Source organism: Dama dama, chromosome 13 (assembly GCF_033118175.1).
Source record: "Dama dama isolate Ldn47 chromosome 13, ASM3311817v1, whole genome shotgun sequence".
Lineage (NCBI taxonomy): Eukaryota > Metazoa > Chordata > Mammalia > Artiodactyla > Cervidae > Dama > Dama dama.
This window is the reverse complement of record NC_083693.1, coordinates 39,157,663-39,275,790: the sequence shown is the minus strand read 5'-3', so window position 1 is coordinate 39,275,790 and position 118,128 is coordinate 39,157,663. Positions and strand designations below refer to the sequence as shown.

Genomic DNA, 118,128 nt, shown 5'->3' with positions numbered 1-118,128 from the left:
ACCAAAGATGGAGAAGCTCTGTACAGTCAGCAAAAACAAGACTGGGAGCTGACTGTGGCTCAGATTATGAACTCCTTATTGTGAAATTCAGACTTAAATGGAAGGAAGTAGGGAAAACCACTAGACCATTCAGGTATGACCTAAATTAAACCCCTTATGATTATGCAGTGGAAGTGACAGATAGATTCAAGGGATTAGATCTGAAAGACAGAGTACCTGGAGAACTATGGACCGAGGTTCATGACATTGTACAGGAGGCAGTGATCAAGACCATCCCCAAGAAAAAGAAATGCAAAAAGGCAAAATGGTTGTCTGAAGAGGCCTTACAAATAGCTGAGAAAAGAAAAAACACAAAAGGCAAAGGAGAAAAGGAAAGATACACCCATGTGAATGCACAGTACCAAAGAATAGCAAGGAGAGTAAGAAAGCCTTCCTCAGTGATCATTGCAAAGAAATAGAGAAAAATAATAGAATGGGAAAGACTAAAGATCTCCTCAAGAAAATTAGAGATACCAAGGGAACATTTCACACAAAGATGGGAACAATAAAGGACAGAAATGGTATGGACTTAACAGAAGCAGAAGATATTAAGAAGAGGTGGCAAGAATACACAGAAAAAGTATACAAAAAAGATCTTCACAACCCAGATAACCACGATGATGTGATCACTCACCTAGAGCCAGACATCCTGGAATGTGAAGTCAGGTGGACCTTATGAGGCATCACTATGAACAAAGTTAGTGGAGGTGACGGAATTCCAGTTGAGCTATTTCAAATCCTAAAAGATGATGCTGTAAAAGTGCTGCATTCAATATGCCAGCGAATTTGGAAAACTCAACAGTGGCCACAGGACTGGAAAATATCTGTTTTCATTCCAATCCCAAAGAAAGGCAATGCCAAAAACTTCTCAAACTGCCACACAATTGCACTCATCTCACATGCTAGCGAAGGAATGCTCAAAATTCTCCAAGCCAGGCTCCAACAGTACATGAACCATGAACTTCCAGATGTTGAAGCTGGATTTAGAAAAGGCAGAGGAACCAGAGATCAAATTGCCAACATCCGTTGGACCATCAAAAAAGCAAAAGAGTTCCAGAAAAACATCTACTTCTGCTTTATTGACTATACCAAAGCCTTTGACTGTGTGGATCACAACACAAACTGTGGAAAATTCTTAAAGAGATGGGAATACCAGATCACCTGACCTGCCTCCTGAGAAATCTGTATGCAGGTCAAGAAGCAACAGTTAGAACTGGACATGAAACAACAGACTGGTTCCAAATCAGGAAAGGAATACGTCAAGGCTGTATATTGTCACCCTGCTTATTTAACTTATATGCAGAGTGCATCATGAGAAATGCTGGGCTGGATGAAGCACAAGCTGGAATCAAGATTGCTGGGAGAAGTATCAGTATCCTCAGATATGCAGATGACATCACTCTTATGGCAGAAAGTGAAGAAGAACTAAAGAGCCTCTTGATGAAAGTGAAAGAGGAGAGTAGAAAAGTTGGCTTAAAACTCATCATTCAAAAAACTAAGTTCATGGCAAATAAATGGGGAAACAGTGAGAGACTTTATTTCTGGGGGCTCCAAAATCACTGCAGATGGTGACCGCAGCAATGAAATTAAAAGACTCTTGCTCCTTGAAAGAAAAGCTATGACCAACCTAGACAGCATATTAAAAACCAGAGACATTACTTTGCCAACAAAGGTCTGTCTAGTCAAAGCTATGGTTTTTCCAGTAGTCATGTATGGATGTGAGAGTTGGGCTATAAAGAGATCTGAGCACTGAAGAATTGATGCTTTTGAACTGTGGTGTTGGAGAAGACTCTTGAGAGTCCCTTGGACTGCAAGGAGACCCAACCAGTCCATCCTAAAAAAGGAAATCAGTCCTGAGTATCCATTAGAAGGACTGATGCTGAAGCTGAAACTCCAATACTTTGGCCACCTGATGCAAAGAACTGACTCATTGGAAAAGACCCTGATGCTGGGAAAGATTGAAGGTAGGAGAAGGGGACAACAGAGGATGAGATGGCTAGATGGCATCACTGACTCTATGGACATGAGTTTGAGTAAGCTCCTGGAGTTGGTGATAGACAGGGAGGCCTGGCATGCTGCAGTCCATGCGGTCGCAAGGAGTCGGACACGACTGAGCAACTGAACTGAACTGCCTGTTCTAGGGTCTCCCTGGTGGCTCAGTGGTAAAGAATCCACTTGTAATGCAGGGGATGCTGGTTCAATCCCTGGATCAGGAAAATCCCCTCTAGAAGGAAATGGCAACCCATTCCAGCCTGGAGAATCTCAAAGAGTCTGACATGACTTAGACTTAGCAACTAAACAGCAGCAGTATCTCTTCTAGCTCCACCTTTTTCACACCTGGCCCGCCTCACTACCTGGGAGCCCAGAGTCCCAGGGAGCACAAGGCCAGAAGATAGCATCACAGGCGGGTCCTCAATCTAACCACCGAGTGACCTTGGGCAAGCCACTGCATACCTATGATAACTACCATCAATTAACATCTGCTCTGGGCCCAGCACCAAGAGGGGAACCAGACAGACAGACGGCTCTCAGCAGACAGAAAACCATTAATCATAAATAAAGTTACTGAGTTGTGATGAGAGATGCAAAGGAAACACAAGGGAGCCTGAAACATAGCGGGAGGGGACTTTCTCCCATGCTCCTGGCTAAAACTCTCTCTGCTCAGCCCTGCTACCCACTATATTCTTCCTTGTCAGGTAATACCGGCAGCAGTTTACATGCCTCAAAAGTCTGTTATGGGAGCCAAGTGATCCCCAGTAGGAGGCCAGCAGGCAACCCTTGGCAAATCATCCTCCTTCTCTGGGCCTCTTTCTTCATCCTTAAAAGTAGGGGGATAAAATAGAGGACTCAGAAGGTCCAGCTCTGACACTCATTCAAGCCATCCACAGAAATGATATGCTGGTACCTCAGATGTGGGCAGTGCCCTCCGTGCAGCCATCAATTAACATTAGTAAGTGTTGGTGACTCTGTCTGCCACAGACGCTTAGCAGTGGTGATTGATGATGGCTGCTAGAATCCCATCTCAAATCCCACTAGACCCTACATTTCATCCCTTCTGTTCATAATTGACTAGAAAGCTTCATTTGGCTGAAGAGATTCAGGCAAATCATCTTTAAAGTTCAGTGGCAGTGTGTTTCGCTGATTCTTCACAGAAAGCTTTATGGAGTTGACACCTCTAAGACTCCTTGTGAGCAGAAATATCATTCCAAGCTCCAGACTCTGTGAATCTGTTTAAAAACTAAACCTGGTTGCAAAGAATCCAAACGGTGAAAATAGCGACTTTTCCCCTCCATCTAAGTACAACGAGGAAATTGGGAACAATACCCATAGAAGCTAGTCTGCTTAAGCTGGACTTAAGGAGAGAAAGGAGCCACAGAAAATGATAACCAGGTTAGTCGTTAGTTATGCTTCTACATAGGAAGAAAAGACAGTATTTATTGTCCCTTATTTGTATATTTTGCTCTGAAAAATTTATGGAACATGTAGACACTTACGCAATTCACTCTAACTGTATTTGGAGAAAGCAAAGTGTTATTGCACTTCAACAGCTAGAGGATTTAAAACAGAATGGTTGGATAACTGTTGAAGGTCACATCACCTGTCAGTGGCAAACTAGAATTATATGGTTGTTACTCAGCCACGGCAAGCATGATTGGAACTCCTAGGTCTCCCCAGAGTCTTATATATCAATAACCACGAAAACAATAGTTATTTAAATAATCCTTGGTGCGGGGAAAACTAGTTGTCATTCTGTTTTTAAGTGAAAGGTAAAGTGTGTAATTTGTTGGGCACTTTGAAATCCAAGCAAATAATTACAGAATATAATGTATGCATCTTGGATGGTTTTTTCCAGATGGATACAGCAATTACCCTCGGTTGCTGGCTGTGGTGGCAGCACCTGACTCCGATAAGAGGCATTTTCACACTGCTAGGAGATGCTGGCGGATCGAAGGACAATGTACCCTGCAGCTGTTGCTGTGGCCACCACTTACAAAGGTCCCCGAAAGCAGCATCTGTCTACCAACTTTCTGAGATTGGACTGAAGGGACTGTCATACAGTCTACAGAGCACCACATCCCAGACACCAGATTTCCCCTGAAGACTGTGGAATTTTTATTATACTTCCTCACCTTCACCAATCCTCCTTGCCCCGAATATCCAAACCCACCCTTTCTTCAAATGTCACTTGCCGCTTGAAGCCTAGCCCGGCTCCCTGACCAGCCACAGCCATCTCCCTTCTCTGAACCTCCAGAACACTTTTACTTCTCTCATAGCATTTGCCACCTTCCATTTTCTGATCCATTTCTCTACAAACCTTATGTCCCCTACTAGATAATGAGCTCCTAGGATTAGAGTCTAGGTCTTATCCATCTTTGTAATACCCACTAGCCAGTCAAAGAGTTAGACGCCACTGAATGGCTAACACTTTCACTTTCTTGCCATAGAAAGTGGAGTTTAATAATTATCATATTACCCTTACGTAGTGAGAGAATGTAATAATCTAATCACTATTTAATGTACTAGCACACTTAAACTCCAGCAGTATTAGGAGGGTGGCACTTTTATTGTTGTTTAGTTCCTTAAGTTGTGTCTGACTCCTTGTGACCCCATGGACTCTACCCCGCCAGGCTCCTCTGTCCATGGGATTTCCCAGGCAAGAATACTGGAGTGGGTTGCCATTTCCTTCTCCAGGGGATCTGCCTGACCCAGAGATTCAAAGTGCATCTCCTTCACTGCAGGCGGATTCTATACTGCTGAGCCACCAGGGAAGCACTTTTATTACCCTTATTTTATTTTTACCTCTCCCATGGACAGAGAAGCCTGGTGGGCTACAGTCCATAGGGTCACATAGAGTCAGACTTGAGTGAAGTGACTGAGTACACACGCATTCCTTCTCACTGTTCTTGGCAGGTTCCTCTTCTTCCACCCAGATGCTGCATGTTGGGAATTCCACAGGCTCAAATCTCGGACCTATTTCTTATACACTGTGCCCCTGCCTCTTATCTATTTCCCAAGCTTTAAATATCTGCTACACACTGGCAATGACCAGATTCACACTCGTGTGGTCATCTCAACTCTGTGTCTCTGTATATGTGACTTCGTTGGAATATCAGTTAATATGTCACAAAGCATTTTGTCCTTTTAGTTTTCCCATCTCTAATTACTCAAGTGAAAAACCTGGAGGTCATCCTTTGTTCTTCCCTCTGCTTCACCCACCAAGTCTAATTCAGCCTTAAGTGCTATTTGTTGTTGTTGTTCAGTCGAATCTGACTCTTTGCAGCTCCGTGGACTGAAGCATGCCAGGCCTCTCTGTCCCTCACCATCTTCCAAAGTTTGCCCAAGTTCATGTCCATTGCGTCAGTGATGCCATCCAGCCTCTGATGCCCTCTCATCCTCTGAGGCCCTCTTCTCCTTCTGCCCTCAATCTTTTCTAGCATCAGGGACTTTTCCAATCAGTCAGTTGTCAGTTGTCTGCATCAGATGACCAAAATACTGGACTTTCAACTTCAGCATCAGTCCTTTCAACAGAGTATTCAGGGTTGATTTCCCTTGAGATTGACTGGTTTGATCTCCTTGAAGACCAAGGGACTCTCAGAAGTCTTCCCCATCACCACAGTTCAAAGGTATCAAGTTTTCAATGCTCCGCCTTCCTTACGGTCCAGCTCTCACAACCGTGAGTGACCACTGGGAAGACCATTGCCTTGACCTTTGTGCTATTTACCCTGAGGCTATCTGGAAGCTATATCCTACTGCTCTCCTACACTGTGGTCAAGTCCATGCTTATCTCTAGCTTAGACTCCTGGGCTGCACTCCTCAACACATTCTGAGGGCAGCATGAATAATCATCTTAAAACAGAAACCAAATCCCAAGTCCTTGCCACCCATTAGAGTGACCCCTGTTGCTTGCCTGTCAACGCCCACCCACTGTCCCCACGACACATGCATGCACGCACACATGCACGCCATGTTCCTGCATCACTGGCCCCGTCAGTCTCTGGAAGCCGTCAGCGGGGTCCTGTCTTGACATAAACCGCTCCCTCTGCCTCTCCCATTCTTTCACCACCTCCTTGCTCCCCTGCTTTGCCTAATTCATTCTCCTCCTTCAGCACTGAGCTTATTTGTCACCTCTTGAGAGACAAACCAACTTAAGCTGGGTCTTCCACTCCCTCTGCCTATTACTGTCCCTGTCCTCTCCCTTCCCACAACTGTCACAATTTTCATTGACATAATTTTAGTGTGCCTGATTTCCCCTGTAGAAAATTAGCTTCAGAAGGGCAACAGCTGTGTCTGTTATCCACCCGTGGGTGCCCAGTATGTGGAGCACACAGTAGATGCTCAAAATATCTGCTGGGTGAATAAGTGAATGTTACGTAGTTTGCCCAAAATCTCCGAGCTAGTGAGGTAGAAATGCTGAGCAGGGATTCAAACCCAGCTGGCCTGTCTTCAAACTGAATCTCTCTGTGTACACCCCATTCCCAATCTGTAAACTAGAGCCTTAAAACCTGCCTTGTAGGATATAAAGCTGGTAAAGCAAAGTGTTCAGCTGTAGGGCCCAAGTGTTTGAAAGGTGACAGCTATTATTATTTGTGTGGCAGTTATTCTCCAATGTGCTTCTGCACTTATAAAACCCTCAAGCAAAGGGCCGTTGGTGCTTTGGAGTTAAAGGAGAGGGTATGAGAAGGGAATTAAGAGACCAAATAAATAAGAGGAATCAAAAATAGACATTGTCATTTGCAAGTGGTATGACCTAATGAATTGTCTTTTATATCAATGTTGTTGTTGACTTTTCTTTTTTTCTAATGGGGTCAACTTAGCTAAATTCAGAACTAGGCAGATTCTCTGAATCTTCCATTCAGCATTTCCATTATGGCTTGGTGATAAATTCTGCTGTAAGTCTTGAAGATGAGAGCCAAACTGAAAAGTTAATTAAAGATAAAAATGGATGCTGTCAATTTGCTGTTGAAATTAAATGCGTTTTTCACACATTAAAGGGAAAAAAACAAGTATTGATAGAATATTAAAATCCAATCCTTCAAAAGAAATGATATAAAAATAAAAGCTTCCTTTTAGGGGCATTTCAATGGCTGTAATCAAAATGTAAAAGTACAGACATATTTTAATGCAGGGAGCTTTAAAAGAAAATCAATTGACCACACTTTTATTAGGTTGTAATAACTAAATAGTAGCACATAAATCACATATCACAAAAATATAAAACTGAGCTATTGCACTAGAATTTTATAATAGTATATATACATACACCACAATGTCACAGAACATTACAACACAAATTACAACAGAAAAACACAAGAGAACAAGGAAATGACAGTTTACTACAAAACAAAGTAAATTAAAATGTGTCCTGAACAAACCTCAACTCTTGTTATAAATGAAGATATTGTTTTCCATCTTAAGAAAGAACACTGCAATATTCCATGTCCTCTGAATGTTGAAAACTTTTATATCTGGAAGTGATGAATCATATGATGAAAGAATTTTTTAAAGACAAAATATAAACAATACTCTATTGTGCATTTGTAACTTGCAAAAGGATAGATCTGAAACCTTTTCCAAACAAACAAAATGGTAACCATGTGGAGGTAGTGGATATGTTAATTAGCTTGATTGTGGTGATCATTTTGCAGTTTATATGTATAATAAACATCAAGTTTGTACACATCAGTGATAGCTCCATAAAGCTGCTAAAAATAAACATTTCTATGGTAAACAAATGGCAAATATGGATTTCAGTAAGTAAATTCCTTTAGCAGATTTGCAATCACTATACAAAAACTCAGCATTTGTATACTAAATCAACACAATTTCTTAGAAATATAAAAATATTTATTGTATTATATGAAATGGTCTTCATAGATGACATACTATTATAAATTTTAGAAAGAAACTCATGCCCTTATTTAATGACCACAAAACACAGCTGCAAATATTCAAACACAATTGTTTTCTGCAAAAGGTAGAGTTTAAATATTCTTATCAAATATACAGCCTGTATCTTGGTCACTTTCTATTCTAGAAATGAAAGGTACTTATAGACACTCCCACATATACCAAAAATAAATCCAAAGGACAAATTATACTGCAGGTATATAGATGCTCCAGAAATTTGTAGCTATGCACCAGGAGAACTGCCCTCTTAGAATTCACTCATTGATTGCCAATTTAATTGTTCCCAGACTATTCCCACTTCAATCAAGGGATATTAAGAGATTATGAGCCTCAAAAGCAGTCAAAAATTCAAAATTAAATATATTTCACTTCCATGTGTAATTTGTAAACTGCCAAATAATGCTTTTAGGTTGTGAGGGTAAATTAAAACCAAAATGGAGCTGTTTCTCTACTATGTTTGGGAATCTGCTCTAATTATTCACTCCTCTATTTAGCAATAAAAGGCTTTCATCTAGCCAATGAATGCTAATTGATGTCAAGTTTCCTTTATGGATAAGAAGCAAGACCAAATGAGCAACCTTTTAGTAACACAGAAAACTCCCTCTGAAGGTTAATGTACGGCATTGATTGTTCCAGAGAATCGATTATCTTGAGCCTAATTCTAAGCCAGCTGATCTAAGTGTCTCAAAATCGAAAATCGTTTGGTAATTTCCAGTTCCACAGCTGTCTCACACAAGACCCAATCATTCCTTGCTCTTCTATAACACGCCTGACTAATAATGTTTCTTTTCTGCCTTCATCCCCTAGGCAGTTAGTTCTATGAAAGCAGAGATGTTGTCTATCTTGTTCACTGCATCAGCCTAAGAACTTGACAGGTATTGATTCTCAAACAATTGTTGAACAAATAGCTAGGTAACAGAGCAAGGATACACACCAGTATTTATCTGACACCAAAGACCCAAGACTGCACTTCCCGATATGTCAATAACTTTTTGCATTTCCTAGTCTATCATCTTACAGAGTGTTGGAGAGATCAGATGGGCATCAAAAGCACAACGAGGAATTTCAATTCTGCTTTACCGGTGACTGAGAAGATCCGATGTAATCAAGGATCAAACATAGCCTTTTCCTTATAGGTGACTTCAAGTATTCTGTAGTTTTCAACAAACTGAAAACATTCTAGCAGTAAAGGGGAAAGGAGATGGAGAGGGACAAGTGTGGGAGGTTCCCATAGAACCCCAGGCACGGGATGATAGCAACGGCTTCCACTGCAACGGTGGCCCTAGAGCTGTGTCTCTTGGCACAAGTGATTCACCTTTTCTGAGCTTTGTTTTTCTCAACTACATAATAGAAAGTTTGCCTCTAAATCATTTATGCTAAATGTTTTACAAGGTTATGGTGAGAATTAGCACTAACAAATATAACTGACACATATGTGTGCTCAACAAATCAGATCATCTACTCTGTTGTATTGAGACACATGGTTTTCTAAGGCTGCAAAATGCTTTAGAAAAGCAGTGATAAGGGAAAAAACGTTATTTTAAATTATCCTTTAAGATTATTTAAAAATACCTTTTGTATAATTTTAGGGCTTCCCTGGTGACTCAGCTGGTAAAGAATCCGCCTGCAATGCAGGAGATCTGGGTTCAATCCCTGGGTTGGGAAGATCCCCCAGAAAAGGGAAAGATCCCCCACTCCAGCATTCTGTCCTGGAGAATTCCATGGACTATATAGTCCATGGGCCGCAGAGTCGGACAAGACTGAGTGACTTTCACTTTTCACTTTGTATAATTTGCCAGAGTCTACCTCGTACACTAATTCAGTAGCTAAACTGGGCCAGTGCAGTAAGTTAACAGTGGCTAACTCTGGGTAAGATAGTAAGGGCAATTTTTATTTAATTTGTTGTGTATTTTCCAAAGTGAGCATGTACTGCTTTTGTAACCAAAAAGAGTAAGCTGTTAGATTGTTTTGGACTCAGAAGATAATTTACCCTGGATTCTCTCATTCTGTATGACTCAATTTTTCAGAGAATGTTATTATATAAGGTTCTTGGGTGCAGAATCAAAAGACGTGGCCTTTCCTAGTGTTAGGCATAAAGGAACTTAAGAGAAGAGATTCTTCCTGCCAGGATGAAAGGAAGCCAAAATCCTCTCCAACTGTGAGACCTACTTCAAGGATAACTAACATTCATATATGTGCAATTACTCAGAGTCAATCCAGTTCCCATTTTTATTGGGCTCTTTTAGGAGAAAATAGGAAAGTAGGCTTCTTTCAAAATCTGTATTGCTAATATGAATGAATAGTATAAAGATGGATTAAAAATAAACCAAGATGTAATCCATCAATTACAGTACTACATATATAAAGAAAAATTAAAATATACGTCCACACAAAAACAGGCTTCCTGGGTGGCACAGCGGTAAAGAATCTGCCTGTCAATACTGGAGATGCAGGAAACGCTGTTTCAGTACCTGGGTTGGGAAGATCATCTGGAGTAGGAAATGGCAACCCACTCCAGTATCCTTGCCCGGAGAATTCTGTGGACGTTGGCTCCAGTCCTTGGGGTCCCAAAGAGCCAGAGATGATTAAGCACATACCCCACACAAATGTATACATGAGTATACAAAGCAGCAATACTCATAATAACCAAAAAATGGGAAAAAACCTATAATCCCAAAACTGATGAATAGATAAAATGTGGTATAGTCACACAATGGAGTATTATTCAGTAATGAAATGAATTCTTGCTATTTCTCTCATCTAGTAAACAAAGAAATGAATTACCAATACACTCTAAAATGTGGATGAACCTCAAACACATTACAATTAGTGAAAGAGATCAGTCACAAAGGCCCACAGAGTATATGATTCCATTTATATGAAATCTCCAGACTAGGCAACCATGTATAGACAGGAAGTAGATTAGTGGTTGTGTAGGGCTGAGGAGGAACCTGGGGGTGAATGGTAAGTTGGTATAGAATTTCTTTCCAGGGTGATAAAAATGTTCTAAGATTGTGGTGACAGTTGTACAACTCTGTGAATATATTAAAGTATATATTAAAGTATATCTTTGAAGGGTTAGGAAAAACTCATTTTTTAAAAAAAATACTGGGGAAAAAATCAGGCTCTCCACCCCGCCAAATATCTTGAACAAATCACGTATGTTTAAAATTTATTCTTGTATTTGTTGGCTTTGCAAAACAAAGCATCATCTTACACAGTATTTGTAATGATTTGCAAAGTATATATAAAGTATAACCTTTAGATGAACTGTATGCTTTATGAATTATATCTCAATAAAGCTGTTACCAAAAAATAAGTAAACCAAGAAAGGCAAATAACTATGTTGTTTCATGTAATTCTGAATTGATTCATTTTCTTTTCCCCCATTAATCAGTTCATTATAAATATTTTAGGACTTCTATGGTGGTGCAGTGGGTAAGAACCTGTTTGCCAATACAGGAAACATGGGTTTGATCCTTGATCTGGGAAGATTCCATATGCTGCAAAGCAACTAAGCCTGTGGGCCACAACTACTGAGCCCTTGCTCTAGACTCTGGGAACCACAACTACTGAAGCCCACGTCCCTAGAGCCCATGCTCTGCAAGAAAAGCCACTGCAATGAGAAGCCCACGCATTACATTGAAACAGAGCCCCAACTCATTGAAACTAGAGAAAGCCCACACGCAGCAACAAAGACTCAGGGCAGCCAAAAATAAATAAAATAAAAAAAGAAATATTTTAAATTCAACTATTTAGTGAAGATATGAGTTCTGGAAAGGAAAGGTAACATTGGAAGAATTACTAGAAACTACTTAAAGCATCTATAAGATGGTCTCTCTCTTTGTGTCTTTTTTTTCTCTAGTTGTCATAAACTTTTTGTTTGAAAGATCAGGAAAAACTCATTTTTTTTTAAACACTGGGGAAAAAATCAGGCTCTCCATCCCCCCAAATATCTTGAACAAATCACATGTTTAAAATTTGTTCTTGTATTTACTGGCTTTGCAAAACAAAGCATCATCTTACACAGTTTTTGTGATGATTTGCAAATCATTTGTTTAAAAAAAGGGCAGTTTGCAAAAAAATGGTTTTGGTTTTTTATAATTCTCATTAAAACAATATCTGGCCAAAGGAAAAAAAAAAAAACTGGACCATTCCCAATTACCCTGAACAATGGAATTAAAGTTGCATGATTAAATAGTGCCTTTTAAAAATAGATGCCAATTATATATTTTAAATTATGCATGATAAAAGTGACAAAACCACAAATTTACTCAAGAATGTTATATACTTTGGTTATGGAATACCTTTATATGCATGATACTAACAAGCTAAAAATGATCGATAGATTTGCCTGCATAAACACAAAAAGCATTCACTATACCCGCATCAGGGCTTCCCAAGTGGTACAGTGGTAAAGAATCCGCCTGCCAATACAGGAGACACGAGAGACGGGGGTTTGATCCCTGGGTCGGGAAGATTCCCTGCAGGAGGAAATGGCAATCCGCTCGGGCATTCTTGCCTGGAAAACCCCATGGACAGAGGAGCCTGGCAAGTTACAGTCCACAGGGTCACAAAGAGTTGGACAAGACCCACATCAAAACTGAATGTTTTAGAAGTTAAATGCTCTGATAGAAAACTGAGCTAAGGAGATGAACAAAAGTATACAAAAGAACAATATTTGGAAGAAATATTGGAAGAAAAAGAAAAATAAAGCATATGACATGGTTTTGCTGTGTAATGTATGACAGTGTTTATTGAATTCTTCCCTCCCAAGGACATTAGTCTCCACTTGGCTTCAGCCCAAAACAGCAATAAGAAAAAAAAAGGGTAGGATATTTTAAGAATAGTTCATCACATTCACTTAACGTCTTTTGGAATTAGATTGTAACCCTTTATCTGAGTTAGAGACCCTAGTCATCCCCTACTCCCTCTCTCATCCCTCACTGTATGGAGCCTCCTTCCTCTCTGTTTCCTCTACCATGGTCTTAGACACTCATCCTTCCTTGCCTGATTATTTCAATAGCCTCCTGACTGGTCTTCCTGCTTTATGTTTCTTCTCACTTAATCCATCTTCTGGACTCCAAGAATTAACAGTGTAATAGTTTCTCTCTTAATCTCAGCAGCCTTTGCATTGTATTGAGCACAGACTCTAAGATCTGTGAAGCTGTCTCCTCTCCTGAGTGTACATGCCCAAACTCATCTCTTGTGGTTACTCTTCTACCCCTGACAAGATATGCTCTAGCTCAGCTCAGAGGCGGACTTTCCATAAAAAAGTGAAGCTTTCCCACTGCCAGACCTTTACACAAGCAGTTCCTTCTGCCTTCACTCCCGAGTGTAGTTACCTGGAGTCTAGCGTCTTCTCCACATTAAGTAGTTGATGACAGCCCTGCTGTTCCTACAAGACTGAACGTTAAAAACCGAGGACAGGAGGAGGGGTAAATTGGGAATTTGAGATTAACATATACACACGACTGTATATAAAACTGATTAACAACAAGCACCTGGTATATGGCACAAGGAATTTTATTCAATATTTTGTAATAACCTATAATGGAAAAGAATCTGAAGTAGAATATATGTATATATATACATATATGTAACTGAATCACTTTGCTGTACCCCTTAATCATTATAAAAATCAACTATACTCCAACTTTAAAAAAAAGAACTGAGGACATGTCTTACTCACCCACGAGTCCCCATCACCTAAACTTACCAAGAACATGGTGAATATGAAGAAATAAAGAAATGAATCCACTTTCTAATTATTTTTCAGGATGCAGAATATTTTTGCACTGCTAACACAAATACTTTCATGAAACTTTCAAAGTGCTAGACTGTAGAGATTTCAGGGACTTATTTTTTGATTAAGAAAAGCACCAGCAGTAAGATTATATGCAGGAACATATGATTTTTTTCCCACGAGTTATTTTTAAAAATGATTTGTAAGTCACCAAAATGAAATCAACTCAAGATTTTGATTTTAAACTGACTCAGGACTGAAAACTTTTAGCTTTTTGGTTCCCTGTTTCCATCTAAGGTGCTCCTGCACCAGCAGTGCCCCCGTGAGAACCCACGAATCCCGCCCAGTTGAGAGGATGAAACGCCTGCCGTTGTGGCGCACCTCTGTTCAGATGAGGATCGCTAGGCTTACATTTGGGATGCATCATCAGGAACCAGAGGACTGCAACCTAGGGCTAAAAATATGCCACAGAACAAAGGAAAAAGAGGCTGGGAGAGAATCTAGGCTAGGTCAGCCTGAGAACAGGAAAAAAACCCAGTTATAGAATAGTCCCTTCTGCCCCCACCCCACCCCCCAACCAAAGTAGGAAATGATTTCAACAAAAGGGTGAATGTGTTGAGGTTTCTCCATCGTTTGGGTGACATTGAAGACTTGCTCCTAACATGATGATAAAATGTGCTAGGCTCTCTTATCCACTACAGTCTTTGCAGTTGTCACGGCTTTAAGCAAGTGTTGAAGAGGTGGTCAGAATATGGAAAACACACCATTTCTACTGAGCTGGATGGAAAGGGGGTGGATTTCAGGATTTCATTCTACTGTGTCAAGAGCCACTATTCACTTCCTTCATCAATATTTATTTGTTGCCGAATATGTGCCAGTTTCTGTTGTAGGTACAGGAACAGAGCTGTTGAATTAAAGTCCCACTCTGGAAGCTAATATTCCAGTGGGTAGATGGAGAGTAAACAGGCCAGACAGTGTTGAGTGCTACGGAGAAAACTCAGCAAGAAGAGGGAGCACGTGAGTGGGTGGGGGGTAGACTGCTCTTCTGTAGCGTGTGCCGTCACGTCAGTCGTGTCTGACTCTTTGCGATCCCATGGACTGCAGCCCAACAGGCTCTTCTGTCCAGGGATTCTCTAGGCAAGACTACTGGAGTGGGTTGCCATGCCCGCCTCCAGGGGATCCTCCCAACCCAGGGACTAAATGCGTGTCTCTCACATCTTCATTGGCAGGCAGGTTCTTTACCACTAACGCCACTTGGCAAGCCCTTCTTGCTCTTCTGTAGGAAGTAGCCAAATAAGGCTATATTCTAAGAGAGACCTGCACAAAGGAGTGGGCCATACCAATGCTCCCAGAGGAAGAGCAGTCCCAAGCCAGAGGGAATGGCAAGTAAAGAGACCCGGGGATGGAAGAGGGCTTGGTACTTGAAGGAACAAGGGGGCTCATCTAATGAACACAGAGTGAGGAAGGGAGTGCAAAGTGCAAGAGAAGGTAGTGGAGGGGCCAGAGTATGGGGTACCTTGTAAACCACTGTAGAGAACCTGGCTTTTACTGAGCAAGAAAAGAAGCCATTGGAGAGCTTGAACAAAGCAGCAGCCCAGTCACATTTTCAAAGGATCACTCTGGCTGCTGCGCTGAGAACTGACTGAAGCAGCAGAGAGACTCTAGTGACAGTTCAAGTAGAGAGAGAATGGTGGTGTGGTCCAGAGTCCCTGCAGGGGTAAATGGTTAGATTCTGGATATATTCTGGAGATAAAGACAACAAAATTTATCAGGTCACATCTCCATCTACCTCTGCCTCTGTGCATAGCAAGGCTGAAAGGTCACTTTATAACAACCCACCCTCATTATTTATGGATTCTGCATTTATTTGCACGTTTGTCCGGAACCCCAAAACCAAAACAGTGGTGCTCTCCTACACAGAGCCACGGAAATATCTGTCGCCTGGTACGCATCTTCCCAGTTGAAGTCAAACAAGGGGCCACTCTCCGCCTTCTTGCTTCAGCTCACACTGTAGCACTGGTCTCCCTTCGGTTTTGTGCTCTGCTTTCTGAATTCTTGTGCTTTTCATTGACTTCACTTTTTAAAATGTCCCCTCAGTGTACTCTGGCTAGTGTCCCTAAGCGTAAGGCTGTGATGTGCCTTATGAAGTGTGTTGGATAAGCTTCACTTAGATATAAACTGCTCAGTCATAAGTCCAATACTAATGAATTACCAATGTATATTAAATGTCTTGAAACAGAAACACACATAAAACAAGGTTATGTACTGATCTGTTGATAAAAGTGTTGTGACCAGAGGCTCAAAGGAACCCAACCTGTAAACTAGGAGCAATAGCTCAGAATTTGCTAATTCAGTATTCATGTTGACTTTATAGAACATGGCTACCATGAATAACAAGAACCAACTGTATAAATTAAGAGTAAATAGAAACAACACAATTCTGTAAAGCAATTATCCTTCAGTTAAAAAATAAATGTTAAAAAAAGAAAAAATTTGAAGATTAAAAATACACTACCTAAAAGGGGCTTGGAAATTAGCTTAGCTTGAACATCACCACAAACAGGAAATTTCAAGGCCCTGCTACTCCTTAAGGGCTTCCTAGGTGGTGCTAGTGGTAAAGAACCCGCTTGAAAATGCAAAGAACAGCAGGTTCAATCCCTGGGTTGGGAAGATCCCCTGGAGGAGGGCATGGCAACCCACTTCAGTATTCTTGCCTGGAGAATCCCAGGGACAGAGGAACCTGGTAGGCTACTGTTCATTGGGTACCAAAGAGTAGGACATGACTGAAGTGACTGCACGCACAAGCATAGGCTGGGTACAAAGAAATTTAAAATCTTTCCAGGTGATTCCAATATGCAGCAAAGCACTTCTCAAACTTCAGTATGCATTTGAGATACATGCAAGCTTGTTAAAAGATTGCCGGGCTCTATGTCAAGACTTTGAATCAGGTTTGGGATAGGACTCCAGAATCTGCATTTCTAGCCGACTCCTGGGCGATGCTTGTTGATCCACAGACCACTTTAAGTAGCATTGCCTTTCGGTACTTCCATCAGAGAACTCTTAAGTGGCAGCATCCTCAGTGCGCCTGAATTGAGCAAATCTCAGCAATGGAGCTCCCCTTGGATAAAACTGAACTATTCTCATCTTGGTCAGGCTTTTCCTCTGTAGCCTTAGTTTCTGCTCCATAACCTTTCACGTGGCTTGTGCTGCCATCTGTGGGCAGATGGTCTACTGCACAATCCTCAGCGTTGTCGCCTCATATCCACATCGCATCTGGCCTGGCTCAGTCCACATGTTCATTCTCAAACCCATTCCTGCAGATTGAGGCATGTGCTCACCTTTGTGACAGGAGTGGGGTTCTCTGACTCACAGACCCACCAGGACCACCTGGAGTAGAGGGGTGGAAAATCAGAGTGGAAGACCCATAGCTCACAGGAATGATGAGCTCACAGTAGTGGTCATCTCTTGGGCAAGAGGAGAGGAGAATGAGACCTGAAATGTACACACGGGGGCTTCACGAGTACTGGTTCATTTGCTTCTGGAGCTGGGCAGTGGGTACACAGGGCTTTCATTTTGATCATGCCTTTCATGTTTTACCATGTTTGCACATACGTATGCGTGTACACACACACACAATTTTTAGGTCCAGTAAGAGTATCTATCAGTATCAAAGGCTGGCAAACCTAGAGGAGGAATGTGACTTATTTCACTGGACAGGCCTCTGATAGGGTAATATCAGATGAGGCCTAGAAAGACAGCTTTCTGTTTTGCTCAGATTGGGCTACAGGTTCTCCAAGTTGGTAGGGGAACAAAATAGGAAATCACTGCACAGTTCCCGTCTTTCTCTATTTATGCTGTTTACATTTCTGTCCATTTTTTAAAGGTTACGCAAAGGTGGCCACACTACATACAAAGCATGAAAAAACCACAGCCCTATTAATCCTGGTATCTTCAACAGTTATTGCTAGAGAATTTTTCCCTTCAACATTTCCATTCTCTCCAAATTTTATTCAAAAAAGAGGAGGGAGAGGGTGATTAAGATGTCCATAAAGAGTAATCATTATTACAATATTCACCTGGACAGAAATAACAAGGACCCAATTCAGTTGGTACCATCCTATTTTCCCACTAGACAAGTTAAAAAAGTCAAAGCTTTCTCAATGTGGAAGAGTAGGACAGCCTTTACACTGAAACGGTTCCCCAAATGAGTTATAAAATCCCTGATTTTGTCTTCTATTTATCCTTTTCTTTCTGTTCTTTTTCTTTCTTCTCACGCTCAGCTTTAGCTTCTTCTTCCTCATGTTTTTTGATCAACTGTTCCACTTCTTTTTGTTTGAGAACTCTGATGACAGTCTTTCCATTCTCTCTTGTTAGTGTGGCAATTTCCACTAGAAGCAAACACACACACATGTATTACAGGCAGCCATACTTAGCTAACACACTTAACGAGCAACTACAGTTTAATCTCTTCATACCCTTTGAGCTTTAGTACACCACTTTTCCAAGTTTTCTGCCTAATACAATTAATTAATAGATACTTTTAAAGAAACAAAATACTTTCAATCTGGTAATGCTTTTATGAATATTTTTATTTTAATATCTTATCTTCACCCACACTAACCTCTGAGCTGCTGTTCTGTTAATTTTAGGAAAAAGTTTTCAATACAACCAAACCAATTGCTCTAGATAGCCTGACCAGAAGGAATCATAATTTCCTTGTTGGGATCTCTGAAGGCTCAGCCAGAATCTTCAACCACTACTTACACTTATTTTTCACAAACCTCTCAAAAGAAAAGTAGCCCCTATGACTACAGATGAGTAAAGCAGACTAATACCAAATGAAGAAGAGCTTCTGAGTAGGGGAAATTGAGTACTGCCTCCTGAAATTAAGTAGAAGTAGACAAGAGACAACAATCTGCAAGTAAATGGCATTTTAAAAGGAACACCAGAAGCTAAGTCATCCCAAATTAAATCAATATATTAATTTACCATAAGTTTTCAAACACATTATTTAGAAATATTGTTTTATGCGGTCATATAACTTAAGCTAAATATAGCATTTCCAACAGCAAACATGGGCTTAACATAAAAGATCAGATTCAGAACTTATTTAAATGTTATACCTCTGATAAAGTATACCAAACATATATATATACACACACACACATATATAAATATGTAACTACTTTCTTTCATATTCTTTATTTTCTGTGTATATAAGCATATATATTATCATTAAGAAGTCGATAAGATAAAATAGGACGGCTCAGATTTAATTACAGATTGAGAACATTCAAACTCAAATCCTTAAGCTTGGAATTGTAGCTCCATAACTTGTCAGTGTTGACCACGGTCAAGTCTGCGGCTGCTGCTGCTAAGTCGCTTCAGTCGTGTCCGACTCTATGTGACCCCACAGACGGCAGCCCACTAGGCTCCTCTGTCCCTGGGATTCTCCAGGCAAGAATACTGGAGTGGGCTGCCATTTCCTTCTCTAGGAAATGGTTATAAGGCCACCTAACTTAAAAAGGCTGCTGTTTCAATGAACTACAATAACATGTTAAAGGCCTAACACAAGAGCCACTCAATTACTTCTCTCACTAAACAAATTACAGGCGTGCACATAAATTACCTTTTTCAGCAGAGAGCTTACTAACATCCATGGTCTTATTTAGGACTTTGATAGCTAAAGCAAGTGCTGACTTCAAAGTCATTTCTCCTTCTTTGTAGTCTTGTTTTAACATTGATACAGCTGCCTATAAAACGTAAAGAATCAACAGAAAATTTCCTTTAAAATTGTACATTTTTAGGAACATGAATAATGCCAAATTATTGGCATTATAACCAATATAAACAATTCTGATGGCAGGGAGGGTAGACATGGAATAGGGGTGTGAAGGAGGGAGGCCGATGATCTATGAATAGACCCCAGGGATCTGTGACAGAATTCAGGGAGTCTGCGACTATGCTGTGGGAAAAAACCCCAAAAACTAGATCTTATTTTCACAACTTCTAACTGAAAACTGGTACTTCCTTTCATTATTATTGTAGGTAATAAATCCTAGCAGTATTAGTAGTACCTGTGACTTTATCAATAATAGAAATCAGAGAGATTTTCATATCATGTTAAGTTTGTTGCAGCTACCTTAAAATGCTGTTTACACTCATCACTACTTTGTAATTATGGCAGTTATTAGACCTTTTGCTAGATTTTCATAGCAACACAAAAATACTCACAGCACTATTATTTCCAATGCATGTGGCTTTCCAACCTCCATAATTTCCACTAGGATCACTCTGATAGAGCTGAAAGCCATAGTGCTTATCCCAGCCAATGTAAAGCAATGAAACACCGAAAGGACGTTTTCCTTTAACAGAGAAAACAAAGTCACACATATCAACACTCTAAATTTAGCATCACTATGATTACTTGAGCTTAGTGAATGTGGCTAACCCCTTTTCTGTGAAGTTAAGCATTCATAAACTGCTCATGTTCTGGCCACCACAGATAAGCTCCATCAGAAATTCCACTTTTGTTTCTAGGATTTGGACACAGTGAGGAGAGGGAATACACAGACGACCAGTGCTGAATACCATTACTATTATGTAAAAAGTCATTTGTTTTCTGATTTTAAAATGTTATTTTGGCCTTTCAGTAGTCTATTATAAAAATGTTTGATAGTCTACATAATGGAAGCCAGTTAGTTCATGAAGCTGGAATATATGAAAAGTGTCTACTTATTTCATTTTCGATTTCTTTTTACTGTTTCAAAAAGCTTATTACTCATAAAACATTTTAAGTTTGGGGAATAAAATTTCCAAAGGTTTCAGTACCTCCAAACTGTGTATAAGCTTGTTTGATATCACACAGTGCTGTGACCAACTGCTCGCAAGGAATCGGCTCCTGATACTGTAATAAATACCTAGGATAAAGAAACTGGCATATTAATAGTTTTCTCTAAAACACTTTACACACTCTAAGCAAAATACCCTCTTAAAAAAAAAAATCTCTGCCATGGGGACAACATAATAGTTGTAATCTGAAGGGGGAGGGTAGAAGGTATGGCAACTCTTAATAACCTTACAGTAAACAATACTGGGTTGGCCAAAAAGTTCATTCAGGTTTTCCATAAGATGAACAATCTTTTTGGCCAACCCAATATTTTACGTTTGGTTAAAGAAATAAACAAACTGTAATATTCAGTTAATAGGTTTTTAATGACTTTAATCTTTAAAAAAAAAATGCATTCTTCTTAGAAACATCAAAACTAACTTTACATATCATCGATTAAATTATTTAAGACCATACCTTTGCGCAATGAGCCTCAGTTCATTCGTCAGAACATTAGCATCAGAAGTTATGCCTGCCACACTACAGGCCATATCCCTTGCAAAAAAGAAAGACATTTATCTGTAATTGGGGAGAATGTTTGCCAGAGGTATTTTACAAGTTTTAAAATATACTAAATTCTGTTAGAAATGCACCATGCTTACTCACAGTTGCTACACCCTTCGGGCAAAAACTACATGAGTTTTATCTTTGTAGGAAACTTTCAACTTGATGTCATTCAACACATAAGATAAACAAATGCACCCTTGAGTTCTTCACAACAGATGCATTTACCATCACCACCCTGTGAACAGGGCAGGAGAATAAACACTAGGAAGCTAGGGTAAATCCCAAGAAGATTCAACCACAAGGAAGAAAAATGTTTTGCCAGACAGGAAGACAGACTACTTCACACTCTTGGGTATAAGTACTCTCACTTTGAAAGGCCTCACTTGATGGGGGTGAAGGTGAAGGGATCCGAAGGGCAGGATATTTTTGAGCCTAAGAAGGAAGCCCAGGGCGAGGCTCACTGGGAGGGTGCATTTTCTTTATCTACCCTCCGTTTCCTGAAGGCTGCCTGGGCTCTCCTACAGCCTTGACTCCTCTGGCACTGTGCCCAATCAAGCCTGCAGGCTGCTTGAGAGGGCCCAACAGTGTCTCTGTGGATGGATGACACTTTCTGGGGTGTGTGTATCAAGAAGGCCCTATAACCAACATTCACATGGCGCACCACAGAAGGGAGGGTCTCCAATCAGCAAACCCAGCTCTCTGCTAGCTGCAGTCCTGCACACCCAAGTATATCAGAAATTTCACTAGTGTACAGGCCCTGTCTAAACTTTTCCAAGACCTCCAGGACGTGTGGTCTGTGGTAAGATTCAGTATAATTAAAACTCATTCTTCGCAACTATTCTCAACAATACCTTGAGGGCCTCCTATGTTCCTAACACTGTGCTAGCTTATTTCATTCATTCATTTTATTTCATTGAACTGCCACAGTCACTCCAGTAGGCTCTACTGGAGGCCCAGAGAAGTTAAACAATGGGTGTGAAGTCACAGCTTGTATTGGTGGAACCTAGATTTAACCCAAAGCTGAGTGACCACCATGCCTGTACTCTCATCACTAAACAACAATGTTTCTCCACTGAGTACCTGGCCCCGCATTTATGGTCGTGGGCCTCAAGGAGGTTTCAAGCAAGTAAGTTAAAACCAGGAATTTTCAGAAGAAAAAACACAACTGTTCAATTGTACCGTGTCATAGTGCATAGCCTTCCCAAAATACGATGAGATGTTTTCAACTCTCTTCCCTAAGACTGACTTACTCATTCAGTTTATAAATTTTTTCGGAGAAAAAGACTTCATCAAGAAGCTTGTGGATGTTGCGTCTCTCTGCTGCAAGCAGAACACCATCATTTGCTAAAATTCCCAAACAGGTGCCTGCGTGTCCAATAGCTTCCATGGCATATTCAACTTGGTACAAGCGACCTACAAAACACAAGCAGCAAGAAACCAAGACTCTCCTCCTTGTTCTTGCACCACTGGTTCAAGAGCAATCAGCAACAACACTAGAGAGCTACAAACAACTGTCCCATTTTTACTAATAAGTCCTATGAAGCACATAATTAACCCAATGACCATAACTACCTCAAAGCACAAAAAGGATGAACAACTTAACACCTAAAAATATTTTTTTAAATTTTATTTGAGACAGACCAAACAATTTATATTTTACCTTCTGGAGAAAATATAGTGGTCCTGGAGTCATATCTTCGAGACTGCAAAGGAAAAACATACAAGTGATTTCTACCCACTAAAAATAAGTCAACCCCTGCAAACCCCCAAATCATTTTATAGAACACATCCTGGCATGCAAAATTCAGAGTGTGGGAGGAAACTGATAAGAAGACATCATTCCATTTCAATTTTCTCATGCAAGTTGGTAAGATGAGTACAAACAATTTGATTTATCAGGCCAACAGTTTATTGGCATGTGTATTAACTCACCATGTTTTCTTATGTTTATGATAATTCCTGTAAAAAGAAAATAAGGTAATTATTAAAAAGAAACTTACAATTTAAAAAGCATTTCTTGACTTGAAAAAATCTGTTTTGTCCACTCTTTTCATTCAGCCAACATTATGGTGCACCCAGGCACTATGCTAAATCCTGAAATACCAAGATAGGTAAGACCAATCCCTTTCCTAAGGAGTTTACAGTCTGGTAGTCACGTGAGGGAAGCAGACACAGAAGGACAATTATAAAGCAGTGTGGAAACAGAGGCACTAAGGGTAGAGTGGAAACAGGTTGGAGAAAATCCAGAAAGTAGTTTTTGTGAAACAAATACAGAATATGAGCCCAAATTAGAGTCAGGAAAGGCAGAAACAAGGCTGAAAACATTCAGGTCTAAGAGGAATAGGGGAAGAAAGAAGGAAAAGGCATTCCAGGCAGAGGAGAAAGCATGAACAAAGCACTGAGGCAGGACAGCTCAATGGGTAAGACAAGTCGCTGGAGTTAAAAAATATATATATATATGACATGGAAGCAACCTAGATGTCTGTCTACAGATGAATGAGTAAAGCAGCTGTATTCATAGACACAATGAAATATTAGTCAGTCACAGTAAGGAACCAACTGGAGTCAGTTGAACCGAGGTGGATGAACCTGGAGCCTGTTATACAGAGTGAAGTGAATCACAAAGTGAAAAACAAATATTATATATGAACACATATACAGAAATCTAGAAAAATGGTACAGATGAACCTATTTGCAGGGCAGGGATAGACAGAGATGTAGAGAAGGGACTTATGGGCACAGGGGGGGCAGGAGGAAGAGGGTGGGATGAATTGAGAGGAGCACTGAAATACACACACTATCACGTATAAAACAGCTAACTGGCGGGAAGCTGCTGCATAGCACAGGGAGCCTGGTGCTCCGTGTCAGCCTAGAAAGGGGGGATGGGAGTGGCTGGGAGGATGGGCTCAAGAGGGAGGGGATGTATGTAAACTTATCACCGATTCACAACTTGTACAGCAGAAACCAACACAACATTATTAAGCAATTATCCTCCAATTAAAAATTAAATATATATATATATATATATGAAAAAACTAAAGAACTAAACAAGTATCTAGACCATACAGAGCTGTGAATGTCAAGCTAAGAGGCTGAGGCTTTCTCCAGAGGATGATACCTGGGTCCTGAGCCATGAAAGGGAGAAGCGGGACAATAATCTTTGGCATTATTACTATTTCTGCAGAAGACAACACTGGGGCTCAGCGTGACTTGGTGGAAAAGCCAAACTTCGGCCTCCAGAGCCAATTTCCCCAAATTCTGGAATACTGAGCATTAAGAATGGAAAGACAAGCAGGGATTAGGCCCCGAAGGCCCGCATGCCCAGGTAAAAACTGTGAATTTTATCTCTTAAGCAACGGGGCTCCAAGGAATGATGCTGGGCCAAAGAACCTCAGGAGCTGACTGGCATTTTAGAAAGATCGCTCTGGCTGGTGAAGACTGGGGCAGAATAACCAGTTATGAGGGTACTGCAACAGGCAGCGGAAAGTAAGTGTGGTCCTGAGCAGAGAGCCAGGAGGGCACAGAGAGGAGACCCGCCGGGCTTCTGATTCGCGCGAGAACACAACTTTCTCATCTCCACGCCGGACAACGGCCCGAGGCGAGTTCACACGCACCTCCCCTCCCGCAGGTTCACTTTCGCATACGAACTCTTCCTGGGACCGAGGCAGCCCTACCACTCTGTCCTGCCCACCAGCCCCGCGCCAGCCCCGCCGCCCGAGCGTCCCCGGCCCCGCGATGCCCGCTCAGCGCAGGGAAGCCCGATGGAGGCCGGCCGGGGCCAGTTCCCCGGCGGGTCCGTGACTGACTAGCCGGTGCAGAGTCATCGTGCCCACGGCTCCTCGGCGGCCGCTGCAGGCCGGGAGCCGCTCTGCCGCGACGCTTACGGCTCAGGCCTGCAGGGAGAGCGGCCAAGCTTCCGAGAGTGCGCAGGGGGTAAAGGCTCACCGGAGGGAAGACGCTGAAGCGTGGAGACCGATACCGAGCACCTTTCTCCGCGAGAAAGACACACCGACAGTGCCCGAGTATCCGCTGCTAATATGGCCCCCGCGCGTGCGCAGATCCGCCGGGGGCGGGGCAGCCAAGGACGCGGAAGTTCTTCTGGCGGGGGGGGGGGGGGGGGGCGGCGGAGCGAGAGTCGATTGCCCTCGTGTGCGCTGGGGAATTGGGGTACGAAGGCACTGGCAGGGATCTCGGCCCAACGAAGGGGCACTAGAACATGAGGAGGAGGGCAGGAAGACCCTGGCCAAGGAGGAAGTGGAATTATGGCTCATGACTCTTTCCCACGCTTTGCGCTCTGTTTTCACTTTCACTTTCTCTTCAGCACTAAGTCTTAACCTCCAGGAGAGCAATGGTGTTCAGTTCAGTCAGATCAGTCGCTCAGCCGTGTCCGACTCTTTGCGACCCCATGGACTGCAGCACGCCAGGCTTCCCTGTCCATCACCAACTCCGGGAGCTTACTCAAACTCATGTCCATTGAGTCGGTGATGCCATCCAACCATCTCATCCTCTGTCTTCCCAAATCCTCCTGCCTTCAATCTTTCCCAGCATCAGGGTCTTTTTCAGTGAGTCAGTTCTTCATATCAGGTGGCCAAAGTATTGGAGTTTCAGTTTCAGCATCAGTTCTTCCAATGAATGTTCAGGACTGATTTCCTTTAGGATGGATTGGTTGGATCTCCTTGCTGTCCAGGGGACTCTCAAGAGTCTTCTCCAAGACTACAGTTCAAAATTATCAATTCTTCGGCGCTCAGCTTTCTTTATAGTCCAACTCTCAAATCCATACAGGACTACTGGAAAAACCATAGCTTTGACTAGATGGACCTTTGTTGGCCAAGTAATGTCTCTGCTTTTTAATATGCCGTCTAGATTGGTCATAACTTTCCTTCTCAGATGGTAAAGAATCTTCCTGCAATGCAATGCGGGAGACCTGGGTTCTATCCCTGGATTGGGAAGATCCCCTGGCGAAGGGAATAGGAACCCACCCCAGTATTCTTGCCTGGAGAATTCCCTGGACAGAGGAGCCTGGTGGCTACAGCCTGTGGGGTCGCAGAGAGTCGGACAAAACAACTGAGCAACTTAACACTTTTACTTTGCCTTCCCTGGTGGCAATGGTGTGGGACCACCTATAAATTGCTTGCTTTTCCTGCCCTGTTCTCAAAACGGGCCCAAGCATGTCAGATTTTACCCTTCACCTTCCTTCTTATCATCTCTCTTCTTGAATATACCTTCCACTTTCATTGCTAATACATGTGTTCTTATACATATAAAGCAAATTATCATGTGATTTATATCTTTGGAAGAACTTTCACCTTAGTATCCTCCTCTGCCTTTGACATCATTAGAAAGGATTCCTCTGACCAATCTAATTAAAGCAATACCCTACCATCACCATACACACCTGTTATCTTCTATACAGAAACTATATTTATTTGTGTTTTCATTATCCATCTCTCTGTTCCACCACTTTTTAAAATATGGCTTCAGTCCCTATGTAAACTATCTACTATTCATGTTTTAAGTCTCTTCAAGGTAGACAATTGACTAGGTCTGAATTAACGTGTAGTCATTTGCTCATAGTCTCCTCCAAGAACAGGTCCACAGGGTAGGGACTTTGTCCTCTTCATGTTGGTCAAAAATTTATTATTCAGGGATCTGGGCTCTGAAAAGGAGGTAGCTTGGGAATGAGCTGTGGTTTGAGGTCTCTCCATTCATTTCTGCTTCCCAGACACATAGGAAGGAGAGCCAAGGCAAGATGGCAAGAGCCACATCCAGACAGATGGTGTTCTGAAAGCATCCTTAGGTGGCAGTGTAACTTTTGGGATCTCTGAGGATCTCTGCCACCTTAGTTCATCCTGCAGAATTAAGCATTAAGAGTTTTAAGTGAGAGGTAGAATTTATTAGGTCAAAAGAAGAGGGATCCATTGAGACAAAAGAGCAGAAGTAAAAATGAGTTTAACAAGTGGCTGACAGAGTAGTTCTGTCTGGCCAGAGTGAAGAAGTCAATACAGGGAGGAAAAGAGGAAAGGTATTTTAGGCTAAATTTAGAACACTTTCAATGACAGAATTTTTTCTCTGTAGGTAATGGGAAAAGAGGATTAAAGTGATGTTTTAGGATGATGAAGCCTCATGATCTCCTGTCCCACATGTTCCTCCTACAGTGTGGCATTGATGCTTCCCACTGAGACGTTCTGTGTCCCCTTGCTCTGAATCTGGGTGGGCTTGTGACTTCAGTGGAACATCATATGACTTCCAAAGTCAGGTCATAAAAAATATATTCCTGTCTTGTTCTCTTGGGAGGGTGTTTCTTGGAACCTCAGCACCATGCTGTGAGGGAGCAGAGACCAAACGGAGAGATGTTCCACCAACAGCCCAGATGAGGTTCCAGCGTGTCCCGCCAGATTTGTGAGTGAGGATTCCTCCAGATGATTTTAGTCCTCTATCACTGAATCTCCCCCAGCCATGAAACTTCCCCCAGCATTCAGGTTTTCCCAGCTAAGGCCTCAGACATCGTGGAGCAGAGACAAGCTGTCCTAGTGCCTGTCTGAATTCATGACCTGAAGACGCCATAAGATAAAAAAAAAATTATTGCACTTTTAAGCCACTAAGTTTTTGGTTAAATTGTCACACAGCAATATAATGTAACTAGAGTTATTATCTGCCCCTAATATGAAGGATGTAGCCCGCCAGGCTCTTCTGTCCACGGAATTCTCCAGGCAAGAAGACTGGAGTGGGTAGACATTCCCTTCTCCAGGGTATCTTCCTGACCCAAGAATCGAACCCAGGTCTCTTGCACTGCAGGCAGATTCTTTACTGTCTGAGCCAAACAGGAAACCTTAATATGAAGGATGTAGGTTGGATAATAAGGCCAGAAACTAAAGCTCTTTTGCAGTCGAGAGGGGCTAAAAGCCTGGACAGAAAAAGATACTTGCAAGAGTAGAGTCTTTGCTGGACAAATGGTATTAATTCCCAAACCTAGAAATGGATTTTCTCCTCATTGGTGCAAAGAACCAAAGACTGGCACCTGTAGAATTGCGTTCATTCTAACAGTTCATCAGACAGACCTTTATTAAAGGTGTGCTAGGGGCTGGGCAGGGAACTTGGTTCTGAAGATAATGAAATAAATATTATTCAGTTTCTGCCCACCAAAGAGTTTATAAGCCACATTAAACTGATTGACTGGAGATAAGCTGCAGCAAACACTGAATAGTAAAATAGCAATGCAAGGCAGCACGTATTTAATTGAAAGGGTGGTCAGCAATATTTGTATTCATAATTCAGGGAAAGAGAACCCATGTTAGCAGGAGGACCAAACAAGCAGGAAATCTTGAACTCTCATAAATCTAGAGTTTCATGGTGTAAGAAAATGAATAGTGGTCTGGGAGTGAAATACAAGCTTTAGTTCATTTTTCTAGTCCCCAGTTTCCTGAATGGTCAAAGCAGATAAAAGTCACAACCCCTTAAATTTGAGAAGCATAAGTGTTTTTCTGTGAATGATCTCATTTGATTGTCCTAACATAGGGTGTGTGTGTGTGTGAGCCCAGAGGGAGGTGAGGAAGGGAGAGAGAGGAAGTGGTATGGGTACCTGGTTCTCTTGGAGCAAACTCCTTTAACTTTTTAAGCATCTATTTCCTCATCTGAAAATGGGAATTAATCATAAGAGTACTTCTCTCATGGGTCTATAGTGGAGATTAAATAAGATAATGCATGTAAAGTACTGTGATATAACATGAAATATATGTTTGGTCTTTGTCCCGGTTTTAAAGCCTTTAAAACTCTCGTAATTTTCTGAGTGGTAGGGGATAGAGGAGTGTCTTCTTTATTCATAATAACCTGCTTTCGGCTACATCTGAATTTATGCTATCGAGGTGAGTCATGAAGGATGCGGGCTGGTTATGAGTGGAACCAACCCAGTGACTAGAGGACTGGGACTTTCAGCCTCACTCCTGCCTTCTGGGGAGGGAAAGGGAGGGAGATTGATTTAACCACCAGTGGTCAATGACTTGATCAACCATACCTACATAATGAAACCTTCATAAAAGCCCTAACCAAAGAGGTTCAGGAGCTTCTGGGTTGGTGAGCAGACTGACATGCCAGGAGTATGGTGCTCTGCAACTCGAGACAGACAGAGCTTCAGTGCTCAGGACCCTTCTGGACTTCACCTTATATACTTCTTCCTCTGTCTGTCCATCTTTTATTATCATACCCTTTATAATAAACTAACAAACATAAGTAAGCATTTCCCTCAGTTCTGTGAGCTGTCCTAGCAAATTATAGAACCTGAGGAGGGGGTCATGAGAAGCCCCACCTTGCAGGCAGTTGGTCAGAAGCACAACCTGGGACTTGGGGCTAGCATCTGAAGTGGAGGCAGTTTTGAGGGACTGCGCCCTTAACCTGGAGGGTCTGCTTTAGCTCTAAATAGTTAGTGTCAAATGGTTTAATGTGGGGGGAAAACCCCACACATTTAGTGTCAGAATTGTTGTGAGAGCAGAAAGAGTTTTCTTTTAAATACTTAATACTTAATAAATATTGTTTTTATTATACATTGCTAAACAGTACAGCAGGAAGAAGAAGGATTTGATCGTCATTTACTGATCTAAAATTCTGATTCCTAAGAATCAGATCACTGACTGAATATGAGGCAAAAAGAAAACTACTCCAATATTCTGAGTTTGGGTAACCTGGTTCATTCACTTAGTAAATATTTATTAAGTCTTTTATATGTGCCAAGCTTTGTGCTAAGAACTTTGCATTAATCTCTAAGAAATCCTCACAACTAACTCCTTGAGGTAAGTGTTATAGGAACTTTAAGATAGGTGCTACTTTACCTTCACAGACAAGGAAACTGAGGCACAGAGAAGTTAAAGGTGAACATAAGAATGATACAAATGAGTGATACAAGAAAATTCAGAGACCTAGTTTGGAGAGAATAGATAGCTCTGTAGGTAGGTCATTAGATGGTTTTATATGAATATATATATATCTATATATATATGTATATATATTCTCACATATATCAAAAGAGATAACTACTAAAAAGGTGTTTGAATGGCCTGGGTTCTAGACTTGAGTCATCTACAGAGAATGGAGAGCTACATTGACAAGACTAAGTAAATGACTACTTACTGTTTATCATACTAAGGGAGACATGACCAGAAATCAGTGAAGGAAACACAGTGGTATGAATAAAGTCAAGTATACATAAGCTATGTTCTCCAATATTATATATTCATATGAAAAGAAACAAATGGTAGAGGATTTAAAAATTTCTGCTTAGGGTCTTTCTTGGTATCAGTGTGAAAACTGTTTAGATACCTCACGAGTTAGTGGCCTTGTCTGGGTGTCTTATTTGCTTACTTGCAGTTCCAGTGAGTTCTGGCATCTGCCTCTGGAGTTTCAGTTTCAACTGCTCTCTCAAACAAGTTAAAGCTTTCTCTTATGAATACCATCTCTGTTTTCTCCTGAGGCATTTTAGTGTGTGCCTTATTTTCTCCAGCCTTTCTTCTAGGATACATTAATTTTGAAAATATTTTTAAAGACCATTGGAAAGGCACTATACCAGTGTAAGAATGGATGAAAGACAAAAAAACAATTTACATGGTTTCTGCCCTCAAATAGCTCTTAGACTAGATGACTACACGGCCATCACCCATAATACCAAGTGATGTGCCATAGAAAAGGCAGGGTACAAAGAGATTATGAACAATGAAGAGATGGGATAAGGCTTCATAGAACTGGTGATATGTTAACTAGGTCTGTATGTTGCATTCACTTATCTAATATATGTGACTATGTCTATACATATATATTCCTTTCAAAGTTAAAAAAAATCATTGATCTTGAGAGATTATTTGATTCAAAATATCACTTTGCATGTTTGATACACAAGGCAAGTGAAACCCATAGAAAGACATGCTTGCTCATGCAGTACTTTCTTAGGTTAAAAAATGGTCATGAAATTACTAGAAGACCTTAGTGGTTACATGTGCATTGAAATGTTTCATCAATTCATCTTTAACTGTGCAGGAAAACCCTTTATGGAATTAGATCAGGTCCTATTGGTTCTTCATTACTCAAGTTAATGTGAATCTTCAGTCACATGGAGATCCCAGATTCGTAGGACTTGGCAGTTTCAAACCAGATTTCTTCTACAGCTTTCCGGCCCATGTCAAACATTTGCTGTAAGTGTTTCCACCCGGTTTTTGCAGTAATCATGAGATACTCTTCATTCTCTGGGTATAGCTGGCAAGAGTATGCAGCTAGGACAAGTGACTGACAAAAACGGCTGCACACAAGTAGAAACAAAGCACCCCTCTCCACAGGAGTCAGCGGGACCACACTTTCAAACCCGGCAAGGACATGACCTCCTACTTGTATAGGAGTCTTGCTTTCAATCATCATGTACATGATGGTGATCGCCACTTCAAACACATAGTAGCCATAGCTCATGTCATCAAAATCTAAAATCCCAGACACCTGATATACAGCATCTCCAAAGGCTGACTTGCTGGACTCTATTAAAATGTTGTGGTCATTAAGATCTCCATGAATGATACCTGAAAGGAGAAAAATCAAGCCAAGTAAAAACAGTTGTTTAATACCCTAGTTCATTCTCTTTCCATTACTCTTTCTCAGATGGTGATGGTGGTTTAGTTGTTAAGTCCCGTCCAACTCTGCAACTGCATGGACTGTAGCCTGCCAGGCTCCTCTGTCCATGGGATTTCCCTGGCAAGAATATTGGAGTGGTTTGCCATTTCCTTCTCCACTTTCTCAGGTATGGGCATTCAAATAATTTGATGAGCAATCAGAGATAAAGAGCTAAACCCTCTTTTTCTTGAGAAATAAAATAATTTCCTCTGAAAAGGATAAAAGCAGTTAATTTTGGTGGTTGCTTTTGCTTTTCATCAATACAAGGACAGAAGAGGGAGACTGTAGTCTGCAAATACCTGATTTTGGCTCTGAGCCAGTGAAAATTGCAATGTTTCGTCAATTCATCTTTAAGTTCTTTACCCTTTACTTGTCTAATATATATAGATATATGCATATATACATTCATGTTATTATAAGAAGCAAAGAATCCTAGAGTGGACCAGATGTGCCTTTATTTTAACCTAGAAAAGAAATTTCTGATGACAAAGTAATTCTGAATTTCTCTAGTCTTCTGATTACTGGAATAGATGATGTTATTTTAAGTCAATACCACTCAAAGTGGGGGGCCTGTGGCTAGTTCTGGCCCACAAACTGTTATTAGTCTGCATGAGAATAAAAACAGACATCTAGACTGTTTGATTTTTCATCAAGAGTATGACAGGGGCCTTATCTCATTAACAGTATAGCCCAGTTTTGATGTTGTCAAACTCGCATGGTAAATCATGTGTGGTGTGAGCCATGAATTAATCTTGAACAGTAGGGCCAAATGTATCAGGCTTCAGGGAGTTGGAAGAAAAACCCAAACTTGTCTTTTACCATGGAGAGTTTGAGAAGCACTGATTTAAACCACTGAGTGAGGGTTAGGAGGAGATGGGGATGTCTGTGCATACTGAAGCAGTGAGTCACCTACTTTATAGTAAGTGCATGATATAAAGTCCATAATATTAGCTTTTAAATTTAATGCTGATTTCTTCTATATGACTTAGGGTTGTGTAAATCATGCTTAAGTGATGTAGCACAGTGGGTGGCCTGTAGAAGCAATGAATATTACTGTAAACCACACGTTTCTGATATGGGGATTTATCATATGATTGATACCATGTCATAGTTTCACTGACAATATTTTTTCTTCCTTAGAGATTCATAAAACAATTTGATATCTTACACAGTGGATTGGTATTTTAGAATAAATGAAATATATTACTTCATGAATGCAATCTGTATATGTGGAAACCTCTCTCATTTTGTTGCTTCTTTTCACGTGTCCAGTGGCCTATTAAGAAATGATCTAGCTACTTAGTGCTTGGAATAAAATAACAGAAGTAGTTGAATTTGAGAATTAACAAAAGAAAAGAAAGAGTTCTGACCAAGATAGCAGAGTGAATTCACACTTTGATAATCCCAATATACATAGCAATGATAAAAATAAAATGAGAAAACAACAGATACACAGCCAGACTCAAAACCAAGATAGATTTATACAAACAGAATAGAAATGCCAAGCACAAGTGAGCAATGAGAAGGAATAAAGCCACAGACTTGCCTATTGTGTTCCAGATCAGCAATATGCTTTCCCCCTTTGAGAGAAGGAACTTAAAATACTACCTGTTTGTTGGGGAACACGCTCACCACATGAAGCTGGAGGCAGTGAAGAGGGCCTCCTAACTCATAAAAGCAGGACCAAATCTGCTACCAACCCACTGCTTAGACACTGCAGTTCCAAGGAGGGAGAAGGACAGAAATATAGCCTTGAAACCAAATGCTAAACCTGGATGCTGTGTGAATATATCCTGTGCCCAGTTACTGAAGTTACTGAAGTCTTTGGTTCAATGTCTATGGTCAGTTTCTTGTTCTTGCTCATGGTAACTTATTTCCCTGTGTGCTGATATAGAGTATGGCCCAGGGTAGTTACTATAGAAAAGTAATCAAAAAGAACTTCTAAAACTGAAAAATACAAAGAATAAATTAAGAACACAATGGTTGGGTTTAAGAGATTAGACATAGCTAAAAAGATTCAATAAACTACAGAATAGGATAGAAAATTTTCCAAAATGCAGCATGGGCAGAGAAAAAGAGAAGGTAATATACACAGAGGATTCAATGAGAAGGCATAATATGAGCTTAATTGGAGTCTCAAAAGGAGAAGAAGGGGATTAGGTGCAGAGGCAAGAATTTTCTATAAATGATGAAAGACAATGTTCATACACAGGTTTGGAAAACCCGAGTAAAGTAAAAAAAAAAAAAAAAAAAATCTGAAAAGAAACTCAAAGGAGAAAAAGACAAATTATCTTCAGAGAAACAACAGACTGACAGCTGGCCTCTCAGCAGCAATGGAAGCTAAAAGACAGTAGAATTCTAAAATTCTAAACCCATGAGATCTAAGATTCTATAGGCTGTGAAAATATCCTTCAGGAATGAAGACAAAATAAAAATATTTTCAGACAAAATCAGAGGAAGTTCACCATTAGAGAACTGCATTAGAGGAAATTTACAAAGATGTATTTTGGGCAGGAAAAAAATGACTCCAGATAGAAGGTTTGGGGTGCTGGAAGATAAAAAGTGAATATATAAGTAAATCTAAATAAACTTGACTCTATAACAAAAATATTAGTGTTTTTGGTGGTGAAAAATATAGAATTAAAGTTTACTAAAACAGCAGCATATGAGTCAGGAAGGAGATAAATGGACTGAAATTATTTTAAGGTCCCTGTATCAGACTTTGATAAGTTGAAGTATTATAAGATAATCATTCAAAGTATATAGTTTTCTGGAGACAGAGAAAAAAAGACAAAATAATTAGCACAAAAACAATTCACTCAAAAGAAGGGAGAAAGAAAAGTAAAAATGGAAAAGACAGAAAAAAATCCAGGGAACAAAAAATAAGATGGGATAGCTATATAATGTCAGATGGAGTAGATATTAAGGCAAAAAGCAAGATAAATAAAGAAGGATACTTTATATTGATAAAAGATTCAGTTTTCTAGTAAGACAACAATTCTAATTTTATGTGCACACTGCCTTGAAATATATAAAGCAAAATCTGACAGAAAGACAAGTAAAAATAGGCAATTCACAGTTAGAGCGGGAGTTTTTTTTTGTTTTTTTTTTTAGAGTGAGAGATTTTAAACACACTTTTCTTGATCATTGTTAGAGCAAGTGGACAAAAAGGTAAGCCAACAGTGGTGGTTTGGTTTCATCACTACTTGTGTCCGACTCTTGTGACCCCATGTAGCCTGCCAGGCTCCTCTGTCCATGGAATTTTCCAGGCAAGAATACTGGAGTGGGTTGCCATTTCCTTCTCCAACAGTACAGAAAATTTAAACAACAAGATTAATAGATTTGATCTACTGGACATATTTGTACCCAACACCTACTAAATACTTTGTACCCAACACCTACTGAATAAATTCTGTTTAGCATATGGGGAACATTTTAAAAAAATTACCATGTGCTATGAAGTAGCTGTTAAGAAGTATGAAGTAAATGTTAAGAAATTTCAAAGTACTGAAATCATATAGAGCTGTTCTGTCCCATATGATAGCCACTGGTCATAAGTTGCCATTTAAATTCATTAAGATTAAATAAAATGGAAAGTTCAGTTCCTTAGTTGCACTAGGCACATTTCAAGTGCTCAATAGCCACACAGGAACTATTATATTAGATAACACAGATACAAAACATGTCCATCATTGAAGAAAATTCTACTGGACAGCACTGATACAAAGGATATTCTCTGACCATAATGCAACAGTAGAAATCAACAGTAAAAGGATAACTAAACATATCATCATATATATGTTTTATTGGTCTATATAAATGGAGAGATAGACCAGTGTTCATGGATTAGATTACTCAATCTTATAAACATATACATTTTCTCCAAATATATATATATATATATATGTATTCAATCCACATCTAGCCAAAATCTCAACAAAATTTTTCTTTAAACATGACAAGCTGATTCCAAAATTGATATGGAAATGTAGAAAGAACGAAAAAAAAGTCAAGACCCTCTTAAAGAGGAACAAGAAAATGAGAGGACATGTTCTATCAGATATGAAGATTTTAACAGTGAAAGAAATTAAGATAGTGTAGTAATCTTTAGGGATGCTCAAATATTCCAGTTACTTTCCTTCCAGGAACACGCTGGGTTGCCAATTCCCTGCTTTTCCAAAAGTTGTTGGCAGCAGTGTTGTTTTTTTGGCCACTACATGTAACACGTGACATCACTTCAGGGCAGATGCTTTAAGATTCAGCATACAATTTACTACATCTCTTTCTACATACCAATATCCCAGTTTGGTGAAAGTTTTATCAGTCTAAATCCCAAAATAAGAATACACATAGTCCCAGTCAATCCATGACAGACCTGAGCTTGTGTGGGAACTAAACCTTTGTTATTTAAGTCCACAAGAATTTGGGGGTTATTTATCACTGCAGCATGACCTAGTCTAGCTGATACATAGTGTGCTATGGGTACAGAGATAGACAAATAGACCAATAGAGCAAAATATAGTCCAAAATCATATTTGATTTACAATTGAAGTGGTACTGGAAAATAAAGTGGAAAACATGGCTTTTTAATGAATGTTGGTGAGAAAATTTATCAACCATAAGAAAAATCACAGTGTATATAAAAATAAATTCCAGATGCATTATAGTCATATTATGAAGGAAATTTTTTTTTTTTTTTTTTGGCTCCAAAATCACTGCAGATGGTGACTGCAGCCATGAAATTAAAAGATGCTTGCTCCTTGGAAGAAAAGCTATGACAAACCTAGACAGCATATTAAAAAGCAGAGATATTACTTTGCCAGCAAAAGATTTGAATAGGCAGTTCACAAAAGAATCTATCCAAATGGCTAGTAAATTGGGAAATACACATTAAAACCACAATAAGAAAACATTACACATACATCAGATTGGCAAAAATTGAAGTCTGATGGTACCAAGATTGTAGAGGAATAAAAATTTTATACTCTGCTAGTAGTAGTACAAAGTCATAAAACTGTTCAGCATATCTCTGAAGTTGAATATGGACATGAACTATGGACCTAGCAATTCTACCCCTGAGCTCATGAAGTCACATACCCAAAGAACTCTTGAACACATATACCAAGAGACACAAGAAGATTCATAGAGCACTGCTCTTAACAGGCTAGAACTGGAAACAACTCAAATATCTTTTTTTTTCCATTTATTTTTATTAGTTGGAGGCTAATTACTTTATAATATTGTAGTGGTTTTTGTCATACATTGACATGAATCAGTCATGGCAACTCAAATATCTTTGAAGAGAGGAATAGCTAATGTGTGGTATATTTATGAATCACATACTCTACAGTAATAAAAATTAAAGTAAACGGCCACATGCAACAACATGGATAATCTTAGAGAAGTAATTTTAAGCAAAAAAAACCCACAAAACAAACGGGAAGACACAAGTGACTATATACTGTAGGGAGACAGACAGGAGCAGGGAGACCAGTTAGGAGGCTACAGCAATAATCCTTAGTCTTTGGTGCTTTTTAATGGCAGCCTGAGCCAACTAATACAGAAAGCAGAGGACGAAAAGGATGTGCACTGCCTATTCTTGACTTTGCAAGAAATGCCCCCTCAGTTCCTTGCCCTTTGACCAGTGCTTCATGTTGGGTCAGAAGGCTCATTACACCCTAAAGAAATTGTTGCACATGTACAAAAGGAAATATGCTTGGCATGCTCATTGTAGCATCATTTATATATATATAAATTTATATATATATATATATATATATGTTCACTATTGTATCTCTACATTAAAATAGTGCCTGGCATATAGAATGCACTGCTCAAGCAATATCTGCTGAGTAGATGAATACTCTTAACATAGAAAATTCTAGAATTGGAAAGGCCTTTAGGCATTGACCACTCTATCTAAAGTTCTAAATGACTTTGACGATCAATGAACAAATGGGGAGGAGTTCAGAGAAAGATGACAAGTTTCCACTATGGAGCTGAGAGAGAACCCAGGTCTTCTGACTCCAGTCAAGACTTCTTTCACACAGTAAGTGTCTGGAAGTGGCTTGATGGCCACCCAGAGGAGTAGCTCTCAATTTTTTTTCTTTTATATATATATATATATATATATATATATATATATATATACTTAAAATTCTATTAACAAGAGAATAGACTCAAAAATTACATTGAAATAAACTATAGTATACACACACACACACACACAATGGATATTACTCAGCAGTTAAAGCTAATCAACTAAATGAACTAGAACTACATCTATTAAATGGATCAATCTGAAAAACATAGTGTTGAATAAAAAATCAGTTTGCAGGATGATAATATAGTGTGATGCCATTTATCTAAAGTCTGAAAGTATGCAAAATACTATATAGGTAATTTATAAATACACATGTAGTAATATTAAAGGGCTTCCCTTGTGGCTCAGCTGGTAAAGAATCCACCTGTAATGTGGGAGACCTGATCTCTGGTTGGGAAGATCTCCTGGAGAAGGGAAAGGCTACCCTCTCCAGTATTCTGGCCTGGAGAATTCCATGGACTGTATAGTCCATGGGGTCACAAAAAGTTGGACACAACTGAGTAATATTAAAAGATGTCTGCAAATTTAGTAGGGAGGGGAGAGGCAGAATCATGTAAATTTAGAGGTGCTGCAAATTCAATTTTAAGGGAGATAAAAGTATTATTCTTTAAAAGCAACAGGACCAAATATGACAAAGTATTAAGATTGTTAAAGCTAAGTTGTACCTCCATACTTTTCTGCTGGTTTGAAATTTGACAATTGAAAAATTAAGAAATACATTTACTTGATTGGGGGGGTACTCACATTCTCTAAAATGACTTAGACTGGTCATCACTTCATCCTTGAACAGCTGAATGACCTGTTCAACAATCTCTCGATTCCGATTCTGGCCCAAGGCATAGAGGTATTTCTCCAGAAGAGGAACACTTTTGAGATTCCAGATGAAGTTCTCCCGATGAAGACTACTTAGCTTTGGGTGATGAAATTTCTAAATCAAAAGCAAAGAAACTCTTAGACTCTTGATAGCACAAGCACTGCTGAGAGGTCTGTTGTGGGCTAGAAGACTGCATCCTCTGAAGGGTGGGCCAGGTGGGCCTTGGGGAAAGGGCTGGAGTTCTCCCATGGTCATTGACTTGCTTCATTTACCTTAATCCACAAAGTGGTTATAATGTCATATTTGCCCAGGACCTCAGAGCTTTGAGGGCACATTCCCCTCTCCTCACGCCCATCCTTGTAAGTGAGGAAGGTAGGATTACCATCTGCAGACTACCAAAGGAATGGAAGCAGCTCTAAAGAGCTCTGCCCCAGGCCCCCGGTTCCCTGTCTGACTGCATCTTTGACAATGTTTTTCCACTCTCCTCCAACCACACTGACACTTGCCTCCCTGCTTTTCAAGGAACATTCCAGGCACTTTCCCACCCCTTTTGTATTTGCTGTTCCCTCCACCTGGGGATCCCAGGAATCCATATGGCTAGTGCTGTCATCACCACCAAGTCTTTACTCAAAAATCACCTTCTAGGGGAGGACTCCCTGATCACTCCATCTAATCCTCTCCAATATTTCATATCCCTCTTCTCTGCTTATTTTTTCTTCCTTAAGCACCTAGCACGAACTGCTAACATTCACCATGATTCACTAATTTACCTTACTGTCTGTTCTTGTTAGAATGTAAGCTCCAAAAGGAGCAGGAGCTTATTTTTGGTCTGTTTTGTTCACTACTGTACCCCCACACTTAGAAAGTGCCTGTCATATAGAATGTACTGTTCAAGCAATATCTGCTGAATTAACATAGAAAATTCTAGAACTGGAAAGGACTTTAGGCATTCTATCTAAAGTTCTAAATGACTTTGACCATCAGTGAACAAATGGGGAAGAGTTCAGAGAAAAATGACTAGTTGCCACTATGGGGCTGAGAGAGGACCTAGGTCTTCTGACTCTAGTCAAGACCTCTTTTACACAGTAAGTGTCTGAAAGTACCTTGATGGCCACCCAGAGGAGTATCTCTCAAATTTTTTTGACCATGGCCTGCAGTATGAAATATGTTTTACGTTACAACCTTACATACAGGCAACATATACCTAAGGAAAAAAGTTTCTATAACAATACTTACAACCTTTAATGTGATGTATTCTGAGATTTTTTCACTTTATTCTATTTATTTTAAAATGTTTCTCTAAATTGACTTTAACACCCATTCTCATGACCTGGGGTCTGATAACCTCCCCGTTATGCTCCTGTTACCATTAAGATGTCTTTGCTCAGTGGTCATGTAGCCTTTGTTTGAATTCCTCCTGTGGGAGGTACATTTTTACCCTTATTGAAATAGCTCTGTGTTCTTCCTTTTGCTGAGCTAAAACCTTCCTCTCCCTTGGTATCCATACCACAGGTTCCAACTGTGACCTCTCGGGCTATGGGGAACAGGACTCTCCCACATGACTGTCCTCCAGACATTTGAAGACAGCACTTTTGCGTCTCAGGCTCTTCTGTGGAGTAAACCTTTCTAGTTCCTTCAGTTCTTTCTCACATGACATGGTTTTGAATCTCCTGACCATCTGATGCATTAAATGTCACTGTGGACCACAAAAATATTCTGCAGAGTAAGGATTGAAAACACTGTTGGGAGTTGTGACTTCTGGGAAGTAGGTTTAAAAAGGAAATAATAATGGAGATGATAGTAGAGAGAAAAGAGTTTTGTCTCACACCTTTCATCACTGCTTGATATTTTTACCATATGCATAAATTACTTTTATTTTTATGTTCTGTGTTGTTTTCTATTAAAAAATTTTTTAAACTTATTTATTTGGCTGCACTGGGTCTCTGTTTTTGCGTACGGGCTTTCTCTAGTTGCAGTCAGCAGGGGCTACTTTCCAGTTGTGATGCTCGGGCTTCTCACTGCACTGGCTTCTCTTGTGGAGCACAGGCTCTAGGTACTCAGGCTCAGTAGCTGCAGCTCACAGGCTCTAGAGGGCAGGCTCTGTAGTTGTGGCGCACAAGCTTAGTTGCCCCACAGCATGTGGAATCTTCCTGGAACAGGAATCGAACCCACATCCCCTGCCTTGACAGGCAGATTCTTAACCACTGGACCACCAGAAAAGTACTACTTTCATTTTGAAAGAAACCAAATTTAAACACCCTTGGGTTTCCAATGGAGCAACAGTCCATTCAGGGAAGACTGGGTCAGTTTCTAAAACGATAGCACTGTTACCTTGTGCATCCTGCTTTGGTATGGAGTAGTAGGAAGAATACTTGGGGTCTGTACTTGGAATCAGACAGATCTGGGTTTCGACTGGCTTTATCACTTAATATCTCAGATCTTAGTTTCCTTAACAGTAAGATCAGAGTATCAATATCAACCTCACAGGGAATGTAAATTGGTACAGCCATTATGGAAAACAGTATGGAGGTTCCCCCCAAAACTAAAGAGTTGGCATATGATCCAGCAATCCCACTCCTGGACATATACCCAGACAAAACTATAATTAGAAAAGATACATACACCCCTATGTTCATAGTGGCACTATTTACAATAGCCAAGATGTAGAAGCAACCTAAATGTCCATCAACAGAGGGATGGATAAAGATGTGGTATATATATATATACAATGCAATACCACTCAGCCATAGAAAGAATGAAATAATGCCATTTGCCCCAACATAAATGGACCTAGATAGTATCATATTAAACGAAGTAAGTCAGAAAGAGAAAGACAAATAGCATATGTATCACATATGTGGAATCTAAAATATGACACAAGTGAACTTCTCTGTGAAACAGAAACAGACTCACAGACATAGATAAGAGACTTGTGGTTGCTAAGGGGAAGGGGAGATGCGAGAGGGATGGACTGGGAATCTCGGGGTTAGCAGATGCAAACTATTATACAGGATGGATAAACAATAAAGTCCTACTATGTAGCAGAGGGAACTATATTCAATATCCTGTTAAGAAACCATAGTGAAAAAGAATATGAAAAAGAACATGTGTGCATGTGTGTGTGTGTGTGTGTAAATGTATATATATCTGAACCACTTTGCTGCACAGCAGAAATTAACACAACATGATAAATCAACTATACTTCAGTAAAATTAAAAAATATCAGCCTCATACTTATCTGTTGATAAACGAAGACATGAGGGGCTTCTCTGATGGCTCAGTGGTCAAGAATCCCCTCACCAATGCGGGAGGCTCGAGTTCGATCCCTGATCCAGGAAGATCCCACATGCCGTGCAGCAACTCAGCCCGTTGGCCATAACTATTGCGCCTGCGCTCCAGAGCCTGGAAACCCCAACTGCTGAGCCCACGTGCCGCAACTACTGAAGTCTGGGGCCCTCGAGCTTGTGCTCCGCAACAAGAGAAGCCACTGCAGGAAGCCTGCACAGTGCAATGGCGAGTAACTCCTGTTTGCTGAGAGAAAAGCCAGTGTAGCAACAAGGACCCAGCACAACCAAAAACAAATAAAGTGTAAAAATTATTAAAAGAAAAACTAAGACATGAAATAGTAAAGATTTCATACATAATGGGTTCTCAGTAAATGTCTGTTGAATGTGAACTTTGCAGCTGATGTGCTTGACTTCTCTGGCCTTCCCATGCTGTGGCTCCGTGACCCACCAACCTGAATTTCTGGTAGTTTAATCACTACCCTTTATTAGTCTGTCTAAATCTACCTCTTGTCATCTTCCTCACTCTACCTCTCATCCCAATTCCTATTTCTCAAACACCTTGTTTCCTCCACTATAAATCTGTGGCTATACTTATAAGTCTGCCCAGTATTTTCTTCTTTCTTATACTTAAATGAATCTCCTGAGACTAACCACCAGCTCATCTGTGAACAAAGCTGCAACCAAATTCCAGTACAGGTCAGTTGGTGCCTTCACTTGTGAATGCCCTGATTTTGGCAATGACCACCCACAGCGCTGCTTGTACTCTGGGCCCCCTAGGCCTGCCCACCTGCTGGGAGCTTCAATGCCCCAGCCACCTCCCCAGCAGAACAGAACAGTCACAGGCTCTGCCACCCCTATGAGATTAAAATTTTTCACCCAAGTGATATCTTGGGCAGACTCCATGGTTCCTAGTGTTTGTACAGAAAGTAAAAACTTACCACCTGCAAAGGCCTGGGGTGAGGTTAGGTGAGGGCATGAACAATGGGAATAAAGCATGATAAAATGTGTTATAATACCTAGTGAGGAATGCTTCTCTTGGTTTCCTCTAGAACTCTCCTGTTCTCTGGGAGACAACTTAAGTTGCACCACAGAACAGCAGGTGGTTAACTACACAGCAGAACTCACTGTCAGCAATGGTGTGGTGCGATCTCCCTCTTAGAACTTTAATTGTCATTTCAGAATTTAGAGGTAAAAGTTGAAACCTCAACAGCAACAGGCACTACAAATGCAGGCCACAGGGAGTGTAGAAAGAGAGGTCAATGATAAAGAACTCTTACAGAACAGACGTTCATTTCAACAGTTCATTTTACAGATTTGATTATGGGGGTGGTTGAGAGACTTTCCTGAGCATTCCAATCAGTTCAAAGGTTTCTCTAAATAGAAGTAATATGTGAAAACAATTCCTAAATATACACTGAGTTGAGGAGGCAGAGCAAGTAGGAAGACCAAAGCTGCTAGTCTGCAGGATAGATGACCAGAAAACAGGTTGTTCCGGAGACAGAGAGAACTCTAGAGATCTGTAGATGTCCCCCTTGAAACCTGGCAGACATGTATGATCAGTACAGAGGATGAGGAAAGCTACTCAAAGCTGGGGAAAGAACCACCTGAAAGATTAGAGGGAATAGTACTTGGACAACACAGGGTCAGGAATAGTGCCTGTTCCCACCAATCAGGCTCATAGTTCATAGGACATTAGGTAGAGATTCAGAAGGGTCCTACACTAAACCCACTCCTGGTCCCACCCATAAAGTATGAAGTTCAGTTCAGTTCAGTAGCTCAGTCGTGTCCGACTCCTTGCAACCCCATGGACTGCAGCATGCCAGGTTTCCCTGTCCATCACCAGCTCCTGGAGCTTACTCAAACTCATGTCCATAGAGTCAGTGATGCCATCCAACCATCTCACCCTCTGTCATCCTCTTTTCCTCCCGCCTTCAATCTTTCCCAGCATCAGGGTCTTTTCCAATGAGTCAGTTCTTTGCATCAGGTGGTCAAAGTATTGGAGTTTCAGCTTTAGCATCAGTCCTTCCAATGAACACCCAGGACTGACCTCCTTTAGGATGAACTGGTTGGATCTCCTTGCTGTCCAAGGGACTCTCAAGAGTCTTCTCCAACACCACAGTTCAAAAGCATCAATTCTTCAGCGCTCAGCTTTCTTTACAGTCCAACTCACATCCATACAGGACTACTGGAAAAACCATAGCTTTGACTAGATGGATCTTTGTTGGCAAAGTAATGTCTCTGCTTTTTAATATGCTGTCTAGGTTGGTCATAACTTTTCTTCCAAGAAGTAAATATCTTTTAATTTCATGGCTGCAGTCACCATCTGCAGTGATTTTGGAGCCTCCAGAAATAAATTGTCTCACTGTTTCCATTGTTTCCCCATCTATTTGCCATAAAGTGATGGGACTGGATGCCATGATCTTAGTTTTCTGAAGATTGAGTTTTAAGCCAACTTTTTCACTCTTCCCTTTCACTTTTATCAAGAGGCTCTTTAGTTCTTCTTTGCTTTCTGCCTTAAGGGTGGTGTCATCTGCATATCTGAGGTTATTGATATTTCTCCTGGCAATCTTGATTCCAGCTTGTGCTTCATCCAGCCCAGAGTTTCTCATCATGTACTCTGCATATAAGTTAAATAAGCAGGGTGACAATATACAGCCTGAACATACTCCTTTCCTGATTTGGAACCAGTCTGTTTGTACCATGGACAGTTCTAACTGTTGCTTCTTGACCTGCATACAGATTTCTTAGGAGGCAGGTCTGGCATTCTCATCTCTTTCAGAATTTCCACAGTTTGTTGTGATCCACACAAAAGCTTTGGTGTAGTCAATAAAGCAGAAGTAGATGTTTTTCTGGAACTCTCTTGCTTTTTCGATGATCCAACAGATGTTGGCAATTTGATCTCTGGTTCCTCTGCCCTTTTCAAATCCAGCTTGAACATCTGGAAGTTCACAGTCCACATACTGTTGAAGCCTGGCTTGGAGAATTTTGAGCATTACTTTGCTAGCCTGTGAGATGAATGCAATTGTGCGGTAGTTTGAGCATTCTTTGGCATTGCCTTTCTTTGGGATTGGAAATGAAAACAGATATTTTCCAGTCCTGTGGCCACTGCTGAGTTTTCCAAATTTGCTGGCATGTTGAGTGCAGCACTTTCACAGCGTCATCTTTTAGGATCTGAAATAGCTCAACTGGAATTCCATCACCTCCACTAGCTTTGTTCATAGTGATGTTTCCTAAGGCCCACTTGACTTCACATTCCAGGATGTCTGCCTCTAGGTGAGTGATCACACCATTGTGGTTATCTGGGTCATGAAGATCTTTTTTGTATATTTCTTCTGTGTATTCTTGCCTCCTCTTCTTAATATCTTCTGCTTCTGTTAGGTCCCTACCATTTCTGTCCTTTATTGAGCCCATCTTTGCATGACATGTTCCCTTGGTATCTCATTTTCTTGAAGAGATCTCTAGTCTTTCCCATTTTATTATTTTCCTGTTTCTTTGCACTGATCACTGAGGAAGGCTTTCTTATCTCTCCTCGCTATTTTTTGGAACTCTGCACTTAAATGGGTATTTCTTTCCTTTTCTTCTTTGCCTTTAGCTTTTCTTCTTTTCTCAGTTATTTGTAAGGCCTCCTCAGACAACCATTTTGCCTTTTTGCATTTCTTTTTCTTGGGGATGGTCTTGATCACTGCCTCTTGTACAATGTCACGAACCTCCATCCATAGTTCTTCAGGCACTCTATCATATCTAATCCCTTGAATCTATTTGTCACTTTCACTGTATAATCATAAGGGACTTGATTTAGGTCATACCTGAATGGTCTAGTGGTTTTCCCTACTTTCTTCTATTAAGTCTGAATTTGGCAATAAGGAGTTCATGATCTGAGCCACAGTCAGCTCAGATATATTAAGACACAAAGTATGAAGTATTAAGACACAAAAATCACCAAACTGCTTCCAAGTGACTTAACCGCACCACTCAAGGAAGCTCAATGAACCCCAAGCACAAGAAATATAACCAAAACTATATCAAGACACATCATGATCAAATTGCTCAAAAGTAGAGATAGAGACAATCTTAAGACACACACACACAGATGACATACATATTAAATTCAGAGGAACAATCTGACAGCGGATTTCTTGGCAGAAACAATGCAAGAGAAGAAAGTAGTGGAGTGTGTTTAAAGCACATTGGAAAAGACAGTCAACCTGAAAGTTTATATCCAATGAAAATATCTTTCAAAAATGAAGGTGAAACAAAGACATACAAAAGCTGAAAAAATTCAATATCAGCAGCCCCACACTATAAGAAATGTTAAATGAGGTCTTTTAGGCAGAAGGGAATAATATGGATTGACAAAAAGTATGAAGACCACTGTAGAAGGTAACCACACAGGCAAATATATAATTTTTTCCTAATTAAATCTCTTTAGAAGATAATCGAAAGTTTAAACAAAAATAACAATGTATAAGTAAAAAGTATGACAACAATAGGTAGAGGGCTTTCCAGGTGGCGCTAGTGGTAAAGAATCCACCTGCCAACGCAGGAGACACAGGGAGGTGGGTTTGATCCCTGGGTCGGGAAGATGCCCCTAGGGTAGGAAATGGCACACCACTCCAGTATTCTTGCCTGGAAAATTCCATGGACAGAGAAGCCTGGTGGGCTACAGTCCTCAAGGCCGCAAAGAGTCAGACATGAGTGAGTAACTGAGCATGACAACCATAGAATAAGGACCGGAGGGAAGAAACAGAAGTATACTGTGTCAGGTACATATGCCACATGAAGTGATATAACTTAAGGGAGACCGTGATCAGTTAGAGATGTATTCTATAAACCCTAAAGTAACCACTAAAGTCAGCAGTTATAGCGAATAAGCCAACAAAGGAGGTTAAATGAAATCATAAAAAATACACAAGCCAAGAAGGAAGAAAAAAAAAAAGCAAATTAGAGAATAAAGAATTGATGTGACCAAAAAAAAAAAAAAGCAGATATCAAGATGACAGGCTTAAACCTAACTATACAAAAATCACATTATATGTAAATGCTCTAAACATCCTAATTAGAGAGCACAGATTATCACACTGGATAAAAAAAAGCAAGATTCATATATATGCTACCTATAAGAAACACACTTTTACTATAAAGCAGTGAAGAAATTTTTCCCTCATTCCCAGAAAACAATAAATATCAAGTCTTTTGGGGTAAAGAGAATTAAAAAAACCCTCCTAAAGCTTATTGTTAAAGTGTTCTCAGCTCTGAATCATCTAATCATCTCTCACTTAACTCTTCTAAAGGCTGTGTCTTACTCTTTTCTCTAAAGCACCAACCAGATAGAAAAAAGAAAAACAGACAGAATCAAGGAATGGGAGCAGGCAAGCTGATCCCAGCAGACACTAATGGAGCACATGTGAAATGCATAGAGGCTGATCTGCTTTTCTGTATGGCAGGAAGCCCTAAAAAACTTCCACAGATCTCAACACCTTCTAGACCCATGTCTGATACTCTTCCCCTTCCTATCCCTCCAGTCCTTTATTCCAGGCTGTGAAGGTGACTCCGGCATTGCTACAAGGGGAGAATCCTGCCTATTTCAGAATGGAGTTTTGTCCTAGAAGATCCAGTTAGAATCCATGTCCTGCTCAGCTCTTTCCTCTCCTCCATCCTTAACATTAAATCAATCACCAAATTCAGTTGGCTCTGTCTCCTAAATATGTTTTGAACCTTTTCTTGGTTCCAGTCCTCAATCAGCTTTTACTTGATTACTGCATTAGCTCCCTAGATGCATTCCCTGCCTCCATTCTGGCTTTCTGCCAATCTAGCCATCATATTTCCTGTTTAAAAATCCTCCAAGTCTCCCTACTGTCCAAGAAAATAAGACAAAGTCCAAGCTCCTTACGATAACATATTTTATAATCTGACTCCACCCTATGTTTCCAACTTTAGCTCCTATCTCTCTCAGGTGTAAACCCTATGCTCCAGCCACAGTAAAGTATTCAGAGGTTCTGGAACATGGTCATTGTTCTGCCATGATTTCTTGCATGCTCTTTCCTTTCACTGAATACCCTTCCTCCTTTTCTCTGACTGACTGATGGGTTCAAGACTTTTAAAACCAGCTCATAAGCTTTTTTAAATTAAAAAACTTGTTATGAAGCTCTCCTTGAATATCTAATATGTGTTTGACACTGCCAGACACCAAGGATAAAAAATGAATAATTAAGATGTTGACCAATTTCTTAAGAAGATCATTTTTCTTATGTAGCATATGTAACAGGAAGTACAAGCAACTAAATTACAAGACCATCACGGTAGACTGTTACCCCAATGGCGTCCTATGAACCATGCCTCCTGGTGTGCATGCCCTTGTGCAGCTTCTCCTACTTGGGATTAGACACATCACTTGCTTTGGCTAATGAAATGTGAGCTAACATGATTCAAGCACAGTCTTGATAAGCAGTTGTCCACTGGGGGCTTGTCTTTTTAAATCTGTCTCGGAAGCCAGCAGTCATTTTGCAAGGATACTCAAGACCATCCTGGAGGATAAGACACCACATGAAGCAAAAAGGACACATGGAAAGGATCTGAAGCACCGCAGCTAAATATAGCTGCATGAGTGACCCCAATTAACACCAAGAAGAGCAGAGGGGCCCAGTCAGTCAACCCATAGAATCATGTGAATTGATGGACGCACAAGTTCCGATGGAGCAAAGAGCAGGAAGTGATCCTCTTTGTACAGCCTGGAAAGAGAAAGAAGGAACCAGGGAAGATTTCACGGGGGAAGTGATTCCTGAGCTGTGTGCTGAAGGATGATCAGGAATTTTGCAGAGCAGGGGAAAAGGTATTAATGGTTGAGAAGATAACAAAGGCAGAGATGCATGAAACAAAAAGGCACATTCAGGGGACGATGAGAAGTTCTACTCTGGTGGTGAGAGAAGCATGAAAGGGAAGACACGGACAGTGAGACTGAGGGGGCAGAGGCAGGGATGAGGCCAATGGGGCCTTATCTGAAAGAAACGCTGAGGACCTTGGCCCTTACTTTGAAAGCAGTGAGAAGCCACTGAAAGATTTTAATTATGGAACTGACATGGTCGGATCTGTAATTTTAAAAAGTAACTCTGATTGGTATAAAAAATAAATTGAAGGAGAAAAAGATCTGAATCCAAGGAGGGATAGTCAAGGCAGGAATGGAAAGGAGATGGATTGTAGACATCTGAGAGGTAGACTGGTCAGGATTCAGTGAGTAATTGCAAGTGTTTTACTCATACAAACTGGGGTTACTTTTTCAAGTGTCTATGTGTCCCTTGGAACACACTCCTCTAGGACAGGGGAATCCCTATTGTTCCCCCAGTTCCTGGCATAGAAAGAGTTCTCAGTGAACATTTGTTCATTAAATGAAGATGTTTTGCAGGTACGTTTGGAAAAATATTTGTCAAACAAGGTATCTTTTCTTTACGACAAAAACATTTTTAATCCAAGTCATTTCAATCCATTTGTAACATAACTATTGCTTCATATAGAGCTCTGGCTGATTATGTCTTATGAAAACTTCGGATTTTAATTTGTGAATGCAGGCTGTTTTCAGTGAGCAGCATAGAGGATATCATGAATTTCTAAAGATGTAGGTAATCTTGCCACTAAGCTAGTAAATTATCAGTTCAGTTCAGTCGCTCAGTCGTGTCTGACTCTTTGCGACCCCATGAATCGCAGCTCGCCAGGCCTCCCTGTCCATCACCAACTCCCGGAGTTTACTCAAACCCATGTAAAGTATAGACCTGGGCAAAAAGAAACCTGTCAATATTCATGCATCTAGTACCTTATTTTCTTCCTAATATCAGGTCGGGCTGGCCAAAAAAATTCATTCAGTTTTAGGTATACATAAAAGACACATTTTCAATATTCACCAAGAATTGTACTGAACAACATATTCACTAACCAAACTTTCTGGCCAACCCCAATACATGTTAAGAGGCATCAAATAAAAACAGTCTGACCCTGGGTGTATTTTAAATAAATCAAAACCAACAAAGAACAATTCTTATAAACAAAATAAAATCCCAGATCTTACCTCCAGTGTTTTATCCAACTTAGCAGCTAGCTTTCCAATTTCATATAAGAGCTGAGGGCCAATGGGAATCTCAGCTATGGGTCTTCCTGGGAGGTAAGTCAGCAGCCTCACCAAGTAGCTTTTGACTTCGGAGCCGCTATCTAGATGGATGGAAGGATATATTCTGTCAACTATTCTTGGGGAAAAAAAAAGATTAGAGGCTATTCTGCCTTTGCAATTATTATAGCAAGGAATAATACAGAACAAGAGAAAAAAATAAAAACGTTCTAACACAGGACAAGTCAGCAGGATTCTATGAGGCAGGACTGAATGGATCAAGCCAGCAAGGGGAACAGATAGACTTCAGAACACTGGGGCCAGCCATTTACATCCTAACATGACTGTAGCCCCAAGTCTGCTGGCCTTAACTCTAAACGTAAATTATCTACTCTGATAAATGAATGCTTAAAATACATTTTTAATAAATTTGCAGTGGGTGAAGTTGTGATAAATAAATAACTGTTTCAGAATCACAGACTTCTTTAGGGACAAACTACCACTTGGAAAATTTTATTAGATACGTCTTGCTCCTGCTGCTGCTGCTGCTAAGTCACTTCAGTCGTGTCTGACTCTGTGCGACCCCATAGACGGCAGCCCACCAGGCTCCCCCGTCCCTGGGATTCTCCAGGCAAGAGTACTGGAGTGGGCTGCCATTGCCTTCTCCGTAGATACATCTTAGCACTTAGAATTGAAAGGGACCAACTTTCACAGACGAGAGCTCGTAGCCTTTAAGAATTTAAGTCACATATACCATAATTACAGAGCTGGGCTCTAAAATTCCTGATTCTGTGTGCTTGCTACTATATCACAGCACCAAAGTACACAGCTGATCTGATAAATAAAACTGTTTATTTTTCTAATTAAAAATAAAAGTTCCCCTAGTTTTCACATATCCTCTTAGTTACTCATCCATCAGACCCTTTGCAGGCAGAAGAGTTACACCAGATCCCAGCCCTAACCACAGCCCCTGTTTCCACTTTGGTGATGCTGTAGCTTCTCCCAACTGCTGAACAAAATAACCATCTTAACTCTTGGAACGACATACCTGTTCTTGATATTTCTACTTGAAGCCAAAATGCAGTAATGTACATGGACAGGTGATGACCGGTGGCGGTCTCTTACCTACAGACACGAGAGAGGTTATGTTGTCTCCTTTAGTACGACACACAGAGGCTGTTGGAAATCCAGCTGCTCTCAGAAACATGATGATATGACTCTGTACTTCAATCAGGTCTGGAGTTTTGCTAGATTCAGTGTTGCTTATTTTGAGGACACATTCATTTGGGCCATCTGTAGTGACTCTGGTTCTTGCAATGCATACATGAAAGTTTTGGTCATCATAGCTAGGAAGTGGCTGGATCTTGGAAACTTTTAACCCAAATACTGATTCCACTAATGCAGAGGCTTGTACCTCACTGAAAGAGGGCTTGGTAAGAGCCTTTGATTGCTGACCATCTCCACTTGACATTATTTCTAAGGAAAAAAACAAACAAACTGGAAAGGGAACTTATATTGAATATACTTATTTAAAAGAGTTTTCTTAAGACAGATCAATAATGTTTCCTAATACTGATTTGGTACTTCTTGATTGTGAATTTTCACTCATAAAGTTAAAAAAATCAAATGAATAAATGAGATTTAAAAAGTAGATTAAAAACATAGTCCAGCCTCATCCCTGCATATTTATGCAATAACTTTGTTCTTTAATTTCCAAGAGGCATGGTAGGCTAGCTGGTCCTGATGTGATCTACCTTATGTCTATTTCTCTAAGATTCCAGGCTTTCTGTTAAAAGATAAAGAGGGTCATTTTAATTTGCTGTTTTTGTTACTTATTATCTAGTGTTTGAGGATCCATATTTTAACATACCATAGATGGGTAAATATATTTATTTTGATTACAAATAGCCCTAAATTACAAATAGCTTAAATCACTGTGACTTCTGGATATTCTGGAAAGAAAACTCAATCCTAAAACAAGTTTTCACAAGCTCGAAACCATAATGTAAAAAAATATATATATCCTTTAAATGTAAAATTAGGTAGTCAAGGGTGACATTTGGTAAGGGCAGGCAACAGCTCAAGGACAAGAAACTTGAACTGGTTAGGGCTTTATCAGACATCTAATCTCACTATAATAAATCAATGAAATTGATTAACAGAATATTTATATTAATAAGGTACTACATGTTACAGAAAACATGCAGAATTGTATCATTCTATATTCAGTATCCCACTTAATTTTCAGTACAAACTGGGAAGTAAATTTTCTCATACCTATTTACAGATTAGAAACCCAAAACTTAAGAGAAATTGAGTAACTTGCCCCAGCTTGCAAAGGTAGTAAACTGTAAAGCTCAAATTCAAATCAGATTTGTCTGAGTCCACTGTTCATGCCTTTTCTCTTATAGCGACTGTGGTTTATTAAAATAATTTATTCTTCATATTTCTTCATATAAACGTGAAAATTTCCATTTTTGAATTTTAAAACCTAAAAAAAAAACACACACACAGATAAAAAAGTAGTAACTAAAAGTCCTTGTACCATAAATAATGTCTAAACTCACCTCACAAGCAAAATGTATGCTTCCAGGCACAGAATGCACACTGGGAAAGCACCTTGGTATCAAGGGTTTCTCCACCTCTTCCAGCAATATCAACTTTATTTAAAGGAGGAATGTAGGTCCTAGGAGGTTAAGTGTCTTGCCCAAAGTTATATATAAAGTTACAGTGAGAACTTAGCACTCGACTCTCAATTCTTAAGTATGTCCTTTGGGTTTAACCCTTTATTACCATCACTTTGGGTTTAAAATGTAAATTCAAATACAGTGATCTTACTTTTCTGTGTTACAAGTATCATCATCTAGCTTATTGCACATACTTCAAAGGGTGGGCTGATGCGCAAAGCATTCCCAAGAAGCACTGTGGGAGATAGGAAATGCAATTAGAGGGCTCTGAAGTTAGCTCACTGTCACAGATATCCTAAACAATGAAAAGCTTAAAAGGTGCTCAAAACAAGTTACAAGGCAGTAACTGATAAACTAATAGAATGCCAAAGAAAACACTGAATTAAGTATAAACCTGATGAAGTGACTGAGTTTGCCTTCAATTGTGAAGAATAAATTTTCTGGGACTTCCCTGGTGGTCCAGTGGTTAAGAATCTATCTTGCAATGCAGGGGATGTGGGTTCTATCCCTGGTGGGGGATCTATTATTAAGATCCTATGTGCTATGGAGCAACAAAACCCATGCACCATAACTAGTGAGCCCACACGTCAGAGCCCATGCATTACAACAAAGATAAAGACCCAAGGCAGCCAAATTAATAAATACTGAATTTATTTTTCTACTGCTAAGCAGAACAGGGGCTTAAAAATTAAGATTGCTTACAGAAAGTAAAGGCGCGTCTGAGTTTATGACCTATGAAATTAATATCTGCCAAAACTATGATAGAAATTCAGAGGAGAGAGAAATTACTACAGCCTAATGATATTCTTGAGAAGATGGATTTGAATTGAGCTATAAATATGAATTGGATAAACAGGATGGAGGAGACTGTTTTCTTCCCCTTGATAATGCCACTCTCTGCTACACATGTTTTGCATATTTCCTGAGTTTGGGTGTGTGTGTGTGTGTGTGTGTGTGTGTGTGTGTGTGTGTACTCACCGTATATATATGGTGGTGGTGGTTTAGTCACTGTGTCATGTCCAATTCTTCAACCCCATGGACTGTAGCCCACCAGGCTCCTCTGTCCATGGAATTTTTCAGGCAAGAATACTGGAGTGAGTTGCCATTTCCTTCTCCAGGGAATCTTCCCAACCCAGGGATCAAACCTGGGTCTCCTACATTGTAGGCGGATTCTTTACCCACTGAGCTACCAGGAAAGCTACCATATATAATATATATGGAAGGCAATGTTAGGCTTCTGAATATCCTTCAGGAACCAAATATTTAAAATCCTTGCAATTTCACTTCCCCCTTTTCCCAAAATAGTTTTATTCCAATCCTTCTTTCATACTAAATTGTAAATAATTAACAACATCTTGGGGATGGGTTGCATTTTGGGCTACATGTGATTTCTTTTCAAAGGATGTAGTGTTATATAAAAAGAATCTCATGAACAGTTAGTGCTTGTTGATAGAAATCAGCACAGCTGTTGCTTTTGGCAAGAAGGTGGCATGAGGGAACTTTGTGGGAGGAAAATGTTCTATATCTTGACTAGGCTTTGGTTACATGGGTTTAAACATTTGTCAAAACTTAGCTTAAAACTTAAGTCAGCATAAGATCTGAGAATCTCAATGAATGTAAATTTTACTTTAAAAAAAAAAGAAAAGCTTTGTGAGAGACTGGCAAGGACAGGTGGTAGGGGTGGGGTCTTAGGACTTTCTTTCATGCGTTAGAGCTCCCCAAATTAGACCGTATGCCTGTTAATGTCTAATCACTTCAGATCTATGACAGCCAAAGTCCAACTTAGTCCAGTGAGGGAAAGGGGATAAAATTCAGGGAGGTACTCTAGGACTCTCCTATATGACCCCCTCTCTGATTCAGCCTCAAGGCTACAGCCTGATGACTCGTGATAAGACTATAACCCCCAAACACCAGTCTCCTTCCCATCCCTCGTTCCCTGACCCTCTTAACCTAAGTGATTTCTCCTGCCTTTAAACTTGCATAGCCCCTGTGCCACTGGTAGATTTCCACCACCTGTTATAGTTATTGCATTCTTGCCAATCACTCCCCATATCTACTTTCTGACTAGGGCATATGCTTTCAGAAGCAAATTAAGTAATTTGGATTTTGTTTACTAAAGACACTGTGACAAAGCCTGAGTGGAGTTTAAAACAATCTCTGCACCTGAAACTTCTGGGAACCAGTATGTCCTGTCACACTGCATATGGGTTTAAGGCTTTACATGGGATTTTAACATTCTTTCTGGAGATTTATAAACAGGTGTCAGGACCATATTCAGAATGTAATATGAACTAAAGCTTTACATTCAAGACAAAATCCCAGAGTAATTTTTCAACTCCTAAAGCTTTAAAGATATCAGGATAATTTTGAATTGAATATGAATTAGAAATCCTTACAGTTGGAAGGACACTTAGAAGCAATTAGTGAAGGCCAATATGCTTTCCAGTCTAGAAAATGTCCCTGTAACATTCTTGAATGGGGTTTGTTAACCCTTTACTTAAAGCACCCTGTTTTCTAAAGCAAAGTTGGCAGCTCTAGCCATCAAATACAGCCTGGTGTAACAAAAAGTTGTGTTGGCTAAGTGCATTTTATCACATTAAAAAAAAATAGAATAAAATAGTTTCTATGCTAGGAGAGATAAGACATTTTATTTTAGACGTAACCTCTGAAACTTTGCACTATTCACATCTCCTCTGAAAGGGAGTTGGACAAGATTATCCCTAAAAATTCCTTCTAGTGCTAACATTCTGTTTCTAAAGTTCTTTCTGTTTGAGCTTAAAGTTAGTTTGGTTTTTTTTTTTTTTTAGTTCCAAATATGGAACTAATGGCACAGATCAAGTCAGCACTTGTGCACCACCTGGGAAGCCCAAGTAAGTAAAGACGGAGAAAGAAATGTGTTGATCAGAGATGGCTGTCTTAACCAAATGCCTTTTGTATGGGTGGAGGGGGTGAGGAAGGGAACTCAAATCCTATAGGTAGTTGCACTTATTTCCTGCCAACAGTGTTTTACTTGGCTTCTGAGAAAGTGCTCAGGAAGCAAATGTTTTCCAACTCCAGGGCTTATGCCAGAATCTCAAAACCTTTGTCCTACAACCTGGGGGATTGGACCTTAAACTCTGCACTTTGTGTAAGGTATACCGGATGAGAAACAGAAATCATTCCTGATTCTTTCTTCTTCCTCACTCTCAAAGTTTTACAAAGTCTATTAAATTCTACCATAGCAAGTCTTCCAAATCTGCTCTTCTTGTCCTGTAATTCCTTCTGCTGTGTCCTTCCAAGGTTGGAGAGCAAGGATTATATCCAGTAAATCTCCGTATCCCCAGCCCAGATTCTAGCCCAGATTCTTATTAACTATCAAGAGGAATTAATGACAGAGGGGTTACTTTCATTCCACAGGCTCATGAGGGCAGTTTACCCTCAAAGGGTTTCAGGAAACAGAAAGATAGGGAACTAGAATCTGTAGTTTTTCAAAGACAACAGCAGTGGGTGCCCTGAGTGTTTTCCTTCTGGGTGAGAAGGAACAGGTGGTAGGAGAGCGGCTGCAAAAGGGTTGCTGACCCAAGAGATAGGAAAATAAGGGACGAAGAGGGCACATTAGTCGGGTTCAGAGTGTTATGCTAGTGAAGTCCAGTGGAGCTCAAGAAATTGTTCCCACTAGACCCCTGGCCGGGAGTGCCAGGCACTGCACAGGTTGGACCAGATGGCTTCTCAGGTGCCACACCCAGATTCTGGGATCTCAGCCCAACCTTTCTGGTTGTAGGTGCGATCCAGCGAGGAAGGTGACTTGCGCATCACCTGAACAGAGTCTGAGTTGGATTAGGGGCTGGAGGCGCTGGAGGGGCCGGAGGCTCACGACTCCTGGCCTCGGATTCGCAGCGAGCCTCCTTGCTCTCCGGGCCGCCCCCTCCAGAGGGTTCTGGGGTTCGTCTCTGCTTTCCCCACCCGGCTCACCCGCAACGACCCGAGGTCCTGACGTGGATCCCGCTCTCGAGCAGCCGGGGACTGCGGCCGCGGTCCTGTGCTCCCGCTGGGAAGTCGCGCCCAACTTGTCGCGTCTGGGTCCGCCCCTCCTCCGAGCGCGTGAGTCCTGACTTCTGATTGGCTCCTCGAGACTCCCCCGCCGCCAATAAGCGAAGACTCTTGGAAGGCGAGGCTCCGCCAGGCCGATTGGGGCTATTCCCGCCCAGTCCTCGGACTGCAGAAGAGGCTGCGAATAGAGAAATTCAGGGATCAGGCTTTGGATGGATCTGCAATCCCGTCCCGCCTTCTCTCAGCGATCGCCCCAGTCAGAAGGCGGTTATCTCCCTACAGAACTGGACTTCTTCTTTCTGATTGGCTCTTTGAGATTCCGCCCCGCCCCTTGGTGGGTAACCATTTAGGAGGCTTTCAGCTCTTGAGTGGCATCTTGCAGTTCCTCCCAATCCATGAAGCTGTGGAGGCTTCGTGGCCTGCTTCACTCGGGATTCTCTGGCTTGGGTAGAATTCGCGTCCTCTATTTTCTTCCTTCCCTCCCTCCTGTTGGAAACACGTATGCCAGAGGCTTCGCAAGCGTGGCCGAGATGGCCTCGAGCCCCTCAAATCCCCTAGAACTGCAAGAGGACTGAGGACCTGGGAGTTAGGCCTGAAAGCGTTCTGCACAGGACCTAGCTCTCCCGGGATGCAGTCAGTAATGTTAGAAGGTAAAATTGTCTAAGTTATGGGATAGATCCACACGTTCCTTGTACTGATGGGGAAACTTAAGTCAAGAGGGCACAGAGCCTCAGCCAGACCTAGTCACCCAACTTCGAGTTTAAGCTCTTGTACGGAGAGTTTTCTACTCTCGAGCCATTAAATTCAATATAATAGATGTAAAGGAAGCGTGAAGGCCCCTCTAACAGATCCCCTCGGGGGGCTGTGATGACCACACTTCAGGTCTGGTGTGATAAGTGATTCATTTACACTGGGAAGATGAACTGGTAATGGGGTCAGAATCCTGAATTGGGAGTGGATTCTCTCTCTGCAAGGAAGCGCAAAACCACATGATCATCAGAAGGCTGCCTCCGGATGAAAGTGTTAGCCATTCAATTGTGTCGGACTCTCTGCGACCCCACGGACTGTAGCCCACCAGGCTCCTCTGTCCATAGAATTCTCCAGGCAAGAATACTGGAGTGGGCTGCCATTCCCTTCTCCAAGGATCTTCCCAAACCTGGGGTTGAAGCCAGGTCTCCGCATTTCAGGCAGATTCTTTTCTGTTTCAAGCCACCAGAGAAGCCCACCTTGGGAATCCATTAACAGCCAGGTTAGTTGCCTGATCTTAATTGTCAAGGGCATCAGGCTTGATGCCCTTGGGCATCAAGGGTAGCCAGTTTCATATATGTCTGCAGCCAAGGAGAACCTCTCTGATAGTACAGAGCACTCTTTCTATTGGAGGAGAATTCTAGACATCACTCATTACTGCAACTTGGTCTGTTTTAATCCATGCACATCTCACTCTCTCACTATGCCTACCCCCCACCCCCGTCAGAATATAGCACAGTGGGCATATTTAGTCACCTTGATTGATCGATGTTTCCCAAACTTCTGTCAACCACATATTGAGGGATCTCCTCTTTTCTGCCTTCAGATATGATTATCTGCTTCAGTTCTAATTTCCAAGTACCGGTGCTTTTTTAAGCCCCAGGGTGGAATTCTTATTATGTCGGCTTTCCTTTAGGATGTTAAAGATTTGATTTCGAGTATCTGTAACCAGAATCTGACTCCTATTGGTCCACTCAGGCATCTGGGCATCTCTTTCTTCAGGCAGGTCCTGAATTCTGTCCACCCTCTCACTATTCCACCTCTATTAGTCCAGTTTTGTTTTGTTTTTTAACTTTTAATTAAAGGATAATTGCTTTACAATATTGGCTTGATTTCTGCCTTACATCAGTATGAATTAGCCATAGGTGTACCTATTGTCCCCTCCGTGGTGAAACTTCCTCCACCCTTTCCCACCCCTCTAGGTTGTTACAGAGCCCCTCTCCAGTCATCCCACCCTCTCCTTCCTCCCATGTCTTTCTCTAGGTCTGCATCTGCATTGCTGCCCTGCAAATAGGTTCATCAGTACCATCTTTCTAGATTCCATATACATGGGTTAATAGGCAATATTTTTCTCTTTCTGACTTACTTCACTCTGTATTAATAGGCTCTAGGTTCATTCACCTCATCAGACCTGACTCAAATGCGTTCCTTTTTATGGCTGAGCAGTATCCCATTGTATATATGTACCACAGCTTCTTGGTCCGTTCAACTGTCGATGGACATCTAGGTTGCTTCCATATCCTAGCTGTTGTAAATAGTGCTGCAATGTTTGTTGTTTCTACTTTTCTTGGGATTAAGAGATGGGAATGAAGATCAAATCTGGAAGGTATGGTGAGACTTGAAGAGACAGGACTGCTAGCTAGATCCACAATTACTTCCTCTGGCAAGCATCTTTCCACTCACTGCACCTTTTTAATTTTTTAAAATTTTATTATTTTTTTTACTGCACCTTTTTTAGAAATACGTTTTGTCACTTGCCTTTTTCACTTTAAACAAGATATCCTTGTCTTTAAGAATAATATTCTTACACATAAGTCTTTTGTCCTTTATGAGCCTTTTAGATACACTGCTTAGTCATACTACTGGGTATGAGAGAATGAGCATTTCTAAGGCTCTTAATACATGTTTTTTTCCAATAATGCCAAAACTGGGACAAGAAATGTCATTATCACTGTAGTATTAACAATTTTTTCCCTGTTCCACCCAGCCACTAGGACACTTAGGTAGTGAATCTCAAAAAATTCAGTGAAAAAAACTGGAGTGAAACAAAATGAAAAAATGTGCAGGGTGAAATTATAATGATTTTATATTACAAGATATCCTATAAAACATAATAGCCCACTAGTTTTATGATACAACTATATACCTACATTGTTAAAATGCTAAAAATCTAGTGCCATCACATGAACACAAAATTCACAGACAAAACAACGGTCAGTATACAAGCAAGTTTTGTGGGGATTACATACACATCTGCTTCTGCAATAAATGTTCCATTTTTGAAGTATACAAAACACAAGCTTTATAATCTATTTTGGAAAACTTATGAGCCAAACTCACATCAAATCAAAACAAGCTGAAGCTAAATTATTTTATAATGAAAAAAAAAAAAAAACTGGCATCAAGTGGAAACCATAAATTAACAAAGCCAACACTGGTGTTGCACTAGGCTTCCTTGAACTCTGGGTATTCAAACTACACCACGTGCCTGTCTCTGTACTGAGAATACAAATTTCTTAGGATACTGGAGTCCTTAGAAAGCTCCTAATAATGTACCAATTTTAATTTACAAATATCAAATTTTAACAAACTTTACTCATGTAGGTTGCTATTGAGGAAAAGGGCAGATATTTTTAGATCTGTGGGCTACTGACCATATTTACAAAATATTCATCGTAGAGACTCATGGTCCTGGCTCCCTGCTCCAGATGACTCGTGGGTGCTTCATCAGTGCTGATGAATAGCCAGTGGAAGGAGGAAATGACACCATCACCTAGTTCTAAAGCATGGAGGCTCATGCAAACATAGAACTTACATCCTGCCTCTATCAAGAAAAGGCCCTTTCCTCCAGTAATACGCAACTTTGTAGCATGAGATGAATTCAGTTCTAAATGTTCACTTTAACATAAATTACCATTAAAAAAAGATCTATAGTATTAAGGTTATGTTCAAAGCAATTTGTGGAGGGTCTTATTCATTAAATCTGTATTTTATATATAGTTGTACTAAAGCGCTTTAAGGGGCATTGACAAATGAGAACTAGAATCAGTAGGTATGAGCTACAAGGTGAGTTCAACTTGAAATAAAATTTAACCATCAAAACTCAGTCAGTGGGCTACCAAGTGCAGTAGACAGTCTCCCATCTCTTGAATGTTCAAGAAAGGACTGCCCAGTTAGATGATGTTACTTGTACAAAGGATCCTGCTTTGGGTGAGAGATGTCTTTTCAACTCTAAAATGTGATTCTATGAATCTAAGTACCTATTAGAATGACCTGTGAATCAACTTCAACTTAATTGTTTCCTCAAGGCTATCCCTATTGCAAACTTTATCTTGGCTTTCATTCTCATTTAGCAGTCATATTAGGAATAACTAATGTCTGAACAGCTAGATAACATGTTTGAAGAGAAATGTCTGGATGGCATCTTATTTCTTCTTAAGTTACAGTATTTTACTTTCAATCACCACAAAGTATTTTATAACAAGAGTCAAATATGTGATAATACAATTTTCTTTATTAAAAATAATTTACAGCATCAGTAACATATACACAATTGTCATCAACTGAACTTTGCCTCCAATATATTTCTATACAATACTTAACATTACTGAACTTAAAACTGTTATACTGTTTTGTTGGCTTTAAATAATAGACAATGATTTATAGTTGCTTAAGTGAGATATATGGTTTCATAATGACATACTATGTGTAAAATTGATAAACATCAGCACTATCACACTTCAGGGGAAAAGTCACTACCGAAGACTAAGTCCACCTCCTTCCCCTCTCTTTTAGTATTCCAAATCAAACTAAGATAGGGTCAACATCCAGTATCTTAGCACTTCCTCCTAAACCTAAAGGCAAAAGAACGGTGTCTTTTAATTGAACTAAGAAAAATGTCAGTCAAATAATTTCTCCTCATCCTGTCACTTAACACTGAGAAGGTGAATGCACACAACACTGTTTCCCTATGTGTAAACCACTAGAATTTGATTTAGGTCTTAGCTGTGCTTTTTGTCCTTCAGTACCAATGAAGTGTGACTCCCAGTGAAAACTCAGCACTTTGCTAGAGGGATTCTAATACAGCTCACTCAAACGTCAGCCTGGAGACACAACAGAAAATAACAGCTGTATCTCGGAAACTTTTTAGGTATACTAATAGCAGTTCAGTGACTCGATGACATTTTCATCAACTAGCAAACCCAAAGGCATGAAATATTGCAATGGTATGTAGCATAATGTTTCTTAAAATATGACAAAAATGCTCCGGTTGATAATGACTTTTGAAATTGTACTGTTTACAGCGCTAATTTGCTTCTTTCATGGGCCTATCATATTTCTTCCCACAATATTTGTGTATTTTTTTAAAAACACAAAATTATCTAGACATAGTCAATAAAGGAGATATGAAAAAACAATAAAAACCAACAGGTGCCACAGTTTTGCAAACACAATTTGGCTGGAGGAAGAATTACAGGTGCACTCAGGGTCATATATCCACGACTCTCTTCCCCAGTTGATAGCCATTGCTGATCAAGTTTTTTGGTTCACTGTATATAAACAAGAGATTTTAAGAGAACCTTGATTTTGTTCCTGAAATACAAGATCTGCTTGTACTTTTACTGGACTAGGTAGACTGGAAATGTAAATGCTTAATTTATAGCTGGCTAGCTTCATCATCTCTTCATTTCCTGGATCTGCTGTTTATGGTGATGCCCAGGCCTCTGACCATAGGCTACAAATTGTATTACAGTACAATTTGTAGCTTAGAAATAATATAGATGTTTTCCCCACATACAATCTGGATTATCATTTTCTCAAAAGCCTATAACTGATATTTTAACATTCAACTTGTAAATTCTCCAACCTTAATTCATGTTTTCATGTAAATTAAAAACACATGCACTGACAAATACACAGCATAATAAAATATCAAGAACACAATATGACTTGAAAGTACCAAAGAAAATACTTATAAAAATTTTAAATAAAAGGGAAATCATTTTGCCAAACTCTAGTCCATCTAATTGTCTAAACACACAGAATATTTTTGAAAGATTGTATGACTGATTATGTGCAAAGTTCTCAGTGGTCTTTACCCACTGGTTTGGTAGTTTCAGCATTTTAGCTTAAAACAATTTATTCTGTGCAATGTAAGCTAATTCTGAATTGCAGTAACTTAACTAGGTCATATGATGATCTCTATGTGGGGGGGGGGGGCAAAGTCACTACAATTAACCTTCTGCCTGCTAACTTGAACTTCTTAATTTTTTAAAAAAGGTATAGGACTTTCGGAATTAATCATCCAACCTTTTCTTAAAAGTCACCAAACTTTTTGTTAACAGAACATTTGATGTGGTAAACAAACATGCATATAGAGAAAATATGGTATTCAGACAGCAATAATTTAAGTGTTTTATCCTAACGGTCAGCAAAAGCATATATAATTAATAGTATCATGCATCCCAGGTGAAATAATGATTCAAAATGACAGGAAATTGATTTATATAATTAAAAAGAAACCAACATTTAAAAAATGTTTAGGGTTGAGCAACCATATAATTTAGGGTGGAAAATTTAAAAATCTAGAGGAAATCATGTTAGTGTTTAATGATTAAATAAAGTTCTCCTTAGCAACTGTAAATGAGTGTGGAATTTTGATTAATGATACCTAAAATATTAGGTTATAGAAGTTACAGTATCACATAAAGTGAGCAAAGTAATCTAATCCAATTAATATAATGCCATCTGAGACTTGCCAGGGTCACAGGAGCAAATTACTGAAAAAATAAGGGCTGCATATGTGGTACATATTTTCACTGCTAATACATGGTGCTACACAATCAACTGTATTCTGTAACAGTCCACCTTCAGATGTGGAGGAAAGCTTGGCTGGATTGGACAGAATGATTGTGTCTGGGGCAAGTTCTATCCTTTGACTGAGACAGGATAACCCTGGCTTATATTACAGACTAAGAATGCCACTATGTCCAGCTCAATTCTGGAAAGGAATGAACATATCTGAAAGTCCATTTATAAATCAGATTTCACCTTCCACAATTTTAGAATTAATCTGGCTTCTTAAATTTCAATCCGCTACTCTTAAACCAACAAACAGTAGTATACAGTTTTATAGGTGCAAAACTAAACAAGAGACTTCAGGAAGGTTATTCATATAAGAATCTTCAACACAAGTTCAAATTCTGCTTTTATTTACAAAATGGTCTGATAAAATAGTCCCCCTTACTTATAGGCCTCTTCCACAACACACTTTACACATTGATTTTAGCAATGTTAATAGCACCATTCGTATATTATTTAAAATCGAGATTTCATTTCAGTCACTACGTTGATTCACAATCATTTACATCCATGGATGAGATAAGTGGGCATACTGGGACTATCTGCAGCTCCATGGGAAGGATTCCTGGGTCCAGCACAAAAGGCTTTGTTTGCAGTCACCAGTTATGAAAGGTATCCATGGTGAGTAGATACTATGAGAATTTTCGTGCCACAAAGTTTAGTAATCCTCCATGTTTGTACAATGTTATCTCCACATCATTTTCAAATGAAGCAATCACGCTGAATACTTTTCCAGTGCTTGTCTTTAAACAAACAAAAACATCTCACATGAGTGGTAAAATCTTGTAATGTTACTTAGTGGTTAAGACCATTTGTCTTCATATTCAATGACTATACTTATCACATATTCTGTCTGAGAAACATTTCTCTTGCTTGAGAAACAACTAAGATACCTAATTATAGGCTTCACAGCTAAGTAGAAAAATATTTTCATCCCTAATTCTAAAGAACAAGTACTGTTATCACTTAAAAGTATTAAATCATTCAGATTTTGACTTACTAGTTAGGGATGTTATACTCATTACTCATGTTCATTTTGTTAAAAATCAAATATTCATTGCATATAATCTGCTACTCGTTTTCCTTTTTTCTTAGTTGTAAAGTCTGTGTTACTCTAACCATGAACACTCAACTCGGGCTTCAAACTAAGTGGTGTACATGCCTGGCCTAAAAATTACAGTAGCACAGAGAGCTATTAATGAGGAAAAGGAAGTTGAAACATGTAACTGGAAGTTCATGTTTTCTTTTTTCTGGACTAAGTATACATGTTCTACTTTTCCTCAGAGACCAACTATATTAACACAGGTTTAATTACAAACAAAATAAAGCCTTTTCAAACTACAATTTGTTTACTAGCTCACATTAGTATATAATTTACATAAATTGTTTATTACTCAGTTTACAACCATCTAGTTAAATATATAGTACTGTACATGATCATATATTTGAGAAATTTAGGTATACCTTTATATTTAATATAACTCCAGGAGACAGTTCTTCAGGAAATGTTAAAGAAAATGTTTCTCTGCCAGAGAGGCCCAAGGAATCTGCACTTTCTCCTGGAAGGAACTGAAGTGGAGCTATGCCAATTCCAATCAAATGATCTTTGTGAATTTTTTCATAACTTTCAGCCAAAACAGCTTTCACACCCTGTAAGAAACATGCATTTTATTTCCTTCATTCATCTCTGAAAATTGCTTTACTAGACAATTTTAAAGGGGAAAAAACTCTACTTTTGTCTTTTCTATAAAAACTTCAAACCCATTACCCCATATAAAGGTCAATATTATATCAAAGTATTTAAAGAAACCTTTTACAGATTATTTTCCTGTAACTCTAAGTAGCTCCTTAACTCCTTCTAACTGTTCTCTATAACCGGAGGCAGTTGCTTCAAACTCAAAAAGGGCTCAAGAAGATTTCTGTTTAATTATGGTAGATCTAACACATGTGTTTATCAACACTCCCTCTTAAACTGCCACTAAAATAAGGGAATAAAGAAGTATAAGCCCACAGCAACAAAGAGAACAGGATGTGCAAATTCTGTAAATATTTAGAAAACAGAGATAGGTGACTAACTTAGCAGAGAATGTTGAAACTACAGACTGACTAACTGAAATTAGAGTGATACCCAATCGAAGATTTGAGTCACTCTGCAACAAAGAACCTAGAAAGGACTCGAGACTCAGAGGCATAAGGTTCTCAGAATACTGGGATACTAGTGAGAAGTCTATAAAAAGAAGTAAGATCTCCAGCTCAGTCCCCACTCAGAAAGAGTGGAGGCTATTCTTTGGAGAAAATAAGCTGAAGACTTGTGTTTCTCTACTTTTTCCCATTATTATCCTCCTAAGGAGCCTTTTTTTTTAAAAAAAAAAAAAAGACATTTCCCTTCTAAACACTTCTAAACACTTCCCTGCTAAATCTTTCTCCTAATTGCCCACCTCCCAAAATTCAACTTCACAAAGATACTGTGTATCTGTTTATGTATATATATGTGTGTGTACTTTACACATACAAAGAGTAAGATTTTGTTTCACCCCTTGAGAGTGCATCACCCTGTAGAGGAGGGATACTCTTGACTAAGGAGGAACACCAGGCTTGCAGGAAGGCCAGGTGAGAATATTATCAGACATGGGGCAGGAGTAAGTCTGTTTCTTCAGTGGGTCTCCTTCCATGAAGAAACTGCATGGCCTCAAGAGAAAATATTTACAGATACTGATATACAGGGCTCTCTCAATGAAAAAGGTAGCTTACTATTAGTAAGGCCGACTAACAAAACCCAGCCCACAATCCCAGCTTGTAATCATTTTTTAAAACATCTAACTGAATAGATAGCCAAGGATCAACAACTATATGAGGAAAGTCTGAAATATTTAAAAAAAAAAGGGGGGGGGCTATAAAACTTCAGAAAGAGAACTTATAAATAATTAATATTCATGATACAGGAGATACCTCCTTTTTTGATAGTGGTTTTTTGTTGTTCTTTTCTGTTTTTTTTACAAATTGAAGTTTTGTGGCAACTCTATGTCAATCAAGTCTACATTTTTCCAAGAGAATCTGCTCACTTCATGTCTTTGTCACGTTTGATAATTCTTGTAATATTACAAATATTTTCATTATTATTTGTTGTAGTGATCTGTGACAAGTGATCTTTGATGTTACCATATGACTTGCTGAAGGTTCAGATAATGGTCAGCAGTTTTTATCATTAAAGTATTTTTAAATTAAATGTACAATTAATTTTTAATTACATGTACAATTTTTTGGATACAATGCTATCACACACTTAGTAGACTACAGTATAGTATAAACATAACTTTTGTATGCACTGGGAAATAGAAAAACTTGTGCAACTTGCTTTATTGTGATAATTGCTTTACTGCAATGGTCAAGAACCAAAACTGGACTATCTCTGAATTATGTTGATACTTAAAATTATTATCTTACAAAGATGAAAGAATTAGGCTTATTCCTGCAACTCCTTAATAGTATCTACATTTTAAGGAGGGGGAGGTTAAAGATTAAAAACAAATGACATTTGTATGATTATGATAGCTATGAAGGCTGTATCTTGACCAGCCTTTTTCACAAATACAATTGTAAAGCGAAACACAGTATGATAAGAAATGGCAGAAAGCACATATCACATGACTATTCTCTCCAGCAGATCCCCTATTTGCTCTTCAACAAAGAAATGGTCTCAAGAGAGATGTCTTTTAGCAGATAGCTAGGGACCATCATCTTCTATTTGAAAACAAAAGTAAATCTTGGCCCACTATCTCTAAGTCTGTTAACCCTTCATGGAGCAAATCAGAGAAAATTAAATGAAAAAGGGGCAAGTAAAACTACCAATGAGTGTAAATAATTATTATTATAAAGCAGTAATTTGAGACAGAATCTTCTTTCCCTCTACTATATTTATTTTCACAAATAACACTGATGTAGTTTTAATCAAATTCAGAGTACTAAAATGCAACTAGGGACTTCCCTGGTGGCTCAGTGGTTAAGAATCCACCTGCTAATGCAGGGGACACGGGTTCACTCCTTGGTCTGGGGAGATTCCACATCCCAGGGGGGGACTAAGCCTGTGCACCACAAGTGCTGAGCCTACGCTCTCGAGTCCTCATGCTGCGACTACTTAAGCCCCAGAGTCTGTGCTCTGCAAAAAGAAAAGCCACAGCAATGAGAAACCCACACAGAGCAACTCGAGTACCCCCCATTTGCCACAACTAGCGAAAAACCATGCACAACAACTAAGATCCAGTGCAGCTAAAAATAAATAATAATAAAACACATAAATAAAACCTAAAAAAAATTTTAAAGCAACTAGTACAATGTATATAAGATCACCTAAAAAAAAAAAAACAAACCTATAAATGAGATCCAAGTAGACATAAAAAGTCTAAATAAACAAAATAAACATTGATAGAATGTTACTGACAAAAAGGAATATTTAAAACTCTTTGAACTTAAAGATAAAAATTAAGAAGCAATACCAGCAAGTATGGTCCTTTGGCAGCCCAATCTCTTGAATTTCCTGAACCATATTTCTTTCCTGCTAAAATAATCAGTGGGATACCTTCTTTCTGGTACAGCTCTGCAGCCTCAAATACATCCAGCTGTAGATTAAAAAAAAAACATAAAAATTTTAATACAAATTTTAAACTAGTTAGCAACTGCTTAAACACTCTGTGTACATCCTTACCGTCTGTCCTGATGGAAAATGAATTGTTTTGGGAGCTGGTTTTCCAATAAACTTATTAAAAAGCTTGATATTTGCAAAAGTGCCTCTTGTCATTACAGCATCATTACCTCTTCGGGCTCCGTAAGAGTTGAATTCACGAGGGGTAAGGCTGCAAGAAAGTCAGTTTTTATTTCAGGTGGAAAATAATCACATTATTTAACTGTAAAACATTTAAAAAAACCACTTTTTTATTATGAAAAATTTCAAGCTTGGACACAGGTAAAGAAAACAGAATACCTAGGACCCTATTACTAAACTACAGTAATTAGTTCATGGAATCTCTTTGTTTCTTCTATAGTCATCCTCTATTAAGACTGTTTTGAAGAAAACTCAAGATTATCACATTTTAACTGGACATGTTTCAGTTTGTTTCCCTGAAAGATATGGACTTAAAAATACTACCTTGATACAAATAAACAAAACCTCCAAACTTCTTAGTATCAGCTAGCCAGTAAATATTCAAATCTCCCTGGTTTTCCTCTTTAGCTGTTGGTTTGCTCAAATCAGATTCAGATATGTTTTGTAAATTCCTTCAGCTTTCTCAAGTCTTTTTTATAATCTGTATGTTCCGTCTCCCTCTTTGTCCCCTAATATACTTTATCTAAAGAAATGAGGTTTTGTAGTACAGTTTCCTATATCTAGACTGCACTGACTACATCGCCACACTGTCATTTCATATGCTGTTTTCCCTCCTGTATTTCTTATTAACCAGATGTCAAATCTAGTGACCTGCTAAGAGTCAGGGTTTTTATTTTTGCAATGATGCTTTATAGGTCTTACTTCCATTACTTCCAGGATACCCACTTCTCTTTCTGAAATGCTACCAGAGATTGACCATCATCACCTAGACTGCATTAGGGACTGCAAAATGATGATGTTGTATTTCTATTATTTCTTCATTTTTTAAACTGGAAAACCTCTATAAAGACAAACTTTCCTTCATCAATGATTTGGTTATATTGAAATACATTCCATACAGAAAAGCCTTTATTGTTAAATAATGAGATGGTTCCTCATCATCTTCCAAAGGTAACTTAGGTGTTTTTTTTTCTTCTAGTATCATTATGAACTCATGGATTTAAACATATTCATTATGTTTCAGTCCACTCCAGTTATTCTTTATTGATGCTCAACATGTCCCATCTTTGAGCAGTGACAGATTTCAAGTTGGGTCCTGAAACCTTTTGACAGAAAGCCTGGTAGTTTCTGACAGTTCTTGCTCTTTCTTGGTTTAAGAAACAGAATCATCTTGTACACTTTCCAGTTACCAAATCTGGAATCAACCATTTCTCCAAGAAGAACTGGTTGCTTGTACTAAGAATTGGTGTTTAGACAGCATAATCTGTGTGCTGTGGATGTTCTCTGCTACTGGATTGGTCACTATATAAATGAACTTTTAAGGACAAGAGAAAACTAGGCGTAAGCATCTCAACAACCAACAAGCAACGCCCATCTATCTTTAACTTGCTCTTTTATGTTTAGACAACAACTGTTCTTCTAATTTAAACATCTTACCTCAGGATGTGCATTTAAACATTGGTGATGGGGGGTTTGAGTGTCTTTTTTTTTTTTTTCCATTTATTTTTATTAGTTGGAGGCTAATTACAATATTGTAGTGGTTTTTGCCATACATTGACATGAATCAGCTATGGATTTACATGTGTTCCCCATTCCGATCCCTCCTCCCACCTCCCTCCCCATCCCACCCCTCAGGGTCTTCCCAGTGCCCCAGCCCTGAGCACTTGTCTCATGTATCCAACCTGGGCCGGCGATCTATTTCACACTTGATAGTATACTTGTTTCAATGCTATTTGAGTGTCTTTAAAAATAAAAATTCAAACTGATGACTACTGTATTAACTATGCTAAGAAATCCGTATCATAAACTAAAAAAAATATAAAAATTTTGTATTTGAGAGAATTAGTGACTTTTTTTGAGGGGTGGGGGGAGATGGAATCTGTATCACAATTATGACCAAGATGGAAATTACAACCTATTAAAAAATATTTGGGCGAAAGAAAACTTTTATTTCTCACCATATAAACAAAAACTGTATGTAAAACAATCTGATTTGTTTTCACTAAATCACACCAGAGTTGCTATTAGCAATTTCTACCAAAAAGTGTTTTAATTCACACCAAACTACAATTAACTAGAAATTCAAACACAGATTTCACAACAGGACTAATGAGATTATAATAAGAACTATGCAGTATTACACGTCAAACCAAGCTGTCAAACGTAGCACTGATTTTTATAAGATATTTTCAATGAAAACTGTCGTATGCATAGCTCAAGCATCAAAAAGCTAATCAGGCAGTGGTACCGCAAGTTCTACCTTTAGCAAAATTTTATCTCTGGTGTCAAAACAATTCTTTGAAGAGGGAACAACTCTTATGTTATTAACCATGTAGCAATGAAACAAAATCTTTCTAGTTTTGGATTTATATATCCTATGTAAATGATTTTTACATTCACATTTATTCTTCTTGTGAAATTTTTCAGCTCAAGAAGATCAAGCCTAGCCTACGCATGTATATCTTAGAGCCCCAAATACACATTTAAACTGTGCAGTCCAACAATGGAAGATGGTTGGAACCATCAGGCTTTATTTGGTAGGTGAAACCAATTAGACTTTTCAACAAAGTAGCACTGAAAAAGAAAAATCTTGTTTCCAATCATTTGTTTACTTGAGGACAAGGGTTCAACTTAAGATAGGAATTTCAATTTCTAAAGTTACAAGCAAAAGCAAGTACAACAGGTATCCTAGTTATTGCTTAGGTCAAATACACTGACAATCAGACATCCATGATAGCATATAATTTATAAATTCTGGATAAAGGAACATGACCAGTAAAAGTCTCTTAATAAATAAGAAAGATAAAACAAAAACAGTCTGTAACCCTATACACATACCCTCTGTTTGTCAAATACTTAGCAGCAGCACTACTCCTAGCGATGCTTCCAGCAGGTGATATATGATCTGTCGTGATACAGTCTCCCAGGTATAATAAGACATGGGCATTTTCAATAGACTGGAGTGCAACTGGCTCTTTGGTCTAAAAGGTAAAAAAATATTGAAGGCGTTTAGCTCTTCATGAGTTTTTTTTCAACTTCTTAACAATTTTTTAAAAGATTAAATAGTAAAGCAGTACTTACAAGCTTATCAAAAAATGAAGGACATCTGATATAAGTAGATTTTAAATCCCATGGAAACAAAACTGAATCTGGTGCTTCTAAAGAATTCCACCGCTTATTTCCCATCTGTGAATATGATTTTCATTGATAAACCAAAAGAAAGATAAAATGGAGTCAGAAAAAGAGGTCTATGAAAACAATCAGGAAAATTGAAAGAGTACTTAAGCTAGAACAAAAAAAAGAAAACAGGCCTCATCCATTTGGAAAGAAAGCCAAGATGGTGCATTCTACAAAATTATGACATCTTTGGACAGAAAGGATAAAATCTGCTCATCAAATGCCAGCAAACCAGACTTTCAGGAATACCCAAAGAAATAAATTTCAATACAAAGTGAATGTGAAAGACTTCACAGAACTCCAGAAAAGCCAAAGAATTTAGAAAGATCCAAACATGTTGCTAAAGAGATCAAGTGTGTTTTAGGGGCATACTTTCAATCTTTAAGAATATTATCATGGAGAAAAACTTGCTTTTTTCAAAATATTTGTCCTATATCACTGTTAGTGATATTATTAGTCCTGCCTTCAAACTATATTCAAAACTTCACCAATCACCACCTCCATTTGGCACCCCAAATGTTCCATGCTATTACCATTTTTTATTTTGGACTACTACATACAATAGGTTCTCCTGACTCTATCCTTCTCATCACCCAACCCTCTTGCCCCAAGATATCTTCAACTTCAAGACCAACCTTTTTTTCAACTTCAAGAGCAACCTTTTTTGATTATGACACACCCGTTCCACACTTCCCAATGACTCCCCATCTCTCTTCTATCAGAGTAAAAGACAAACTTTTAATAATGGCCTATAATTCCCTATGTAATCTGGACATCATTTCCTATCTCCATCTTTCCTATTTCTTATGTTCTAATCACACTACGGGCCCCTCCCTGAGGCCTTTTGCCATTTACACTGGTCCCTCTCTCTACCCGCTTAGTCCGGTTCTTTGTTTAGATATATGACTAACTTGTTTACCTCTTAAAAACTCTGCTCCAATGCCATGTTTTCAACTATCCTATATAAAACTGCAATCTACTCCTGAATTTTACACAATTGGTTCTCTTCACTCGGTTCTTTAATTTTCTACAGCACTGATTACTTTTTAACATACTATATAATTTACCTAATTATTCTGTCTACAGTTTACTATCTGCCTCTCCCCTTCAGAACTCTGTTTCCTTCACTGATGTATTCCAAACAGCTAGAAGAGTGCCTGGCACATAGTAGGGGCTCAATAAATATTTGTTAACTGACTAAATATCATTTTTGCTCTCATATTTATATTCTAAGTTCTTTTTAAAAAGTATGAACACATATATTTGCTTGTAGATGCACAAAACATCTCTGAAACAATGCTTAAGAAACTGACATAAACTTGCTGCCTTTGAGGAGGTAAAGTAGATGGCTAAGGAACAGGTGGGAGGGAGGTATCATTGCCTGCTCTTATTTCTTTCTAATTTTGAATCATGTGAATGGGAACAATAAACAATTTCTATGAAGTGTGTCCATGTTCAGGATGCCAAATATAAATGCTTGCTATATATTTCTAGTAAGTAAATAAAATCAATTCTGATACTCTGAAGTCTCTTAGATATTAGAGATTTCAATATAAAATGACCATCACTCATTAAAAACTGTGTATTCAAAATAATGTAATTTTAATTTTGATCCTATTCAGAAAGATGCATAAAATAAACACACACTGCCACTTCACTAAACTATTTAAGAAACAAGTGAGTCTTACCTCTATCTTCTCTTTTAATGCTTTAAACATGGATAATACAACATGTTCTTCCTCTATCTGATGAACTTCTTCTCGACTAGGCCAAATATCATGCAGGTAAATGTTCTTGCCAGTAGGGTCAGTACCTGGTTAATAATTTTTAACATGAAATTGAGTATAAAAAGTAATTACATCAAAATGTTCACATCTTTTCAGACATATAGAAACCAAGTATATTATTCAACAGAGTGCTTCAGGTATAAGTAGCTAAAAAAACTGATTACTTGTACATTTTATATTCTTCATATGAATCAAAAATTAATAATGCATGCACTGTGATAAGATTTCTTGAAATAGTTCAAAGAATGAATGGTCTTGGAAACACTTAAAAAATATAACTTTTGGGGAAAAAAGTATGTGCAGGGTATATATGGATACATACAAAGGAAAACATACCTAAAGGCTCTGTCTGGAAGTCTATATTCACTGTGCCTGCTATGGCATAAGCTACCACTAAGGGTGGAGAGGCAAGGTAATTGGCACGAACACAATCACAAAGACGACCTTCAAAATTTTTATTTCCAGATAAAACCCCACAAGTAACCAAATCACCCTAAAAAAAAGAAAACAAAAACCACAAATATTCAAGAGATGGTACAAATCTGGATACTCACATATAAGCAACTGCAAAATATTATACTTCTAAGGGCAAGATAACCAAAAGTATATTGCTAATTATTAGGCACAGAACTATCAAGCCTGTAAATAAATTAGAAGGAATTATTTCAAGGATCTAAAAATGATTTCAAAGAATCATTTTATGATTGATAGGTTACTTTTCTCAAGCAATGCAAGGACTATAGAAATATAAATACATCAATATGTATATGTGATAATTTAATAGTGAAATATAGTTAAGGAAAACCATTTGGATATCCTAGTGATCCACATAGTTTACCTGTTTTACTGCATTTAAAACTGCTTCTGATAAGGGTGCTGTATTTCCTACACATGTTGAACATCCATAGCCAATGATTTCAAATCTGCATTTCAAAAAATAAAATGTGATTGGGTAGAAAAATCACAACATTTTCTGGTAAAGAAAGGACCAGTCTTATTTTTCATTTCCATCACTGTAATAAGATTGTTGAAGAGAATATTAACAACACATGAACCTTCATCAACATGTTCATTTCATACCTCCTGAATAATCAAATCAGACTCTCAGTCATGCTATCTGTACTGAATGCAAACTTCTGAAGAGCTCTGATATTTAGGATTCGCCCTAGTTAGACTTGGTTAACTAAATCTGACACAGAACTTATCACACTACGCAAGAAAATTCCTCAAATATTACCTGCTAGGAATATAACGTGACCATTCAAAAAATGGATATTATACTTCCCTACAAAGAGGTTTAACTGTCAAATATCAAGAGAACCTGGCTGCGAAAATTTGACCAAGGGATCCAAAGAGGCACTGTAATTGGGTACTCTGATGGGAGCAATCTTTTAATTCTCAACCAACTAAACCCAAGGAAAAGTCCCTGACAAAAATACCAAGATGATATTAGGCTGGTGCAAAAGTAACTGAGGTTTCAGACTTTGCATTTTAAATCATTATAACGAGGCTTAAACACATGTTTATTAAAATCAAAATAGGAACAATTATACCAACACATTTTTGCCTATGAGAAATAAGTTGGTTCATTCCTGCAGTGTAAAAATCCATGTTTCAAGATTTAACGAACTCTTGGAAAGCATTTTCTGCATCCTGCTGGTTGTGGAAGCATTTTCCCTGTTAAAAGTTGTCAAGATGCTTGAAGAAGTGGCAGTCAGTTGGCGAGAAGTCAGGTGAATATGGCTGATGAGGCAAAACTTCATAGCCCTATTGACTCAACTTTTGAAGCATGTGGCAGGATGTTGTTGTGGAGAACTGGGCCCTTTTGGGCCCAACAGTTCAGCTGTTGATCAATGCCAGCTGCAGGTGTTGCAGTTTTCATTATATCTTATTGGTTTGCTGAGCATACTTCTCTGATGTAATGGTTTCACCAAGATACAGGAAAGAGTAGTGGATCAGATGGGCAGCAAACCGCCAGTGACCATGATCTTTTTTATCAGTGCAAGTCTGGCTTTGGGAAGTACTTTGGAGCTTCTTCTTGGTCCAACCACTGAGCTGGGCGTCACTGGCTATTGTATAAAATCCACTTTTTGTCACATGTCATAATCAGATCGAGAAATGGCTTGCTGTGGTGTAGAATAAGAGAAGATGAATTTTTTTGATTTGCAGTCAGCTCATGAGGTACCCACTTGGCCTAGCTTTTTCACCTTTCCAATTTGCTTAAAATGCTCACTGACTGTAGAATGGCTGACGTTGATTTTTTTGGCAGCTTCTCGTGCAGCTTTAAGAGGATCAGCTCCGACGACCTGCACTCAGTTGGTCACTGCCAACTTCTGACGGCCAGCCACTACGCTCCTCATCTTCAAGGCTCTCGTCTCCTTCACACAACTTCTTGAACCATAACTGCACTGCATGTTCATTAGCACTTACTGGACAAATGCACTGTTGATATTGCAAGTTGTCTCCACTGCTCTATAATCCATTTTGAGTAAGAAAATCGTTTGAATTTGTTTTTTGTCTAACATCATTTCCACAGTCCAAAATAAACATAAACAGCAAGTAATAAGTCATTAGGAAAAAAATGAAGCAAGAAATGAGCATTAAATGATGTATAATATAACCATATTTATTTAAGAATGTATTCCAATATTGAATGGCAAATTTCAACAATGCAAAAACTGCAATTATGTTTGCACCAGTAGCTGAAAAACTGTAGGTATAATCATCAAAATTACTTCCAGCTACTTGAGTGCCGAAAAATTGATGCTTTTGAACTGTGGTGTTGGAGAAGACTCTAGAGAGTCCCTTGGACTGCAAGGAGAGCCAACCAGTCCATCCTAAAGGAGATCAGTCCTGGGTGTTCATTGGAAAGACTGATGCTGAAGCTGAAACTCCAATACTTTGGCCACCTCATGTGAACAGTTGATTCACTGGAAAAGCCCCTGATGCTGGGAGGGATTGGGGGCAGGAGGAGAAGGGAACGACAGAGGATGAGATGGCTGGATGGCATCACCAACTCGATGGACATGAGTTTGAGTAAACTCCAGAAGTTGGTGATGGATAGGGAGGCCTGGCGTGTTGCGATTCATGGGGTCGCAGAGTCGGACACGACTGAGCGACTGAATTGAACTGAACTGAACTGAACTGACTCTTCTAAATAAAGAAAAAAAACCGAAAACCTATCACTTTAGCAAAAGAATTGATTTATGTAAGACAATATGTTCCATGATACATAGTGAAAACACTGCTAGCATCAATTATTTTTTTGAAGTGCTTAAGAAATATAAGAAGAGTTATTTTCTCCAACGTTCAGGGACAACTTAACCTATGCTTAGTGGATGAAATAATCTCACAAAACCACAATTAAGACAATTTACTCATTAATAATGCAACCTATAAGATTTCACTCAGTTCTGAAAACTGATCTACATGACTCAGAAATTATGCAGTACCGTTACCATCCCTTTCCCTGTCTGTCACTGTTACTTGTCACCATTGTTACCTGGCTTTACTTGTCTGTCTAGTGTTTCCATCCTTAAACTAGAGATCACATCTACTTCTTGGTAACCAACACACTGCCTTGTTGACTAAATACGCTCAGTAAATGACTGCTGAGTGATATGGCCTCAAGGATTTTCGGGCAATGGCAAGGGAACAAGTAGAACCCTAAGTGTTTTTTCCTATCTCCTTTTTGCATATAAAAGGCCCTAACAAGTAGCTTCAATCACTGCTGAATACTAATATTAAAAAGATGGTAACCATCACTTACCCAAGCTTACTAAGATATGGTAATACTCCACTTGAACTGAGGTAATGTGTAACCATTCCACTGCCTGGAGATAAACTTGTTCTTATATAAGGTTTAACCTGTAGACCAGCTTCAACAGCTTTTTTAGCCAAAAGACCTGCAACAGTAAATAAACAATAATTTATTATGGCAAAGTTTCTTTCCCTCTTTCCCTCATATTAAAGTAGGAAGTAAGAAAGGATTTATTTTACAGGTAACCTCCAATATAGGTTAGGGTGAAAGTCTGAAATTCATAAAATTACTGTCATTATCCTGTCCATTTATTCTACTGATTTCATTTAAACAAAAGTTGTGGTAGATATACTAGTGCCTTTATGCTATAAATTGTTAAGATACAGTTGGATATCAAGGCATCATGCACACAAATGGAAGGATATATAACAATATCATGTACACATATAATATATACCATTAAATGAACCATTTTAAATGCTATAATCATAAAGAAGAAATGGCAATTTAACATTTATTATACTTGATTTTATAAAATTAGTGAACTGTTCTATGCAACAGTTGATTTTATATTCCTTGACAATAATCTTTTACTTCCTTTACATCTCAGTGGAATCTAGCACACTGCTATGGTAAATGTCTAGTAGATTATCAAGAGATTTGATAGAAAAAGCAGATACAACCTAAAACTCAGATACATAAGTTACAATTTTGAAAATTTACCGTCTTTGTAATAAAAACAAAATTAATAACATAAATCAGTCTTAGGCTCCTTTAGACCTAATTAAAACCTCAGAAAGGCTCTCAAAATCAAACACAGAGGACTTCCCTGGTGGTCCAGTGGTTAAGAATCCAGCTGCCAATGCAGAAGACATGGGGCTGATCCCTGGTCCTGGAAGATACCACATGCTGCAGGGCAACTAAGCCTGTGCACCACAACTGCTCAGCCTGCGCGCTAGAGACCATGCTCCACAAGAGAAGCCACCGTAATGAGAAGCCTGAGCATTGAAACTAGAGTAGCCCCTGCTCACTGCAACTAGAGAAAGTCTGCATGCAGCAGTGAAGACCCAGCACAGCCAAAAAAATAGATAAAAATTATAAAAAAAAAAAGCATCTTCAAGAAAACAAAATCAAGACACCTATACTTATGCATAATCTACGAAACAGAACGTGAACCTAACTGAAAACTGTATGGATATAAACCACAACCTACCTGCAGCAAGCATGACAGATGGATTGCAATTATTGGTACAACTGATAACGGCGGCAATGACCACAGATCCATGAGACAGCTTATATTCACTTCCTTCATAATGAATAGAGACGATATCATTTTGCTTTTCAGCTGCAATTTGGAAGCCTTTAAATCCAACCTACACAAATTTGCACATAAATATAAACTAAATATTCTTGATAGGTATAGGAAAAAAAGAGGGGTAGAAAATACAGCAGATCCTTGACATCTGATAAGTTTTGACTATTCGGGAGTGATGCTGAAGGTCCATGATTTTCAGTAGTTATGATCCAGTTGAAGCATTAATTTGAATAATCGTGACAGGAGTCTGGTGGTATTCCTAAGCTTTTATCTACTGAGTGAGTCCAGCCAGCTACTTAGGACCCAGATTTTATTTGGCTTTGCTTGTTCTTTATTCATTCCTAATTAACAGGAATTCTCAAAAGATGGTAAACATTTTTTCTTTGTTGAAAATGGGCTTGAAGATTTGCTTTAAAAGATCCTTATGTGGAGAAGGAAATGGCAACCCACTCCAGTATCCTTGCCTGGAAAATCTCATGGAGGAGCCTGGTGGGCTGCAGTCCATGGGGTCGCAAAGAGTCGGGCACAACTGAGCGACTAACACTAACATTGTTAAAAAGATCCTTATGTCTATAGGTGTGTAGAACAGATGAGGCAAGATGGTAATTGTTTAAGGGAGGTACATGGGAATTCATTACACTATTTTATTCCTGTAAAGTTGAGTATTTTCCACAAAAAAAAGGGAAGAAAATCAAGAAATTACAAGAGGCTCTGAAAATAAAGCCAACTATTAGTTCTCAGAATAGAGAAAGTGACAAGATTAAAGCCGTGATTCTTAAGACAGAAAGTACACACCCCAAAAGCCAGAGGTCACCTGGTATTCAGTTATTTTACCAGACTTAAGACAGTCATTACAACAAAATAGTAGTTTTCTCCTAGTCTGGGAAATCATAAAAAGTCTAGAGCACTGCTGCCCAATGGAACTTTCTGTGATGATATAAATATTCAATTGTTATTTGAATGTCCAATACAAGAGCCATAGCTACATGAAGCTATTCAACTTAACATGAGGCTATAGTGACTAAGAAACTCAGTTTTTAATTAATTGAAATTTTTTATTTAAATATACCCAATCAACCTCTGGTCCTAAAGTGAAATCTGGGAACAACCTCATGAGATGTCTGACTTACATTTTGGACAGAGGAAGAGTGAGCTGCTACTGTGTGCCATAATATATAAAAATATAGCAGTAGATTGAGTTCATAGATCATCCTGCTAATTCCTGACTACTTAGCACAAAGTGTACTGACAAATAAGGTAATCTACCTTTTCATTTAAGCAAGCTTGGAAATCACTTTTCATATCTGTCAAAGCAACTCTATCCTGAGGTCTCTTTGGACCACTGACAGATGGAACTATTGAATTCAGATTAATCTGGATCACCTAGGAAATGAGAGAGAAGGAGAAAAGGAATTAGAATTCATTAGTACAGATTCCAACTTGAATACTGCTTTCTGAAGCAGAACAAGTATATTCATATTTGTTTTAATGATGACATATACTCCCAAGAAATAAATACATTAAAACCTAATTTATGAAATATATAAACATTTGCTAAAAGACTAGTAGACCAGTATGCAAACTACTGCAACACCAACTGTATGGTCTACATAAAAATTTTTGTTTCTCAAATGTTTTTCCCCCCACAAAGATAACACTGTCTTCACAGATGCCTTATGATAAAGTAGATGCTTGCACCAGCTGTCACTTTATTGTTTCTGATCCCCAAATTCATCCTTTGCCTACTCTGTGATAACATGGGTAGCCTTGGTAAACATTTTTTTGTTCTCAGCTTGCATAATGTTAAGTCTGGTCTACAGAGGGTGCTGGGGGGATAGTAGAAAAAGGGATTTGCTAATCCTGGTTCTAGTGTGTCTAGCTAGCCAGGCGCCTGCAGACCATGTTTTTATTCCTTGGTTTAAAAAAAAAAAAAAGAGTCATATTTTATAAAAATCCCACCTCCCAGCTAGGTTTCTGTTTAATATCTTCCGGTATTTCTACCATTTTCCAACTTACATTTTATTTGGTATAATAAATTCAAATTAAGTTTCTCTTCACTATGGCTTTCATCATTATTTAATGGCCCTGTTTATTCTGTTCATCACAACTGAAACATCTGCTTTTTTTACACCTTTGTTTCACGGACCCAGGTGATCCTAATCTGTGTTTTTAGTATGTGAATTTCTCTTGAAATGAACATCCTGATGAATTTTAATTCTATTTCTTATCATATGCTCAAGTTTTTTAATAGGCAAATTTATCCCATTTCACTATACCACCAAAAATTTTCCTTTAATTATGTCTCTTTAAAAAAAATGTGGACAAGGCACCAGAGTCAATAAACAGGGCAGAAAGGGACCAGAAAATAATCAAAGAAGTTCAAAGATTTACCCAACTGTCCCACAAATTTAATTCCGATGGGGTCTATCCAGCATTCAATATACCTAGTCACATAATATATATAGGTATATTGAATGACGGATAGAAAAATTTATTTATTAAGAAAAAAAAAGCTAAACGAGACAATGGATTTCCCAACAAAAAAGAGCTTAATAGTTAACCATACCAATTATAACACCAAGCTGATTTAGATCCCTGACACACTTTTAGAAAGTGAATTTTATTAAAACTTTCCTGCAAGTAAATTCTACCTACCTCAATAGAAATTTCCAACAGAGAAACATTTGCTTAGACTATAAAGATATCTTTAACATTAAAGGCCATATAACTATCTTCTTAGACAGTTAATAATAGTTATCATTTATTGAGTACTTACTATGTTCTTAAAACTGTTATAATGAATTTGCATTTAACCTCTTAAAAATCCTATGAGATAGATACTATCTTCATATTTCAGAGATGAGGAAACTGAGGCAAACAAGCTAAAAAAAGTACCCAGGGTCGCATAGCTGGTAAGTCTTAAAGCTGGGATTCAAACCCAGGAGGACAGGCTCTAGAATTTACAGTCTACTACTATTAGGTGGGTTATTTTGTAGATACCTGGGAATATTCAGGTTCTCCTGAATTATCTTGCTCATTTCGAAACAATTTCACAGCTTTAAGGTATGCTTCCATTGACTCGAGTTTGGCTTTGTCAAAACCTAAAAAGATGATTAAAACAATAAAAATCCTGTCAGGAATTTCTGAATCTTTGGGAATAAGGATGCTGAATTTCAATGATGACTAACAAACTTAGTTACAAGTAACTAAGCACTCAGAAAAGATTTCTTTACAAATTGATAATATCACAATATTGATGATATTACAAATTTATAATAACAATAGCAAAAATTTTACTCTTCATGAAAACTCTACTTTATAAAATACATATCAGAAGCCCCTTTTAAAAGTTACTCAATCACTTTGGTGGTCCAGTAGCTAAAACTCCGTGCTCCCAATGCACGGGGCCCAGGTTTGATCCCTGGTCAGGGAACTAGATCCTGCACACTGCAACTCAAGATCCTGCACGCTGTAACTAAGATCCCCCAAAGCCAAAAAAATAAATATTTTTTAAAAAGAGCTATTCATCACAGAAGATAAAAAATACTGAGCCAGTTACATAAACTCACAAAAATACTGTTTGCAAGAGAAAATCCAGCAATGAAATTGAACATAATAAACTACTAACCATCGTGAAAGATGAAATTCATTACTTTCCCTAAACAACAAACATTAGTGTACCAGTCAAAATGAAAGAAAATAGTAAATGAAAGAATAGTTTTAGAGAGCAGAGAGATTTAACAAGATCTTCCAAAAATTAAAATAAATTAGATGTTAAGAATAAAAGCTTCTAATTAAATATTTTGGTCGTTATCCATAAGCCTGATGAAAAGTAACTGTGGTAGATTATATTTTCCAATTATTGCCACAACAATTTATATCCCAAGATATATGTTCTCTTACAATGTGACAGAGGCAGAAAATATGTTCATTCCCCAGATGCAGGCAATGTGATTTCTAGCTGGCTAATGCACCCTCTTCCTCCCTCCCAACCCTCCTCTCTCAGGTTACTAACCCTTGAAAAGCCACCATGTGAGAAAGCCCAGATTACATGCAGAAACCACATGTGGGTGTTCTGGCTGACAGTCCCGGCCAAGTTCCCAGCTGACAGCTAGCATTCACTGCCAGACATGCAAGTGAACAAGTCTTCAGGATTTCTGGCCCTGGTTTTTTAAGTCTTACAGCTGAGGCTCCAGACATCATGAAGCAGAGACAAGCAATTCTGGCCGTGCCCTGTCTGAATTACTAACTCACTGAAACTATGCAGCATAAATGATTATTGCTGTTTTAAGCCACTAGTTTTAGGACAATTTGTTACTCAGTGATAGTCATTACTACATTAACTCATATTAATGTGAAGAATGAGGCATTTCTCTCTTGAACCATTCTACAACCCGAAGAACAGTTTAGAGAAAACGCTGCATTCTATGAGGACCATTCCCTCCAAGGTTTCAAATGACCAGCCATCCATTTTGCCATTTGATTCAATCCGCCCCCAAACTGAATACTAGGAACATATCTCCCCAATATACTTATGAGTAGAGATTAGTATCAACAGTTTAGTAATGACCTCTTGAAAAATAAACAGACTAACTTTTAAAGAACAGGAGTCTTACAAAACCAACACATTCTTGTTTTGTACGTATTTTCTATATTAAATGGTCAACAGAAGAGTGGTCAAAGTTCCCAGTCAATTAAGCTATAGTAAGAATTTGGAACTTGTAACCCTATGCTGTTTTTCACAAAATTAAGTGCTGCTTATTCTTTAGAGAGAGCACTGGTTCTCAAATAATCTTGTCTTGTGACTCCTCTCTTCCTGGATGTAGAAGACAGCACGGTGAATGTGGGAAAGCATGACTTCCATTAAACTGCAACGTCTGATCACTAACAGGGTGGAGGTATCCATTATTATGTGGAAAAAGTGAAGCAAAGAGCAGCAGTTTGAATAATTTCTCTAAATTGTCACAGTGGACTAGAGTTTGAGGACACAACACTCTTTAAGCACATCTGGTGCAGTTTATTTCAAACTTGCTATTTCAAAATAAGATCATATCATGAACATTAAATAACATGTACAAGGTAGTAATTTATTGTAAAATATTTCCTAGTGATCTTACATCTTACCTGTATGTTCTAAATGTTTTAATGTCACATTGTCAACAGGGAAAAAGCTGAGGATAGCACCATATTCTGGACACATGTTTGCTATTGTAGTTCGATCTACTATAGATAATTGTGAAACTCCACTTCCAAAAAACTCAACAAACTTTCCAGCCACTCCTACTTGCCTGAGATGCTATATAAAGAGATAGACAGAAACACATACAAAATTAGCATGGATTCTCTGAAAACCACAAAATCTAATTTTTAACCCATTACTAGTGACAGTCAAGGAAAGAGGTCCTCCGTTATTTTTATGAAACATCAACTCACTCTGGTTTTCCAGCTAAAGGCAAATAGTCAATAGAAGAATGGTCCAAAGTTATTAGTAGGATTAAAAAAAAAAGCGCTTGAAAATTCAAAATGCCTCTGAAATCAGGGTATACCATAGACTCTACTATGTATCTGCTAACTGGCAGTCTTCTTTTTTTTCTTAGCAGCACAGAAAACAACAGTTCTAGCCAATGAAGGCATCTTAGATTTAGTGAAATATTAATATACTGATGAAACTGTGTATTTAAATTTTAAAAATTAGATACTGCTATAAAGATTCTTCAAATTCCAAATACTGGTCCAAATATTTAGAGCACCATTAATTATAGATAAATTTCATTTTGATAGAATTTAACATGTGGCTTCAAACTTAATTCCTTCTAAAATTATTTTTCTTATTACTAAGTAACCAAAACAGCTACCCACCTTTTCTGAATTGTAGAATGGTTGCATAATGGTACAGGGAGTGTGCCCAGGACAATGACTAAGTATGAAACAACATTCAATCTATGAATAATATCAAGTTCTAACATTTTAGAAGTGCTAAGGATCATTTAATCCTAACTTTTTTATGGATGCAGAAACTCAACCCTAAAAGAAAGATTTTTATTTTCACTGTTTTTGATGATAAGAGCAACACAGATTAGAAATACCAAGTCAAATGCTGCTTTCACCAAATTAATGAGGTACCACAATATACATTTTGAAAAACAATGATCAATTCTATAAAGATATGACTAGAACAGGACCTCAAAAAAGGGACATAACACTCAAAAAGGTACGCACACATATAGATTTAACTTTCATTATCAATAAGCAAAGATGTCTAAAGTAGATGTATAACATTGTTAAGAAAAAATATAGCCAGAGGAATCTAAAAAGCAGCATTAGTTTTCAGGATATGCAAAGGAAAAGAATTGATTTTTCTAAAAACATAATGGGCTATTCCTTTCCTTTAGGAATAATCCTTCAATTCTCAATTTAACTTCTCGATCTTTTGTTACCATACACTGAATCAATCATTTCTGCAAGATGTCAATTTTTTTTCTAATTAGGGAAGAAGGATCAATATTAAATGGTGAGAAGGAGGCAATACCGTTTTCTTTCCCTGCGGAGTATTCTAAAAGCCTTCAGCCCAGAAATCTAACCAAAAATGCTGAGACTCTGGGATCCAAATATGAATTCTATTTGGAACATTTGCCAGGTTCCCTCATTTAATGAAATGGGACTTAATCATAACAATAAAGTTAGTGAAAATGAAATTGGGGTAGAGAGTTACAAATTACTGTCTTTAGGAAACCCTAGATTACATGTATTAAACGCATGCAGCCAACATTTTAAAAGTTCAGAGAAAAAGTTTCTATATAATATTTTAGTTTCTTTTTATATTGAAACAGTCGATTTATAATGTGTTAGTTTCAGGTGTACAGAAAAGTGACTTTATAAAAATGTTAAAACAGTCAATAGAAAAATTTGACACTATTACACTTTTACCCATAATTTTTAGTACTAGCTAATACAGTAATTGTTTCCAGAAGACAAATGATTCAATTAAATATTAAAGGAGATGCAATTAGACATTTCCCAAGTGTGATTTTTTAAAATTCAGGTAGGCAACAAGTATTTACTGAGGCTATAAGGCATAATGGTTAAGAGTATGGACTGAAGAACCTGACTGCCTGGATTAGAATTCTTGCTCTATACTTAATATTCAACCCTATGACCCTCTGGTTAAGTCACGAAAACTTACTGTGTCTCACAATTAAAATGAGGATAGTAACGGTACCAATCTCATAGGCTTGTAACGAAGAATAAATGAGTTAACACTTCAAGCGAACAATGACACAACAAACTGCTTTGTACTTACCAGTATAAAGTATTACTATGATGACAACTATGATGACAAAGCTAATAACACCACCAGAGTGCTAAGAGTGAGGTGATAAACTGAAATACCTGCTCTCATGGGGCTCTTCTACTTACAAAACAAAATCAGGTCCACTGAGTTATACAGCTAGTAAAATTTTAGCTTACCTTTGTAATGCCAAGAACAACATCTATGGATGTAACAAAAGGATTCGATGAACCAGTTAATTCACATCCAACCACCTCTGGTAAAGTAAGAGAAACTGGCAGGCCAAGCATAACTGCTTCTGTTTCAATGCCTCCAACCCCTAATGTAATAAACACAGGTATATGAGTATGGCACATTTAAAGATAAGTTATCTTTTCAATATCTAAATCTCTAGTGTCTCACGAGTTTGTCTTAACACAGTACCTTACACAGAATTGCTATAATGCTAGCATTGTAGATATGAAACTCAAGTCCTCTCCAAAGAATGACTTCACTCACAAGATTGAAAAAATTTTACTTTTACCATTATTTTAAATTCAGAAAACACTTAGTATCTATAATGCTAGGTACTGTACTATGCTCAAGATACAGATATGAACAGAACCCAGCCCCCGTCAACCTCAAGACACTAAAAGCCAACAATTTAAAAACCTGTAAAAGAGTAACTGTGCTCTGAAAGAGCACAAAGCCATGAGGTGTGAGAGCACAGCCTACTCAGGGAAATCAACAAGCCTTTAAGATGTGTTTGGGTAAATGGCTAGGGGCACCATGTTGCCAAGGACCCTATAAAAAACGTGAAGAAATTTGGATTTATAAATAAGGCCAGGAAAAGCCACTTGAAGGACTTTAAACAAAGGAGTAACCACAATGCCTTCACAGACATCATCATCATTGGAAAACTGGAAGTGTCTGTCGCTCAGTCCTGTCCAGCTCTTTGCAGCCCCTTGGACTGTAGCCCACGAGGCTCCTCTGGCCATGGAATTCTCTAGGCAAGGATACTGGAGTGGGTTGCCATTCCTTTCTCCAGGGGATCTTACCAACCATCATCACTAATCACTCCACAAATGGTAGTGCTGTGCTGGTCACAGTGCACATTTCTTTTCATAAATTCTCTCTTACACCACACTGTCCACAAACACTCAAATTTAATTTTTGTTGTTAACTGTTATAGGTGAAAAAACAGCCTCAAATAGGCTATAAAGACCCTGCTATTTATGTTCTTTTATAATGTTCCTGACATCCTTCTCAAAAGAATTAAATGTATTTAGTCATTTACTTACCCCACCCCAGAATCCCCAAACCATTCACCATGGTTATATGAGAATCTGTGCCAACAACACTGTCTGGGAAGAGGAGGTCCTTCTCTTCAAAAACCACTCTCGACAAATACTCTAAGTTTACTTGATGAGCCATTCCGGTTCCAGGAGGGATTACAGCCACATTCTTAAAAACTCTTGAGCTCCACTATATTTTATTCAAATTTAAGAAATCAACTGTTAGCATATATCTGAATTCGGTTCACAATTAACATATAAATATTGACATGGAAAATATTTTACCAATTTCATTATGGTCAAAGTTTACAATACATAGCAAATATGCAGATACTAAACCTACATGTATTCATTTTGCAGATTATTCAAAAAAGTCAAAGAATAATGTTCTAACAGTCCAGATAAACAGTAGCTTTCAACTATGTTCCAAGGATTCTCAGGGAGAGAAAAAGGGGAAGGCTCAAGTAGAAGACTGCAGGCTCACCTGAACTAGAGCCACTGTTTTTAATATTTTATTATATACTAGGGTTTCTGATTAAGATTTTATTTGAAGGAAAAAAGTAAAAAAGGGTTCTACTGATAATATTTAAAAATTTCTGGTCTAAAGATATAAAAAATTGTACCTTTAAATATTTTATAAACTTCTATTAAAAAATTTCCCCCAAATCATTTATACCTTGAAAAATTGAAGCCTCTCTCGATTTCTGCCAAATTCTACTTCTTGATTTTTTAATACTGTTTCAGGTCTAAACAGAAAAAAAAACTGGCATTAAATATATGTATTATAGAAAAGAGCTGTCTTTGTTTCTAAGTCTTCATTCTTATGTACTTACATACAAACACGTTTTTAAAATTCTAGGAATAGTAATTTACTAGACTTTTCAGAATCATTATTTTCAACAATGAAGTTCTGCTTTAAATAAAATCAGAAAGCTATTGCAAGGACTTAATATTTAAGCCACGTCCACACCAGTGTCCCAAACTGTACTTCATATGCATCGCTGTGTTTGACTAAAATATTAAAAGTAGCATGGTAAGCTTTGTTGGATTTTCTAGTGCAAGGAAAAAGGACAGTAGTTACTTTAATGAATATACAATAAGCACATATGTTTCCACCCACTTGACGCTTATGCCACTTTAACTAGGAGATGATTGTCGATTATCACTATGCGACAGTGACAAACAGCATCATTTTATAAGCTTAAAAAGAGTTTTGGGCAAAAATCTTGTATTCACCCCATCCCAAATGAAAGGTTCGACTTTATGGAGTTGCAGTTTAGTTTACATGGATTATATTTTATATAAATTATTTAAACTAAGAGATAAAAACAATTCACTGCCAAGCAGTAAACATACTGCCATTTTTAGGAAGCTATTTTTATCTAATGGATATTAAAAAAAAAATGATTTCTAACGGCTTTAAGTTGTTTATTTCATCTGCCAGCTGGTGATTTAAGTGTTGACTAGAATATCAATATAACCTAAATTATACATGTCTTCCAGGGTCCAGATAATTATAGTTGTTTAATTGTCAACTTTTTTAAAAACAAAGATTAATAATTCATTGCTGAGTGATCATCTGAAGCCACAGCACATCTTAATGAGATTTTTCTTAGGACCTCAGGGAACAAAGCTTTCTAGAGACACTCCAATTATTTTACCTTTCCATAGTACATGAAAGCTACAAAGCACCATACATTTATTAGCTCATAACCTGACTCCAAATTAAGCAGTGATTTCAAGTGCCAGATGTATGCTCTGAACTCTCTACCCCGCCATTTTTTGTCTATAATTAATACTTCATTGATGCATTAAAGCACATGAAAGAGTTACTATTTTCATACAGCCAGAGACAATATCCAGTCTTAATATTTTGCAATTTAGAGTCAAAATTAAACAGAAATGTTATACCAGATTGGATTTTTAGAAATAAAAACATACCACCTTAGGGCTTCATACCATTTATAAAAAGATAACCAAGAAAAATCCATGATTTTTTGAATCATACATTTTCCTTTTCAGAAAATTAATTTCTAAACAAGAGACATCAATCTCAAAAGTTCAACAGTCCCTAAAAACCAGGACAATTAGGTAAGAGGAATAGAGTACTTACATAGAACTGACATAGCAAAGGACCCACAGATTATACTCAATTCTTAGGAAGAGCACCTGAGGTCACTTACAACCCAAGGTTTTATAACAATACTGAGCACAAAACAGAGACCCACCTAGAACTTGAAAGAGCTAGTTTAAGGACAAGTGACTTAAATGTTACTATTTGGCACTTATGATGAAATATGTGTTCATAATATCCTTAACCTATACATTAAATTTGCTAAATTTTTTAAACCTGAAAAAGTCTAAGTTATCTTTAACTAACCTTTAAAAGATCTGACAGTATAATAACAATAGGACAAACATAACTCTCTTTAAGACTTTGGAAACTTTATAGTATATGAAAACACATCACACAGCTTTTATTACTTTGAAAAAATTACATAGTAGGAAATTTAACGAACTCTTAAGGATAGGATTCTTTTCCAGGCTGGTTTACTACTTTCCATGGTACGATTTACGAAACTGCTTATCTAAAACAGCTCATTAAGTCTGTGACATGTGATAATGATAATATTCTTAAAACAGAGATTAAGAAATCTAGAAGGAAAATAAAACTAAAAATATAAGTAGGGATTTCTACAAAAGAAATGTGAATGAATAATGAGCATGTGAATGAATGGTATAAATTCACTAAAATAAAAAACTCAGCTTAAGATATTTCTCTGCCTACATTAGTTATAAAATTAAATATATTTTTAGAAAATTCTTAAAGTTTTCTTCTGAAGAAACAGAAAGATTACGGTATTTGGAGACTACAATTTTAATTATCTTTGCTTCTTTCAGTACAACAGGAAGCACAATAAATATGAAGGCAATGTAACTGGAATTAGGAGGAGAAGGAAAACTGAAAAATAACTTGGCACTAACAAATATTTTAAAAAACATCTCATACTCAGGCACTGGTTGCAAATGAAAAGGACATAGGATGGGTGTGTTTTCAATCTGCGAAGAAAATTTTCCTGAGTTTCGGCCTAGTTCTCCAGAATCACACGATCCTCGGCAGGTAGCCTGGCCTCTGCAGGGAAGCTTCTTAGGCTGCACTCTAAGTGGAGAGAGCTTTCCTGCTTTCTGTAGGTCACCACCTCCAGGATTTGGAGCATTCTGTATTGCACTATCATTCCAAAAAAAAAGAGACAAAATAAAACCATTTAAAAGCGAAAGAAATTCAGTGCTTCAAAAAGCATACACCAGCAATGTTATCTGGAAGTAACAACTGAATGTTATTCAAAGGTTAAAGTACCATTTAAATCAGGTTTCAAAAGCAAATCTCAGATTACAAAAAGGAGGGGAGTTAATTTATGACGATTAAAAAAATAATTCTAAGTGCCCATTAAAATCATTTTCCTACAGTAACTTTTGGCAAGTAGCGAAATTGATCTTTTCCCCCATCTAACAACTTAAAAGACGCTCAGAGCCAGAGTTTGACCTATAGCAAATTAATAAATTGTCTTATTCCATTACTCCAGGGAAACTAAATAAACTGGTGCATGAAAACATAATCATTTCTCTAGTTTGAATTTGATCAAAAGGATCATTTAAATATAAGAAAATTTATTTCAGTGGAAGGAAAATACAACTGTAGTAAGCTCAGTGTTTCCAATCACCAATTTAATATAATTAAAGACATCCATGGCTCATATCTTTAGAGTCTCTCTGGAAGGGAAATTAAAAATCAAAAAGGAAATGAAGGCTTTATTCAGATACCCACTCTGAAAAGCAGGTTCCAGGCTTATACAGTTCTATAAAAATGGCAGCAAAATATACAAAGAAGAAAATCACTTTAAACTCAGACTTAGTTAAACATAAATTTCACTGATACATCAATTTTCACCAGTTTTTCTTTTTGTATATTAGCCAGTACTAAATGTTGCAAACTTTACTCTGGCACAAATTATCTCTATTCCTTTTCCTCTATACCATATACTCCTAGTGGACTGGCTGGCAGTCAATTTGCATGTCTGTTTTTATAAATATCTGTATTAAAGTACCATTTGTTGAAGTCAATTTGCAAGGAATGGTCAACCGTGAGATCTGTTGGACAGGCAGGATGGACTTTCTTAGGGTCACCTCCAAGAGTTTTCACTGCCTCCCTCATAGCAGCAAAATCCACCATTGCCGGTATTCCACTAAAAAATAAAGAACAATTAACTTCTAAGTCTTCTCTTATATATGTTCAAGTAACCAATATGCATTTATTCATTTTTAAATTTAAAAAGTATCCTTTTAGTTTGCATTCATGTGTGATAATGTATCCAAAGTTATATGTAGCCTAGTTTAATGAGAATATTAAATACTATCTGAGAACTTGAGTGCTAAAAGGTAATGTGCCAAAGATAATACAACAGATGATTCTTAGAGACATAAGGGAACTTCAAGGAAACTGCTGGTGGAGTCCTTTCTCTTGTCTTGAATTTTAAGATATCCCATCCCTTTTCCCCAGCTCCAGCCCCTTCACTCCCAGTGCCTTGTCTCCAAAGTTATTCACTGAACATAGGAATCTACAGATAGATCTGTATCTGCATACATATCTCCAGCCAACTATATAACAAGCATTTACCAAATGACTTCGAGGTGCTAAACACCAATGGTACAGGCTAAATAAATAAGGGAGAGTAACTGTTCTCAAGGAATTTGTAGGAAAGATACAGTAGCAATTACAGAGGAGTACCATAAGTACTACAGTAGCAGCATACACAGAGAAGTAGCATACTAACCAGATTCGGCCAGTGGGTGAAGAAAATGTTCTTATTTGTCTAGCTAACTCCTACGCCTCCTTCAAAACTCAGCTAATGGTTAAGTCTTCCAATAAATAATCCTTGGACACCTAAATTAGGCAGAGTCCTTCAAGCTATGGTAAAGACTTCTGACTTTATTCTAAGTGTGATGGAAGCCAAATGGAGAATGGAGGAATGATATGACATTTATCAACATTTTTTAGCCAAGTCACTTCATCTACTGCGAAAAGATAAAACTATCCATTCCAAGTGTAGAAGCGGGGATACCTGTTCAGAGACTATTATAGTCATAGTCCAGGTAAGTGAGAATGGGGTTAGAATCAGAACAACGGAGGTGGAGATGGTAAAAAGCATTTGGATTCAGGATGTGTACTTCAAAGGCAGAGATCACAGAACCTACTGATAGACTGGATTATGTATGAAGGAAAGAGAGGAAGCAAGGTTAACTTTTAGATTTTTGCTCTAAACAGCATCATTCACTATGATAGAAAAAACTTGAAAAGAAGTAAATGAGAGGGCTGGGCAATGACATTTAGGATATATTAAGTCTGAGCAGCCTATTGGGATGACAAGTAGGCAGTTAGGTAGAAGTAGTTTTTAAAATAAATGGCTACAGGAAAACAAGCGTCTGATTTTTTAAAAAACTTTTTATTTAGCATTGGAATATAGCTGATTAGCAATGGAGTGAACAGTGAAGGGATGTATGTGTGTGTGTGTGTGTGTGTGTGTGTGTGTCCATTCTCCCCCAAAGTTCCCTCATCCAGCTTACACATAACATTGGGCAGAGTTCCATGTGCGATACAGTAGGTCCTTATTGATTATGCATCTCAAATATGGCAGTGTGCACATGTCCATCCCAAACTCACTATCTCTTCCCCTTAGCAACTATAAGTTTGTTCTCTAAGTCTGCTGAGTCTGCTTCTAAGTTCATTTGTATCCTTTCTTTTTAGAGTCCACTTATAAGGGATGTCATGATATTTCTCCTGCTCTGTCTGACTTACTTCACAAGTATGACAAACTGCTTTAGTTTAGAAAAGGGAAATTTAAAAATTTATAAACTAATCTTCCCAATTAAGAGACATCTGGGAGTATGATTCTAGAAAGAAAACACTCTAAAAATTCATCATGAAAAATAATCCTACTACTCACGTAAAATCTTGAAGAAGAACACGGGCAGGGAAAAAGGGCACTTCAACATTGCTTTGTTTGGTTTTCCAGTCTAAAATGTTCATAACATCTTCCTTTTTCATTAAAAAGCCATCACAATTTCGCACAGCAGCTTCCAAGAGGACCCGTATTGAGTAAGGCAGAACATCTGATTCAAGAGAAAATATTACTATTAATAAAGGGATAATCAACTACATATTGTAAAAATTATAATAGCAAAATGTCAGATAAAGACACAGATGTATTTTTTCTCAATTTAAAAAATTTTAGTCAATAAGAAATAAGGATTTGCTAGAAAGCACAGGGAATTATATTCAATATCATATAATATATCATATGATATATTCAATATCATATTCAATATCAATGGAATATAATCTGAAACATATATATAACTGAATCACTCTGTGTATACCGGAAACCAACAAAATACTGGAAATCAACTATACTTCAATACAAAAAAATTTTTTAGTCCAGTAAACAGGAAGTGAGACACCATTCTTGTTAATATGAAGCTTTCTATAAATTTGACTTCCCTGTATGTGAGCTGAGGCCCTGAAAAAGCAGAGGTAAAGCCTTCACCTATACTTTAATAAAATAACTGAAAAATTAATTAAAGAAAAAATCTTTACACAAGAGCTGCACTGACTTGGGCATATAAGATTGACAAATACTTAATTCAGGAAAGACACAGAAAAACTGAAAAGCACAGATTAGAATAAATACAATAATGAAAACATTCCAATTATGTTAAAGAATGGTTAGTTTGTAACAAATTTAAAAGAATCTTCATCAAAAATAGTTAACGTTTAAATATAAATCAGGGTGCTTAAGTGAGCAAAATTCACTTCATGAAAACTGTTGTTTAACTCTTGATTACTAGTTTAAGGATACTATAAAGAAATAAATTCCAATATTTAAAAAATATTTTATCATATTAAATTCTCACACCAAATTTTGCCACATGAAAGTATTTCCTTAGGACTGAAAGGAAAGATTGAATCAGTATGAAATTAAGGAATTATGCTAAGTCACGGTAACCCACACAATAGATTACTATGCAGCTGTTTAAAGGAATGATAATCTCTAAATGCTAAGAAGTGATCTCCAGACTATATCATTAAGAGAAAATTAATGCAAAACCATGTTTATAATATATACCTTTACAGTAAGAATAAAAAAGAAAGTATAAGATTATATTAAATATAAAATTAAAAATTATATAATTTTAAATGTATTATATATCATTTAAAATATTATATATTAAAATATAATAAAGTATACCCCTCCCCAGAAAGAACAATGAAAAGATAAACTAAAAAACCCAGTATATATTCCACACAATATTTTGGTTCCATCTACCTAGCGGGACATATACTAAGGGCAAAAAGATCCACAAAGAAAACAAATTATATTCAGTCATTAATATTGATATCTGCAATTTTGAAATTCTCATATATATGAGAAGAAAGTAAAAAGTTACTTTCTTTTTACCACTGTTACTATGGTTGGGAACCAAGATTTAAGAGTAATGACACAAGTGTAAAATCAGAGTAGCTAAGTTAAAAAAAAAGAAAAAACCTTACATTTAAATTTGTATCATCAGTACAAATTCATGATTTTTTCTTTAAAAAGAACATATGTGCTGCTTACCTCTGATCAATGAGGTAATGCCTAAAATGCCTAAAATGATGACAATCCAATAGTAATGAAAAGCTAGCAACTCAACCTGCTGTTTCTAAATACTATTTCCCATTAAAAAAAAAAAAAAAAAAAAAGAGTTCCTTGCAGAAATGATTGGTTCCATATTTGGGAAAGGACATGCACGAAATGAGCCTGGAACATTTGGTGTCAGAAACCAAAGAAGTTATCAAAAACTAACAGGGACACTAATGGGTCAATATGAGCAATAAAATGAGTAATGACTGTAATACATTAAAATATATCAAATATAAAAAGAGCCCTTAGTTCATAATGACTCTTCTGCTACAGAGCATACTCTGCAAACTGACAAAGAGGGGAAAATAAATCATTAATCCCATCTTTCCTGATTTCAAGTAACAAAATAGTTAAGAAGAGAAAGTTTCTTGTAATAGAAGAATTACAGCTAATAAATGTAGAAGGGTAGTGATATAATTAGAAAAATCACCAATGTGAAGCATCTAACGAAATAGTAGATCTATACAAGCATAGTAAGTGGATGATAAAATCATGAGGTGATATATGAATGGAGAACTTATAATGGATGGATCAAGCTGAGAACAATTACACCCAACTCAGCATCACCAAAAGTAGGACATTATAGATGTTAAATGCCTCTTGATTTAACAAGAAATATAAGCCCAACTATGAAATGTGCTTTGCAAAAATAATACAAACATAAATAAACCTGAATCTAATCAAACATCCAGTTGCCAAGAAACATGGGAGACAGTATGACAATAAAATGAAACCATGAAGAAGCAATCAAATCTACAATGTAGTACATTCTACAGAACAAAGAACCTTTTTTTCCAACATAAAAATGGCATGGAAAAAGGAAAGAGAATGAATACTTTGATTAAAAGAGATTTAAGAAACACAAAGACCAAGTACTATGTGTGGATCCTATTTGGATACTGTGTGAATAAACCAACATTTATATACTTCTTATATAAATATATAGGAATACATTTATACAGTTATAAAAGAATATATTTATACCAGGGAATTCACATTAAACCAGAGAAATGTGAATATGGACTGGGTTTTAGAGCATAGTAAAGAATTACTGTTAATTTTGTTAGTTACAAGTCCTTTTGTACATCAGAGATATATACTGGAGTATGTTTACAGATTTTAAAAAATGGTGGAATATTTGAAACAAAAGATTGACAAATGTTGAAAACTGACTGACAAACACATGGTGGGTTATTATACTATTTTCTCCCTACTTTTATGCTTGAAAATTTTAACACACATACATTAAAGCATAATAAAATTGAAAGTAAAGAGCATAAAGGACTACATAATCAGAAATACTAAATTCAAAGCTATCTCCAATTTGCTATCTCCAATAGGTATGACTTTTAGAAAGTGACTCAAATTGATGCATTTTCTCATTTAAAATGGGAATGCCAGCTACACAGCAGATGTGAAGAATACCTTACTTCATCATCTCTCTAGTACATGTAAAACCCTCAAACAAACATATGACAAATAGTAAGTACTTAACAAATACTCATTGCCATTCTTACCTCAATCAAAAATAATGAAGCCCCCCGAAACCAAGAGGAATTACAGAGGGGACATTTTTACAACAGAACATTTGGAAATAACAAGTAAAATATTATCACAGAAGCCAACACACAAAATTAACTTTGGTTAATTATTCTGGAAAAATAATCTCCTCAGGCATCTTTTTCATTTCAAGTATCTTCATAAAAAGCATTTGTCAGATTACTAACAAAATATAGTAAAATAAACACCAGTAATTATCTCCACTCTCTCCTGAAATCCACTAGAGTTAACAGTAAAGAAAGTTATAAACACACAAGAACAAAGAAACAGAAGCAAAGCTAACAAAATTTTGGAAGATAGTCCTTAACTGACTGGTAATGGACTGGGCAGAACAGAGAAACCTGAAACTAAATGCCCACAAAAGGAAAAGGCAATCAGAAACAAAGTCTAGGAATCAGGATAGCCTGCAGTAAAAGAGGAATGTGAAAAACTAGAAGGCAATGTAACAATGCCTTCAAAATCCCAAGTGAAAATAACTTTCAGCCTAGAAATCTGCAAATAGGTAAACTATCAATTATTTAGGCAAGGTCTCTGTAGAGCACAGGAAACCCTGCTCACTGTTATATGGCAGCCTGGACCGGAGGGAAATTTGGGGGAGAATGGATACATGTCTACGAACGGCTGAGTCCCTTTGCTGTCCACCTGAAATTATCACAACATTGTTAATCAGCTACACGTATTCCAATACAAAATAAAAAGTTTTAAAAAAGAAAAAAAGCCAAGCAGTGAGAAATTAAAAAACAAAAATTAGTCAAGTTCTCAAAAACGTACTTCTCAGGCACCCTTTTGTAGGAAGCTATCAGGATATGGTATATAAAATAAGGAAGTGGAGAATAAAAAATCATGAATTCTAGGAAACAGTCTAACATAGGAAAGAGCAGAGACTCTTCCAGGGCAACACTGTAAGTAAGCCACAGAGCAGTCAGCCTCAAATGCAGCAGAAAACGAAGTACAGATGGTATGCTGCCAAGAGATGGGGAAAAAAATTAACTGATAGATTACTTGGTTATACCAGGAGTTTAGTTCTTCTGGAGAGCATGGAGATGAATTCTTGATAAGGATACAGAAAACTAAGCAAACAAAAAAGGACAATCATTAATTCCAGAAAAAAAATATACAAAGTTGTAGGAGAAACAAGATGCAATCATCATTTACTACATGGACTGGTTGAGAATATTTATAGTTATAAGTACTGAATATTGTTTTAACCAAAATTATAACTATATTAGGAAGAGGTAGATGGTATATATACAGAAGAAAAGTGCCAAATTCTCATTTTCCACAGTAAAAAGTTAGTAAAGTCTAAAACTGAGAGATCAAGAAACAGCTGTATAAGCTAGGGTATTTAATAATATGGAGGAAATTATTAAAGGAAATGACCAAAAGAATTAAAAATAGTATTCTCTGCAGAATAAAAATTTGGGGCAGAGCTACTCTTTTGGTTATAATTTTAGTGGTCTTATTGTTTTTTTAACTCTACCATTTGAAAACTAGTATTAAATTAAAAAGCAATTAAAATAAAGAGTGTGCTAAAAGTGGACATTTTGTCATTAAGGAGTACTAACTTGCAGATCTGTCTAATTTCATGGTAACTACTAGAGGCCCACAGCAAGGAAAGGTGCAAACGAACACCTTCCCCCACAAACAAAACATTTCTTATTTCTCTCTGCAGTCGCCAGCCTCCGAGATGATACCAGCAATCGTCACCTCTCAGCATTCATGCTCACACAACCTACACTGAAAATCAGCTGTTTGTGTTACCAAGAGTAAGGCAGAGAGGACAGAGGGTTTTTCTTTCTTTCTTGCATTGAAGTTACAGTTGATTTACAATGTTGAATTAGTTTCTGGTGTACAGCAAAATGACTCAGATTCTTACACACATAATTATGGTTTATTGTAAAATACTGAATCTAGTTACCTATGCTATACAGTAGCTCCCTGTTGTTTATTTATTTTATAAATAGCAGTATATATCTGCTAATACTAAACTCCTAATTTATCCCTCCCCCATCCCCTTCCCCACTGGTAACCTTAACTTTGTTTCCTATGTCTGTGAGTTTATTTTTGTTTTGTAAATAAGTTCATTTGTATCATTCTTTTAGATTTCACATTAAGTGATAACATACTGTATCTATCTTTCTCTGTCTGACTCACCTCCCTTAGTATATATGATAACCGCTAGGTTCATGACAGTGCATGACTTCTAATGCTAGGTTACAAGTATTTCAGCATCAGCCTTCTTCTCTCAGATGGCTCACTCTGGGAGAAACTGGCAGCCTGTTAGAAGGACAATCAAGCAGCACTGAGGAGAGGCTCATGTGGAATAAAACTGAGGCCTCTGTGCCAACAGCAAGCCCGAACTGCCAGTCATGTGAACGGGCCGCATTAAAAGCGGATCCTCTAGCCCATCAGGCCTTTAGATAACTGCTGCCCCAACTAACACCTAGCTGTAACCTCATGAGAGATCCTGAGCCAGAACTATTCAACTAAGCCATTTTTGAATTCCTGACCCACAGAAACTGTGAGATGTTTACTTAATGTTTTAACCACAAAGCCTTTTGGTTTAAAATATATTATGCAGTAACAGAAAACCAATACAATTTTCTTCTTCAACTTTTTAGACAGTAACATCTATAGTTATTCATTTAAGATCTACTATGGAGTATGTATCAAGGTGCTTTATCTACATTACTTCATTTAATCCTTAAAGTATATCTATAGGTGGATACTCCAGAGCCCCAACAGCAGAGAGTAGCTACCTCGGCTTCTTCCTACTTTACACATAAGCCTAGATACCTCTGGATTTATCCCTTTCCCAATTAAGTAGGCAGCTGTGGACCTCCTCCTACTAAATGCCAACTTTCTATCGGAGCTCTGTGTGCAATTCCCAGTTACACGTTAGGACTCATTTGAGATGAGTCAACAATTTTCTCACCTTTCCTCTCCTTTTCTATCCTTCAACTGGATTTTTCCCATCAGCATTTCAAGTTCCTAGTTCCAGTTTCACACAAACTTGTGTACACAAGTACACACATACAATTTCCAAGAACTGCTTTCTTCAAACTCTCAACCAAGTTTTTTGAGTCCCTCATATTCCCAATGTCCACTTTTCTACGCATTTCAACTTACACTTCTATACTTCAGCCCAGAACAATCTGATTTCTTAAAATATCAATGAAAGAGTTCTAACTAGAATTCCAGTATCCTCTCTATAATATTCAACAGAGCTAACAATCTCCTCCTCCTTGAAACATTCTTTTTCTCCTGGCTTTCACAATACCATTCTCCATGTCTCCTATCTCACATTTCTGCACCACTTGCAAGCAGAAGCAATGAATGGCTTTGTTCCAGACTGTCTTTAAAAAGATGTAATATAATGACTAGCCTTGGGAGATAAAGACAGTGTCTCTTATCAGAGCAAAGGGCAGGCATGCTACCGTCCGTTGTAACAGATGTGGGCTCGCCAAGTCAGACTTCCTCTTCTTTAACACAACCTCGTGTGCAGGTTTCACCTGACCCTCTTCAGCAAACGCTGGTACCAAGCACCCGGCTCTGCTGTGGGTGATAATGATCCGTTGTCTCTGAGCCAACAGCTTTGTGTCTTCTGCCAGCATTCATGAAACTGTCAGTGTCAAAATTTTCACTCCCTTACAGTTCTTAACATCTTCTGGCAGCCCTCTTTTGGTTTCCTGGCAACTTCTACTCCTTTGTTGTTAAGTCACCAAGTCACGTCCAACTCTTTGCGACCCCATGGACCCCACGCCAGGACTCCTCTGTCCACTCTCTCTCAGAATTTGCTCAGATTCATGTCCACTGAGTCAGTGATGCTACCTAACTGCCTTATCCCCTGACGTCCCCTTCTCCTTTGGCCTTCAATCTTTCCTTTCCCTGAGCTAGGAGGTCTTCAGCGTTCACATCTAGGTTCACTTCTTTCCTCACTCCACACTGTCTCTTCTCAGGAGTGTCACCTGATCCTGTGGCTTCAACACACTCTCGCCACACAGTAATAAGAAAATATTCTTCTGCAGTCCAGCTCTGTCTCCTGAGCTCCAGAACCACGCCTCACAAACATCTTCACTTGAATACTGATATGTTCCCAAGCTCACTAGCACCTAAACTGAACTCCGTGATCTTCCCTCTGCCCTGGCCCATATCACTATCATCTCCTGTGTTCCACAGCACAGTAAACAGCACCACCACCCACCCATACGCTTATGCCAAAGCATCCAGGCATCATCCTTAGATTATTTGCTTTTTCCACCATTCTGACATATGTGCCGAAGGTTCAAAAACAATGGTGGATAAAACTGCTGGGGCCTTAGCAGGACTCAGAGCAATGGCACCAAACTGTACTTGTACTCATTGTATTGTTCACTTTCATGCAAAATACCAGGTTCACTTAAGAATGTCGTTGATGAAGCAGAAAAAGTATTAATTGTATCAAATCTCAATCGCTGAGGTCAAGTCTCAGTATTCTGTGACAACAATGAAGTGCATAAAAGCATTTCTGCTCAAAACCAAAGTACAATAGTTGCTTGAGGGATAAACACTTGTGTGACTGAATTACAAGCTAAACTAGCCAGTTTTCCCAAAGAACAATATTTTTACTTGAAACAACAACTGACAAACTCTGGTTATTCAAACATGGATACCTGGCAGATATTTTTTCAAAAATGAATGAAGTAAGCCTGTCTGTTTCTTATCTAGTCCCATTAATGTCTACTCATTGTGTGCACTGAAGATCTTTGAGAAATAAAGTTTCCCTGAGTTATACAGATCTCTCAAATGTGGACACACTTTATTATACAATATATAAAAAATGCAGACATGCACTTTATTAGTATCACCACAGCCCCCCTTTAACACGGGCGCCAAGAGCCCCCAGGCAGCTGTGCACGCTGAAAGACTCTTGCCTGCGCTGGATCAAGAAACTCCACACAGAAGAGCCTCTGCCCTGCCACGGCCTGCACTTTCCCTGCAAGCTGCCTGGAGGGTCACACAATGAGCAGCTGCTGCTTCTGCAAGCCCCCATGCACCATGACTCTGAAGGACTCTTGCCCCCTCCAGCATCTGTTGTCTCCATATACATTCACACCGCCAGATGCGGCTTGCCCAGTCCCCTGCCTGAACTCGAGGATGGCCTACTGCTTGTGCAGAAACTCCAGACCAGCTCCAGCCTGACCAAACCAGCAAACATCTCTGCTATCTAATGAGTTAAACCACAACTTCTCCAGTGATCTCTGACTTCCTTCCAATCTGTTGTTCCTTGGGTAGTCTCTGTCAGCCTTATAGTAACATATAATACAGCATTTCCTTACATCTTACTGTTACTCTTGTATCACAGTTAATAATTATTTATATTAAGTTTCTCTTTCCATTACTAAACTGTGTGCTTCCTTAAGCACAAAGATACCATCTTAGCATCTTTCACTTGCCAGGAACATGTCAGTACTCCATGTTAACTGAATGAATTAAACAGGGTTGTTGAGAGATACATGCACCAAGCAGAAAACTGGGCTGGATTAATGCCACCTCTTCTAACTAGGAATTTCTAGAACCCTACCAATCTGGAAAGCTTATCCTTTAAGGACAGGTAATCTAAAAGACACCTGGGGAACCAGAACAAGCTTGTGACTTAAACTGAAAAAGTACAATGTATTATCATACTTCTGAAACGAACTGATAACAATAGATATCCTTTTGATCAATTACTCAGTAGAAGATCTAAGAGGTGGTTCAGCCTTTTAAAAAAAAAAGATGCTGAGGCCTGCTGTTTTACATGGGAGGCAGCTGATGAAAAGCGTTTCCAGGACTGCAGATCTTACCACTCAAGGTTAAGTGGCTGCTATCAAGATTAGGCAATATAACACATCTCTCAGTGCCGGGCTCAAAAACTGTTGGCCTACAGATATGTTTTGTTTTACAGAGTTTTAACACTTTAAAGTTCAACTGCCAACATTGAAATATTAGAGATTTTTTTTTAACAGGAAAACTCAAATTTCTGGCTCCTTAAGATAAAGGGAAAATTTTATAACTCCAATCTCACATTTTTGCTGGAACTGAGTAGCATTTACTCCTTTATACAGGGCATCTGCTCTCCAGTTTAACACAATTACAGCCAGAGCCACTTCGCTTGTATATGGTGCCTCTACAGTCCTATAAGCACGAGCATATGAGCATACAACCCCCAGCACAGCAGTTTTACACACACAGGCTTTGGAATCACAGGTCTCTGTTCAAATTTCTCCTCCACCATTTATTATGTAATATTTAGGAGTGGTACCTTGGCCAAGTGATAATAACCGAACTTACCTTAGAGTGAATATAGTAAATAATAAACACTAACTAGCACTTTATTAATGCCATTAAATTGGGAAACAGAATGGTATTGGGGGTGGGGGGGCGGATCCTGGTCTGAAATCAGAAGCTGTTAAGTCTAAGACTAAATCTTCTCACTTAGAAGATATGAGATCTTAGGCAAATTATTCAGATTTTTAGTCTAATTTTCTTTATCTGCATAAAACTATCTTTCCTGCCAACCACAAAGCAATGTAGTGAAGACAGATAATGTAAAAGGCTTTGTTATTTCTCAAAAGTGATCATTACAGGTTTAAACAGTAGATGTAGAAATTACCCATACAAGATACCAGTAGTAACAACAGGCTTTAGGTAAACTAAATATGAAAGAGTAATACACTGAAGACTGAAGCAAGGGGAAATCACTCAAACACTCAAGGCCTGCCTAAAGCCTCATGGAGGGTATCTTTGGAGTCCAGACTAAGAGAGCAAAGAGACTGGTAAGAACCTGCTAGAGTAGCTTTAGGGTTAACCTAAAATCCCTGTTCAAGGCTAGGAGCCTGGAGAAAAGATTCAGAAACTGTTTTAGAAGGCCCTGTAACCCCAGATCTAAGAAGTGGTTCAACAACAGTGATTTTGCAACAGGATTAGCTCACCCCCATGTCTCATTAGTCAAGGTATTGTTTCTCTCTCCCTAACCAGTACCAGGCTGGATGGGATTGATTTCCAATAAACAACTCTGACCTTTGCTGTTGTTGTTTTAATTTTTCTATGGAGCACCTAAGAAGACGGAAAGAGAAAACAGATTCCTGCTTCTTTAAGATTTTTCTTGGCACTCACTGACAAAGGTAGAGAAAACCAGACAAACAGTATCTATTATTGACAAAGGTACAAGCACACTCACTCTTCTCATCTGCTCCTGGTAAGCATGTGATCTTGCACTATCTGCTAAGGTAACCGGCGGACTTCATGGTGCCTGTCCAAACCGCCAGCCATGGAATGGAGAGCGCTCAGTGTCCCGTTACCTCCCTGGCTACAGCACCGAAGCAGGAGCCAAGCCCTTGGCAGGTCAATGACCAGTGGCCTCGTGGAAAAAATACACTAGGACAATGAGATTCCTCTCTCAGGAATCTGCAGTCAGGACACAGACTGAACCAGAAGGTTGGTAAGCACTAGGCTAGAGACAGAGGCTGCCATTTGTTGCCGTGTATGAACGTGGTAAGCAGAGGCGGCTTGTCGGCAGTGAAGTGGAAGGAGCAGAAGAGTGGAGAGGGGTCAGGAATTGGAAGCACTGAGAGGAAAACTAAAGAGCTCTCTTAATTCCGAGCCCACTGCCCATTTTCTTGAGATACAGCCAACCGTCATTGCCTGGGAGCTCTGTAATATCAGAATAAATCTTCCTTCACTTGAGCTAGTGGGTGTCTGTTCTCTGCTACCAAAAGACCCAATCTAGAACAGAAACTATCTACAAAAGCACAGTTAAAACCAACAGACCAATAAAAAAAACAAAAACAAAAAACCAACAGACCACTGGACAAAATGTAGAAGGTTGGTGAATGCATGGTTATAGATGGAATAGAACCACATTAGGTAAAGGTAATCCTTAGAAAGTTATGCCTTGTGTATAAACATTATAAGCAAACTATTTCATTGCTTACCTAACTTACTGCCCTTTCCAGAGTCCATGGAAGAGACAAGATTAGAAAACAAGGACTTGTGCTCCTGTCAGTAAGATAATAGACCAGCAACAGACGTCTGATTTGCCCAGTCAAACTACAGGTTAACTGTAGGTTAAAACAATAGGTGAAAAAGTCATCTAGAGATATAGTCGTAGCGGGCTGGTAACCCCAGCATAACAGAGAGGGCTGGCAGTGGCAATACTGTTACACAATACCAGTAAGTAAAGTGGGCTATAGAGAGAAGACTGGAGAGCAGACATTCAAAAAGAAACAAGGATAAAGAGAACAGGCAATCTCCACATGACAGAAAGAACAGCCTCTGGCTTAGAAATTCTAGTTCCCAAGAGGCCTGACTGAGCTTTCTTCCTTTGCCATTGGATGTCTGGAAATTGCAATAGCATCTTCCTTCTTGAATGCTGAGTTAAGTGAGTTTTTGTTCCTTATACTGACTGAAGGGCAAAGACTGGAAGAGACAGTACATATACATTAAAAGTGAAAAAGAAAAGTACTTGATGGAGATGGAGGAAACAATAATTTCAATCCAATAATTCTATATAATGAGCTGGCATCAAAACTTAACTACCTCACACACAGCTTTATTTATAAATAGGGAAAAGATGGTAACAACTTCAATATTCAAAGATCTGCTAACTAAACCATGAGGTTTCATATAGGCAATACTGTGCAGCCGTGAGAAGCTGTAGGAAAGTGTATATATCCCTTTCTACTCAAAACTCACAATCCCTGGTTCAGAAACCACACAGATTCAGACAGCAATGGATACCTGTATTCAATGACAGAGAAAGATGCTCATGATATATTAAATTAAAAAAGGTTACAAAACAATATACACTGTATTTTTGTTAAAGGAGCACATTTACATATATTTGTACATGCACATAAAAATGAAACTGTCTCTACACTGCTTATAATGTTTCTGTCTGTGATTTTCAATCCCAACCTAACTTCTTATAATCAATAAAAGCTCTCCTAAAAAATTAAATACAGATTTTTCTTTTGGAGAGTGTAAGGTAGGATTTGGAAAACCAAGTCCTAGCTCCACTACAGGATTGAGCAGTACTATGGTTAAAAAGCAAGCTATTAGTAAGAAAAAAAGAAAGATGAATGAGATAGTATGAGATAAAGAAGGCAGCCTGAGGCTTTATACTGGCCTGAAATCCCTCTTGCCCATAACAGCCACTCGCTAAAATATGTTTCACTAGAGCCAGGCCAGTGTCTTCACTGCCCTCCTCCTTATTCATTTTCATTTATGTCTTCCATTATGCTTGCCAGTCATTCTAAATCCCCCAAGTGTTAACTGGCCTCTGTAATCCCTCTGCCATTCCAAGCAACAGTGATTTCTCTCTTCCCGGCAACCAGGTACATTTTCAAATTCAGAGATCTACTTAAGAGAATCACTCAAAATTTCTAAGGTTGTAGTCGGTGCACTCGAGTGCCAGGTAAATAGCTCCAGATGGTTAAAACAGCATTTTGCCGCTAGTCAGATTATATAAGTTTAAAATGTGATCAATATGCATGACATGTCTACTACTTTAAGGATTGTTTAGTCTCCAAGTTGTGTCCGACTCGTTTGCAACCCCGTTTGCTAGTCCTGGCAGGACTGGCCTGCCAGGCTCCTCTGACAATGGGATTTTCCACACAAGCATACTGAAGTGTGTTGCCATTTCCTTCTAATGGGGATCTTCCCAACTCAGGGATCCAACCTGAATCTCTTGCACTGGCAGGCAGATTCTTTACCACTGAGCCACCCAGGGAAGCCCTTCCATAAGGATCCCTTGAGTATAAACTAGAGAAGCAAAAAGATAAAATGGCAATAAAAAAGCAAAAATCAAATAATTTGTGTTGTATTCTATCTAAGAACAGACTCAATAAAAGAAAGCATTGTTAGTGAGTCAGATAGCCTAGGCTAGTTCACTCACCACCCACTCCCAACCACTTTTCCCTTGTCTTTCTCTACTGCAAAAGTCAGAAAACGAAATCTTTCAGGCTTTAAAGTTGAGAGTGGTGAGAAAATTTTGGCCAAGGAGATAAGCTCCTGGGGAGAGTTTTTCTTCCTGTTTTGCCCTTCCAGCTGCTTATAATATGTACATAATGCCTGGAGATACAACAGCTATTTGCAACCCCCAAAATGAAAACAAAACAGAAAAAAAGGGAAAAGCCTAAGTCCCTGCTGATGTTGGTACCATACAGTCCCAGTATGTCCACACCCAGACTTCTTCTTAGATGAGAAAAATAAACTCCTATTTGTTAGAGTCACTGTACAGGAGGATTTTGGTCCTTGCAGCTGCAGGCATTCCTGATACAGTTAGCAGGGAGTTTAGAAGAGTGTTTTAGACTACCTTTTCTCCCCAACACATAAGAGAGCCAGAATGCTTTCCCTTCATTAAGTTACTCATTACAACCATGATTCTCAGCCTGGTAGGTATCCGAACATGGGAAGCAGAGACGACAGTGGTCGGCAACCATGTGATCACCGAAGTGAAAGTGAGGTTGCTCAGTCGTGTCCGACTCTTAGCGATCCCATGGGACCGCAGCCTACCAGGCTTCTCTGTCCATGGGATTGTCCAGGCAAGAGTACTGGAGTGGGTTGCCATTGCCTTCTCCTGGTGATCACCAAAGCAATGTCTCTTAAGCACAGGTCTGGGAGGCCATTCAGTTTGGTCCCTCCAGAAAAATCCAACATGGATTTTTCTGTTTTTCTACTCAAGTTTCTCCTTTCTTTCAAAACCAATTCTTCCAAATTTTATTCCCCATTAAACAGTCATTAAGAAATTATTTAGGTAACTATTCAATAAACCTCTCACAGTAACCATTCTATTAAAAAAAAACAAACAAAAAAAAAATCTTAACCCTAGAGAAATAAAACCCAAATTTCTGTTTTAAAGGCATTTATATATATAAGTATTCTATTATTATATTTATCATGGTTATAAAAACCCTGGTACTCTGGAATTCAATTATGTACAGATGCCCACAAGCTTATTTTCCAGAGATAATATAGCTCTTACACTATTAATCACTCTCTCAACGTATTTCATAGTTCTTTTGATTTCCTGCATTTGGGAAATACAGGCTATTTTCAAGTAGGCACATTTCCACAAATTATCCATAGAAAGAACTTATACTCAAAACTAAAAAACATCCCCACATATGTTCTTTTACTTTACTAATCTATAAAATATGGGTTAAGAAACTTCCAGGCCAGAATCACTAGGTGTTTGAGATAAGTCAAAGTCACTCAGTCATGTCCGACTCTTTTTGACCCCATGGACTATAGTCCGTGGAATTCTCCAGACCAGAATACTGGAGTGGGTAGCCTTTTCCTTCTCCAAGGGAGAAGATTCCCAACCCAGGGATCGACCCCAGGTCTCCCACATTGCAGGTGGATTCTTTACCAGCTGAACCACAAGGGAAGCCCAGATATTTGAGATAAGTACAGTGGGAATAAAAAGATCTTTCTTGTATATAATCAACTTAGCTGTTCTCTTTTCAAAATTAATACAAATTCCTCATTAGTGAAGAGATAAAATAAATGTGAATGAACAACACATGGCACTAAGGAAAGATCAACCTCTCAAAACAAATCACAGCAACTAAATATGCAAAATAAAAGATTTTGGTGAAATGTTTATTTTTAAATGGCTACCTAATTCTAAGACAGGCATCTTCTCCAAAATACACTCTAAGATATCTAAATCTTCTCACACTACACAAGAAAATACTGCTAGTCTAGAACATTTACCCCGTTAAAACCTACAGAAAAATCAAAAGCAATCTTCTTAACCAACACAAGAGGGAAAAAACAAAAAATCCCAAGGTTAAAGAAAACTTCCTTCCAAAACTACAACAGATTTGGCATTTCTCTTTTCACTGAAAAGTCAGAAAAGAAAAATCTAAATTACTCTTTCAAACAGGTCTTCCCTTTAGTGGCCTGGTTGAGAAAGCTACTCAGTTGTCAATAAAGTCAAGGCTTCATCCAATACTACGGGGTTCTGCCAATTTCACTCTTCTGAGGCTTCAGTGAAAGGTTTGATTTGGATCAGGAGCCTGCAAAGGGCTGCCAAGAGGGCTGGTGCACAAGCCTGGGCAAACCATGCCCTGGTCAACAACTCAAATCAGTGGGCCCTATTGATGATTCCTAATCAAAGGACAGTAGATAAAGAACTGTTGGAACTGTTCACTTGAAAAAATTAAAATATACATTTAATAGCTCTAGAATATCATCAGTCAAGTTTTTATTGTTTTTAAAAATGTATTAGTAGTTTCTTTAGGGAAAAAAATAAACCAACCATTACAAAACTAACTTAAGATATGAAAATAAGAAGCTACGGTATGGGCTTACATCCTCCTCTCTCGAAAGTTTTCCCAATGTTAGAGATACATGTAGGTGTGCCTACTATGACATGGTGAGAATAAACTTAAAATTTCTTCAACTCAGCTAAACAAATGCACTTTTATTATTAGAAGCTAAATAAACCCAAGAAAATGTAAGTATCATTACCATACTTGGTGCCTCCAAGTCTAGGAACATTGAAGAACTTCTTATGTGAACTGTCATTTAATGTTTCAATAAGGTACTCAAAGGCATATCCTGGAAAGAAAAAAAAGAAAAAAACTTTCATTATGCACTGTTACAAAGTGCCTTATTCAAAGTGAAAACACCTAGAAACCAGATTTGTCCAACAGAATTTTCTCCAATGGCACAAATGTTCTGTATTTGAGCTGTTCAATAAGATAGTCATTAGACACACAGGGCCACTGACCACTTAAAATGTGGTTACAGGGACTGAGAAATCCTTTCAAATTTTATATAAGTAATTTAAATAGTCACATGTGCCTAGTGTCCACTGTACTGGACAGTACAACTCTAAACCATGACTCTCAAATAAAAACTGGTAAAATAATGAACTGAAATGCGGTAATAAAGAATACCTAGAAAGGGACAATAAGAATGATTTAAATGATGTATAGACACGTTTGTGAAGAAAGTCCTGAAAACTGCATAAATACAAACAGGGCAAATTGAGAACAGCATAATTATGTTAGAACTGATTTTTAAAAAATAATCAAAAGATAGACGTTTACACAGCATTCAATAACATGAACAAAATCAAAACCAAACCAAACAACTTATCAGATAAGACCTTAACAGGCCTTAAGCCTAAAGGTAAAAGTGAACAACAAATTATCTGGGTAAAACAGCAGATTTTCCCTAAAAGACCCGTCTTTCTGGTTTTGCACGAATTGAAGCTTAACTACGAAGACCCAGGGGTCTCATTTGAATGTGCCCCTGCTTCTAAGGTTCTTGGGGGAAGTGGAAGTAACCTTGAGGTTACAAGAACCTTGAGATCTTTTGTGCAGACTCACTGCGGTGGGTGGGCAGGACCCCCAACACTGTTAGGACCTTGGTCTGAAATGAGATGCGATAAGCACAGCCCACTTTCTAAGAGTACGTAACGTTTTTCTTTTTCTGCTGAGGGGGAAGCGAGGAAGGTGGATGGTGGGGGAGGAGACCCAGCTCTGCAATAAATGGTCAGAGAACCGGCTGACCAGTGTTCGGCCTTGACCACCCCCCACTATGCTACTAGAGGCAAAGAGAGAGGGAGGGGCTCGAGTCTGGATAGCGGAATAAACAACTAGCTGCGTGAGACCCCAGCGATTAGACACTGGCCCCCATCCTCATCTCTTACAAATGGGGGCGGCGGGGGGGGGGGGGGGGAGAAGAAGATGGTGGGCCTTTCCTCGACCCTAGAGTGCCACTAAGGAACATCGGGAAGCCCTGGCAGCCAACAGCGGCGCCAACAAGCTGAGGCCGCCAAGGGTCAAAGCCAGTGGCGGAGTAGACGTCCCCGGCGGGGTCACGCTGAGGGGCGAGGGCTGCGAGGCCGGGCTCTCGCGGCCTAGGCGCAGAGAGTGCGGCCCAACAGGCAGGCCCCTGGGGAGTAGGACCCGAGCCCGGAGGGCCCCCGCGCCGGCCAAGCGACTCCAGGCGACAGAAGCAAAGAACTCGGAGCCCGGGTAGCGCGCGTCTCCATTGCCAGATGCAGTTGGCGGACTGAAACTAACCTGCACTTGGGGCGTCCATCGCCGGAGACCATATTATCCCTGCGGGGAGGGGGCCCGCGGGGGAAGAAGGGGGAGGCCGGGCGGGGAAGAGGGGGAGGAAGGCAGGCGGACCGGCAAGGGAGGAAGGAAAAGATCAGTCTCGCGCAAACACCGCGAGAGCCGCAGAGCCGGCCCCAGGTCTCAGCTCGCGGGATTTGCCTCCCAACTCTCGCGAGATCCTCGGACGTGGAAACAAAGAAAGAGAAGGGGGCGGTGCAAGGCGGAAGGCTATTCTTTGCGCAGTCGCTTCTGTTCTCTAGAGTTGGGGCGAAAGGCAGGGGAGGCGGTGGCGTAGGCGTCACTGGCTTTGCCCTCTTAAAGATCCGTTACATAGTTGTAGCCTCAAGTGTCCAACTGAGGTTGTGAGGTTCAGCGGTGTATGGGCTTCTACAGGGTATCCGGTGGGGTGTATGTGTGGAGGAGCAGGAAGGTCGGAATTGGAACTCCTACGAAAAACAAGGAGAACCGCTTTCTCCTGAAGATAAAGCTTTAGGTTAAACTTGTCACATGTGTAGCTTGTAGTTCTCTGGAGAGGGTGGTAGGACTGATAGGCACGTAGGAAGCGCTCAACTAATTGTTGAGTGAGTTTTCCTTACACTCTTGTAGCTTCAATCTCTCCCATTCTACTGACTTCTTCCTAGCGGCTCTTACATGCTTAAGTCTCCAACCTTCTTCTGCCTCAGCTCCTCACGTCCCTAGTTCTTGTCTTATCTGGTCTTATCTCCCGTTGGCAGCCAACTATACAGAAAGAGCTGTTTGTGCTTGCCCTTCCCCTCCCACTCCTGATCCCTCTCCAATCTGCCTTTCACCCCGTAGAAATACCTCTGGCCAAAGTCAGCCAGAACTCCATTTGCTAATCTCACGTTTCTCAATCTTTACTTGACCTCTCCCCTTGAGAAATATTCTTCCATCAGCTTTTGTGATCTCAGACGCCTATTCTTAGTGTTATTTTTTTCTTCCTGTCATTTAAGGGTGCTCTAGCTCAGCCTCCTCTGCAGGCCCCTTCTTCTCTGCCCAGCCATTAAATGTCGGGGGTATTAAATATACCCCAGAGCTCTGGCCTTGGATTGATACCTCTTCTCACCGTCTTCCCTAGCACATCCCACCTTCTCCTTTGACTTCAGTGATTGTATACTGTTGCTTCCCTGTCTACCTGCAACTCAAACACAGCATCTGAGCCCAGAGGTGTATGTTTTAGTACCTACTAAATACCTCCATCTGCCACAGGCACTCAGACTCAAAATCCCCAAAATGGAACTCATCATTTCCTCCCTAAATGCCACTACTCCTTTTGTATTGCCTGTATCAGTGAATGGCACATCAACCGCTCAGTTACCTATGCCAGATACACATCATTCTTGGTACTCTACCCTCTACCTTTAATCACTGATGCAACAAGCCCTGTGGAAGTAGACTCCTTTATGCTTCCTCTATTTATGTGGGAGCTTCCCAGGTGGCACTAGCGGTAAACAAACTACCTGCCAGTGCAGGAGATATATGAGATGTGGGTTCCATCTAGGTTGGGAAGATTCCCTGGAAGAGGGCATGGCAACCCACTCCAGTATTCTTGCCTGGAGAACCCCAGGGACAGAGGAGCCTGGAGGGCTACAGTCCATAGGGTGGCAAAGAGTCAGATTGAAGCTACTTAGCACAAACGCACTGGAGGAGGCAATGGCATCCCACTCCAGTACGCTTGCCTGGAAAATGCCGTGGACGGAGGAGCCTGGTGGGCTGCAGTCCATGGGGTCACTAAGAGTCAGATATGATTGAGCGACTTCACTTTCACTTTTCACTTTCATGCATTGGAGAAGGAAATGGCAAACCACCCCACTGTTCTTGCCTGGAGAATCTCAGGGATGCGGGAGCCTGGTGGGCTGCTGTCTATGGGGTCGCACAGAGTCGGACACGACTGAAGTGACTTAGCAGCAGCAGCGGCACAAACGCACAGCTTAAAAGCTGATTCTGGGTTTTCTGCACCAAGCCATTTTAGATTAACATGTTATTATGGACTTCCCTGGAGGAGGAAATGGCAACCCACTCCAGTATTCTTGCTTGGAGAATTCCATGGACAGAGGAGCATGGTGGGTCCAGTCCATTGAGTTGCAAAGAGTCGGGCACGACTGAAGTGACTTAGCACACATTTATGTACCTTTCTAACCATTTCTCCTGCCATCACCCAAGTTTATATTTGAACATTTCCTGTATAGGTGACTCAAAAAGAGCCTACGACATAAGTACTAGGGAATAGCAAGTGAGATACTACAGAGTCACGGAGAAGTGATTCTGCCTAAAGGAAGTTTTCCAAAAAGGGTATTAATGACAGGTATGAGATACAAGATCAAGTCCTGACTTAGTCACTTGGTAACTAAATACTGAACATTTCTAAGTTTTTGGTTTCATCATCATGAAGATGATGATTATGGTAGTACTCAAGTCCTAGGCTCTTTATTGCCAAATTCAGACTTAAATGGATGAAAGTGGGGGAAACCACTAGATTGTTCAGGTATGACCTAAATCAAATCCCTTATGCATATACAGTGGAAGTGAGAAATAGATTTCAGGGACTAGATCTGATAGACAGAGTGCCTGATGAACTATGGACAGAGGTTTGTGACATTGTATAGGAGACAGGGATCAAGACCATCCCCAAGAAAAATAAATGCAAAAAAGCAAAATGGCTGTCTGAGGAGGCCTTACAAATAGCTGTAAAAAGAAGAGAAGCGAAAAGCAAGGGAGAAAAGGAAAGATATACCCATTTGAATGCAGAGTTCCAAAGAATAGCAAGGAGAGATAAGAAAGCCTTCCTCAGCAATCAATGCTAAGATATAGAGGAAAACAATAGAATGGGAAAGACTAGAGATCTCTTCAAGAAAATTAGAGATACCAAGGGAATATTTCATGCAAAGATGGGGTCAATAAAGGACAGAAATGGTATGGACCTAACAGAAGCAAAAGATACTAAGAAGAGGTGGCAAGAATACATAGAAGAACTGTACAAAAAAGATCTTCACGACCCAGATGATCACGGTGGTGTGTTCATTCACACTCACCTAGAGCCAGACATCCTGGAATGTGAGGTCAGGTGGGCATTAGGAAGCATCACTATGAACAAAGCTAGTGGAGGTGATGGAATTCCAGCTGAGCTATTTCAAACCCTAAAAGAGGATGTTGTGAAAGTGCTGCACTCAGTATGTCAGCAAATTTGGAAAACTCAGCAGTGGCCACAGGACTGGAAAAGGTCAGTTTTCATTCCAATCCCAAAGAAATGCAATGCCAAAGAATGTTCAAACTACCACACAATTGCACTCATCTCAAATGCTAGTAAAGTAGTGCTCAAAATTCTCCAAGCCAGGCTTCAGCAATATGTGAACCATGAACTTCCAGATGTTCAAGCTGGTTTTAGAAAAGGCAGAGGAACCAGAGATCAAATTGCCAACATCCACTGGGTCATTGAAAAAGCAAGAGAGTTCCAGAAAAACATCTATTTCTGCTTTATTGACTATGCCAAAGCCTTTGACTGTGTGGATCACCATAAACTGTGGGAAATTCTGAAAGAGATGGGAGTAGCAGACCATCTGACCTGCCTCTTGAGAAACCTGTATACAGGTCAGGAAGCAACAGTTATACCCGGACATGGAACAGACTGGTTCCAAACAGAAAAAGGAGTATGTCAAGGCTGTATATTGTCACCCTGCTTATTTAACTTATATGCAGAGTACATCATGAGAAATGCTGGGCTGGAAGAAGCACAAGTTGGAGTCAAGATTGCTGGGAGAAATATCAATAACCTCAGATATGCACATGACACCACCCTCATGGCAGAAAGTGAGGAGGAACTAAAAAGCCTCTTGATGAAAGTGAAAGAGGAGAGTGAAAAAGTTGGCTTAAAGCTCAACATTCAGAAAACTAAGATCATGGCATCTGGTCCCATCACTTCATGGCAAATAGACGGAGAAACAGAGGAAACAGTGGCTGACTTTATTTTTCTGGGCTCCAAAATCACTGCGGATGGTGATTGCAGCCATAAAATTAAAAGACGCTTGCTCCTTGGAAGGAAAGTTATGACCAACCTAGACAGCATATTAAAAAGCAGATACATTACTTTGCCAACAAAGGTCTGTCTAGTCAAGGCTATGGTTTTTCCAGTGGTCATGTATGGATGTGAGAGTTGGACTGTGAAGAAAGCTGAGTGCCGAAAAATTGATGCTTTTGAACTGTGATGTTGGAGAAGACTCTTGAGAGTCCCTTGGACTGCAAGGAGATCCAACCAGTCCATCCTAAAGGAGATCAGTCCTGGGTGTTCATTGGAAGGACTGATGCTGAAGCTGAAACTCCAATACTTTGGCTGCCTGATGCGGAGAGCTGACTCGTTTGAAAAGACCCTGATGCTGGGAAAGATTGAGGGCAGGAGGAGAAGGGGACGACAGAGGATGAGATGGTTGGATGGCATCACTGACACAATGGACATGGGTTTGGGTGGACTCTGGGAGTTGGTGATGGACAGGGAGGCCTGGCATGCTGTGGTTCCTGCGGTTGCAAAGAGTCGGTCACTACTGAGCAACGGAACTGAACTTAACTTAACTGAATATGTATTACAATATGCAGGCACAGAGGCATATCTATACTATACAAAAAGATGTAGCCAGGTGCTTGCACCTACTTATAATGATTTCACAGAACATAATATGTAACCAAATGTAGTCAATGTTTTTTATTTTATTTTGACATTTCAAAATATATCATGCAAAAATATATATCATGAATGCATATGTATATTAATGCATTTATATAATTATATATGTGCATATATATTGCAAATGACTATCTTAAGTGGAGGCTAGTGGAATGTATTGGTGACTCAAATATTATTGGAAGCATTGTCACTGCTGATTTTCTGGAATGATGAACAATTCTTGGCAAAGTTCCAAACTAAACAATAATCTCTCCTCTTTTAATAGGATATTTGCATTCCTGGAAAATTCAGAGTATATTAAAACCATACAGAAATTACTTTTACATTTATTTGTAAATGGGATTAAGTGCTAGGTTCAGATAAGTACAAACATACATGTTATTGTTTTTATGTTTGTGTGTGTGTTATTTACATGTTGTTACTGTTTGTGTGTGTGTGTGTTATAAAGAAAGCTGAGCACCGAAGAATTGATGCTTTTGAACTGTGGTGTTGGAGAAGATTCTTGAGAGTCCTTTGGCCTGGAAGGAGATCCAACCAGTCAATCCTAAAGGAAATGAGTCCTGAATATTCATTGGAAGGACTGATGCTGAAGCTGAAACTCCAATACTTTGGCCACCTGATGCAAAGAACTGACTCATTGGAAAAGACCCTAATGCTGGGAAATATTGAAGGCAGGAGGAGAAGGGGATGACAGAAGATGAGATGGTTAAATGATATCACCAATTCAATGGACATGAGTTTGAGCAAGCTCTGGGAGTTGGTGATGGACAGGGAAGCCTGGTGTGCTGCGGTACATGGGGTCACAAAGAGTCGGACAGCTGTGTGTTATCTCCCTGAATATCTGGCAGCATTTTTGGGGGGGAGGCTATCTGATTCTTCATTGTGAAATTCTTTCCTATGCAATATGCGAATCTCACATCCATTAGTTGCTAAAAGTGCTTCCCTCCTATGGTGACAATAAAAACACCTTTCCATTTTCTATTGTGCATTTTTAAAGCAAGCTTTATTGAGATTTAATTCACCCATTTAAAAAACTTTTTATTTTGTGGTAATTGTAGGTTTACATGCAATTATAAGAAGTAAAGGAACTAAAGAGCCTCTTGATGAAAGTGAAAGAGGAGAGTGAAAAAGCTGGCTTAAAACTCAATATTCAAAAAAAGATCCTGGCATCCAGTCCCATCCCTTCATGGCAGATAGAAGGGGAAAAAGTAGAAGCAATGACAGATTTTCTTGGGCTTCAAAATCACTGCCAATGGTGATTGCAGCCATGAGATTAGAAGATGATTGCTTCTTGGAAGGAAAACTATTACAGTCCTAGACAGTACATTAAAAAGCAAAGTCATCACTTTGCTGACAAAGGTCTGCATGATCAAATCTACAGTTTTTCCAGTAGTCATGTATGGATGTGAGAGTTGGACCATAAAAAAGTCTGAGCACTGAAAAATTGATTCCTTCAAATTGTGTTGGTGGAGAAGACTCTTTAGAGTCCCTTGGACTGCAAGAAGATCCAACCAGTCAGTCCTAAAGGAAATCAGTCCTGAATGTTCATTTAAAGGACTGATGCTGAAGCTCCAATACTTTGACCACCTGATGGGAAGAGCCAACTCATTGGAAAAACACTTAATGCTGGGAAAGATTGAAGGCAAAAGGAGAAGGGGGAGATAGAAGGTGAAATAGTTAGGTAGCATCGCTGATTCAGTGGACATAAACTTGAGCAAACTCCAGGAAATACTGGAGGACAGAGAAGCCTGGTGTGCTACAGTCCATGAGGTCGCAAAGAGTCGGACACAACGTAGTGACAGAACAACAACAAATAAGTAATGGAGATTTCATACAACTCTTCGCCCAGTCTTCCCCAGTGCTTACACAGATTTCAGCAGTTTTACAAGCGCTCTTTTGTTGGGAGCATATATATATATATTTAATTTCATGTGATTATATCACATGTGTAGATTTGTGTGACCACCACCACAGTGAAGATACAGAATATTTCCAAGGATCCCTCCTGTTGCGGTTTTATAACCATATCCACATTTCTTCTAGGCTGTACTTTGTCATTCCCTAACCCTGATCCTGGAGTGAGATGTCAAATGGGCCTTAGGAAGCATCACTACAAACAAAGCTAGTGGAGGTGATGGAATTCCAGCTGAGCTATATCAGATCCTAAAAGATGATGCTGTGAAAGTGTTGCATTCAATATGCAGCAAATTTGGAAAATGCAACAGTGGCCATAGGATTGGAAAAGGTCAGTTTTCACTCCAATCCCAAAGAAAGGCAATGCCACAGAATGTTCAAAGTACCACACAATTGCACTCATCTCACACCCTAGCAAAGTAATGCTCAATATTCTCCAAGCCAGGCTTCAACAGTACATGAATCAAGAACTTCAGATGTTCAAGCTGGATTTAGAAAAGGCAGAGGAACCAGAGATCAAATTGCCAACATTTGTTGGATCATCAAAAAAGCAAGAGAATTCCAGAAAAACATATACTTCTTCTTTATTGATTATGCCAAAGCCTTTGTCTGTGTGGATCACAACAAACTGTGGAAAATTCTTCAAGATATGGGAATGCCAAACCACCTTACTTACCTCCTGAGAAATCTGTATGCAGGTAAAGAAGTAAGAGTTAGAACCGGACATGGAACAACGGACTGGTTCTAAATTGAGAAAGGAGTACATCAAGGCTGTATATAGTCACCCTGTTTATTTAACTTATATGTAGAGTACATCATGCAAAATGCCAGGCTGGATGAAGCACAAGCTGGAATCAAGATTGCCGGGAGAAATATCAAAAACCTCAGATATGCAGATGACACCACATTTATGGCAGAAAGGGAAGCGGAATTAAAGAGCCTCTTGATGAAAGTGAAAGAGGAGAGTGAAAAAGCTGACTTAAAACTCACCATTCAAAAAACTAAGATCATGGCATCTGGTCCCATCACTTCATGGCAAATAGATGGGGAAACAATGGAAACAGTGACAGACTATTTTCTTGGGCTCCAAAAATCACTGCAGATGGTGACTACAGCCCTGAAATTAAAAGACACTCCTTGGAAGGAAAGCTATGAGCAACCTAGACAGTGTATTAAAAAGCAGAGACATTACTTTGCCAACAAAGTTCTATCTAGTCAAAGCTATGTTTTTTCCAGTAGTCATGTATGGATGTGAGAGTTGCACCATGAAGAAAGCTGATTGCCAAAGAATTGATGCTTTTGAACTGTGGCATTGGAGAGGACACTTGAGAATCCCTTGGACTGCAAGG

The 118,128-nt window shown here is 38.8% G+C and overlaps 3 protein-coding genes across 4 annotated transcripts; all 3 read right to left on the bottom strand.

The window, feature by feature from the left end:
* Window positions 1–17,680: 17,680 nt before the first annotated feature.
* Window positions 17,681–25,167, bottom strand: PSMA4 (proteasome 20S subunit alpha 4). Its single transcript, XM_061158907.1, has 9 exons — window positions 25,035–25,167; window positions 23,022–23,048; window positions 22,750–22,792; window positions 22,340–22,502; window positions 21,000–21,077; window positions 20,525–20,613; window positions 19,928–20,058; window positions 19,323–19,446; window positions 17,681–18,081 (listed from the first exon to the last, which is right to left on the bottom strand). Exons 2-9 carry the CDS (start codon window positions 23,022–23,024, stop codon window positions 17,927–17,929), a joined length of 786 nt encoding a protein of 261 aa, XP_061014890.1. The 5' UTR covers window positions 23,025–23,048; window positions 25,035–25,167; the 3' UTR covers window positions 17,681–17,926.
* Window positions 25,168–30,292: 5,125 nt separating this feature from the next.
* HYKK (hydroxylysine kinase) lies at window positions 30,293–56,906 on the bottom strand. Of its 2 annotated transcripts, none has more exons than XM_061158906.1 (6): window positions 56,665–56,906; window positions 52,304–52,517; window positions 51,152–51,502; window positions 49,991–50,130; window positions 38,578–38,761; window positions 30,293–31,639 (listed from the first exon to the last, which is right to left on the bottom strand). In XM_061158906.1, exons 3-6 carry the CDS (start codon window positions 51,495–51,497, stop codon window positions 31,179–31,181), a joined length of 1,131 nt encoding a protein of 376 aa, XP_061014889.1. In that variant the 5' UTR covers window positions 51,498–51,502; window positions 52,304–52,517; window positions 56,665–56,906; the 3' UTR covers window positions 30,293–31,178. The 2 variants fall into 2 exon arrangements, with proteins under 2 accessions (XP_061014889.1, XP_061014888.1); XM_061158905.1 differs by having other exon boundaries at window positions 52,353–52,517; window positions 56,665–56,905.
* A 6,778-nt stretch (window positions 56,907–63,684) lies between these two features.
* Window positions 63,685–110,282, bottom strand: IREB2 (iron responsive element binding protein 2). The gene is made up of 22 exons (XM_061158904.1): window positions 110,134–110,282; window positions 108,569–108,658; window positions 92,774–92,939; window positions 90,878–91,015; window positions 89,782–90,000; window positions 87,448–87,517; window positions 86,778–86,961; window positions 85,677–85,816; window positions 83,334–83,505; window positions 81,210–81,310; window positions 79,476–79,592; window positions 78,108–78,267; window positions 76,904–77,039; window positions 73,973–74,057; window positions 73,471–73,627; window positions 73,036–73,160; window positions 71,252–71,356; window positions 71,009–71,151; window positions 68,054–68,201; window positions 67,845–67,967; window positions 64,816–65,001; window positions 63,685–64,094 (listed from the first exon to the last, which is right to left on the bottom strand). The coding sequence occupies exons 1-22, from the start codon at window positions 110,150–110,152 to the stop codon at window positions 63,984–63,986; spliced, it is 2,895 nt and encodes a 964-aa protein (XP_061014887.1). The 5' UTR covers window positions 110,153–110,282; the 3' UTR covers window positions 63,685–63,983.
* Between the last annotated feature and the right edge of the window lie 7,846 nt (window positions 110,283–118,128).

Coding starts and splice junctions, on each gene's coding strand:
- PSMA4 (XM_061158907.1), bottom strand. Junction 22,503..22,749: donor CACTATATTTTCTCCAGAAG/GTAAAATATAAA, acceptor TGTGTTTTGTAG/GTCGCTTGTACCAAGTTGAA. Junction 21,078..22,339: donor AAAATTTATAAACTGAATGA/GTAAGTCAGTCT, acceptor CTTTTTTGCAAG/GGATATGGCCTGTAGTGTGG.
- HYKK (XM_061158906.1), bottom strand. CDS start 51,497: ATGTCAAGTGGAGATGGTCAGCAATCAAAGGCTCTTACCAAGCCCTCT. Junction 50,131..51,151: donor AACCTCTCTCGTGTCTGTAG/GTAAGAGACCGC, acceptor CCATCCATCTAG/ATAGCGGCTCCGAAGTCAAA. Junction 31,640..38,577: donor TCTAAGTCATTTTAGAGAAT/GTGAGTACCCCC, acceptor TTCTCCTTTCAG/GTATCATTCATGGAGATCTT.
- IREB2 (XM_061158904.1), bottom strand. Junction 87,518..89,781: donor CATTTGCAACCAGTGCCTGA/GTATGAGATGTT, acceptor TTTTCTGTTTAG/ACCTGAAACAGTATTAAAAA. Junction 68,202..71,008: donor AAGTATTTGACAAACAGAGG/GTATGTGTATAG, acceptor ACTTTCTTGCAG/CCTTACCCCTCGTGAATTCA.